Source organism: Pleurodeles waltl, chromosome 1_1 (genome assembly GCF_031143425.1).
Source record: "Pleurodeles waltl isolate 20211129_DDA chromosome 1_1, aPleWal1.hap1.20221129, whole genome shotgun sequence".
NCBI classification, from domain to species: domain Eukaryota; kingdom Metazoa; phylum Chordata; class Amphibia; order Caudata; family Salamandridae; genus Pleurodeles; species Pleurodeles waltl.
This window is the reverse complement of record NC_090436.1, coordinates 338,413,118-338,557,296: the sequence shown is the minus strand read 5'-3', so window position 1 is coordinate 338,557,296 and position 144,179 is coordinate 338,413,118.

Here is a 144,179-nt window from a genome sequence, read left to right as displayed (position 1 = left end):
AGCCTTCCACCTCTACTCAGACATTGAACTGTACTCACCTAGAAAGGACCATGCCTATATGGTGTGTGTGATACATGGAGCTAAATGGCTGCATTACACCAGAGGATTCCTAACTGCCACACCGAGTACCAGTCCAATGAACACCTGCCAAAATACCGTTTTCCTGGACATTCACACATGAAGGGCACTCACCAGGGGAAATGACAGATAACAAGTGCATGTGGAACAGGGAGTCACATGATCACTAAGTCAGGAGGCTAGGTCTACCCAATTCAAAGTACAAGCCCATTCTGCATATGCTCAAATATCCTTGTAGGTTAACTTGCAATGGAAGTGTACCCACCTTAGAGGATGACTTATGTATACTGTGTGTTGTGCTTGGAGAAACATCACTGTAAATCCCAGGAGTGCAAGTCCATGTAACTCCTATCACAAGGCTAGTGACCATGTTACATTGTGCATCTGTGTGTGAACTCACTAATGAAGTCTAACCACCAGGTGGGGGGCAAGATACAGGTCATGGTACACCCTGTGATGTAACTACACACCCAGAACCATCTTGAGCAGCTATGCCAAGATAAAATGTTGCAGACAGGAAGGACAGCTCAAAATGTGGAGTATAATACTTTATGGCAGATCAAAGGCCCAAAGATACATCATCTGACTGCCATTGGCAGCAGACATATCCACAATGCACTGACCACATGGTGATAACTATCACATATACTGCAAGGTATTGGGTCTGCTTGCATAACAGCCAACTAGGTCTTAAGATGACCCAAACCACATCCTACCCAGACACTGTTTTGCCTGCACTGCTGGCAAGATATGTATATGACCATCCCTCCAAGTGCTAAGGTACTCAGACACTCTGAAGCCACTTGACAGAAACTGAATAGGTATACTACTGAAATCTCAGGCCATTACAAAGGTTAGCTTTGTAACCTGTCACATAAGGGAAAGCTACTAGCCCCTATGTGTACATGGCCGTAACCAAATGTCACTGTCATCTTTTGGAGGTAGATTTCACAATACAACCTCTAACATTGTGTCTCTCACATCAACAAGTCAAGCAGCCACTGCAGCTACTGACACCACTGAAGCGACTGCCACAATCCCCATGGATAAAGCCAAAGTGAGGACACCACTCCTGGATGTGTGGACATTGAGGACGGTTTTGACCCATCTGGGCAACCTGGTCAGACGACACCAGTGAGCCTCACCCTGAGCACATCGATTCCTCCCAGCCCCGTGGCCTCAATATCTCAGGCAGCCAGTCACCCCCAAACCTGTGCCCCAAGGACAGTCACTAACATCTTATGTTCCCTAGTCCTGGTTCCTGAGTCACAGCAAGCCAACTATGACAATGAAAGACCTGGAACCAGCGGAAGGAAGGAGGCTGCGCCAAGGGTGCAGGCACGTGGGGGTAGGGTATGTGGGAGGGATGATGTGGGCCAGTGGCAAGAAGCTGCTGGTGATGCTCCTGGACAGGGCACCATCAGCCAAGTCCTGGGAGCCTACCAAAAATCCCAAGGCGTAATGAGACAGATACTCACCGAACTCAGGGAGATTTAGTAGTTGCAGAGAGACTTAAGTGGGAGACCTCCATCGCCATGGTGGCCTTCCTAACAGGGGTGTTCAAGGAGATCAGCAGTACCTTGATCAGGGAACATGAACAACAACGTACCCCTTCCTGCGGCCCAGCAATATCAGCCCCTTCAACATCTGTGGCAGCCACTGGAAGGGAGGCCCTGTCAGGGGAAACACCTGCCTCAGAAACCCTGCCTCTGCAGCTACTGAACCTATCCACAAGCGGGACATCTAGACTCCAGGAGGTACGGATGGCAAGACACCAACCACTGCCAGGAAGTGACCTCTTCCTGATGGAACTCCTTTGTGTGCCACAGATTCACTCTGTTGACTGGTCTTTTACCACTTTCCGTTTTCCATGGTAGAACGACACTGGACTTCAAGTGTTGTGGCATCTACTCTATTGATTACATCCACCATGACTGATCACCTTACTTTTTTTTTTAGAGTTTCACAATTATTCCATATACATAGGTAAATAAACACACCTATCACACAAACACTGCCTACTACCTTTTTTATAACAGTTTTGAAATGTTGAACCTATATAATGCACACAAGGAAGACATACGATGTTAATGGAAGGAAGGAGAGTTCTCAGGTAGCGTCATGCTGAGGATGACTAGAACACAAGGACACATGAGTCTGGTCACACCAAACATTTTATTGCACTGTACTGCACATAGAAGTTAAAAGGTCTGGACTGCCATTGCCAAAAAAGTCTGAACCACATTGAGTCAGGTCAGATATCCCAAAAGGACCATCCCCCAGACCATAGTAGAAAGCGCATTGTCAGGCCTTGTCCCATAGAATATGCCAACAGATTAGTGGATGTTGTCACCAGCTTGGGCCTTATCACATACCAAACCAGGTCTTCCAACTTCACATACACCAAGGCACAGCCAGAGGGCAATACAGCATTTCCTGATCCTAGGTCCATCCTATTACAAGTATCGGGTGGTATAATGCAAACCTGTGTCAGTGTTGTGGCACAGGCACTCTGACCTGCTTTGTGGAAACACATTGACAGACACACAAATATCATCCAGGATTACTGTATGTACAATGTGAAGGGAGAATGCATAGGTTGCACTAGATGACATGTAGCAAGGCCACATTGCCACTCACATGAAACATGTGCCCCATCACACCACAAATCACAAGTGTATTGTGTACTACTGATCTCCCCTTACCCACTGTCCAGACTCCTTTGGCACAGGACTCATACACCCGAAATCTTTGACCAACATTACCTGTATCAATCCATGTCCACTTCACTTGTCAGAACAGCTACAGGTACCTGCCAATGTCACAACTCTGAGATGCCCGCATGAGGATGGCATGATGAAGAGAACTGGGTGAAAAATTGGAATATGGGGAGTTAAGGCATGAAAATTCATATATATTGCCCACACATCATCACAAGTGTGAGAAAGTAGCCTCTTTCTAGCATGATTACCCCCATTTTTGGCCTGTTTGCGAGTGTTTATCAGTGTGTTTTTACTGTCTCACTGGGATCCTGCTAGCCAGGACCCCAGTGTTCATAGTTTAAAAAACCTATTTGTCAGTGTGTTTTACCTGTCTCACTGGGATCCTCCTAGCCAGGACCCCAGGGCTCATAGTCTGTGGCCTATATGTGCTGTCAGTATGTTTGACTGTGTCACTGAAGTTCTGCTAAGAAGAACTACAGTGCTTTTGCTTTCTCTACTTACCACATTTGTCACTACAGTTTAGTGACTTCATATTCCAATTCAGATTGACACACTAGACCCCCCTTATAAGTCCCTAGTATATGGTACCTACGTACCCAGGGTATTGGGGTTCCAGGAGATCCTTATGGGCTGCAGCATTGCTTTTGCCACCCATAAGGAACCCATACAAACCTTTCTTCAGGACTGCCACTGCAGCCTGAGTGAAATAGTGCACACACTACTTCACAGTGATTTTTCACTGCACTAAGTAACTTATTAGTCACCTATATGTCTAACCTTCATTTACTGAAGTCTAGGTGCAAAGTTACTAAGTTGAGGGCACCCTTGCACTAGCAAAGGTGCCCCCATTTTCTCCAGGGCCAATTCCCCAGGCTTCATGAGTGTGGGGATACCATTACACGCGTGCACCTCAGGGGGACGGGGAGCACTTCAGCCGGCAGAGGATAGAAGACCACTGGTTCTGGGAGAGGCAACATGCCCTATGCTTGGTCCTGGGGAGTGCAAGGCCACAGTCTCTCGAGTGGGTGACTTGCCCACTTGCTCTGGAGGGGGGCAACATGCCCTGTGCTTGGTCCTGGGGAGTGCAAGGCCACAGTCTCTCAAGTGGGTGACTTGCCCACTGGCTCTGGAGGGGGCAACATGCCCTATGCTTGGTCCTGGGGAGTACTAGGCCACAGTCTCTTGAGTGGGTGACTTGCCCACTGGCTCTGGAGAGAGCAACATGCCCTGTGCTTCTGATCCTGGGGAGGATGGGGTGAATGGGTGTCATACCCACTGGTTCTGGAGGGGGCACGTTGCCCTGTGCTTCGGATCCTGGGGAGGATGGGGTGAGTGGGTGTCATACCACTGGTTCTTAAGGGGGCACCGTGCCCTGTGCTTCTGATCCTGCGGAAGATGGGGTGAATGGGTGTCATACTCACTGGTTCTGGAGGGGGCATCGTGCCCTGTGCACATGATCCTGGGAAAAATGGGGTGAGTGGTTGTCATACCCACTGGTTCTGGAGGGGGCATTGTGCCCTGTGCTTCAGATCTTGGGGAGTGCAAGGTCACAGTCTCTCAGCTGGGTGTCATATTCACAGGATTTGCGGGGGCAGGCCGTACAACAGCCCATGGAGGCAGGTCTACAGACCATCCACCGGCGGTGACGGCCGCTCAGTCGTGGTAGTAGTGTTCCTGTTGCTGGTTGTGGTGGGAAGATCCTGCCCATCCCCTGCAGCCTCGGACGGCTGCCCACTGCTGGTGATGGTGGTGCTGCTACTGCTGGTGGTGGTTGTGGGGGGTACGCTTCTGCCCATCCCCTGCAGCCTCAGATGGCTGCTACTGCTGGTGGTGGTGGTGGTGCTGCTGCTGCTCATGGTGATTGTGGGGGGAAGCTCCTGCCCATCCCCTGCCCATCCCCTGCAGCCTTGGACGGCTGCACAACCATGGTTGATGTTGGGGGCTCTGACTGAGTCCCTGCTCCAGGCCCCTTGTCCTTCCTGCCTGCTGGTGCAGGTCCCTTGCCCTTCCTGGCAGCAACTGGGGTTGGCTCTTGCTCTTCTTGGCAGCACTTGGGGAAGGCTCCTTGCCTTTCCTGGAAGCAGCTGGGGATGGCACCTTGCTCTTCAGGGCAGCACTTGGGGCAGGCTCCTTGCCCTTCCTGGCAGCAGCTGGGGATGGCACCTTACCCTTCAGGGCAGCACTTGGGGCAGGCTCCTTGCCCTTCCTGGCAGAAGCTGGGGGTGGCACCTTGCCCTTCAGGGCAGTAGCTGGGAAGGGTTCCTTGCACTTCTAGGCAGCACTTGGGGCAGGCACCCTTTCGATGAGGCTGTCTTGTGCCCTGGATCCTTTACCACCACGAGTGGGTGTGGACATTACTGGGACCGTGGACTGGGTGACTGAGGTGCTTGCCTGGGCTTTAACCACCCTGGCCAGACGTGAAGGACGGGGGTTAGGGGTAGGGAAGAGGTCAATGGTGGAGAGGAAAAGCTGCTTATGGACATTGGGGTGGGAAGAGGGAGTGGTTGTGGGAGGTGTCTGTCTGCTGTCTTTGAGTGCAGGTGCATGGGCTGAATGCTGTTGTGAGGTGGATGGCTGTTGGATGTCTGAGGGCTTGCGTTTGTGTACCCTGAGAGGGGGGGACAGGCACAGTGGGAGAGGACACAGGGGACGTGTGAATGGCTGTTGTGGTGGTGTCTGCCAGTGAGGTGTGTGTTCTGATAGGTGTGCTTGTGATGGCGGTAGAGGATGAGGATGTAGTGCATGCTGGTGTGAGTGTAGACGCAACTGGGACAGAGGTGGAGGAGGAGGAGAAGAGAGCCACAGTGGAAATTGTGGACATTGGTATGTCTGCATCTGGATGGTGTTTGTGTGAGTGCCTGTAAGATGATGTGTGGTGCTTGTGTTTGCCTGTGCCACTCTTGTGTGTTGTCCTATGTGCATGCTCGTCTGACTGTGTGCTTGGGATAGGTTGGGGTTGTGGGGAATGGGATTGGGAAGAGGAAGTTGGAGGGGGGAGGGTGGAAACAGGGACAATGGCTGCCATCAGAGAGGAGGCCAGAGTCTGGATTGATCTCTGTTGGGCCGCCAAGCCAGTGTGAATGCCCTCCAGAAATGGATTGGTCTGTTGCATTTGGGCTGCCAGCCCCTGGAAGGCATTCACAATGGTTGACTGGCCAACAAAGACGGATCGCAGGAGGTCAATAGCCTCCTCACTCAGGGCAGCAGGGCTAACTGGGGCAGGGCCTGAGGTGCCTGGGGCAAAGGAGATGCCCACCCTCCTGAGTGAGCGGGCAACTCAATGAGGGGCTGCTGGGAGGGCGGTGCTGGTACGGGATGGCAGTTGTACCTGCAGCTGGGGTGGTCACAGAGGTGTCCGCCACCACCAGGGAGCTTCCATCGGAGGAGGTTTCTGACTCTGTGTTGTCGCCTCCTGTCTCCGCCGTGGTGCTCCCTTTGCCCTCTGTCCCACTAGTTCCCTCGGCGTCAGTGGACTCTGCCTCCAGGGTCCTGTGGGATGGTGCTCCCTCTGTCGCTGGTGCCCCTGCTCCTCCGCCAGAGGATGCTAATGCACACATGGACAGGATGACAGAAGAAAAAAGGGGGAGAGAAAGAGAAAGGAATCACTGGGTCAATTACTACACCAACTTCACAGTTGTCATACACAGCACTGTCACACACAGGGATCAGGATTGAGTGTAGGAGGCTGGCCTGGCCTATAGTGGATACCTTGGGGTACTTACACCTTGTGCCAGGTCCAGTTATCCCTTATTAGTAGAATAGAGGTGTTCTAGCAGCTTAGGCTGATAGCGGTAGCTATAGCAGAGAAGCTTAGGCTGAACTAGGAGACATGCAACGCTCCTACTATACCACTTATATCATATAGCACTATATCACAAGAAACACAATACTCAGAGTTACTAAAAATAAAGGTACAGTGAGCTTCTGTTTTGGTTACTTGGTTGAGCCCTCTATAGTCCACACAAAACCTCATCTCTCTTTTTCCATCTTTACTGTGAGGTTTAGGGACAAGCACCACTGGGCTAGCCCATGGGGTTTATGAAGGTTCACTCCTAAGTCTAGCATTTTCTGACCCTCTTGTTTAATGCAGTCCCTGACATGGTCAGGCTGCCTAAAAATCTTACTTTTGACAGGTAAACTGTCTCCAGTATCAATTGTATGCTCACACCAAGTAGTGGTACCTGGTATCAGTGAGAAGAGTTCAGAAAACTGACTTAAAAGATTTATACAGTTTCTGCTCTGCAGTAAGACAATCTTCCAGTACTACTCCCTCCACTAAGCCATCAGCTTCAGTGGTAGAGAAGAGATCAGGGAGAGGGTCACTCTCTGCTTCCTGTACCTCATCAGTTGCCATGAGCAGGGTGACATCAGCCCTGTCATAGTAGGGTTTCAGGTGGTTGACATGGAGCACCCCAAGGGGACTCCTGGCAGTGCCAAGGTCTACCAAATAGGTAACCTTACCCTTTTTCTAAAAAATCAGATGGAGTCCACTCCATTTGTCCTGGAGTGCTCTTAGGGCCACAGGCTCCAATACCCACACCTTCTGTCCTGGGTGGTACTGAGTCAGGACAGCCTTCTGGTCATGCCATTGCTTTTGCAGCTCCTGGCTGGCCTTAAGGTTTTTACTGGCCTTTTTCATATACTCAGCCATTCTTGATCTTAGGCCAAGTACATAGTCGACAATCTCCTGTTTATGAGTTTTTAAAGGTTGTTCCCAACCCTCCTTAACAAGAGCAAGGGGACCTCTCACAGGATGCCCAAAGAGGGGTTCAAAGGGGCTAAAGCCCACTCCTTTTTAGAGAACCTCCCTGTAAGCAAAAAGGAGGCAAGGTAACAGGACATCCCATCTGCTTCTGAGTTTTTCAGAGAGTCCAATTATCATACCTTTGAGAGTTTTATTAAACATCTCAACCAGACCATTTGTTTGTGGATGATAAGGGGTAGTGAACTTGTAAGTTACACGACATTGCTTCCATATAGCTTTGAGGTATGCACACATGAAGTTACAACCTCTGTCTGACACCACTTCCTTAGGGAAACCCACTCTGGAAAAGATTCACAGGAGGGCCTTTGCCACTGCAGGAGCTGTAGTGGTCCTTAAGGGGATGGCTTCAGGGTACCTAGTGGCATGGTCCACTACCACCAGGATAAACCTATTGCCTGAAGCTGTTGGAGGGTCAAGGGGGCCAACTATGTCAACCCCTACCCTTTCAAAGGGCACCCCAACCACTGGAAGTGGAATTAAGGGGGGCTTTGGGGTGCCACCAGTCTTGCCACTGTATTGGCAGGTCACACAAGAGTGACAAAACTCTTTAGTGTCCTCTGACATATGAGGCCAGTGAAACAGGGGAACAAGCCTGTCCCATGTTTTAGTTTGGCCCAAATGCCCAGCCAAAGGAATGTCATGTGCCAAGGTAAGAAGAAACCTCTGAATTGCAAGGGAATGACCAATCTCCTGGCAGCTCCAGGTTTAGGGTCCCTTGACTCAATGTACAAGAGGTTGTCTTCCCAATACACCTTATGGCTATCACTGACATCCCCATTCTGCTGCTTGACAGCTTGCTGTCGTAAACCCTCTAGTGTGGGACAGGTCTGCTGTGCCTCACTCAGCTCTTGCCTGGCAGGCCCCCCTGCACCCAAAAGCTCAGCAGTGTCTGCTGCCAGCTCATCTGGTGTAGATTCTGCACAGGGAGAGGATTCCTCTTCCTCAAAAGGGGAATCTTCTGGAGAGGGAGGGATAGTGGGCAAGGATTTACACTTTCTACCCCTAGCTTTTGAGAGCACTTGGTCCATTGTTCCAGGATCCAAGTTTCCCTGTCCTTTTTGCTTTTTGGCCTGAGCCCTTGTCAAAGAAAAAATATGCCCAGGGATGCCCAGCATTGCTGCATGAGCCTCCAACTCCACTTCAGCCCAAGCTGATATCTCCAAATCATTGCCTAGTAAGCAATCTACAGGTAATTCAGTGGCTACCACAACTTTCTTTGGACAAGTAACCCCCCCCCCAGTTGAGATTCACAACAGCCATGCTGTGGCTAAGTGTGTTATTGTGAGCATCAGTCACTTGGTACTGCTGACCAAGTAGGTGTTGATCAGGGTGAACCAGTTTTTCTGTCACCATAGTTACACTGGCTCCTGTGTCCCTGTAGGCCTCAACCTGAACACCGCTGATTAGGGGTAGTTGCTTGTACTTACCCATATTAAGGGGACAAGCAACCAAGGTGGCAAAGTCAATGCCACCATCAGAGACTAAAACAGCCTATGTGGTCTCCCTAAAGAGACTAACCCCAACTACACTGCCAATAGTGAGTCCAGCTACACCATTGGATTGGCTGTAGTAGACTTCCCACCACCACTGCTATTACTAGAGGCACTAGAGGTTGCAGTTGGGGTTGTGGTGGTGGGAGGTTTGGTGTTTTTCTTTGGACAAGTGAAATCACTTGCCCAATGGCCTTTTACTTTACTTAAATAACACCAAGGCTTTTTCTGATTGTTAGAAGAGGATTTGGACCCACCACCCCTAGAGGATTTTTGTGAGCCTGATGACGATTCCGAATGTTTTTTATCTTTGTCCCCACCTCATCAGAAGACTTACCATCCTTCTTCTTGCCATCCTTGTCACCCCCTGTATGAACTTTTCTGCTTACTCTTGTTCTGACCCATTTGTCTGCCTTCTTTCCCAATTCTTGGGGAGAGGTCAGATCTGAGTCTACTAAGTACTGGTGCAACAAATCAGACACACAATTGTTAAGAATATGCTCTCTTAGGATCATATTATACAGGCTTTCGTAGTCAGTCACCTTACTGCCATGCAACCAACCCTCCAAGGCCTTCACTGAACAGTCTACAAAGTCTGTCCAGTCTTGAGAGGACTCTTTTCTGGTGTCTCTGAACTTAATCCTGTATTATTCAGTGGTTAGGCCAAACACATCCAAGAGTGCATCCTTCAAAACTTTGTAGTTATTAGCATCACTTTCTCTGACAGTAAGGAGCCTATCCCTACCCTTACCAGTGAATGATAGCCACAAGATAGCAGCCCACTGCCTTTGAGGGACCAACTGTACCATACAGGCCCTCTCAAGTGCATCAAACCACTTGTTAATGTCATCCCCCTCTTGTAAGGGGGGACTATCTTATGCAGGTTTCTGGAATCTTGCTCTCTAACAGGATTGCTATCAAAAACACTGCTGCTGCCACCATGGGGAACTAACCCCAATCTCTGCCTTTCCCTCTCTACATCCAGAGATTCCCTCTCTAAGGCCAGCTGCTGCTGTTTAAGCTTCAGCCTGGCCTCTTCCAACCTCAGCTTTCTGAGGTCCCTTTCCATTAAGTTATCCTCAGGGTGGGAGGCTTGGGAATGGTGAGATACAGAGGAAATTTGGGAATTGGCAGAGAGAGAGCTGTCCCTAACTGGCTGGACCCTACTAACCTGGCCTTTAGGAGTGAAAGGTGTCTTACTAATGTGTGACCCCCTCCCACTACCAGTGTCACTAGGTGGCCTGCTAGGTGGCAGGTCTTTGTAAGAACCCTCCCCAATCTCTTCAGGGAACTCCTCTGATTCTGACTGGGTACCTTCCCCTCCTACCTCCGTTCCTGGGATGGGCCAGACTGGTTCTGGTCATTTTCTAGGAGAAGGTCAAAGAGAAAGTCTTTGGTAGGATTCTTACCAATGCTTAAACCTCTTTCTATGCAGAGACTCCTCAAACTTTTAAAGTTTAAACTCTCAAAGGTTGCTTGAACTATTTTGGGAGTGAGCTCTACTGCAGACATGATAGAAAAGGTTTAGGACAGAGAGAATTTTTTTTTAGAACTTTTGAAAGTACAGAAAAAAAACTTTTTCAAACTTTTTGAAAACTTTTAAAAGTTTTCAGAACTTTTCAGAAACTTTGTAGAAAGTTTTCGAGCAGAACAGTAAACTGTTTTGGTTCAATGTGTATATATTGAAATATATAGTATATGTTCTTTTCATGAACAGCACCAATGACAAAGTGGTAAAGCAGTTACAAGTACTTATCCCACCGCTGCACCACCAATGTAGGAGGCTGGCCTGGCTCATAGTGGGTACCTTGTAGTACTTACACCTTGTGCCAGGTGCAGTTATCCCTTATTAGTAGAATAGAGGTGTTCTAGCAGCTTAGGCTGATAGAGGTAGCTATAGCAGAGCAGCTTAGGCTGAACTAGGAGACATGCAAAGCTCCTACTATACCACTTATATCATATAGTTCTATATCACAAGAAAACACAATACTCAGAGTTACTAAAAATAAAGGTACTTTATTTAGTGACAATATGCTAAAAGTATCTCAGAGGATATGCTCCCTTAGGAGGTAAGGAATATACACAAAATATATGCACACAAACCAAAATCAGGTAAGTAACTGTTAGAAAAGTAGTGCAAACAATGTAGAATCACAATAGAATGCAATAGGGAGAAATAGGCTTAGGGGCAACACAAACCATATACTCCAAAAGTGGAATGCGAACCACGAATGGACCCCAGGCCTAGTGTAGTGTGTAGAGGGTCGCTGGGAGTGTAAGAAAACACTAAGGGTGTCCAAGATACCCCACCCCAAGACCCTGAAAACTAGGAGTAAAGTTACCCTACTACCCCAGAAAGACAGTAAAGTTGAGATAGCGGATTCTGCAAGTACAACAACTGACTCAAAACACTGAAGACGGATTACTGGACCTGAGGACCTGTAAAGGAAGGGGACCAAGTCCAAGAGTCACGCAAGTGTCCAGGGGGGACAGGAGCCCACTAAACCCCGGATGAAGGTGCGAAAGGGCTGCCTCTGGGTGAAAAAGCCAAAGATTTTGCAACAACGGAAGGTGCCAGGCTAGAAGATGTCACACAGCGTGCTGGAGGAGGCAGAGTTGTTTCCACGCAGAAAGACTGCAAACAAGCCCTGCTAGCTGCAAGAGTCACGGTTGAGGATTTTGGGTGCTGCTAGGGCCCAGGAAGGACCAGGAGGTCGCTCCTTGGAGGATGAGACAGAGGGGGCGCTCAGCAACAAGGAGAGCCCACGCAGAAGCAGCTAGCACCCGTAGAAGCACCTGAATAGGCACTTAGAAGATCTGATGACAGTGGTCGACTCAGAGTCACAAAGGAGGGTTCCATGACGTCAGAGTCCAACTCAGCAAGTTGGGCAATGCAGGACGGAGTCCTGGGGACCCGGGCTAGGCTGTGCACGAAGGAAGTCTTGCAAAAATGCACAGAAGCCCGAGCAGCTGCAGTTCACGCAGTATACAGGATTACTGTCTGGCGTGGGGAGGCAAGGATTTACCTCCACCAAATTTGGACAGAAGAGCCACTGGACTGTCAAAGACACTTGGACCCAGCTCCTGTGTTCCAGGGACCATGCTCGTCAGGATGAGAGGGGACCCAGAGGACCAGTGATGCAGAAGTTTGGTGTCTGCGTTGGCAGGGGGAAGATTCCATCGACCCACAGTAGATTTCTTCTTGGCTTCCAGTGCAGGGTGACGGCAGACAGCCCTCAGAGCATGCACCACCAGGAAACAGTCGAGAAAGCCGACAGGATGAGGCGCTACAATGTTGCTGGTAGTGTTCTTGCTACTTTGTTGCGGTTATGCAGGCGTCCTGGAGCAGTCAGCGGTCGATCCTTGTCAGAAGTCGAAGAAGGAAGTGCAGAGGCACTCTGGTGAGCTCTTGCATTCGTTATCTGGTGAGATACCCACAGGAGAGACCCTAAATAGCCCACAGAGAAGGATTGGCTACAGAGAATGGTAAGCACCTATCAGGAGGGGTCTCTGACGTCACCTGCTGGCACTGGCCACTCAGAGCTGTCCATTGTGCCCTCACACCTCTGCATCTAAGATGGCAGAGGTCTGGGACACACTGGAGGAGCTCTGGGCACTTCCCCTGGGAGGTGCTGGTCAGGGGAGTGGTCACTCCCCTTTCCTTTGTCCAGTTTCGTGCCAGAGCAGGGCTGTGTGGATCCCTGAACCAGTGTAGACTGGCTTATGCAGAGAGGGCAGAGGCCAGGGGAGGCTACTCCTCCCAGGCCCTTCACACCTATTTCCAAAGGGAGAGGGTGAAACACCCTCTCTCAGAGGAAATCCTTTGTTCTGCCTTCCTGGGACTAGGCTGCCCAGGTCCCAGGGAGGCAGAAACCTGTCTGAGGGGTTGGCAGCAGCAGTAGCTGCAGTGGAGACCCCGGAAAGTTAGTTTGGCAGTACCCGGGCTCTATTCTGGAGACCCGGGGATGCATAGAAGTGTCTCCCCAATACCAGAATGGTATTGGGGTGACAATTCCATGATCCTAGACATGTGACATGGCCATGTTCGGAGTTACCATTCTGAAGCTACATATAGGTATTGACCTATATGTAGTGCACACGTGTAATGGTGTCCCCGCACTCACAAAGTCTGGGGAATTTGCCCTGAACAACGTGAGGGCACCTTGTCTAGTGCCAGGGTGCCCCCACACTAAGTAACTTTGCACTTAACCTTCACCAAGTGAGGGTTAGACATATAGGTGACTTATAAGTTACTTAAGTGCAGTGTAAAATGGCTGTGAAATAACGTGGACGTTATTTCACTCAGGCTGCAGTGGCAGTCCTGTGTAAGAATTGTCTGAGCTCACTATGGGTGGCAAAAGAAATGCTGCAGCCCATAGGGATCTCCTGGAACCCCAATACCCTGGGTACCTAGGTTCCATATACATTATAAGGGTGTTCCAGTGTGCCAATGAGAATTGGTAAAATGAGTCACTATCCTGCAGTGACAATTTTAAAAGCAGAGAGAGCATAAACACTGAGGTTCTGGTTAGCAGAGCCTCAGTGATACAGTTAGGCACCACACAGGGAACACATACAGGGCATACTTTATGAGCACTGGGGTCCTGACCAGCAGGACCCCAGTGACACATAGGCAAAAACAAACATACATACAGTAAAAATGGGGGTAACATGCCAGGCAAGATGGTACTTTCCTACATTGAGCACTATGCATTGAACTGCCAGTGATTTGGCTAGATGCCACAGCAAGATAAGGGCCACTCACAGCCAACTGCACCCCCCCTGGTACACACAAAGCCCTGACTGACATGGAATGCTAACAAGCTAGGTTACCTGCATTTGCCATACCCCCATTAGCCATGAGCTGGATCGCACTGCAATGTCTGACCTGCCATTAGGGGGCACCCACTAACTCACACCCACCACCCGGATCCCATGCCACCTGTCAGTTATTGTAGTAATGCCCACTGGACTCACCCCTTTGTGGCTGCTGTGATGCCCTCAAGCGACCATCCAGCTCTGGGTAGGCCACCACCAGTATGTGGGCCATTGGGGAGGTCAGGTTCCAATGGGCACCCCTTCCTCATTGGGAGCCATCCCCAGATGGGCCTCCACGGTCTTCCATGCCCAGCATCTCAGGTCCTCTCGCAGTTTGCAACAGTGGGTGCTCTGCCTGCCATAGACCCCCAGGGTCCACACGTCCTTGGTGATGGCATGCCATAATCCCTTCTTTTGTTGGGCACTGACCTGCAGAGGTAATACAGACAGGAGGACACCTTTACACATACAATACAGCCTGTCACACATATGGTCCACCAGTGCCGTTTTCAACTCCATTGGCACACAAATCGCCTGGTGCACACCATGTACACCACCACAAGACATCCCCCCAGATGACACGATGCTTGCACACACATCTCCATGTATCCTTCCCACATGCATTGTGTCCAAGGTGTACTCACCTGTTGGTCTGGAGGCCCATACAGCAGTCTGTACTGGGGTAGGACCCCATCCACCAATCGCCCGAACTCCTCCACAGTGAAGGCAGGGGCCCATTCCTCGGTCATATGGGCCATGGTAGGTTCCAGACACAGGTCACATCAGCACACGCAGTGTAAGTGTTCTCCTGTTGAAGGTCAGGAAACAAGTGTGGAATCAAATAGAAAATGGTGGTCACGTCCGCGGTGGTGTAGACAGTCACAGCCTGCGTTGATCCCCATTTGCCACTGTACTCCATAGAGCCCCATATTATCCAATGACGAATTGCACAGTGGGACAAGACTGCCTTCCGCCACGATGCCCAACGTCGGTGGAGTTACCTCACTTCCACCTGTCCCTACATGCAGGACAGGCGGTTCTCCATTTCATGGTGGCGGACAACGGTCATACAAACCTTAACTGCGTCACAGCCTAGATTAGCACATACCTCGCCATTCCCACTGTCCCATCACATAAATGCACTATGTACACTGAGGTTGTGGTGCCATTGTTCAAATTGTGACAGCCTACTCTCTTCGATACCTACCGCTTCGGATAAATAGGAGGAGGAGACAAACTCCTGTGTACAGAGCCGTTATGGAAATGGCTACACTGGAGGACAGGCCCATTATACTCACCTATAGACTGGACAGGGCCACAATCACAGAGCTGTGTGCCCAATTGGAGCCTGACCTGATATTTGCTATCTGTCATTCAACTGGGATCCCCCCTCTTGTGCAAGTGCTATCAGTTCTCCATTTCCTGGCAACTGGTTCTTTCCAAGTGACAGTGGGCTTGGCAGTAGGAATGTCACAGCCAATGTTTTCAATCGTGCTGGCAAGAGTTTTGTCTGCCCCGGTAAAACACATGTGCAGCTGCATAGCTTTCCCCCAGGTGGAAGATCTGGCCACTGTGAAGGCTGGATTCTATGCAATGGGACATATCCCCAATATTGTTGGGGCGATTGACGGGACACATATTGCGTTAGTCCTCCCCGCCAGAATGAACAGGTGTTCAGGAATCGTACGAGTTTCCACTCACTGAATGTGCAAATGGTGTGCGTGGTGGAACAGTACATCTCCCACGTCACTGCTAAGTATCCTGGTTTGGTGCATGGCGCCTTTGTCCTGAGGAATAGCAGCATCCCAAATGTGATGGCCCAACTACAGAGGCAGAGGTTGTGGCTAATACGTGGGCCATGGTACCCACCCACTGTATGTTAGTGTATGCCTTCAGGTGTCATCCACATAGCATTGTGTGAGGCTAAATGTTGACCCTCAATACTTGCAGGTGACTCTGGCAACCCAAAGCTATCATGGCTGCTGACCCCTGTGAGGAATGCCAAGACAGGGGCTGAGGAACATTATAATGAGGCACAAGGGAGACCATTGAGAGGTCCTTTGGGCTTCTGAAGGCCAGGTTCAGGTGCCTCCCTCTGACAGGTGGATCCCTGTGCTACTCCCCCAAGAAGGTCTGCCAGATAGTAGTGGCATGCTGCATGTTGTGCAACCTGGCCCTCAGACAGCATGTACCTTTTCTGCAGGAGGAGGAGACTGGAGATGCCCCTGTGGCAGCAGTGAACCCTGATGACAGTGAGGATGAGGAGGCAGAGGATGAGGGTGAGGACAACAGAACATCAGTTATAATTCAATACTTCCAATGACACACAGGTGAGACAGTCCTCTGACTATTGATGTTTTCTGTGTGGCTGTAGCATGATGGCATTAACCTCCATTGCATCTCAACTTACTGTCACCTATGACTTGTCATTTTACAGATGTTGGTGAGAGTAACAACTGTGTACTGATGGGATGACTACAGACAGCTACAGGTCATTATTTCTATGCTCTCACAGTGTTCAGATCATTTGCACTAGATGTGACAGTTTCCATAAATGCACATTTTCAACACATAAAATACTAGTAGTCAAGCTGTGTTCAAGGGTGTTTGTTGTAGTGCTATGAAATTGAGGAAAACGTGCAATGGAATGGGGTGATGATGGAGAAATGTCCAGGGTATTGTTCCAGTTTGTTTGTAGCACAGGTCCAGAGTCCAAGGGGCTATAGGAAGGGGAGCAAAGGCACTTCAAAGTGGAGAAGGTGACAGTGTGGGACACAAGGGGGACAATCAGGACAGTCTTATTTCCTGGCGGTGGCCTTGGCAAGTATCTCTGGCTTCTGTCTGGGTCGCAGGGAATTTTTGAGGGGTGGTTCACCTTCTGCAGGGGGAGGAGTGCTGGTGGCCTGTGGGTCCTGTGGTGGGGCCTCCTACGCACTAGCTGCAGCGGAATTAGAGGGCTGGTCAATAGACTGGCTAGTTGTACTGGCCTGGTGGTGTGCTGTTGCTTCCCTCGTGATGTTGGCCATGTTTGCCACCACCCCTGCTATGGACATCAAGGTGGTTTTGATGGCCTGCAAGTCCTCCATGATCACCTGATACTGTTCCTCCTGTAGCTGCCTGTTCTCCTGTACGTTGTCAAGGATCTGGCCCATCGTATCCTGGAAATGTTGGTAGGCTCCCAGGATCTCAGTGAGTGCCTCCTGGAGAGTCAGTTCCCTGGGCCTGTCCTCCCCCGGCGCACAGTGGTCCTCCCAATGTCCCTTTTTCCTTGTGCCTCTGTCCCCTGAACGGTATGCCCACTGCCACTGACCGCAGGTCCCTGATTGTCTTGGGGGAGAGGTGTGGACTGGGGTCCCTGTACAGGTGGGCACACTGCTGATTGACATGTCCTGGTTACAGAGGTGTGGGTACGCTGGGTGGGTGGGGCACCCATGGGGAGGAAAGTGATGTATTATGCTTCATGTCTGTGACATATTGTACATCCTTGGCTTCCCCTCTATTGTTGCTATTGCCCTGACACCCTTGTTTGTGCATGGTGATGTATTGTGGGATTGTTAGTTTCCCTACGCTGTGCATGCTTTAGTGATTGGTGTCCATGCAGGGCTGGGAGGGCTGTCCATGCATTGGCATAGCATGCAGGATTTGGCATTGGGGTTGGTCCTATATGTAGGTGCAGTGTGTGGGATGGAATGGGGTAATGGGAGTGAGGGTGAGGGGGTGTGATGACATGGAGGTATGGGGGGTGATAAGTAGTAAATATTGACTCACCAGTGTCCAGTCCTCCGGCTACTCCAGCGAGTCCCTCAGGATGCAGTAGTGCCAAGACTTGCTCCTCCCATGCTGTGAGCTGTGGGGGAGGAGTTGGGGGTCCACCGCCAGTCCTCTGTATGGCAAGCCTGTGCCTTCCCCCATAGTTCGTTCCACCTCTTCCTGATGTCTTCCCTTGTTCTTGGGTGCTGTCCCACGGTGTTCACCCTATCTACGATTCTACGCCATAGCTCCATCTTCCTGGCAATTAATATTTGCTGTACCTGTGCTCCAAACAGCTGTGGCTCTACCGTATTTCCCCCACCATGACCCTTAACTTCTCATCAGTGAAACGGGGGTGCCTTAGTGGGGACATGGGTATTGTATGGTGTGTGTTGGTGAGAGTGTGTTGAGTAATGTGGTGGGGTGTGTGATTGGGGGTGCAGACGGATGTATGGGTGTATGTGGTGTGTGTGTCTAGTTGTCTCTGTGCTGTTCATGTCTATATCCTGGCAGTAATTGTTGTCTGTAAAGGGTTGTGGGTACTGTGGGTGTGTGTTTTATGGTACTGTGGGCGGGTGGGTTTGGTGTGTGTATGTGTGTCAGGTGTGTGATTTTAGTATTGGCCAATGCAGTGTTGTTTTCAATGTGGGTGTCCATTCTGAGTGCGACAGTATGTACCGTCAGTGGTTTACTGCCATTGAATGTCCGCCATGGTGATTCGTGGGTCATGATTTGGTGGGCGTTGTTTTGTTGGCGTAACGGTATGGGTGTTGGTACTGCCACTTTAGCACTGATCTTTGGACTGGCGGATTTGTGTATGTGGCAGTATTCTGTTGGATTGATGTGTGAGTGTCATAATATAGGGAATAGATATTTGCCACCGCTGCGGTATGTTGGCGGCCATCACCGTGGTGGTAAGCAGGATTTACCGCCAATGTTATAATGAGGACCTTGGTCTCCTCTCTCCACACGTCTTCAGGTCCACGAATCCATTGTTTGTTGCTTGCAGTCTTGCTTGGTTCTTGCATAATCCTTTATCACGACTTGTAGTGTGTCCTGAGGAAAATTGCTATACTTTACTTTTGCTTTCCTGGTCTCTGAAGTGGGGTACTTTACTTACCTTTGGTATTTTCATGCACTCCCAGCGCCCCTCTACGGACTACAATTGCCTAGGGGAGAATTTGGCATTACAATGTATTGTATTTACTACTGTTTGCACTATTCTATGACTGTTTAATTACCTGATTTTCATTACTAGTGTATACACTGTGTATAATACTTACCTCCAGAAGGAGTATTGTCTCTGAGATATTTTTGGCCTTATGTCACTAAAATAAAATACCTGTATTTTGGTTAACACTGAGTAGTGTGTATGAGTACTGTGTAACTATAGTGGTATTGCAGGAGCTTAGCATGTCTCCTAGTTCAGCCTTGGCTGCTCTGCTACAGCTACCCCTAGACAACCTAAGCTGCTAGAACACTGCCTACAAGTCACGTATGTCATGTCATTTTTCTAAGGCAATGTCTGTTGCTATGAAAATGATGAGAGGGGCTCATAGTTGCACATATGTTGCATTCCCTTAAAGGGGACTCTGCATTCCCAAACTGTTTATGGTTGTTGACACCAGTGAGGAACTAATGAGGGATAACTGGACCTGGTATAAGGTGTAAGTACCTTAGGTGCCCACTACAAACCAGGCCGGCCTCCTACAACAAGATACTATAGATCTACTCACATTACAATGAGACTGACACAAACAAGGCAGATCATAAAGGTAATTACATGTCCTAGTCTGACTTGTGCAGTAAAGCTTGGCTGTATACTTCATAGCATGGGCTGCCGTGTCTTTAGTGGGAAATAACCCCTCTCGATACACCCTGACCCCTTCACTTCCCCAGACAGTCACAGAAATCACATCACATGACATACTCACACTCAAGTGAAGTAGTGATTGATGAGATATGCCTGGAAGTCTTCACCTTTCTCTTCATCACTGTCTTCCTCATTTGGCATTTCAGGGGGCTCACCCAGTGACACTGCTAGCTCCCCCTCATCTGGTATATATGGGATGTTCCCCCTCAGGGCAATGTTGTAGAGCAAGCAAAAGGCCACAATGATCATACAAACCTTTTCATGTGAGTAGAGGAGGGCTCCACCTGTCTTGTCCAGACAGCGAAATCTGGCTTTCAAGACCACAAAAACCCACTCCACAACAAGTTGTGTTCTTCCATGGGCATCTTTGAAGTGGATTTCCCCAGGCGTAATTGGGTTCCTCACTGGTGTCAACAACCATAAACAGTTTGGGAATGCAGAGTCCCCTTTAAGGGAATGCAACATATGTGCAACTATGAGCCCCTCTCATCATTTTCATAGCAACAGACATTGCCTTAGAAAAATGACATGACATACGTGACTTAACAACCAGCCAGGCCCTCTCTGCGTACAGTTGTGACATGTGCTGTGGAATTGGGCTCCACATGATAAAGGCATCATGGACTGAACCCTGAAAACAGGCACAGACCTGTGAAATGTAGAGGTCTGCCAAACAAACAACCTGGACATTTATGGAATGGAAATTCTTCCTGTTCCGATAGACTTATTCATTGAAATGCGGTGGAATCAAGCCTACATGTGTACCATCAATGGCTCTCACCACATGTTGGATGTGTGCCAAACCATAGATGTCAGCCTTCACATGGGCAAAGTCCTCATGTTAAGGAAATACGATGTAGCTGTCCAGGTGTTTCAACACTGCTGAGAGTACACCCTTCAATAATATACTGAACATAGGCTGAGACATCCCAGCAGATAGTGCCACTGTATTCTGTGAGGACTCTGTGGCCAAGAATTGGAACACTGCCATGACTTGTGTGATGGGTGGTAAGCTATTTGAATGACTAATGGCAGGCATCAGATCTGGCTCCAACTGATGACAGAGATCTATGATTGCCTGTTCAGCCAGTAGATCGTGACGTATCTGTTTCCCACGGCCTGAAGGTCTGCCAGTGTATGCTACACAGGAGGATGTCTGATCCTTCCCCTCCCTGGGTACCTATGTGGAACAAAAAATGAGGATAGGCATCATACATACACACATACACATACATACATATATGCATGTCATTCACAAACTGTGACAAGGCATGTCAGAGGTAAAGGACATGATACACAGTAGACATCACCACTGTCAATCATACAGACGTAACATGTTTCCCCCTTACAGTCCAACAACTGTGTACACATCATCTACCCGGGCAGCAATTATTTGTGCTTGAGACTTGCCACTCAGACTGTGAGTTCATGTCACATACATCATTTTTGTGGGGGGAGGGCTGTGTCCCAGAGCAAGTAGCCAGGAGAAGACCAGCACTCACCACTAGCTTTAACAACATTCTTTTACTTGTGACACATTTTATTTTGGCATAAACCTCATGTTGTTCCCCTAAAATGGTGGTTGCCTGGCCTACTCCACTGGACATTGTGAACCACCGTCGTCCATCAGCGGAAGTTGTCTTGGTGGTAGGCATATGCTACTGCGGTGGACACTGCCATCAGCTACGTTGTCACCAGTGATGGTCTTTGGTCAATGACTGTATTTTCTGGCGGTGATGGTCACGTATGTGGCGGACGTGACAACCATGTTCTGCAACATCCCTCACTTGACGCCTGACACTGTTGCAAACAAGACCTCCACTACCAGAGTTGCTGTCTACCGCCTCTGGGAGCAATCATGCCATGTCCAACTGGTGATAGGGCCCCAGCCTTCTCCCAAGAGGAGCTTGAGAAGTTAGTGCAGGAGGTCCTACCCCTGTATGGACAGCTTTATAGGAGAAGACCAGCACTCACCACTAGCATTAACAAAAATGTTGTACTTGTGACACATTTTATTTGGCCATAGACCTTATGTTGTTTCCCTAAAATGGTGGGTGCCTGACTTACTCCACTGGACATTGTGAACCACCCTCGACCATCAACTGAAGTTGTAATGGGGGCAGGCAGATGCTACTACGGCAGACACTGCCATCGGTTATGTTGTCACCAGTGATGGTATTTGGCCAATGACTGTATCTGCCGGCGGTGATGGTCATTTATGTGGTGGACGTAACCTCCATGTTCTGCAACATCCCTCACTTGATTCCTGACACTGGTGCAAACAAGACCTCCACTACCTGAGCTGCTGTCTACCACCTCTGGGAGCAATCATGCCATGTCAAACAGGTGATAGGGCCATAGCCTTCTCCCCGGAGGAGCTTAAGAAGCTAGTGGAGGAGGTCGTACCCCTGTATAAACAACTTTATGGTTCACCAGAGGAGCTGGTAAGTGCCTCATGTACACTATTTTATCCTGTATTTCACCATATTTCTACTCCTCATAGGCTAGATTGAGGCCATGGTAAACAATATGTAAAGTGAGGGCCATTGGGGGGCTGTTGGTGTGGCGTCAATAGGAGACTTAGGGGGTCATTCTGACCCTGGCGGTAAAAGGCAGTTACCGCCGGTCAGAAGACCGCCATAACACCGCCGCGGTAACCCGCCAGGGTCATTCTGACCCACAACTGCCAAACCGCCAAAAACCCGACCTCCACTGAAGGCCACCACATCAGCGATAAACTGGAGATGACCAAACCTCCACCGTCACGCCAACAGAAATACGCCCATGCCATTACGACCCACGAATCCACGCGGCGGTCTTTCAACCGCGGTATCCCATTGGCGGTACACACCGCCGCGGTCAAAATACACACACCTTTACAAAACACAGCCACATTGGATAATTCAAAATACACACACCTGATACACATACAAACACCACTCCCACACAATCAATACGATATAAAACACACACCCACATCACCCACAAACCCCCACAAATCGAAATTCAGAGACAAGGCGCAATACACAGAGAGAGAGCACAGGGAACGCAAACCACAACACACACAGGAACCCAACATCATCCCCCACACTACATCTACGCACAAAACACCACACACTACTACACTCATCACCACAAACACCACCCCACACCCCACACCTCATCCACACCACCCCATGGCACCCCAAAGACACCCCAGGTTCTCGGACCAAGAACTCAGGGTCATGGTGGAGGAAATAATTAGGGTAGAGCCCCAGCTCTTTGGCACACAGGTGCAGCACACCACAATAGCCAGGAAGGCGGAGCTATGGCAAAGGATCGTCAACAGGGTCAACGCTGTGGGACAGCATCCCAGAAATCGGGAAGACATCCGAAAGCGCTGGAACGACCTACGGGGGAAGGTGCGGACGATGGTGTCAAGACACAACATCGCTGTGCAGAAAACTGGCGGCGGACCCCCACCCACTCCACCCGAATTCACAGCATGGGAGCAAGAGGTCTTGAACATCCTGCATCCTGAGGGCCTCGCTGGAGTAGGCGGAGGAATGGACTCTGGTAAGTCTAATCTCAACTACTTCCCCCCCCAACCACCAGCATGCCAACCCCCACCCCCACCCTCACCCCGACCCCCCAGCACATATCCTCCCTGCTAATGTCTCACCAGCACAACCCACCCAAACCAACACCAACCCCTGAATGGCAACACAAACCATGGACACCCATCACCTAAGCATGACCACTGCACATACCCATCCCCCCCCCAAACCACCCTCACAACTCCTCCCACAAGGGAATGCCAGCACTGGGGGACAAGGGCACCCACAAATCGCACGCCATGGCACACACAGAAGCAATAACCATACTCTTTTACCCCTGCAGTGCCCGAACGCCAACACACCGGCCCGGAGGGTCCAGAAATGTCCATCCCACCCCCAGAACAGGCCCCCAGTGATGACAGCAGCTCTGTCGACCTAGAACCTGATGACCAGCCCGGACCATTGGGGACCTCTAGACAGTCGGTTCCCCTCAGGCAGCCACAGGCCCCAGCAGACCTACCCCCCTCTGGAAACCCCAGCACAGCACCCACCCAGCGGGCCCATGCCTCTCTCTCCAGGACAGGTCAAGCAGCGGTGTGTCTACCACTACAGGGCACCCAGGGCAACCCACCACCCCAACAACAACAGGGACCTGGGGGCAGTGGTAGTGGGCACACCGTCCAGGGGATAGAGGCCCAGGAACAAAGGGGAACTGGGAGGGCTGCTGTGCGACAGAGGGAGGACAGGCCTAGGGAACCCACTGTCCAAGAGGCCCTCACCACCATCATGGGAGTGTACCACCACTCCCAAGAGACGATGGCGACGGTCCTGGCCAGGTTCCAGGAGAGCCAGGCCATGCAGGAGGGCCAGTACATGGGGTTCAAGGAAGAACTGCGCAGCATCAGTTCCGCAATGGGTACAATCGTGGTGGCACTCAACCAGATTGTCACCACATTGCGGGACCATGTTGCCCCCCAAAGGGCCCCTGCCACTAGCATGGAGGAAGAACAGCCCACCACCTCCGCCGGCGCTAGTGGTCAGGAGGCCCCGACACAACAGCAACGGCCCACCCGAACCCCACCCCCTGCAGAACATGAACCACCCCGCAAGAAAGGCCTGAGATTGAGGAAGAAGACAGAGTAGGATGTCAAGACCCCCGCCATGCACGGATCCCCCCGGATGTCATCCCACTGTCCCACTTGTTCACCCTGTCCAACCTTGAACTGCCCCTGCTCCACCTTCCACAGGCATATGGACAATGCACCTGTGCGAACGTGAGTCTGGACTCTGCCATGGACATGCCTCCACCATCACCCATCACCCTTTTTGAACTATACACCAATTTTTGCACTTCAATAAACACAATTATTGCACAAAAACCATCTGGAGTCTGCTATTTATTTTTTTAAACCAAATGTATTCGATATAACCAACCAAAAATGGCCAAATACATTGTGATGACAACATACCAGTGTCACACAGCGGTAGTCCATGGGGAAATAAACCAGAGGGCACTCTGTGGGGACCACATCACTGAAATAGGAAGGCAAATTCACAACTAAGTTACCATACATTGGGGTGAAAGGTCAGACAGTAGAGAGCCAGAACTGTTACAGATATAATAAAATGCAGGAGTAGATTCTTACCTGTGTGTTACTGGAAATACTGCAGTATCACTCTGTCCCTGTTGTCTGTGTCGTCCTCTTCGTCTTCCTCCTCTTCACTCTCCGCAGGCTCCACAGCGGCAACAACACCACCATCTGGACCATCCTCCTGTAGGAAAGGCACCTGGCGTTGCAAAGCTAGGTTGTGAAGCATGCAGCAGGCTACGATGAGATGACACACCTTCTTTGGTGAGTACATTAGGGATCCACCTGTCATATGCAGGCACCTAAACCTGGCCTTCAGGAGGCCGAAGGTCCGCTCGATCACCCTCCTAGTACGCCCATGGGCCTCATTGTACCGTTCCTCTGCCCTTGTCCTGGGATTCCTCACTGGGGTCAATAGCCAAGGCAGGTTGGGGTAACCAGAGTCACCAATTAGCCACACACGCTGTCTCAGTAGCTGTTCCATCACATAAGGGATGCTGCTATTTTGCATGACGTACGCGTCATGCACTGACCCTGGGAACTTGGCATTTACATGGGAGATGTACTGGTCAGCCAAACAGACCACCTGGACATTCATGGAATGATAACTTTTTCGGTTCCTGTACACCTGTCCATTGTCTTTTGGGGGGACCAAAGCCACATGGGTTCCATCAATGGCACCAATGATATTGGGAATGTGTCCAAGGGCATAGAAATCACCCTTCACTGTAGGCAAGTCACCCACCTCAGGGAAAATGATGTAGCTCCGCATGTATTTCATCAGGGCAGACAACACTCTGGACAACACCCTTGAAAACATAGGCTGAGACATCCCAGATGAAATGGCCACTGTAGTTTGAAATGATCCACTAGCCAAAAAATGGAGTACTGACAGCACCTGCACTAGAGGTGGAATCCCTGTGGGTTGGCGGATGGGTGACATCAGGTCTGGCTCCAGCTGGGCACACAGTTCCTGTATAGTGGCACTGTTGAGTCTGTAGGTGAGTATGACATGTCGTTCTTCCATTGTCGACAGGTCCACCAGCGGTCTGTACACGGGAACATTCCTCCGTCGCCTCGCAAGTCCCAGCGGACGGTGCCTAGGAAGGACAACATGGAGCACAGAGTCAATCAATCCACAGGTAAGTTCCCACAGCCTGCACAGTACACGAATCTCTCTGGATTGAATAGCTTGTATGAGTGTCGATGCAAGGCCTAGCCATGTGTGACGCAGTAGGAATTAAGCCATGTGGGCCCTTGAAATGGCGGCTGCCTGACCTGTGAAGTGTGACAATGTGAAGTGAGGTCATTGCGCTGGCGTGGCACGCCATGGCGGTAGGCGGTCGAAGACGGCGGCGCAAAGCAGCATTGGTTAACATTGAACCCTATGGGTTTCAGGAGCCAATGACGATGTGCGCCGGCGGTCGCGATACGCACCGCCGCGGTACGCACCGTCGCGGGCGTGACCGCCATTTTCTCTCTGCTTAACCACACGAGACCTGAGCATCCACAGGAGAGGACCTATACTGCAAGTGCTGCTGTGACCTCGGTCTGGAAGTGACAATGGCTGCTGCGACTGGGGAAGGGGCCCCCGCCTTCAGTTCCGAAGAGTTGGAGAAGCTCGTGGACGGGGTCCTCCCCCAGTATGCGCTACTCTACGGTCCTACAGACCAACAGGTGAGTACACAGGGGCCAATGCATAGTGGGCAATGCCTGTGATGAGTGGGGTGGATGTACGATGGAGAGGAGGGGAGCGAATTACGAATGCATGGCACGACAGATGAGAGCATGTGCCACCTGGCAAGTTTGGGGAGGGGGGGCCACTCACATCGAGCATGCAGAAAAGTGATGATGTTTTTTTTCCCCCCCTGTACCTGTCACATAGGTCAGCGCCCATCAGAAGATCGATATTTCGCGTGCCATCGCCAAGGACGTCCGGGCCCTGGGGGTCCACAACAGACGGGGCACCCACTGCCGCAAGAGGTGGGAGGACATCCGCCGCGGGAGCAGGAAGACCTCCGAGGCTCTGCTGGGGATGGCCTCCCAACCTAGGAGGGGTGCCAGTCATACTTTGACCCCCCTGATGTCCCGGATCCTGGTTGTGGCCTACCCCGATTTAGATGGGCGCTTGAGGACATCACAGCAGACACAAGGGGGTGAGTACCAGCACATTCAGCTATATTTGCGCACAGTGGAGGTGCCTGGGTGGGGGAGGAGGGCTGTGGGTATCCCTAGGCCAGGGGGATTTCTGTAGGCTAGGCCCCTCCGTGAGGTATGGTCCTGTGCCCCCGCCCCCCACCTCTGTAGGGTGCCTAGTAACGCTATTCATGGACCTGTGTATTCTGTGTGGGCAGTTGTCGCCCATAGGCTTGTAGGGCATGTCCCAGGGAATGAGTAGTGTACCCCAAGTGCGCAGCGTAGTGCAGGGGGCTTCTGTGTCTGTCCTGTCCGCCAACGGTGTCCCCAATGCATGCACTCAACTTGTCTTTATTTCTCCACCCCACCCCCCCCATTTTCTTTGTTTTTCGGTGAATGTGTGCATTAGCATCATCAGGCGGAGGAGAAGTGGCATCGGCACAAGAGGGAGCTGCATCTCACATGGCCCCGGAGGGCCATGCAACAGACTCAGACATGACCAGTGAGACGGAGGGCGAGGGGGGCTCCACCACGGGGACCCGTGCAGACGTCAGTGACACCGACAGGTCCTCGGATGGGAGCTCCCTTGCGGTGGCGGCAACATCCGTGCCCACCGATACTACAGGTACATGCGCCACCCAGCGCACCAGCTCCGCCCTCCCAGCAGCCCCTCGGCCTTCGGCCCGTGCCCGCACGGCCAGGAAGGCGGCCATCTCCTTCGCCCCAGGCACCTCAGGCCCTGCCCCAGTCACCCCTGCTGCCCTCAGTGAGGAGGTCATTGACCTCCTGAGGACCATCATTGTTGGGCAATCTACCCTTTTGAATGCCATCCAGGGTGTGGAGAGGGAGGTGCATCAAAGCAATGCATACCTGGAGGGCCTTCATTCGGGTCAGGCTGCCCATCAGCGATCGTTCAACGCTGTGGCCTCAGCATTGACGGCAGCGATTGTCCTGTCTCCAGCCTCCCTCTTTTAACTCCCTCCACCCAGTCCCACTCCCCTGTTCCTCTGCCTATCCCATCCACACCTACAGACCAGCCTGCACACACCTCAACACCCAAGGGAAGCTCATCCAGACATAAGCACCACAGAACACACAAGCATTCACACAAGCAACATACAGATGCAGACATGCCAACAGCCACTACCTCCTCTGTGTCCCCCACCTCCTCGTCTCCCTCCTCCCTCCCTGTGACGTCTACACTCACACCTGCATGCACACCACCATCAGCCAGTACACCCATCACCAGCACACCCTCCACACCAGTCCGCACATGTGCAGTCACCACCCCCACTGCCATGTACACGTCGCCTGTGTCCTCTCCCAGTGTGTCTGTCACCCCCGCTTCCAAACCACACAAACGAAGGCAGGCACCCAACCAACAGCCATCCACCTCACGTCAGCCTCCAGCCCAAGCACCTGCACCCAAAGACACCAGACTTGACTCTCCTACAACCACATCCTCTTCCTCCACTCCCATACCCACTCCACCTACCCTTCCCATGGCTCCTAAAAAACTAATCCTCTATAAACTGGACCTCTTTTCCTCACCTGACCCACCCCCTCCATCTCGTAAGAGTTCCAAAAACACCTCAGCCACCACCAGCCCAGCAACTCCCAAGAACGTCGTGGCTGGTTTTTGGAGTCCGCCTTTTCCTTGTGCAGGGACATCGGCCAGCAGCAAAGGCACAGCCAGCCCCCCCCACCCCCCTGGGAAGAGGAGCAAAAAACTGAAGGGCAGGCGCGACAGGCCTGATACGCCTGCCCCCAAGGAGGGTAGCCTTGCACCGTCACCTGCCACATCGGGTAAGGGAGCCAAGGGCCACGGAGAGTCTGCCAAGGAGGGCAAGGGCAGCAAAGCACAAAAGGCAGGGAGCCGCCGACCTGGCCATGAGGGCCCCACCAGCCCCATTCCGGGGGTATCGGAGGAGACCCAGGGCCCCAGGACTCCATCACAGGGGGGCCCCGCAACGGAAAGGTCCGATGCTGACTGAGCAGGAAGTATTGGCCAGGTGTGGTTCACTCAAAACACAAGACAGGCACCGCTGAACAGGGCCCCGCCGAGACAGGCACCGCTGAACAGGGCCCCGCCGTGAGAAGCACCGCTGAACAGGGCCCCGCCGTGAGGAGCACCGCTGAACAGTGCCCCGCCGTGAGAAGCACTGCTGAACAGGGCCCCGCCAAGACAGGCACCGCTGAACAGGGCCCCGCCGTGAGGAGCACCGCTGAACAGGGCCCCGCCGTGAGAAGCACCGCTGAACAGGGCCCCGCCGTGAGGAGCACCGCTGAACAGGGCCCCGCCGTGAGAAGCACCGCTGAACAGGGCCCCGCCAAGACAGGCACCGCTGAACAGGGCCCCGCCGTGAGAAGCACCGCTGAACATGGCCCCGCCAAGACAGGCACCGCTGAACAGGGCCCCGCCGTGAGGAGCACCGCTGAACAGGGCCCCGCCGTGAGAAGCACCGCTGAACATGGCCCCGCCAAGACAGGCACCGCTGAACAGGGCCCCGCCGTGAGAAGCACCGCTGAACAGGGGCCCGCCAATCGTGAGGAGCACAGCTGAACAGGGCCCCGCCGTGAGGAGCACCGCTGAACAGGGCCCTCCTGTCAAGCACCGCTCCGCTGGGCCCTCCTGTCAAGCACCGCTCCGCTGGGCCCTCATCTCAAGCACCGCTCCGCTGGGCCCTCCTGTCAAGCACCGCTCCGCTGGGCCCTCATCTCAAGCACCGCTCCGCTGGGCCCTCCTGTCAAGCACCGCTGGCCCATTGGCAGGCCCGGTTCTGTGTCGGGCAGGGCTTCACGAGGCACTCTGCCCACCATGCCTCCTCCATGACCAGTGGACTCTGTAATCCACCTGATGGACTGTGGCTTTGCACCCCCCAGGATGGCACAGTGGGCAATCCACCCACTGTAGAGACTTGAGAGACTGTGGCTTTGCACTCCCCAGGATGGCACAGTGGGCAATCCACCCACTGTAGAGACTTGAGAGACTGTGGCTTTGCATTGGGCAACCCACCCACTGTAGAGACTTGAGAGACTGTGGCTTTGCACTCCCCAGGATGGCACAGTGGGCAACCCACCCACTGTAGAGACTTGAGAGACTGTGGCTTTGCACTCCCCAGGATGGCACAGTGGGCATGGAGGCCCTTCGTGGATCTGGCGTCGTGAACTCATGTGGCTGAGGTGCCCCCCCTTCCCTTCCCCCTGAGGTGCGAGTATTTGATTTTTGTGATGCCCCAGCAGTGTTCTCTCCAATGGACTTGATCTTGTGTGTGGGCTTTGCCCATGTGTTGCTGCACATTGGCCCACGGACATTTGAACTTTGCAAAACTGTGCCGGACTTTTGCTACTTGTATATATATATAGTTCTAGATGTGTAATAATTCTTTATATATTGCTAAGTTCGCTATTCTTAATTCTTGCTATAATATAGTTCTATTTTTACAATCATTGCCTTTTGTCTTTGCTTTTTTGTTTTGGGGGTTTGGGGGTGTCACTCTGACTTTTTAATCTGCATTGGTGTGTAGGTATTTCGGTGGGGGTGAGGGTGGGGGTGGGGGTGTGGCGTATGTGTGTGCCCGTAAGCTTTCCTCCTCCCCCCTCCCCTGTGTCGTAGGTGCAGTACTCACCGTTGTCGTCTGCGGCGACGTTCGTGATCCTGGAAGAAGAGCAGGAAGGCAATGGCTGGGAGGATGTGGAGTTCCGGTTCCATGCTGTCCCGATTCCGCGTGGAGTGTGTCGAGGTGAGCGTTTTCCATTGGAAATGTCTGTTTCCGCCGTGTTTTTATCGGCGGGGCTCCCGCACCGGAAAAGGTGGCGGATTGGTGAGTCGTGATAGGGTGGGCGGTACATTGTCTGCCGCCTGGCTGTTGGCGGTGACCGCCACGCTGTTTGTTTGGGCCGCCGTCGGAGTGTTAAAGCGGCGGCCTGGGTTGGCGGTTCCCGCCAGGGTCAGAATTCATTTTTTGGCCCGCCAGCCTGTTGGCGGGTTGGCCGCCGCTTTAACACTGACCGCCAGGGTCAGAATGACCCCCTTATTGTGCATGTAGCTTAGATCAATACCAGATGTTGAGATATCTGACTTGTGTGTGTTTTGAGAGTACCATGTTGTTCCTGATATGCGATGCACTTAACTAGGTGAGGGGAAACCTCAGCCATGCCCATACAATACTTGACACATGGATGTCGACAATGTGATAGCACATGTACATCCATGACAGCATGTGCAGCATGAGCATGTTGCATGTGTGAGGTGTGTGTATGTTGCCACTGAGCTTCAGACCACATCTGGCCATGCTAATCTGTTGTTTTGGATGTATATGTGGACTTACTATGCCCTTATGGGTGCCACATACACATCACATGGCAAATTGCTGTTTGCCAAAATGAGAGTCTGTCATGCATGAAATTGATGGGAATCAATTTTCATAGGTTCTTTCTTCTCAGCCTGCAGAGAACAGTGTCTGTCAACGGCATCTCACTGTATGGGTCCAAGTCTAGGATTGAGTTGAGTCATTTTGACTATACAACTGTGACACTGTGTCCACTACCTGGCTCACATGACATCCTGTCATGTGGACCACTCTGGTCTCTGTACTAAGATGCAGATACTTAAGGTTCTTTCACTGAGGAGTATTAGATGGCATTGGATGGAGAGTCAAAGCTCTGTGATCAATGTGCACTAGGCATCACTGTCAATGTGTGTCTCTGATCATTGACAGGTCCCTTACTCTAACAGCCCTCTTGTCATCGTTACACAGGTCAAATTTGTCCTGTGCAGATTTATAGCATACATGTTAGTCCTACAGTGCAGACAGTGTGATGAATCCTGTGAAGCCATGATATCTGGCCCGATTGTTGTGTTACATGGCTGACAATGTTTGTTGGGTGTCATCACTGTAGGATAGAAACATATTTCCAGAAGCATGTTCTGTGTCACAGGTAGATGAAACATTACCCCACCTCCTGAGATGGAATGAGTATGCATCAGTGAGTCCACATGTCCTCACAATGGCAGGTTAGGAAACTCCTGTACCCACCATTGCAGTCCCTTCATTGTTAACCATATGTGGGGTTGGGTATTTGTGCCTTTGGAATCCACCTCTCAAAAGCCACAGAGATGTCATGTGTCCCATTGTGCTTCTGAGCTCACTCGGATTGCTTGGGCAGGTCCCAAAAGATGCAGGAGGCCTACCTGGTCAGTGGAGGGCCTGAGCAGGGTGGTGGATTGGTCTACTGCTTAGGAAGTGTTTGTTGTCATGTCCATGTTCTCAGTGACTGGTATGTGCCACACCTGGCCAGTCGGAGCAATACCTGATGTGCTTAGCTTAGTATACAGCCATGTATGTGACTCTGCTATTTCAGACAGAACATTTTGACATGATTTTCTGTCTTGTCTTTTGCAACCATGCAGGTCAATGCCCATCAGAAGAAGGGGATTTGGAAAGCCATCACCAAGAAGGTGTGGAGTGGAGCGCCCACTGCCACAAGAGGTGGGAGGACCTGAAACGCTGGTCAAAGAAGATTGTGGAGGCCCAGCTGGGGCTGTCCTCTCAACATGGGTGGAGGGCCCTGGGTAGGCCTGCATTCTGGTGGTGGCCTACCCAGAGCTAGATGGGTGTTTGAGGGCAGCACAGCAACCAGAAAGGGGTGAGTACACAGCAAATTCCTGCCTGTTCCATTGCCAGGTGAGTGAGTGGAGTACAGACTGTTCCCCTGACAATGAGGGCTGAGCCATGTGTCATACAGTTGATGGGAGATTGTGTTGACATGTGATATATATTAAACTGGGGTATCTTGCCTTCTGAACCTTGAACCTAGTACACATCTGTTGCAAATCCCCAAGCCACTTCCTCCGCAGGATCAATAAATGGCTGTGTGCAGTGAACAATCATGTACTATTTGTAGTTGGGATGGGTGTGATTTCGGACCCACTGATCACTTCCCCTGAATGTCACAGACAATAGGTAAGTGGGTGATGGATCACTGTCCTTTGCTATGTGTCTGGGCATATGTGCATGCAGAAATCTGCTACCCAGAAGCAGGTGGGATTCAGTGAATGATTGATGCTTGTGCCTCACTGCCGTCTGTGATAAGTTAGTGCCCAGCATACATGTGACATGCCTTACATGGCTAAAGGCCTGCAGGTGTAGAAAACTACTTCCCCTAGGTAAGTGAGGAATGCCCATTGACAAGAATTATGTCCCATGACTGCAGCCAACACACCATTGTGCCTACATGTCAGCATGTGCCCTTTTCTCTTAGGGATGCATTCCTTTCTGCAAGGTCATGCATTTTCTACCCGTGCTGATGGGATCATGTATGTAGTCACACATATATAAGTGCATGGAAAATAGTTAATGGATTGGTACATTTACAACAGCGGTCCATTTCATGTTATGGCACAGATAAGTGTCCCACCTTTGGTTATCTTCTGACTGATAACTTCTTGTGTCATATTATGTCATTTGGCATGTAGGATTGCAGTTGCAGCGAGGAACGTGGCAGATAGACCAAAATTGTAGAACAACTCTGTGTTTCCTATGCCCTTGATGTAGCATCATGTTGATTAGTGCACTGCAGATGTGTAGAGATTGGCGATTGTGCCCTGTGTGAAGGCATGCATCATGGAGTGACTTGCAGTGATATTCATATCACATGTGTTTGGGTTCAGGTATTTAATCACAGGCAAATGGCAGGCTTGCCATTTCTGAGCTGTGGGTAGTGATGTGGAATCACATTGGACAAACGGGGGTCCTTCTATTGGTTCTTTGACTCTCCAGCATGCAGGGAACAGATGGTTAATACTCAGATGATGTCATTGTGATTGATGTCAGACATTAGTGGTAGCTATCCTATGGCTTACTAGTTCACTACTTTGTGTTTTCGCGAGACATCTCTCCCTGACATATTAGACCTGATGTTAATGTTGGTCCTTTTCATGCCACATTTGAGGCCAATCTGGGTGACCTTGCTACTACCTCCTTGACTCAGTTGGGACAGATGTAACTTATTGAGCTGGACATTGTTGGTATGTGTCCATTGTGACATGAGTATTTCCATGTCACTTACTTCAGGATATTGCAGATAGGAATCTGAATTAGCTGGTTTTCAGCAGCATCATCTCAAATTGTTCATGCATGTGAAGTTAGATGTGTGCATTTGCTTGTGTGCAAAATATGACCAAATAATTTATAGTGGGATACCATTGTTAGCTACAAGCCGACTAGGGTCTGCTGCATGTGGTACATCTTGAAGGATTTAGAGGTCACCTAGTTGTAGTATTTTTTTTGTGGTTGCTAGACTTCATCCATTCTGTTTTAGTTGTCTGAGATCCAGATTTTCTGGTGGATAACTTGGGTAAGTCCAGATGGGATGCATGCATATGTGATGGCACATGAATGTGCCACTTAGTTGAAGGTTTTGCTGGGAGCTAGTTGACATGACAGTATTGTCTGTCACTCAGAGTTGTGATTGAAGGGTAGTCATGTACTTGTTATGACCCTATTTCTTTTTGTATTTGCAGCATCAGCACAGCCAGGTAAAGGAGAAGGTGTCAAGCTGAGTAGGCAGCATCTGGCCACTGGACCTCAGGTCAAGATACAACTGACAAAGAGGGACCCAGTGGCCTGGAGGGTGAGGGGAGTGCCACAGGGGTACGGGGACCATGTCATCATCTTCGATTTCCTCCTCCAGTGGCCACTCCCTAGTGGTGATGGACTCATCGGGGACCTCCCGACCCATCCTTGTCTACCCCCAATTCTACTCTCACTCAAGAGGGTGGGCGTCTCTTGTGACGCAGGCACCTCTACCCTTGTTACTCCTGCTGTCCCCAGTGAGGATGCAATTAACCTCCCAAGGACAATCGTCGTGGGCCAGTCAGCTATCGTGAATGCCATCCAGGGTCTGGCGACACAACCTCAACAGACATACGCATTCCTTGAGGGCATTCACGGTGCAATGGCTGACCTACAGAAATCCTTTCAGGCTCTGGCCTACACACCGATGGAAGCCAGTCATCCCCCCCCACCTTCCGTCTCCCCTCCACCTCCCTCTTCCCAGTCCAAATCCCCTCATTCCAGACCTACCCGAAGCACACAAACAGACTCTCAAGCATCCACCTCAACAATCAAAAGTAGCACACACAAACACAAGCACCAAATGACACACTGGCATGCACACAAACAACATTCACCCACAGACACAGCAGCAGCCACAACTTCCCCTGACAGCCCCAGCATCTCCAGCATCACACACACAACATCAAGCATACTGACAAGCACCATATCAACAGTCACTGATACAGCCACCACACCCACCCTACCTGCTGATACCACCCCAGCAGACCCTCAGACATCCACCCCAATCACCACACCTACAGACATCACAGAAACAGACACATGTACATCCAGCACATCCAGCATACCTGCAGTCACCACCCCAACAGACAACCACCCATCCACCATGACATCCCCTAGCACCTCCACCCCCCAAGCCCAATACACATCAATGCCGTCACTCACCCACCCAACGGACACCCACTAGTCACAAGCATTCGTCCCACAAGCATGCACCCATGAAATCCACACCTACTTGTCATATGACCACTCCCTCAACCTCCAAATCCCATACCCCTTCTGATGATCACCCCCTTGTGCCCAAGAAGTTTTTCCTGTGTGACCTTGGCCTTGCCCCGTCCTCACCCCCTTACCATACCCAAAAGGTCCTCTGTCTTGTCCAAGGCCGTCCCTTCCACCTCAAAGGCCTCCTCTGCCCCCCCCCCCGGCAAGCACCCATACCCCACCCCGCCAAAAAGAAGCCTACCCAAGAAGTTCCCCACTTCCAAGCTCAAGCCCAAACCCCCCCTCCCATGATTGACCCCCTGACTCCCGGATAATCCCTGAGGTGGCTGCCAGCCCCCTTGATGCCCCTTCCGGTGGAGATTGCATGGCAGTCACGAGTCAAGTGGGCACAATTTATGTACTGGCCTAAGGCCTTGGACTTTCTGAGTTTTTACACTTAATAAACCCAATCAGTTGTTTATTTAGGCGTACACTTTTGTTCTGCCCTTACTTTTCTAGAATTATGAAGGTCCTGAGTGACTTTAGTAGTGTGCCTGGAGTTGTGTGTGTTTGAGCCTGCTTGCTGCTCCATGTGGTATTGTTTGCTGTATGTGAGTTTGTGTGCAGGGCTGGTGTCCCCCAAGAGGAGGCTGTGTGTTGTGTCTGTAGGTAAGTGTGCGTAATTGCAATGTAGGTTTTGTAACATTGTGTAGTGTTTGTTGTGGTATGTATTTCTCATTGTGTTGAGCAGTGTAGGCATGTCTGGTGTTGGACTTGTCCCCATGATATGGCTTCTGTACTGATGTGATGTGTATCATCCTGAGTTTTGTATGTGCAGACATGGGGTGTATTCAGCTGTGCTAGCTGTGTTTGCATTTACCTGTGCATGTGTCCATTTAGTTGTGTGTCCCCTGCAGCTGGTTCCTGTAGAGGCCGTCCCCATGCAGTAGGAGTTATTGGTGGTCATTACAACATTGGCTGTAAAAGCCGCTTACCGCCGTGCAGAAGACTGCCAACATACCGCCGCGGCCGCGGAATTCCGCCACAGCTATTATGACCCACATCTCGAAATCCGACAAAATTCAGACACCCACACAAGTCCGCCACACCAAAGGTCAGTGATAAACTGGCGAAAACAAAACCTCCACCGTCACGCCAACAGAAATATGCCCACACTATCACGGCACACAAATCCACGCAGCGGTCTTTCAACCGCGGTATTCCATTGGCGGTACACGCCGCCGCGCTCAAAATACACACACTTCTACAAAACACCACCACATTGGACAATTCAAAATACACACACCTGATACACATACACACACCACTCCCACACACCCATTACAATATTAAACACACACACACATCACCCACAAACCCCTACGACCAATATTACAGAGAGAAGGCCTGAGAGAGACACCACCATCCACAAACTAGCATCCACAGGCACTCAACACCATCACCCACACAACTTCCACGTACAAAACACCACACACCACTACATATCACCACACTTATCACCACACACACCACCCCACACATCACCTACACCACCCCATGGCACGGCAAAGACACCCCAGGTTCTCGGAGGAGGAGCTCAGGGTCATGGTGGAGGAAATCGTCCGTGTAGAGCCACAGCTATTTGGAGCACAGGTGCAGCACACCTCAATTGCAAGGAAGATGGAGCTATGGCGAAGAATAGTCGACAGGGTCAACACAGTGGGACAACACCCAAGAAATCGGGAGGACATCAGGAAAAGGTGGAACGACCTACGGGGGAAGGTGCGTTCCGTGGTCTCCAGACACCACCTGGTGATTCAGCGGACTGGCGGCGGACCCCCACCTCCTACCCCACAACTAACAACATGGGAGGAGCAGGTCTTGGCGATTCTGCATCCTGAGGGCCTCGCAGGAGTCGGTGGAGGAATGGACTCTGGTAAGTCAAACCTTTAACTACCATATCCCCCACCCTACCTGCATGCTATCACAGACCCCCACCCTCACCCCCTCCCCTATCACTCCAACTCCTCACAAATGTACTAATATTACAAACCACCCATCCCAACACCAAGCCCTGCATGAAACACCAACGCATGGACACCCATCACTAAAGCATGCCCAATGCACATACCCTAACACCCCCCTAAACCATCATCACACAAGTCCCCACATAGGAATGCAAGCACTGGGGCACACGGTCACCCACCCATTGCCCACCATGACACACACAGATGCAATATTTATGCTTTTACACCCCTGCAGGACCACTACCCAACGTCACCAGACAGGAGGGTCCAGACATCTCCACCCCACCCACAGAAGAGGCCCACACTGATGACAATAGCTCTGTCCAACTGGATCCAGATGACCAGCCCGGACCATCGTGGGCCTCAGGACAGTCGGTTCCCCTCACACAGGCACAGGCCACCACAGACCTTCCACCATCTGGTAACACCAGCACAGCACCCACCCAGCGGCCCCATACCTCCATCCCCAGGACACGTCAATCAGCTGTGTGTCCACCACTACAGGGAACCCAGGATAACCCACCACCCCAACAACAACAGGGACCTGGGGGCAGTGGCAGTGGGCACACGGTCCAGGGGACTGAGGCCCAGGAACACAGGGGAACTGGGAGGGCTGCTGTGCAACAGGGGGCGGACAGGCCAAGGGAACCCACTCTCCACGAGGCCCTCTCCTCCATCATGGGAGCATACCACCACTCCCAGGAGACGATGGCAACGGTACTGGCCAAGTTTCAGGAGACCCAGGGCATGCAGGAGGAACAGTATTTGGGGTTCAGGGAGGAACTCAGAACCATCAGCTCCGCCCTGGGCACCATCGTAGGGGTGCTGAAGGAAATACTCAACACCAGGAGGGACACTGCAGCACTCCAAGGGGCCCCTGACACTAGCATGGATGATGAACTGCCCACCACCTCCGCCGGCGCTAGTGGACAGGAGGCACCGCCACAGGACCATCACACCAGCACCCCACCCCCTGCAGATGGAGAACCACCCCGCAAGCGGTCCCTGAGATCCAGGAACAAGACAGAGCACGATGCCAAGACCCCCGCCAAGAAATGAGACCACCCTGATTGTCAACCCACTGTCCCACTTTGTCACCCTGTCCATATTGGAACTGCCACAGCTCCACTTCCTATGCCCATATGGGCAATGCACCCATGAGACAAATAGAGTGGACTCTGCCATGGACACTCCTCCGCCATCACCCCTCACCATTTAACTTCCCCCACCAATATTTTGTATATAAATAAACACACCTAAAGCACCAAAAGATCTGGAGTCTGTCTGTGATTTTGAAATAGTGTATTTGCAATTACAGTGACAACATTTCCAGGAAATAGTAATGTCAACATACCTATGTCACACAGCTCTAGTCCATGAGGAATCTAAGCAGATGACACACGTTGGAACCCACACCTGTGAAACTGTAAGGGAAAGTGACAACTCAGTGACCATACACTGGGTGAAATCGACAGACAGGATAGAGGTAGAAGTTGAAAAGTACTTCTCACCTGTGTTTCACTGGAAATATTGCTGGATGACTGAGTCCCTGTTGTCAATGATTTCTTCCTCTGCTTCCTCCTCATCACTGTACACATCTGGACCATCCTCCTGCAGAAAAGGCACCTGTCGTCGCAAAGCCAAATTATGAAGCATACAGCAGGCCACAATGATCTGACACACCTTCTTTGGTGAGTAGAATAGGGATCCACTTGTCATATGGAGGCACCTAAACCTGGCCTTCAGGAGGCCGAAGGTGCGTTCGATCACCCTCCTAGTCCGCCCATGGGCCTCATTGTAGCGTTCCTCTGCCCTGGTCCTGGGATTCCTCACTGGGGTCAGTAGCCATGACACTTTGGGGTAACCAGAGTCCCCTAATAGCCACACCCGGTGCCTCTGTAGTTGAACCATCCCTTAAGGGATGCTGCTATTCCGCATGATGTAGGCGTCATGCACTGAGCCAGGGAACATGGCATTCACATGGGAGATGTACTGGTCTGCCAAACATACCATCTGTACATTCATAGAATGATAACTCTTCCGGTTCCTGTACACCTGTTCACTCCTGTGGGGGGGGACCAAAGCCACATGGGTCCCATCAATGGCACCTATGATGTTGGGGATATGTCCAAGCTCATAGAAGTCACCTTTCACTGTAGGCAAGTCCTCCACCTGAGGGAAAACGATGTAGCTCCGCATGTGTTTCAGCAGGGAAGACAACATGGCCACAGTTGTTTGAAAAGACCCACTTGCAAGGAAATGGAGCACTGATAGCACCTGCACTTGAGGGGGGATTCCAGTGGGATGGCGGATTGCTGACATCAGGTCTGGCTCCAACTGGGTACACAGTTCCTGGATTGTGGCACGGTCAAACCTGTAGGTGATGATCAAATTTCTTTCCTCCATTGTCGACAGGTCCACCAGCGGTCAGTACACCGGAGGATTCCGCCATCTCCTCACATGTCCCAGCGGACGGTGCCTATGAAGGACAACAGCGAGCACAGAGTAAAACAACTCAGAGGTATGTACCCACAGTCTACACAGAACACCAATCATACACAAAATCTGGCCTGTGGTATGTGTGTTGAGAGTAGGCCTAGGTATGTGTGACGCAGTTGGTAATTAGGCCATGTGGGCCCCTGAAATGACAGCTGCTTGACCTCTAAAGTGGGACAATGGGATGTGAGGTAACTGCGCTGGCGTTGTACACCGTCGCGGTAGGCGGTCGAAGACCGCGGGGCAATGCTGCATTGGTTAACATGGGACCCTATGGGTCCCAAGAGCCAATGACGATGTACGCCGGCGGTGATGGTACGCACCGCCGCGGACGTGACCGTTGCGGACGTGACCGCCATTTTCTAACTGTTTAATCACTCCATACCTGGTCTTCGACAGGAGAGGACCTACACTGCAAGTGCTGCTGTGACCTCGGTCTGGAAGAGACAATGGCTCGTGCGTCTGGGGAAAGGGTCCCTGCCTTCACTGCAGAGGAGTTGGAGAAGCTCGTCGACGGGGTCCTCCCCCAGTACACGCTACTCTACGGTCCTCCAGACCACCAGGTAAGTACACAGGGAGCATGTTGTATGGGCTATGCCTGTGTGGAGAGGGCTGGTTGTAAGAAGGAAGGGGGCAGAGTTCTGCATGCATGAAAGACGGTGAATGCATGTGCCACATGGCAAGGGTAGGGATGTGGGCCACTCACTTTGATGGTGCAGTTGGTAATGACTTCTCTTCTTCCCCTGTACATTTCATGTAGGTCAGCGCCCACCAGAAGAAGGATATTTGGCATGCCATCGCCAAGGACGTCCGGACCCTGGGGGTGCACCACAGACGGAGCACCCACTGCCGGAAGAGATGGGAGGACATTCGCCGCTGGAGCAAGAAGACAGCGGAGGATCAGCTGGGGATGGCCTCCCAACGTGGGAGGGGTGCCCGTTGAACCATGACCCCCATGATGTTCCGGATCCTGGCGGTGGCCTACCCTGAGTTGGATGGGTGCTTGAGGGCATCACAGCAGACACAAGGGGGTGAGTACACTATCATTCAGCTGACTTTGCACGCAGTGAAGGTGTCTGGGTGGGGGAGGAGGGCTGTGGGTTCCCCTAGGCCAGGACGAGTTCCGTAGGCTAGGCTCATTCGTAAGGCATGGCCCTGTGGCCCCCCACACCACCTCTGTAGAGTGCCAAGTACAGCTATTCATGCCCCTGTGTCATCTATGTGTGCAGATGTCGTCCATAGCCTTGTAGGCCATTACCCAGGAATTGCACTGTAGAGCTCTACAGCGCGACGTAGTGCAGGGGGCTGCTGTGTCTGTATTGTCCGCCAACGGTAGTGGTAAGCCATGCACTCAACCTGACTTTCTTCTGTTCCCCCCCCTTTATTTGCGGTCTCCCTGTTCTTGTGTGCATTAGCATCATAAGGCGGAGGTACAGTGGCACCGGAGCACGAGGGAGCTGCATCCCACATGGGCATGGAGGCCCACACTACGGACTCTGAATAGACCAGTGGGAAGGAGGGCGAGGGGAGCACCACGGCGGTCACAGGATCTGCAACCAGCGACACGGACTCGTCCTCCGATGGGAGCTCCCTTGTGGTGGTGGCAACATCTGTGCCCCCCACTTCAACAGGTAGAGCCGCCACCCCCCCTACCAGCACCACCCTCCCAGCAGCCCCTCAGCCTTCGCCCGTGCCCGCTCACCCAGGAAGGTGGGCATCACCTTTGCCCCAGGCCCCTCAGCCCCTGCCCCTGTCACCTCTGCTGCCCTCAGTGAGGAGGCCATTGACCTCCTCAAGTCACTCACTGTTGGGCAGTCTACCATTTTGAATGCCATCCAGGGTGTAGAAAGGGAGTTGCAACACACAAATGCATTCCTGGAGGGAATTGATTCTGGTCAGGCTGCCCTTCATCGAACCCTTCAAACTCTGGCCTCAGCACTGATGACAGCCATTGTCTCTTTGTCTAGCCTCCCCCCTCCAACTTCCTCCACCAAGACCCAATCCCCTGTACCTCTGTCTATCCCAAGCACACCATCAGACCAGCCTGCACACACCTCACCACACAAGGGAAGCTCAGGCAAACATAAGCACCACACATCCCACAGGCACTCACGCAAGCATCACACACATACAGACACACCAACATCCACTGCCTCCACTGTGTCCCCCTCCTCCTCGTCTCCCTCCTCCCTCCCAGTTTCGTCTACACTCACACCTGCATGCACTACCACTACAGCCACTATGTCCTGCACCAGCACACCCACCACCACACCCCGCTCACGTGCACTCACCAGCCCCACTACCATTTACACGTCCCCTGTGTCCTCTCCCAGTGTGTCTGTGACGCCCCCTCCGAAGATACACAAACTCAGGCACACAACCACCCAACAGACATCCACCTCACGACAGCCTCCAGCGCATGCACCTGCACTCAAATCCACAAAAGTTACACCTCCTACAACCACCACCTCTTCCTCCACTCCCAAACCCCCTCCAGCTACCCATCCCAGTATGTCCAAACAACTTTTCCTGTCCCCCCTTAACCTATTTCCCACCATCCCCCTGTCCAACTCATAGGTCCCATACTAGCACCTCAGCCAAAACATGTCCAGGACCAGTGGTGCCTGTTGTTACAGGTATGTGGCGTGCACCAGCCACCAGGCCAGCCAGTGTGGCACGGAGCCACAGCACAGCCTGTCCCCCCCCTGTGAAGCACCAGAAGTTGGACAGTGCCCGGCGGGAGAGGGGGAAGACTCCAGCCAGCCAAGCCGCTCACAGGGGTCCCGGGGGGAGTGTGGACTCAGCTGTGACCCCTCCCAAGGTGGGGAAGGGGCAGAAGAAACCTGCAAAGTCTGGGAGGAGCAGCACAGCGGAGAAGACCGCCATCATCCCCACTGGCCAGGAGGGCCCCGCCAGCCCCATAGTCGCTGTCCAGGAGGCCACCGCCAGCCCCATCATCGCTGCCCAGGAGGGCCCCGCAAGCCACAGCTCAGCTGCCCAGGAGGGCCCCGCAAGCCACAGCCCAGCTGCCCAGGAGGGCCCCGCAAGCCACAGCCCAGCTGCCCAGGAGGGCCCCGCAAGCCACAGCCCAGCTGCCCAGGAGGGCCCCGCAAGCCACAGCCCAGCTGACCCATGAAGGACCGCCAGCCACAGCCCAGCTGGGGAATGACGGACCGCTGAACAGGGCAAGGACCGCTGAACAGGGCAAGCACCGCTGAACAGGGCAAGGACCGCTGAACAGGGCAAAGACCACCATGGCAAGCACCGCTGAACAGGTCAGAAACTGCCAACTCAAGCACCGCTGAACAGGGCAAGCACCGCTGAACAGGGCAAAGACCACCATGGCAAGCACCGCTGTACAGGGCAAGGACCGCTGAACAGGGCAAAGTCCGCCATGGCAAGCACCGCTGAACAGGTCAGAAACTGCCAACTCAAGCACCGCTGATCAGGGCAAGCACCGCTGAACAGGGCAATTACCGCCATGGCAAGCACCGCTGAACAGGTCAGAAACTGCCAACTCAAGCACCGCTGAACAGGGCAAGGACCGCTGAACAGGGCAAAGACCGCCATGGCAAACACCGCTGAACAGGTCAGAAACTGCCAACTCAAGCACCGCTGAACAGGGCAAGCACCGCTGAACAGGTCAGAAACTGCCAACTCAAGCACCACTGAACAGGGCAAGCACCTCTGAACAGGGCAAAGACTGCCATGGCAAGCACCGCTGAACAGGTCAGAAACTGCCAACTCAAGCACCGCTGAACAGGGCAAGGACTGCCGAACAGGGCAAAGACCGCCAAGGCAAGCACCGCTAGCCCATTAGTGGCAGGGGAAGTGACGCAACTGGGACCATCACAGGGTGAGTGCTGCACTCTGGGCACCAGTCCCCCTCCAGAACCAGTGGAGACTTGCATCCACTCCGTCTGTCCTGCACAGGATGAAGCACTCTGGGCACCAGTCCCCCTCCAGAACCAGTGGAGAACAGCATCCACTCCGTCTGTCCTGCACAGGATGAAGCACTCTGGGCACCAGTCCCCCTCCAGAACCAGTGGAGAACAGCATCCACTCCATCTGTCCTGCACAGGATGAAGCACTCTGGGCACCATTCCCCCTCCAGAACCAGTGGAGATATGCATCCACTTGAGAGACTGTGGCTTTGCACTCCCCAGGATTGATCAGTAGGCAAGCCATCCACTGTAGAGACTTGAGGGACTGTGGCTTTGCACTCCCCAGGATGGTACAGTGGGCAAGCCACCCACTGTAGAGACTTGAGAGACTGTGGCTTTGCACTCCCCAGGATGGTACAGTGGGCAAGCCACCCATTGTAGAGACTTGAGAGACTGTGGCTTTGCACTCCCCAGGATACATCAATGGGCATGGTGCCCCCTCGTGGATCTGGCGTTGTGCACTCATCTGGTTGAGGTGCCCCCCCTTCCCTTCCCCCTGAGGTGCCTGTTGTATTTCTATCTGATGCCCCTGCAGTGTTCTCTCCGTCATGTTCGGGTTTCTTGTGTGGGCCTCGCCCATGCAGTTTGGGCCCAGTGGTCCACGGACTATGAATGGTGGAAAACCTGGACTACTAATCCTGGTGTATATTTTGTTTATAGTGTATATATATATATGTATATTTTTGCTTACTCAATTTTGATATATTACAATAGTTACACTCATTTCCTTTTGTCTTTGCATTCTTTTGGGGGGGTTGTGGGGTGTTACTGTAATGTATAGATATGCATTGGTGTGTGTGTTGTAGTGGGTGAGGGTCGGGGCGGGGGTTGTGGTGTTGAGTGTGTGTGTCCCTGTTTTTTGCCTCCCCCCTCCCCTATGTCGTAGGGTCCCGGCCAAGGAAAGGTTGGCAGAAAACTGAGTTGTAATCAGCCATGCAACACTGACTTCAGCATTGCCATGGCTAAGTACAACTCAGACCTCTGTCAGCCTATTGGGAACCATGTTCCTGGCATGGATGGCGGTCCCCTGATGGGTCTACCAGACAGGGTTTTAATGTGGGTTCAGACCGCTTAGAGTGCAGCATTCTCACAATCACTGCAAGTGTGGTGGTCCTCAAACTCATAATGAGGCCCTTGATCTCTATACCCCCCTTTGCGTGGCATGGCCTGGTTCAGTTATTGGGTGCTTTAATGCTCAGCGCCATGTTTGTGCTAAAGAAAGGAATGGAAGAGAAAGAGGCAGCAATAAATACAATGGGAGATTTTCCGTGGGAGCCCGCTGAAGGTGTTAATTAATATCAATATGGCATGTCTTGATTCTAATTTGTGTGCATTGTTCTTTCACCATCCTCATTTTCTGTCTCTCTATCTCATGTGCAGGTTAGTGAAATCCTTCATGCCTTTCCAGCCCCTGTGGAGGCCCTCTGGCTGGGATGCCCCAGCCTTTCACTGTGCCAGTCACACACACACACATTTCTCATGCTTTTGTCTATGTTTATACAGATGACTGAAGTGTGCAGAGGGCATGGTGCAGTGCAAGGGACAGCCGATCTGCTGTTGTGGATGCATTTCTATGTTTCATTTCAAGGGGTGTTTTTTCTGTGGAAGGCATGTCTCCCCTTTCTTTGCCACAGAGTGCAAGATTCAGTGGAACTGCAAGGAGTGCCACTTTAAATGTGCCCAACTCTTCTTTCACTGGAAAAACATTTTCTGGGCTAAAAGGGGTGGAAACGTTCGGACATCTATAGTTAGTGTTTTAGAGGGAGCACCTTTTTTGTGGCTCTAGCCCATCTGTCCCAATTTGGCAGTCTTCCACAGAACGTTGCCTTGTTTCTGGCATTGTCCTGAATCAGTTTGGAGTTTGGAGACAAGATCACAGTATTCAACAAACAATGTCAGTTTTATTGTATTTCAGCATAACGTGATTTAATCAGTTAAAAACAGAATTTTTACTTGAATCACACTGCAAGTGCGACTGCCTCACACTTCAGAAACAGTATGGGGTGGTCCTTCATTCAAATATCAATTCCAGGCTGCTCTCCATACACAGCCTTTGGGTACTGGTGCCGCTCACAGCAGGGCAATCTGCAGCCTGCAGCACCCACAACAGAGGCAGAAAGAGGTGTGAGTGTTCGCCACTGAAAGGGTTGATCAAGGTAGACAAAAGGACTGGTCTCACCTAAAGGGTGACCTGCAGCTCCACCTTATACCCATATCATTTATGAAGGAGCAGTGGTTCAGAAAATCTAATCAGCAACCATTTACTAACAAAGTTTTCATTTATTTTGTAAATCGATCAATTTTCACTATCCCACACTCACAGTAGTGTCTGCATCTCTGCCCTTTAGCCACCGGAATGCAGGCAATACACTTCCACTGTCTAGTAAGCTGTCCTCACCTTCCATATTGCGTCAATGCAAACCAGAGACATTCAAATGTATCTCATTCTGCTTTGTATTGAAAACTGTGAGTCAAACTACAGGTAACAAAAACAGAATACCTCCACTTCAGCATTTACAGAATCCCCTTTTCAATGTTTACATTATTTCCCATGTATTTTCTGACACTGCTATGACATTAAAGTTACTGCTTCTTCTGAATGCACCCTAAAGTTATTGATAGCTCTCGACATATGTGTCCAGTGATTATTTTTTACTTTCAACTATTAAGCTGATTAAGTTACCTCGCTGGATCAGTGGTCTAGCAGTAGAATAATCAGATAGATGGTTTGCTTGATTCTACAGTGTCTTTTAAAAATGCCAAATATAGCACAATTTTCAGAAGTAAATAATGTTGCATCTTTCGACATTCTTGCATCCTCAAACTGCATGCTATCTCACAAATATTCTATACATCCTTAAAAACCATCATGAAAAACTGACCTTTAATTAAAACATCTAATTGTTGTTGCTCCTTTTTTTCTTACAAATGGCCTTTTCCTTTCATTCCATCCTCTGCATGCCTCTCTCTCTAGCACTGCCTACTTGGTCACATGTTTGCCTTATTCTCTATTATTGTATTTCTGCAAATTGAACAAAACTCATTTACACAATCACAATCTCTCCTCCTTCCTCTGAAAATCATAACTTTGCAACATAACCATACTTAATCTCCACAAACGTATCTATTCATTCCACCAACCATGTGCATGTCACACACTCCTTACTAATGATTTCAACTAACCCCTAATAATTTAGTCCATCAAAAGAAACTGGAATAGCTGACTGCAATGATTTGTTTGCGTGCTGAAGTCTAATCCTAATAACTAACAGGTAACAAATAGCACTCCTTTAGTTCTGGACAGCGTGCTGTCCAGTGTGAGGTACTACATCACCTCATCAGGGGGAGTAGGCAATATTTAAATGCAATTGCAATAACTAACTGTAATTACACTGCCGCAGTGGCGACCACCCTGCTAGACTTATTAGGAGTTTCCCACTAGGCCGGTGGGCGGAAACCTTGCTGGCAGAAACAGGCTACAGCACTGTCTTCAGCTCGTAATCGAGTCAATGGCAATGCTGTAGCCTGCAAGGTGCACCAGCATTCTCGACGGTGCTGGGCAGGGTGGACCCCTGCACTGCCCATGCCAAGTGCATGGGCAGTGCAGTGGCCCCCTGTGGCCCCATGCACCTCTTCCCAGCCAGCTTTTTCATGGCAGTAAAACTGCCATGAAAAGGCAGGTGGAGAACAAGATCGTAATCCGCAGGGCAGCGCTGCATTCAGCACTGCTCTGGCGTATTACGATCTCCACCACCATTCCAGTGGGGCTGGCAGAACCCTGGTCATCTGACTGCCAGGGTCTTAATGTGACGGTTGGACCGCAAAGCAGAGGCGGCCCTGACCACCATCGTGGGACTGGTGGTCTGAAGACCACCAGCCCTGTATTGAGGCCCCTTGTCACTTGACAACCTATTCTTCGAGTTGGTGCCAACATATTCATTCTGCATTGTGGCATGGGTTATAGCAAGAACATGTAAAATTCAACTCCTGGGATGTTTATAATCTGATCACATTTTAGTCAGTTTTAGAAAAAGGCTGAGTGTAGAAGGGAATGCAATCTGACAAAGTTAATTAAGCGGGCATGAAGGTCAGGTGGCAATCTTGAAAGATAGTAAGCTTTTTGAGCAATCTTTTCTATAGAAAAAGAACTTGAACTTCAAGGAAAACATAATGAAATTAGAAAGAAATCATTTCACTTTCCCTTTGAATCATCTTGTTTTTTCTCTACCGCAGATTTTTCTCCAGTTGAAAGTACAATTTACCCTTGTACAGAAGTGTGTACCCTACACAAAACTGGAGAATACAATTTAAGGAATAACATTCAGAATCATCACATTTCTACTATGTGAAGCATGCAAACTAAGCAACTGCTTTACAACAAAACATGGAACACATGATTGCTCTCAGATATACGTCATGGTGTTTAAACCTTAGCTAAGCCTCCGGTTGCTAATGCACCGAGCAGACAGGCTTAATTTAAAACATGTGTAAAGATTTTACCAGTACCAAAACAGTTAAAAAGTTGAAAACGCTACAAATAAAAATCATGCTCCAATGCAGAAGAATAGTGAATAATTTATTGAACAAAATGACACCAAAATGACAAAACAAAAATAAGAGGAACAGGAGGTAGAAATTGTCAGTTTTAAATAAAAATAGGCGAAGAAGTGTTAAGCTGCACCTATGGTTATCTAATTGCACTTTTCAAACATGTATGCATGATTTAAGGCTGATCGTGATGGAGCACAGGCCTAATAGAGAAACCAGGTTCAACCCAATTGGACGTTTTACCTCTGAAATGGAAATCAGAAATCTGCACCATGGCAAGGCAAAGGGCTGTGGCCGGGAAAGGCTCCACAAGGCTGGATAACTGTTGGATAAGATCTTGGCAAAGCCATCAACTTTTGGTGGGAAAGCTCAGAGCAGAAGGAATTTTAAATTAGCAACAAGAAAGGTCCCAATCCAGCCACATACTTTTTGCACCTTCGCCTGGAGAATTTTTCTACATTCTGACTCAATCTCTTTTTTGGAGCTGAGATTCCTCTAGCGAGACAAGGCTGCAAGCTCTAGCCAAACAGGTCTCCCTGACACCAGATGCTTAAATACCCTTTCTGCAATGTCCCTCTGAAAAGGATTTGCTGCTACAGAAAAGCTCCAAGCAGGAGAAACCTGATTCCTTGACCCAGGGGTAGCACACCTTCAGCAGATTGGCTTGGCAGGTTTGTCCTGATAATCCGGAGGTCTTTGGAGTCAAAACATTTCTAAGTCCCACGTTTTTGAGGATGGCAGACAGAGGACACAAAGAGACAGTCAGTTGCCCCAGGACCTCACAAACAGTGCTTTGGATGGTCACTCCAGCAGAGGCCACCAGCAGGGTCCAGGGCAGGTCCAAATAGAACTGGTCAGCTCAGCACTCTAGGGAAAGAGCTTTTAGAAGCTTCTTCTGCACATGTAGCTGAACAGGACGCCAGCCAACTGAACCTTGTTGTCCACTTCTTTGTCCTGGGCTTTTCAGGTCTCATCACAGGTCTCAACAAGAGGTGCAATCTTTCTCTCTGCCACAGGGGCCAATATTGTTCTGAAGAGTGTGCCTAGGTTGCCACATTTATACCTGGCACTAGGCTGTTGGTCAGAGTCACTCATGACCCCTCCCTCACTAATATGGAAAAAAGTCATCCTGACAGAGAAACAGAACATCTCCCCAGACCTAAGGCCTTTGTCTTACCTCTGGGAGTAAGTTCACACCTCATCAAGTGGGCTATCAGCTTCTGAGTGACCGTTGGAACTCTTTTAGAGGCTCGGGCCGTATTTATACTCCGTTTGCGCCGAATTTGCGTCGTTTTTTTCGACGCAAATTCGACGCTAAACTAACGCCAACTAACGCCATATTTATACTATGGCGTTAGAGGCGAATAGCGCCAAAGTTCCCGGAATGTGCGTCATTTTTTAGCGTGAACCCCTTCCTTGCGTTAATGATATGCAAGGGAGGCGTTCCCGTCTTAAAAATGACTCCCAGGCCTTTACGTGGTATTTATACTCCCGGGCAAAAGAGACGCCCGGGAGTGGGCGTGGCTAAAAACGGCGCATTTGCGCCGCTTTTTAACGCCTGGGTCAGGCATGGCGTTAAGGGACAAGTGGGCTCAAAATGAGCCCAGAGTGCCCTCCCCTGCCCCCAGGGACCCCCCCTGCCACCCTTGCCCACCCCAGGAGGACACCCAAGGCTGGAGGGACCCACCCCAGGGACATTCAGGTAAGTATTTTTTTATTTTTTTTTAATAATTTTTTTTGGCATAGGGGGGCCTGATTTGTGCCCCCCTACATGCCACTATGCCCAATGACCATGCCCAGGGGACAGAAGTCCCCTGGGCATGGCCATTGGGCAAGGGGGCATGACTCCTATCTTTACAATGATAGGAGTCATGTTGATGGGGGATGGGCGTCGAAAATAAATGGCGCAAGTCGGGTTACGACGATTTTTTCGACGTAACCTGACTTGCCCCATTTTAAGACGCCCATGCGCCATTTTCCCCCTACGCCGGCGCTGCCTGGTGTACGTGGTTTTTCTCGCGCACACCAGGCAGCGCCGGTCTGCTTGCGCCGGCTAACGCCATTCAATAAATACGGCGCCCGCATGGCGCTTCAGAATGGCGTTAGCCGGCGCAAAACTTTTTGACGCTAAACTGCGTTAGCGCAGTTTAGCGTCAAAAAGTATAAATATGGGCCTTGATGCAGAGAAAAGGTAACTTTCTAAAAGTACATTTTACAAAACATTTATTAGAAATCCAATTTCACCAGTGAATTGGGCATGTAATAAATAGTCTAAAAGTGCAAGAATTGAAATTGTGCTTGTTTCCTAGCCACAGATACATTATTAAATTTAAAATTGTTTCTCAATGCTTTCCAATGAACAGCTAACACTGCAACAGTGAAAATTGCTTTTGGATCAAATTCACTGCAAGAACATCTTTAACAGTAAATGTTTACTTACCCTACTTTTAAATACCATACACTGCCTTATGGGCAGTAATGCCTACTTAGAGAGACTTATTAACATTTAAAACGAAGGTTTGAGCTTGTCAAATAGGGTTATTTTGACAGGCTGAATTTGCAGTTTTAAAACGGCACAGATGGGCTAAAATAGAAGGCTTGCAGCCATGTTTGCACTGTTACTGCAGTGGGTGGCACAATGGATGCTGCAGTCCACTAGTCAAATTCGACTCACATGTTCTAAGTATATTTTGTACTATATATTAGGTGTAAGAAATTGGGTTACTGGTTAAGGGGGTAAAATCTTTCTCATGCAGCAGCCACAATTTTTCTCAGGAAGAAGTCACAACCCAATTCTAAATTAACCTGTGCTCAACCTTCTGGTAACTTGGCACTGCGAATTGAGGCTTAACTTAGAGACAATGTATAAAGTATTTTTGCAACACTTTAAGCATTAACTCAGTGAAAACAGAACACAAATCAATCCTACACCAGTTTAGAAAAATAGAGTAATTTGTATTAAAGAAATCAAGGCCAAAACGACAAAAATCCAATCAGTAGAACCAAAGATATACAGGTTTTATGATTTCAGTAAAATGAGCACCAAAAACCACAAGGAACCAACTGTGGATATTTGGTTGTGCTGGACCAGAACAAAGTCTCAGGTTCATGTTGACTGCCATAAACCTAGGCCACTGAAAGGACCCAGTTAGGCAAGCTGAACAAAGTACCTTATTTATTCATTCAAGTTCTGCACCAGGGTGTATCGAGCAGCCAAGGCAATGCATCGGTTCAGAGGTGATGCAGATCTGTGATGCACAGGTTTGCATTGTTGTCAAGGATTCTGGCAACACGGTTTTGTGATTTGAAGTCCAGCATGTGGCATGTGCCGTGTAGTCAAGGAGATGGAGAATCTGTGAGGCTACAGTGTGAGAAACTGCTTTGCAATCGAGGCTGCTGTTGATGAGAATAGCTTCTCAATGGCAGCGGTTCTGATGTGGCTACGGGGTTGATGCAGAGTCCTTCGCATTGAAAGAACCCTAGCCACAGAGGTGATGCATCAAATCCGAAGGCAATGCAACAAACACGATACACGTTTCTGCTGGAGATGCACCGTGCCACACAGTAGATGCTTTGGTTCTGCTGGGTCCACATATGGGCTGGCAGAGTACCTTCAGGCCCACTTCCAAGGTTCTAGGACTGGTGTGGCACCGCTTAGTAGACTCACGAATGGCAGACTCCAGGTGTTAGGTAAAAGGCTGTTGGAGCTTTTTGTCCTTGAGGGTTTAGTCAGGAGGCCAGCCAACTAGCCTTTGGGGTCACTTTGGAGTCCTTGGTTCAACAGCTACATTTCCATTCCTTCCCACCTAGGCAAGAGTGCAGTAGGCAGCACGTCAGCACACCAGGCAGTTGCCCTTCAGAAGAGTAAGCCTAGCAGAGTGGCAATCCTTTCAGCAGCACAGCAGTCCTTCTTCCTGAAGAAGGGACTGAAGAGGTAGTGTCTGAGATTTAATATTTATGCCTGGTGCCCTGCCCCTGAAAGATGGGAGAAGCATCTAAAATTCTCTTTGAAATACACAGGCTTCTTGCCTCCTTGCCCTGGCTCCAAACTACCTATAGGGAGTATGCAGCCCTTTGTGTGGTGGCAGAACACAACATATTTGTGTGTAAGAAGATCTGTGCCCAGCTCCACCCTCATATTCTGCCAGTGGTGGCCCATGCAGGTGCACCTAAGCTCTCTAGTGTGTGTGACTGACTAGGAAGAAAGCACAAAGCCCATCTGTCAGCCAAACCCAGTCCTGTGATCCAGAAACAGTCTACAGACACTAAGGCCCTGATTACGCATCTGGCGGTCTTACAACCACCACTCCGACCGCCACATCACAACCCTTGCAGTTGGACCGCCAGGGAACTGTCAGCTCCACCAGGATCTTGGATCCCGGCGGTCTGGCGGTGGCGCAGATCCTAATCAGCCAGGGCAGCACTGCAAGAAGCTCTGCCCTGTGGATTATGACTGCGTTCTCCACCAGCCTTTCATGGCGGTAATACTGCCATGAAAAGACTAGTGGAGGACAGGTACAGGGGGCTACAGGAGGGCCCCTGCACTTGGCATGGGCAGTGCAGGGGTCCCCCGTCCACCGCTATCGCAATATTCACTGTCTGCTTTGCAGACAGTGAACTTTGCAAGGGTGCACCCTGCTCGCTACAGCATTGCAGCCGGTTTGAAATCATGCTGGTGAAAGTCCTGTGGCCTGCTTTCCGCTAAGCCAGCAGGCAGAATCTTAGGTTTCCACACACTGACCTAGCAGGAAACCCTTAATAACTCCATCAGGAAGGTCTCCGAATAGGCGGCGGGCACCCTGTCGGGAGTTTGTCAGACAGAGTTTTCCGTCCGCCAAACTCAAAATGGCCCCCAAAATGACTAAGGCAGGAAAATGCCATCTTTCTAAAAGGGGCATTTCAAAAACTATAATTTAAAGTCTGTCTTCACTTAAGTTAGGATTTTTCATTGGAATTCCAGCAACACCATTCATAAACTGGTTACCTGTTCTCATTTTGAAATTACAGTTTTTAAAGGAAATAAGGTAACACAAATATTTTCCTATGGAAAAGGTAGGCCTTGCAGTAGTGAAAAATAAATGTGAGAGTTTTTCACTTCCAAAGCATGTAAATCTTAAATGTATACTAAGGCTGCAATGACAGGCCTGAGACCGGTTGGAAAGGTACTTAAGTGGGTTGTGCAACCAGTGCTGCAGGCCCACTAATAGCATTTAATTTACAGGCCGTTGGTACAGACAGTACCATTTAATTAGAGACGCACAAGTAAATTAAATGTGGCAATTAGGTATAAACCAATTATACTATGTTTAGAGAGCTTAGCAGCGGTAAAGTGCACAGAGTTGTAAGACCAGCAAAAATGAATTCAGCAAAACTTGGAGGGTAAATGTGAAAGATTTGCTGGTTACCCTGCAGAGAGGGCAAGGTCCAACACTAGGGACTCATTTGTAAGTTAAGTATACTAATTAGGAATATAGTGAAAATTGCCATGCGTAGGGGTCGCAGCACTTGCACAAGGGCCTGGATAGTAAAGCCCCAGTCGAAAAAACCCACAACATCAGCCCAAATAAAATGGGGATGATCATGTAAAAAGAGGCGTTGTCCTACAGTACACTTTTCATTTTATCAAAACCAGAATTGCTGCTGCATAGAGCAAATCATTGGCCTGGGTTGATTAAACATTTGCACACCTGTCTTAGCTTGTAAAATTGTCTGATAATTAGCAAATCATCTCATACCCTGGAGCCTCAGTTCACTCTCCAGTATGTACTCAGTAAGATAAACAATTCATTTACATTGGCCAGTTGCGATGCTTCAAGACACCCAACAGTGATGGTGTTTGTCATCTTCACAATTATCCAACATCTCTCAAATTGTTTAAGTTACAACATAATTCCTCCATTAAAAGTCTCCATATTTAGGTCCTGATTAGAGCTCGATGTCTACAAAACCATCCTTGTGCAAACAGGAGTTTGTGTAGTGACTGGAATTCCAAGTTGTTAAATAATTATCGCACACCTGCTATTTGTATCTTCTGTTTTCCTCATATAGATGCTGTTAGGTCAAACCTGCTGAAACATTATGAAAGGAAAAGGCAAAGAAAAATACCAAAACATGCAATTTGCTTCTTTAATTGCCAATTTCATGTGGAGTAGGAGATCATTACAACAAATAGTAAGTACGTCATGTCATTTGGTCCACTTATAATAGGGGCCTACAGAGAAAAGACAGTTCATTCACAGCCAGACATACATCTGAATTCACTCCATCTTAGCAGTACATTCTAATAAGTCTAAAATTGACCCACCTGTAATCGTTAACTAGAGGAAGATGTCGAGTTTCCACTCAAGCAACGCAATGACGAGGGACACAACTTGAGATTTCAGAATGCGAGATGGTGAGCAAAAACTAGATTTGGTATCTTCCAGAGTGATTTCTGGGCGCTAGAAGGACTCCTGGCCAGATTGTATGAATGCAGGTGGTTGCGGGCCGCTGCTGTCAGGTGGCTGCTTCCAGAGTAGATTCTCTACTGGAGCAGCAGCAAAAATAAACTCAGAAGTAGTAAGCGAGATATTCTACCTGAACTAATGGTTCAGGTAATTTTTATATTTCACTTTATTCTTTTAACAGGAAGTAAGTCCACAGATACTCCACCTTCATCTTACTGTCCAGAAGGCTCCTCCAACTGCTCTGTCCATGCCTTGGTCACTTTTTATTTGGATTTGGAGGAAAACAATCACTCTCTTTGTCTACAATCCCTGCTGCATACATACCATTGGATTTTAAGATTTTTTGTGAAAAATCAAGCAAGTTAAAGAACTTTTGGATGCTTGTTTTTTGATGAAAGGCGTTCACCAGTATTTTGTTTGATCTTTTTTGTTTTTTCTTACATTATTAAATTTGACAGTAGATAGCCTGGAACTGCAGTAGGGGCCTATTTTGCATGAGCTTTTTAATGTTTTCCTAAGAGAAAAAGTTTGCACATGTTTGAGAGTGCTAGGGTCTGGGTTTAAAATACCTTTTCTCCGTGTTGCTGTGTGTTGTTTGTGAATTGTGCACTATTTTTCTCATTTTACTGTCTGGAGCCTAGTCTGCCCATGGACCATGGCCAGCCAGCACCAGGTCTTCAGTGTATGACAAAAAAAACATATTCTGTTTTTTAAACACATTTACTGATTTATGGATGGCCTTAGAGTGAATGAAACATTTGTTTTTTTACATTGTCTTCAAAACGTTCAAGTGTATTTTGGTGGGGTAATGTTTGATGCCTTAAAACGTTTGTGGTTGGGGAATTTTTAAAGTTGATCTAATTTTCGTTTTTGGCATTGCTCAAATGATGGTAATGTTTACTTCTTTATTATGCCTCGTTCCTTGATGGCTATGTGCCCATTTTTGTTTGGGAAGTGTGTGTATTTGCCATAGGCCGCCATTTTGTTGTTGTTCGCCATACCATGTGGTAGGGTGACAATTCTGTGTAGCCCGTGTGCATTTCGCATAAGCTGCATGTGATTTTTGTTGTCCATGTCTTCTTGCTTTTTCTAGTGAACATGTGGCCATTTTGCATAAGGACTGTGCTTTTGCCATAGGTCTTCATGTGTTCTCTGTTGTCCATGCTTTCGCCCGTGGTGGCCATGGGGTAGAGCGGCCAATTTGTGTAGCCAGTGTGCTTTTACCATAGACATCCATGTGCTGTCCATGCATTCTTGCTTGCTGTTGTAAACATTTGGCCAGTGGCCATTTTGCATTGCCAGTGTACTTTTAAATACTCTTCTTTCACTTTTCTAAACCATTTTCTAGGGGCATCGATTGAGGCCAATGCTGTGTTTTTTTTGTTCATTTTTGTTCTTTTTTCGCTAATATGAGTTTAATGTGCTTAAGGATGATTGCAGTACAGTGTTTTTTATTTGATTTTTCCAAAGTTTCCTGCACCTTTTTGCTTTCCATAGGATTTCTTATAGTCCCAAAGGGGGCACCAGCAATTATGTTTTTCAAATATTTGATTTTTCCCTGCACCTACTGTCTGTCATGGGTGTCTCATAGGCCATAGGAGCACACCAGCAATAATTTTGTTATGACGTTTTCTATTTTACCCTGCACCCTATGCTGCCACAGATGTTTCATAGAACTTAGAGGCACATAAAGTAACCTCTTCAACCTATATGTTAGGGGACTATTATCTTTATGCATGCTTTGAAATTGTTACATTATTATTAATTATTTATGATGAGTTCACTAAATATACTGCCTATAGGTTTAAAATTCAAATGCCACATTTCACTGATTTTTCTCTTGTTTGTTTGGTTTTAGGTGCACAAGAGACATCACACACAGCACTGCTAGACAGAAGGCTGGCAGTGACACCACCTGCATCCTTCTCTGCTTCGGCTTGTGCTGCTGAGTTGCAGCTGCTGGAGCTAAGAACTTAAAGATGACCTCAAAGAAGGATGTTCCTGCCAAGAAAGTGCCCAGTGAGGAGCTGAAGAAGATGATTGTAACCACTGGTGTGTTGCCCTCCACCTTTCTGAGGCAGTGTGGTGTGCCTGCCCCACCCTACTCAGGGTATCAAAAAGATAGGAGCAGCACTCTCACATCAACAGCACTACTCCAACCTAAGCCCAAACCCATGTCTTTCAGCAATGCAATCACTGCATGCATTGCTGATGAGCAGTGAGCCTGAACTGGATTTTTCTTAGCCGCAAAGTACTCAATCTCCACAGGAAAATGGACTACAGCTGAGAAGGTAGAGCTTCCTGCTGAGCAAGATGTCGCTCCTCAACCATTTGTTTCAGGACGTCCAGCATGAAAAAAGAAAGGGTGCTCCACCATCTTCTCCAAGCCCCCTTTAATTATATGGGGTATTGGACCCCTGATAAATCCGAGACCTGCCAAGAGAGACACGGAAAAAGTAACGTTCAGAAAGACTTCAAAAGTGACAGTGATGGCAAGGTAGCAATTGTCAATGTGAAGGGAGGCTCAGAGAATCCTGAGATGATCCCTCATACTCAACCTGCTCAGAGGGATGTGGTTTTACCACCACCACCTCCATATTTGTAAGACCCCCCAAAACCTACATCTCCACCACCAACATAGTTGAAGGATACCCTACAGAGAGATGAGCAACATATCTACCTACCTCCAATTCTTCAGCAATTGGCGGTAGAGTCTGATTTGAAAAAACACAAAATCCAGTGTGAGGAAACCTCTATTTGCTAAAGGAAATGAAGATTAAGCATCTCATCTCTTGCCTTCTTTTTTCATTGCCTAGCTGGGCAGCCAGTAAAGATCATTATTCAAGACTGCCCTTGATTGTATCAGTTCTGTGGGAAACGACATACAATTGCAAATGTGCACCACACTTAGAAAGGGTAACCATTGAACAAATGAATAATATTGACTGATGAATCTTGTGGTGACTGGGTTGGTTTTGTAACTAATTTTTAAACTTGACCTGTAATGTCTGGGGACAGAGGATGATTCTGCCTGAATGCTTGATTTCACTATAATTACTTACATGGTCCTTTTCAAGCATTTATTTTTTTACAGGAGACCAGTCAGTTTATTTACCAAGAGGCCTACTCCCGTGGACAGGGGAGAAGTCAATTGAATAGAAAAATGCAGCTCGAATGTCAAATTCTGATAAAGTGGTTGTGGTCTGGGGAGGACTGCCATTGGACACACATCACATAATAAATGCACACTGCTAAATGTTAATGAGATTTTTTAGATTGATCAGCCAGGTACATGCAGCTATATGTCTGGGATGGGTGGTATGAGATTGTTCACATTTCTCAGTTAATCGTACAATATTGTTCTCTCTTCTCATGTAATTGTACACAATTGCACCAGCCTATGTTCTGCCCTCTTGTTCCCGTCCACCATTAAGCTTACCTTGATTCTACAATTTTGACATTTACTTTTTTCCATTCCACAGTTCTTCTCTTCTCCTGAATGAAAGTGCTCCATAAGGCTCCTGCTTACATGAGTGGTTTAGCCCTGCACCCAAACTGGCATTGCAATAAGAAGAAGGCAAATGCACCGTCCATTTTGGCCTTTATATAAGTATCAATTAATTTTTCCTGACAGTAACCATTTTTAGAACTGTGGGGGTCCTCCCTATTTTGCATTTTTCAATCCTAGGTAACAAAACAATTAGATAACTTATAACATTGAGGCTGTAAGACTGATTGCATTTGGTAACTGGACTGTCATCCTGCTTCTACAACAGATGTGATGTGCTGCTCATCAACTTGATGAATGTATGTCTTTGTCTCACCTTTCCCCAACTCTCCCTTTCTATCCATTCCCAAAACCCCTAACCCTCTTTCCTCAGGTTGTGTGATCTATTGAGGTGTGACTTTACAATTAATAGCATATATGGATCATATACTTGATGAAGTAGGCGTGGTTAAAGTAACATCAACTGTTACACGATCTTCTTAACAAAACATTAGCCCACGCCACCCCTACTACTCACCCATACATGAAAGGGACATCATCGTAGCACAGAGTCTTAGAACAATGCTGGTTCGAGGATAGGTAGTAAGGGTAAGGTTACACTTATGGTTTAAATTTACTCTTGCAGTGTAACTGTACTACCAATAACTTTTTTAATAATACCTTTACGAGTAGTAAGTAACTTGTAGTAACTACTTTTAAAATAATAGGATTTACTACTCACAAAGGTGCTGCTCATAAATTAGATATCCCGTCCACTGCATTACAAGTTCCATAGGAATAAATGGAACTTGTAAAACGGCAGGCGGAGTATCCGTCACGTTTGTATCTTTCAAGGTCGTAATCAGGCCCTTAGTATTGAAGTTGTTCTCAGAAAGGAGAGATTGCTATTTTTGTGTATGTTGTTGGCAGACCTCATTATTGGTTTCTAACATTTAGAGAGGGTAGGACAAGGGCAGTAACTAGTATACAAGTATCACTGATAAGTGCCTAGGCGAAGCAAAACCTCATCAAGCAAGAAAGTCAAACATATTGTCAGTTTGCTTTCCCACTATGGCAGCAGGGTATACTGGACTGCAGGAAGAGGTAAATAGCCTACTGAGGAATAAATACATGTCAAGAGACTTCAGGTAGGGAAAGTCTGGGTGGAAAAGTAGATGTACAGTATAATGTTTAAAAATTTTAGAGGACAGCTTCTTGTCTCACTCTCGCTACTGTACCACACTGCTACACTAACTAGCAATGCAAAGACAGATACTAAAGATAAACAAAGGCACATCTATTTTACACATAGTAAAAAGTAAAAAGCTCACCCTCTCCAATCACAAAAGGCCCATCCACCTCCCCAAGCAAAACCCCGAAAATATCCAAACAATGTAAATGTCCCTTTACCCATTTCCCCACTCTCACATCCTGCAACAGTCCGTCCCTAAAAAAAAAAAGTTATATCAAATCATTGAAGCTATCAAGGATTTACCTCATCCTGGCCATTTCTTGGGCTAGGTTCCGCTGGCCCCACCTGCTGTGCACCAGCTCACTGACAATGTGTTGGAGGAAGGGGTGATCGGATGACTGGAAGGGGAATCCTGGCGGTCTGGGTAGCAGTTGTCCTCCTGGACCCTGGCTGCAGGTGGCAGCAGTGGTGGTGGCGGGCCTGATTGATAGCCTAAAGAAGGCCTTGGATACCTCCTTCTCCTCCATGATCAATAGCCAGTGGTATTCCGCACCTTTGCCTCCAACTTCTGGTGCCACAGCCAGGTGGCCATATCCCACTGGGTTGGATGACCTCCAGTAGCAAGAGGAGCTACATCAAGAATGGAAGAAAATGAACTGTAATGCTCATCACAAACACATGTTTACTATATGGTGGTACAGTAGCAGAACATTGCTGGTTCCCTAAGGCCATTGGAATATTTGATGTGATTAGTCAGAGGGCCAAGTAGTTTTCTGCACATGCATCATATAATGCAGCAGCTCTGACTGCAAGGAATGAAGCCAGACCACCAACATAATCAAAACGTGATTTTAGTTTAAATGATTTCATAGGGCGAAACTTAACAGGCACTTTATTTGTGTTGATAAATTAATTAGCTGTGATTAATGAACAAAGCATATATGCTGCACAATTACTTGACTATATGTGCAACATTAGTGGAGCCATGCTGGTGGGTCAGCTACACTAGAGCATGTTTTTGGGGCTGCTGTAATGGCAGTAACTACCTTATTATAATACATTCCAGTGGCCCTGCTTTTCTCCTACTTTCTCTTTATTTCTACCCTGAATCTAAACTTAGGGGCTAATAGAGTCTGACAGATGGGATACACTTTCACACATATGGCAGATGCCCCGTCTGCTGTATTACAGTAGACAGAACATAGAATATTAATGATGCATTGTAGTACAGTGAGCAGGACATTTTATTTGTCACATTTGTCACAGAGTATTCCATCTGCCAAACTCTAAATCAGACTCTTAGTCCCACATTACACCCTCCACCACAATTTATTTTCAACAAATACCTTCACTTGGCAGTGGGGAAAGTTAGTCTATGGGATGGTAAGTTATAGGGATTAGGCTAGTTGTATGTTAAGCTATGGAATGGTTGAGTGTCGCTGATCATGCACAATGCTTTTGCTTAGTCACATTAGTTAACAGAAGGAAAACATTGGAACTGTAAATCCATAATGGAAGTCATTTAGGAAGACAATTGTGGCATATGCAGAGATGAAATTCACAATTTTGGGTAGGCTGAACAGAAAGAATGATAAAGTGAAGTAGTGGGTGACTGAGTGAGCACTAGGAAACACACCTTGTCTTTGGTTTGCCTGTACTGAAGACTGCGTGCTGCACTATTAACTGAAGCAGATTTACATTTAACCTCCTACATTTCAGTGCCGAATTAAACCCTGCTGCAGTTATAGGTGCCAAAATGCCATGGTCAAGGAGGTGAAGGGCGGGATAGCTCAACAAAAACAGTATTGTCAGTAAGAAAGATGACTTAGCACTTGTTGTGGCCTTAACTGGTACTTTTTCCCCTCCCTTGACCTGGGCCTTGTCTGTCTCAGGCTGACTGGCAATTGCGGTGGCACTGGTGGAATGTATGCCTAGATAGAAACATAATGCACCAATTTTAGATATCAGACTAATCAACTAACTTTTTTACACAAGCTACAAGAATCCTTAGAGGTACAAGGTAGAACAGTAATACCTCACTGAAGTTAGGTTAGCTATCTTCTATCAAAAGTATCACTTTGGGAGATTTGGTTGACAACATTTAAAAAACCAGGAGGTCAACCAAAATAGTTTTTCCTGTTTTTCTCCTAATGGTGATAAAAGGCTACTAACAGATAAGAATGCAATGAAGAGGTAGAAGGGAATAAAAACGAGATATGGGATTGATTGGTATTTTATTCCTGCCACACTGCATTGTCATGGAAACTGCCATAAGACAACATTGGTCCTTGACAACTCTACCTCAGTCCCTCTATATTTTTGGCTGTTAGCTCAAGAAAGCCTTCTAAATCAACATGTTTTGTAAATACTTGGTCCTGCAATCTTTTTGTATTACCAAAAATCTGTTCTCTTAACAGTACTACACAAGACGTACTAAAAAAGGTAGCAGAAGAAAGCTGCAGACAGGAGAAATTCAGCTTCAGAAACAGGGAATATATCGAACACACAGGGAAATGCAAGGATAACAAATATTAGCTAGGGGAGGAAGAAAAAAAAATCAAAAACCGAAGGTCACAATACATTACAAGTAGTAATAGTGAAAAATAAGATATCACAATAAACATGATTTACTAGGCTAGCAGAACCATCTGCGGAAACGCAGGTGGTGGTAATGGCAACAGCAGCTGTTTTACCCTGCCCCTGGCATGTCTTCTTCTCCTTCGATCTTAATTGTTGTACCTGACATCTTTGGTGTGGTTTCCCCTAACTTTTTGCCCTCTGACCTCCTGTTTTTCTGACCTCGTTTTTGCTGGCTTTAGGACTTTAATATTGTCGACCAGTGCGAAAGTGCATGTGCACTTTCACTAAAACATGATAACTTTGGCTTAATCCACAATTGGCAGTTTTTATTTGCTTATAAAAGTCACTAGTAAAGTGCACTACCTGTGACCAGGGCTAGTAAATTAAATGCCACTAGTGGGCATGCAGCACTGATTGTGCCACCCACTGCAGTAGCCCTTAAACAATGGCTCATGTCTGCCATTACAGACCCCTTGTGTGCAGTTTGTTGACCTGGCAAGTTAACCCTCTTGCCAAGTCCAAACCTTCTTTTTTAATATATATAAGTCACTCGTAAGGTTGGTCCAGGACAGCCCCAAGGGCAGTGTGCAATGTATTTAAAAAGGTGAACATTGACTTTTAAGTTTTACACGTCTAGGTAGTGAAAAACTCTTAAATTCATTTTTCACTACTGCAAGGCTTATCTCTCCCACAGGTTAACATTGGTTTTGCCTTTTTACATTTTATAAGTGCAAATTCTAATTGGGAAGAGATGGGACCCCCATGTTTGGTGTCTCTTAAAATCACAACTTATGTTGAAGTAGTGTCGCTTAGGTCCTCATTCTCCTAATCAGACTACTGGATTGGGGCAGCAGAATCATTTGCATTGTAGGATACTGAGTACAATCCCACACCATGTGACGCCTGTCGGCCTAATCCAGGTTTTTCAGGCCCACTAGCAGTGCCTCATCTCTACCCAAGAGCAGGAATGATTGTGGCAACCGGGCACAGCACAGAGAGGGCTCCTCAGGGGAATTGTGGTTGATCAGATCTCATCCCTTTCTCTCAGTTACCTTAGTCTCACACATGCAAAGACAAACAGAAGCAATAGTTCAAAAGGGTTTATTGAAGTAACTGCATCTTAGATAAATGGCATGTATTGCAATAACTAGGAAGATAAAACATGCTAAAAGCAAAATTGTGACAAGGAGAGTGAAACACAAAAACAGTCTCACCATACTGTCACTAGGAATGATATAGTTGTTTCCTACCTAAGCTATGTTAGAGCACAGCGTGATAAGCCCTAATCCGCCAGTCCGGTTCCCCCCCTTGGAAGACATCATCCCCCATCCCCACTCCCTGATTAAGGAAACCTGTTGTCTAGAAAGACACCGTTCTCATGTAGGCCAGGGATTCAGCAGTCTAAGCAAGCAGCTGTAGCGAAGACGTTCAGCAATCAGCATGCGGTTGCTGTCATCTGGCTGGAATCTCCCTCTAACGTGTATTTGACAGAGAAGTGTTTTATAATAAAACTATGGATGTTCTAGGAAAAATGTCACCATGTAAGGACGTGTAAGTTTCTGTGAATTTTAGAGACACAGCGTACCACTTTTGCCAACAACCCTATCTGACTGCAGCCTTAAAGAAACCACAAACTGAAATGAATGAGGTGCTAAAAATGTGATGCTTTCCTAGGCAAAAGAACAAACAGATACAGAAAATAAAACAACACTGCAAATGTGGCTAATGCTAGGAAAATAGAGTGATGCTGAATAAAATGTAACTTGGCTAAAGTGCACAACGTCAGGCCTAGTTTGTGCTCAAATAAAGTGCCTAAAATATGGCTAAAATAGCTATAGAACAGTAGGATTTAAAATTGTAAATCTGAAACTGCCACTTTTAGAAATCACACTTTAAATCATCTAGTGCCTTCTGTCTATCTCTGAATACACATCTGAGTGGGTGACAGCTGGGCTCTTGTGCATTCCCTCCAGCCAACCACACAAAAGGGCAGGTTAAGTGTGACTGAGGGGCCATCTACATGCTGATGGGCCATCCGGGCAGGATGGGAGGGAGGAGCTGACACTTAAACCTAAATGGGCTATGTCCTGAGCCCACAAGAAGGGCTAAATAACCATCATAGTGTGTTGTGTCTGGAGCCACCGAAGGAAGGACAGTGGCTCTGTACAGTTCAAAGGCCTCTTCAAAGGCACCACTTCAAAGGCACCACTCGGTGTAAGAACTGAACTTCTGACTCAACAAAATCTGTACACCTCTGGACCTGAAGACATTCTGCCAGGAAGAAAGACTGACGAAAGGACTGTCACTCTGCTGGACTTTGCTGGAGTTTGTGACTCCTGCTTTACCCCCCTCCTCAACTTCACCAAGGAGCTGAAGACATGGCTGTTTGAAGAACCACCTCAATGATGGATGCTATACGACCCGTCCGCCCCAACGCCTTGAGACTCTTACAGGTGAGTAGTCATGCTCAATAAACTCTGATTGATTGATTGGCATGTATTTCACTGTTAGGACATATAAAAACACACCAGTACATGCCCTACCTTTAAGATACATTGCACCCAGCCTACAGGGCTACCTAGGGACTATCTTTGAGGTCCTTACATGTATAACATTCATTTGCAATGCAATGGGTCTTGCATTTGATCGAGTTAGAGCTATTAGCATTTTAAACTCCTAACCGGACTTTTCTTGCCACATAAACTGAAAATGAAAAGTAAAACAGTTTCACATAAGCAAGCTAACAGCCGCCTTGAGTGAGTAGGAGACACAAAAGGAAACAGAAGTTCACCTGCAGTCAAACGTATCAGCAAAAGTGCAATTATCCATGTAACAGGGTCGATATCATGAAAAGCGCTCGAGTACTGCCCAGCGAGATAGCGTTGTGTAGGAAATAAAAAGAAAAAGTAGTCCAGAAACTGTACAGAAAACACAGAGCCTCGTATGTTTTCAATAGTTTACCGGTGCTTTCGAGGAGGGCTAAACACCGGAAAAGGCATGACGTATGCATGCCTTTCACTAATGAAATCAAGCAAATTTTAAAAGGCAAGCCCACGAAACAACCAAACTGATGGTTGTGGTTAAAAGCCCAGAGAGAGATTACAACAGGGGCCAGAGCACTTGCCCACTCGACCCTAAAAATACATACACTCACTTACAGACCCACACACTCATCCACACACTCACACCGCTTACACACCCAACCAGCCACTCACATACCATACAGTCACTCACACACCGACTCACAGACGCACAAAACCACTCACAGACCCACACAGCCATTCACACACCCACACAACCATTCACACGCCCACTTACACACCCATAAATCCACACACACCCACTCACAGACCCACAAAACTGCTCACACACCCACACAACCACTCACACACCTACTCACATGCCCACACAGCCACTCTGACATCCACTCACAGACCCACACTCACACACTCACTAACACACTCACACAACCAATCACACATCCAGGTATCAGGGCCTTTATAGTTAGGAAGTAGCATTAAAAACTGTAGAAATTCACTGAAAAATACAAAGGTTACGGGGATGTTATAGTTAGGTTCAGATTATACACACACAAAACCATAGAAATTCAGCACTTATAGTAATCTCAAGTAACTATAACTTGTGAGCTAAGGTAACTATACCTTGTGCCCTCTCCATGCACTGCTAATTACCCCACATATTAGATCACTCATGACATCTTCTATGACATCATTGTTAATATTGCTGCAACATTTACAGTGAAATTATTGATGAGTAAACTGTGCATGGCAGGGGCACACCTGTGTGGATTATTTGTGTATTGAACTTTAAAAGGTAATAATTCTTGTGAAAACATCCTGGAGAATTGATTTCTACAGCTTTACATCTTGCTTTTTGAAGGCCCTTGGTCTGCTTCAACCCGACTACCCTGTGCTATGTGTGACAATCCTATCCAGTTCTGTTTATTTTAAGCATAAGTACAGTGGTTAAAGCGAAACCACAAGTCCCGCAATGTACTGTAAGCTAAAAAAAGCATACCTTTGCTAATGGTATCACACATGACATTGAGCACCTATGCAAATATGAGGGTAACATAAATTAGTTTCTGATGGAGCCTGGCTCTTTATGTGTGCCTAATCTGAGAAAAGTATCAGCATTATTAAAGTTTTTTTTTTAATGTAGTAATCTTTCACTGTATTTAGATTGCTTGGCAACTTTGCATCATTCACAATCAACCCACCTCACTCATCATTGTGGAAGGATGCTACACAAAACTGTTTCTTGAAGATGAAAAAAAGCAGGACTAACGTTTGCCTTTCCATACTCATACGCTTTAATGGCAGTTGTATATCTTGCATACACCCAGCTGACATGACTCAAAACAACCAAAAACACGTGGTATTGGCTGGGTGTCAGCAAGTTACAAATGCAGAGAAAGCATGTGATTATTAAAAGCAATAAAAATGCTCATAAAAACAGTTTTGTGTGGAAGCTCATATCTTTACCTTGATGATGATGAGTAAAACGTGTTGGCTGTGATACGGCATTTTTGTTTTTCTATGCCACAGAGAGACTGTCTGGCATAGGTTTAAGAAAGTACCCTAAGAGAGAAGTGAGATACGCAGGCACAGTGAAACGAAATTTGTGTCACTTTGATCTAATTTGAAGACATGACGATCACAACAAAACCGATCAGCAAAAGTGCAATTATGTACAAAACCGGCAAAAGTGCAATTAACACTGTAACAGGGTCGATTTTATGCAAAGCGCTCGACTTCTGCCAAGCGAGATCGCGCTGCGAAAATAGAGAAAAAGTATTCCACAAACCCGATGGGAAACAGTGAGCCTCGCATGTTTTCTGTACTTGGTCGCTGCCCTCGAGTATGCGTGCCTTCCACTAATAAAAGGAAGCAGATTCTAACAGGCAAGCCCACGAACCAATAAAAGACACTGACGTGACGTGAACAGGGCTCCGAGCCCTTTCCTAATTCCTAAAGCATCTCGCTAGCGACACGCATACGCAAGCGCATGCAACGCAGGCTCGACCCTAAAAAGGGAAGGTTTGGGTGATTTAAAACTGCACACACAGACACTGCAGTGGCAGGTCGGCGCCATGTATACAAGACTACTCATGTGGGTGGTGCTGCAGGCCCACTAGTAGCATTTGATTTAGAGGCCCTGGGCACCTCTACTGAACTTTACTAGAGACTTACTAGTAAATCAAATATGGAAAAGCCCGTTACACACATAATTTACACAGGGAGCACTTGCACTTTAGCACTGGTTAGCAGTGATAAAGTGCCCAGAGAAACAACACCAGCAAAAACAGAGTCCTACACACAGTCAAAACGTGGGAAGCAGAGGCAAAAAAGGCAGGGGAAACCAAGTCAAGGATGCCAGGTCTTACATCTACTTATTAGATTGTTGTTGTTTTTGCGTCACATAATTTAGTAAACTTTATTGTATAAATTAGTGTGGTATTTTTCCTATGTTATGTTTTCACATTATTACCATTTTAAATGCTGCACAAATACTTTACACATTGGCTCTGAGTTAAGCCTGGCTGCTTGTGTGCCAAACTACCAGAGAGAGAAGCACAGGTTAATTAATGACTTGTTGTGCTTCACCATAACACAGATTTAGGCTCTTGTTTGAGTAGAGTTTCACCAACCTCAGCAAACAACCTAATTTCTCACAGTTGCCATAGTCTGGTACCATGCGCAGTTGAGTTGTTTCAGGCCTTTTGAAATGCAGGAAGTTTGTATCCGTTCTGCTTTGCAGAGCTTCCAAACTTCTTCCTCTGTATACTATCCACATGAAGGATCATTGAGTGATGGGGTGCGTGCGCCAGGGCAAAGCGTCCTAGGGAGCATTCATTCTGGAGCAAGTTACCATCCTATGATGCTGTTTACGCACTTAATCATCCCATACCTTAATGTCTTTATGTATCTATACTGAGAGTCAATCGAGAAAGAATAATCCCAGTATTGAAGATTATGTAATAACGTGAACATTTATGTTTCATGTATAAACCTTAAATATAAATTTCAGTAAAGTAAAAGGGACTTACCAGAAAACATAAAAAGTGTATACCTTACTAAAAATATATTAAACACTAGAAGGCAGAACCTGCATCAATATTTTTTGTGTGTTGTTTTTGGACTGCAAGAGAAATATTTTAAAGTGTTCACGCATCAGGAATGCCAAGTGCGTCTTTATGTTGTTGCATTTCAAGTTACACTGGGACAATGTTTGTATCACCTAAGCTCAGATATGATTCACTCAGATGTGATTAGTGCTGAAGGTTACCCTCGCTACCATGGCGCAGCGATAAAGATTGATGATGCAGATTAAGGGAGCTGCATTTTGAATATTCCTGAAAACATGGAAAGCAAAAACCTAAGAAAGTGTAGCTCAGTGCTGGAGTAAATATGTATATTTTCAGTGGTCTGTTCTGAGCTGCTGGAGTGGAATAATCTTCCTCTCTCTAGTCCACCATCTGGAGGTCACTGAGTTTCTGAGAGCATTGCAGGTCCTGGGTTTGACAGTTAGTTTCTGATTTCGTCTGATAATGTCAAGGCAACAAGACTGCTGTGACTTTATGCTTTCAGCTGACTGCGTAGAAATACAGTAGTATGACAGTTCCTTTACCAGGAGCGATGCAGCACTGCTTCTTACAAGCATGTGCATGTCTTTCTCCAGCCTACACAAAATGGTTGAACGGCTCCTGCAGATCGCCAAGATGGTTCGCTCACCTGAGATAATGGTGAGCCGCTAGGATAGCCCAAGGGCTCAACATGTTCCTGACTGATCATTCATGGCCAGTGATGACTAGCAAAGTAATATGTCTCAAACCTAAAAGAATACAGTTCACAAGCGAAGTATGCGTTGCGATTTTGGACCCTTTTTGCATTTCAGAATTTGTCACATTATAAACTATTTATGTCAGCAAAATCTCAACTATGTTGTTGTCCCTGGAGGGCAATTTTGTTCATGCTTATTCGCCTCGTGTGTGTTCTTGTGAGGAGTGGATGGTGTGGAAGCACGGAGCTCAGTACAGGCCTAAGGGAATTAGGAAGGAATTGTTGGAATTCTTAGAGCAGAAACTGAAAAAGACCATCAGGCTTGGTACATGCCAAAATCATTTTCTCTTTTGGACATGCAGCCAAGAACAAGGAAACTCTTGACAGCAGGGAACCTGAGTCAGGTCTTTCTGAAGTTTCTACGTAGTCCCACTCAGACCTCTGTTGCATCAAAAGTCACCTCATTGATGCAGTTTTTCCTCCTAACGGCTGCAGGAGCTGAAGTAGAGGTGATATGTTCCAACAGTGTCTCATGCTACTACACCTAGGATGCCTTCTTGAATTAATATATCCTCCCATAATGGTGCTTAGTTTGGTCAGCAGGCTCTGGTTTCCTCATAGAAATCTGCGTGTAACTTGAAGAACCAAATGTCAAGTCTTTATAACTACTTTCCACCTTTCCTCCATCTAATGGTGATAACATGAGAACGTTCATTAAGGTAATTGAAATTCCCGTTATATTCAATGCTAGCAGAACAACTTTTTACCCATATTTATTTTTATTTTATATAATTCACAAAAGGAAAGAACGAACTGTTCACATTGCATGCACGTGAAATCACAGTATAATTAAGGTGCGAAATATCAAAATAGAAATGTAACATTTCTCGTCTATTCCTCGCAAAGGGCCTGATTTCGAAGTCGGCGGAGGGAATACTCTGACTCAAATGTGACAGAAATCCCGTCCACCGTATTAGGACCCCTAAAGGATAGAATGTGATCGAAATTCAGCAGGCGGGATATCCGTCACGATTATGACGGAGTTTTCCCCTCCGCCGACTTCTCAATCAGGCACATGGAGTCCATTAAGTTCAGCTATAAACTCTGGTACCTACCCATCCCGCACGTAAGCATTATAAAATGAAAACTATTAAATCACTCCAGGCATTATTCCCTTGCCCCGAACCTGTACTGTGCATGTAATCTCTCAGCTAACAGTATAAAACAACACGTCCCATCTTCTCTTAAAATCTCTTGGGCCCTCGGCTAACACTGTTATCATCCGACTCCACTGCTCTACCGAGAGCTGTTATCATGTCTGCTGTTGAGCAGTGTCCTCAGCGGCTTTATCATCAAATTTGACCTCTTTTAATCTTTCGTTTCATACAAGCCCCTATTTGGTCAAATTCCTGAGCCACAGGGACTCTGGTGAAAAGCCAGCTACAAATCATTGTTTTGAGGATCTTTGGAAAGTCCTCCACATGGTAAAGGATGTGCACCCCTGCTTCAAGTGCCGAGCTGTACTGATGCCTGGATCCCAATGCTGATTTTTGTCTTCATGGGCAAACACTGATCATGCATGGGCACATAACATAGGCCTGCCTCACGGATTGTTGTCTTGTTGCACCGGGAGGGGTGCGCAAAGCACTACTCTCATAGTGGTGAAAGGCAACTGCCTTTACCAGGAGTTTAGCACCACGCGTGCACTGGTGGCTGCATGCTGTGTAGTGATCAGTAAGCGTCAACACGGAATTGCAAGATTCTGGATGTTTCTTGGGAAATATTTTGATTGCCCCTGGCTTGGTGTCAGGACCAGAAGCATGTATTACTTACACAACGTCGACTGCACACCAGTCTGGAAGTGGGAATGAGATCATTCCTGATTTGCAAGAAATTGAATACTCTGGGAAAGCAATAGCCTTGAAGATCAGTGGTTCTGCTCCAGAGAGAAGGAAGGCTCCTAAAGCTTATCAGTTGCTGGAGTCTGGGACACTTCCAGAGCTGCAGAGTTTGCTTGCTGGTGAAGGACCTACCCCAGAAGATTCTTGCAAGGTACAGGAGGAGTGCCCTATGCTTTTGGGACGTCTGAAAGAAGCCTAGGCTCAGGTCAGCAAAGTAGTGGTTGGAAAACACTATGCTGGCTGGGAAGGTGGTCTGTTTTATAGTGAACAGGTAAATCTGGAGCCAGGGACTAGTAATAGGATAAATGACCCTTTAGTGCACAAGAACTTCCTGGTGTCATTGGCCCATAGAGTACCCTTAGCAGTATACTTAGGGATTAGAAAAACCCGGGATAGGTTAGACCCTCTGTTGTACTGGCCAGCGATGTGGAGAGACACAAAACATTTCTGTAGAACTAGTCCTGCTTCCGAGATGAATGGTAAGCAGGATGGTGAACTAAGGCACCATTAGTACCTATCCCAGTTGCAGCTGTTCCATTTGAGCATGCTGGAATAGACATAATTGGTTCATTGGACCCCCCCTTCTCACAGTCAGACATCAAGTATATCTTGGTTGTAGTAGATCACATCACCATGTACCCTGAAGCTCTACCTCTGGGTTTAACACAGCTAAACACGTCAAAGCCATAAAGGCTTCTGGTCCTGGCACCAAGCCAGGGGGAATCAATTAATTTCCCAAGAGAAATCCAGCTCCTTACTTTTCCTTTACCCAGCTATCAATCAAGGCCACTTTCCCATTGAGCTGAATCTACTCCATGCCCTCTCCAGTGTCTACTCATCTTTTATCCTTGTTTTAGGGATCATTTCCTCAGATTTAAGATACTTTCTCTCAACCAGATTGTGAAAGGCTCCATTATCCATCAGGGCAGGCACTTTTCTCTTATTTATACTAGCTTCCTGCAAAAATCCCATTGCATTGGGATGAATGTGCTTCAGAGCATTTTAGTCCCTCTTCCATAGCTATGAGGTTAAGCACAACAGGTCCCTCTCGGGTACCTTCACATATGGTTAACATAATTGGTATCACAAGTGTCACCAGGTCAACTTCTTTCTCTTGAAAAGCTCTTTTAAAATGTTCCACCTTGTCGCACTTGAAGCAAGACACCTCCATTAACTTAAACAGACTTCCTTGCCTTCTCTTCTCCTGTTGCTCCTTTCCGGATCCACCATTACCATTCCCCTGTTTCCTGGGCCCTGCTCGAGTCCCATGAGAATTACTGTGGCCCTTACCATCTAATTTGGAATTAGTATGTGGAGAGGATGTTTCTGGGACCAACCTGGGGGTGGGATGGTTGAGGCCCCTTCTTTTGGTGTCCTGAGACCCAGACTACTATAGATCTAGAGCAAATCCCCCTTATTCCTTTGACTCACAGTGGTAACTATTATTGAGCAGTCTAAGGCTCCCTCAAAGAGTGCGACAGTGTCAATAAATTGATGTCCAGTTGTCGTGGGGTTATTTTAGCATTTTGCTTGGGCATACTTATTGAGCTTTTGGCCTGCGGCCTGTACCCTTTTATCTAGTTCATTTCATTTATTCCATTTTATTATTTTAGCATGGCTTCATTTTTAGTGGAGATGTTTTAATATTTTTTATCAGTTGCTTTTCTATGCGGAATTTGCTATTAGTTCTTTTGCATGATATTTCTTGTGGTTTGCTCAAGGCTGTGAATGATAATTTACAGAGTATTGCCTGACCAAGAGCACAATGTCTACCTTACACAGAAAAGACACATTATCACATCAGGGCAGTTCTCATAACAGCAACATTTATTTATAAAACAACACAAACCAGGTTTGAGGGGGCACTCCAGCCATCTGTTTCACACTGTACCATGTTTCTGCAGCTCTGCTGAACTTGGACTTGTTGCTCCATCCACTTGAGAGGACTGCCAGAAGATCACGGGCAGAAAAACCCTGCTTATTACTCAGGTATGGGGATGGGGCCTTCCTTGCTGTGACTAGTATGGGTAGATTAGGGCTAACTGCTAACGCTCTCATGTAGATCCTAGTAGTACAGGTAGGGATTTTAGATTCACTAGTGTGACAGGTTGGTGGGACTTTTTATGTTTCATGTTTCTGGTCACAATGATAATTGGGTTGTGTTTCATCTTCCTAATAATCACAATTCACGCCTTTTTACATAGAACACAGTTGTTTCAATAAATGTATTGAACCAAATGCTGCTTCTGTGTGTCTTTGCATGTATTAGACTTATGTAACGGAGAGAAAGGGGTAAGATCTGTTCCACCACGACTTCACTGAGAAGTCTGAGTGTCATGCGTCAGGCTACCACAAAGCAACTTTACTTTTGGGTTTGGGTGAGGTGCTGCTAGCTAATTGAAAGGGTTAAGCTGAGAGCTACGAGATGGTGTGGGATAGAGTCATTCCCCACACGCAGTGGTGCTGCTGCCCGAAACTAGCAGTCTCATTCCCTTGACGACAGTACTACAACACATTCAAATACTTACATCTATATAAAAAGAAGTAGTTTATTTCGAACTCAAAGCTTTCAAAGCAATATTATGACATATATAAACAACAACACATTTCCCGTTGAGGTCGGGGTTCTATGTTTTGTTGACAAATTCCTGTCCCACCTGCTCTTTGTAATGTGGTAGGAGTCATTCCCCAATCACTGGTGGCCACATCCAGTAGATCTTAACTCAAGAGTGCACTTCAACTCTTAGCAAAGTAGTTAAAGTAGTCCAAAGTGTCTTAGTATTGCAGAGTCCTTAGGTCCTCTATGGCCTGACAGGCCTGTAGCCAGTCCTACCTCCTCCAGCAGCAAGGAAGGCTGTAGTGTCTCTGGAAGTGCCCCTACTATGGAGACTCACAATGCTCTGTCCTATATGGAGAGTTGGCGGCATGCTGGAGGTGCTTCAGCACCCTGCAGTATAGCTTGTGAGTGGACATGGCTGGTTCTAGTAGTGATCAGTGGTGCTTTGATGCTTCTCCTGTATGGTACGTCCATTGCTCCCCAATGGGGGAGGTGACTGGATTCCAGTGCTCCTGGCTAAGGTCCTGGTGTTGGGCAATGCAACAATGGCATCCTCCTCAGTTCACTGGGGCAACTTAAACAACAGCCTGGATGTTTTGTGGTGACCTATGGGTCACGCAGCTCGCAGTTCTCGGGTGACAGCAGCTTTTGTATTGACAGCCCTTCCTGGTATAAAGGGTTGCCATAAAGCTACTGGCTCTAAATACTTGGTAGTCCATACTACAGCAGCCCCTCCTGGCATACGGGGTCGCTGCTAGGCTCCACACAGGCTTCAGTCCACAGTGTCCCACAATAACTTACACAGCTTCACTCACCTCACATGGTCATCCCAACACAGCTATCATCACAGTGGCCCTCTCCTGGCATACAAAGGTTGCTGACTGGAATCTGCACGTGGGCTACAACCCATACAGTATAGCATCGTCTCCTTATCCCTCACACTGGGAGTCCACTTGGCTGGGCTCTCAACTGGACCTCTTTCCCTCCAACACTCCCTTCTCCCTCACAGGGCACACAGGACTTTGCAAGCAGGGAGGAGCTGGTGCTCCAGGCTCCAGAGCATGTGGTATTAGTTTCTCTGGGTGATGTCCCAACATCCAGAAGAGATAATAGCAGGCCTTGGCCCTAATCCTGTTTACAGGCAGAAGTCTTGCAGAGCTATTCCTTCTCACACAGCCTGTCCATCTGCTTGGCAGATGATGAATTTCTGGGGTGGTACTTGAGGGAAGTGCCTCAGAAATGCATGGCATTTGAGTCAATTCCTTCCATATTTCCCTTGCCATCTTCGTTGGCTTAGCAAATTGTAAAAACTGCCCCTGTCCCACCCGAGTGCTTCCTATGCCACATCAAAAGTAACAAACATGTCACTCATATACAGATCCTCCATAGTGAGACACCAGCCTACTTTACACCGATTCGACATGTCATGTGCAATAGTGCAAAAAAGGATGCAACCACCAAATCTGTAGTGACTTTGAGAAAGGGGGTGATTTAAACACCCTCTTCATTCTCGAATCACAGAGACCAATCCAATAGTCATTGAAAGAAGACCTACTGGTGAGTCCCACACATCAAATGAAGCGGAAACAACATTATGGGCCTGATTCTAACTTTGGAGGACGGTGTTAAACCGTCCCAAAAGTGGCGGATATACCACCTACCGTATTACGAGTCCATTATATCCTATGGAACTCGTAATACGGTAGGTGGTATATCCGTCACTTTTGGGACGGTTTAACACCGTCCTCCAAAGTTAGAATCAGGCCCTATATCTATAGAACCACTAAGGAGACCTGGTCCCATTACCAGAACTCACTCACCACTGCACCATGTGCTAAAGATGAGCACCTGTATAATACAGCTCTAAATCAAGTAGACCCTACCACCCTTCTCATTTGTCAAATGTATTAGCTGCACTCTGCTTGTTTTTTCCCGCAAATCCCAGGGAGGTTAGTATCCTGGTGAGCTTCTTAAAGGTTAATCTGGGTATGAGACACAGTGAGTTCTGCAATGTATACAGGCATTGCAGGAGAAAATACCATATTAGCCACTGTCACCCTGCCTATCAAGATAAAGGCAATGTGTTACAAAAAGATATCAAGATTTTCAGTCCCTGTAAAACATTGCTGAAATTATCTGTTGGTAGACCTGGTATCCTTGGAGTGGTTTCCCCTAACTTTTTACACTCTGACTTCCTGTTTTGCTGACCTCGTTTTTCCTGGATTTAAGACTCTGACCACTATACCACTGCACTATACCAGTGCAAAAGTGCATGTGCTCTCTGCTTAAAACATGGTAGCATTGGCTTATCTAGTATTGGCATATTTATTTTACCAATAATTCCCTAGTACAGTGCACTACCTGTGGGCTTGTGAATTAAGTTCTACCGGTGGGCTTGCAGCACTGATTGTGCCTCCCACTTCAGTAGCCCTTCAAATATGTCTCAGGCCTGCCATTGCAAAGCTTGTGTGTGCAGTTTTAAAGTGGATCTAGAAAGCAAAGCCTCTTGCAGGCTCAATCCTTCCTTTTTAAATAAGTCACACCTTAGGTAGGCCCTGGACAGCCCCAAGGGCAGGGTGCAGTGTATTTAAAAAGTTGGACATGTACTTTCTAGTTTTACATGTCCAGGTAGTGAAAACCTCTTGAATTAATTTTTCACTGTTGCAAGGCCTATCTCTCGCATAGGTTAACATTGGGATTACCGTATCAATCAAACAATCAATCAAAAAATCAGGATTTATAAAGTGCAGCAAATCACCCATGAGGATCTCAAGGCACTGGCGTTGCTAGCTGCTTCACAGTGCTCTGTTCATTCGAACAGCCATGTATTGAGTCCTTTTCTGAATTCCTGGAGTGATGTGGAGTTCCTGAGGTGCAAGAGAATGTCATTACAGGCTTTGGCTACCAGGTGAGAGAAGGATTACATTACATTTTATAAGTGTCATTTCCAATTAGGAAAAGATGGGACCACCATGTTTGGTGTCTCTGGAATCACAACTCAAAACTGCAACTTATGGTGAAGTTGGATTTTAAATTGTGATTCTGAAAATGTCACCTATAGAAAGTTGGCATTTTCTTACTTTAACCAACTAGTGCCTTCTGCCTGTCTCTGAATACAAATCTGAGCGGGTGACAGCTGCCCTCTTGTGCATTCCCTTTAGATACCCACAAACAAAGGGAGCTTAGGTGTGACTGATGGGCCATCCATAATTTGATGGTCCATCCTAGGTGGATAAGAGGGAGGAGCTGACACTTCCTAAAGAATGGGCTGTGTTCTGATCCCACACAAAGGGCTGCATAACCCATTGTGGTGCGTCTGGAGCAAAACCAGGAAGGGAAGGGACTCTGTGCACTTGAAACATCTCTCATTGAAGTCTCCACCACTACAAAGGCACCATTCAGTATAAGAACTGGGCCGCAAACATCACCATTTCTGTACATTTCTGGACCTTTTGGATACTCTGCCAGGAAGAAGGATTGCTGTGCTGCTGAAAGGACTGTCACGCTGCTGGACTTTACTAGACTCCTGCTTTGCTGTGCTGACCTGCTGGTTGTGAGAAGGACTGGAACTGAATCTCTTCAACCCAGAACCAGAGTGACTCTAAGGGCTTGCTAGCTCCTGTTCTTCTGAAGTCTCTGAGACATAAAATACTTCCAACACATCTGCTACAGGTGCTGGACACGTCTTCAACCAGCTCCTGATGCCCAAGTGTCACACTTCCAGGCTTAAGCCCTTAAACGTGTTTTTGTGGCTCCTGAAATCACGTTTTTGGGCTTTTTGTGACTGCCAATGGGCCTGCTTGCACCAGACCTGTGCTGCTTGCATGAAGAATTAGCATGTGCCCCTGCAAGTTCATCTGTTCACAGAGCAAACATCACCACTCTGTCAACCCAGCTGCAATGCCCTATCAACTCTTTGCGTACCACTGCCAGCGACGCTTTTCTTGCTCCAGTCATCCTGCTTCCCTGCTAATGGGACTCTTGGCTCAATGAAGAGAAGGTAAAACTACAGTGGGACTTGTCTGGGACTGTATCCGACCCGCGCTTCATCGCAATCAGGCTGAATTTTGGATGTCACCTGGTCTAGCATGACCAGATAGCTCTGGTTGGTGCTTTGTGCGTTTAACCCCTTCGCTGCCAGGCCTTTTCCCCCTCAGGTGCCAGGCCTTTTTTTGGCTATTTGGGGCAGTTTGTGCTTAGGCCCTCATAACTTTTTGTCCACATAAGCTACCCATGCCTAATTTGCGTCCTTTTTTTCCAACATTCTAGGGATTCTAGAGGTACCCAGAGTTTGTGGGTTCCCCTGAAGGAGACCAAGAAATTAGCCAAAGTACAGTACAAATGTTGTTTTTTTTAAAATAAAAATTGAAAAAAGGGATGCAGAAGGCGTCTTGTATTTTTTCCCTGAAAATGGCATCAACAAAGGGTTTGTGGTGCTAAAATCACCATCTTTCCAACTTTCAGGAACAGGCAGATTTGAATCAGAAAACTCAATTTTTCAGCACAATTTTGGCATTTTACTGGGACATACCCCATTTTTACTATTTTGGGCTTTCAGCCTCCTTCCAGTTAGTGACAGAAATGGTTGTGAAACCAATGCTGGAAAGCTAAACATTTCTGAAAAGTAGACAAAATTCTGAATTCAGCAAGGACTAATTTGTGTAGATCCTACAAGGTTTTCCCACCGAAAATAACAGCTGGAAAAAAATATATTGAAATTGAGGTGAAAAAAACTGCAATTTTCCTCCACGTTTGACTCTGTAACTTTTTCTAGCGATGTCAGATTTTTATAAGCAATATACCATTACGTCTGCTGGACTCTTCTGGTTTAATGGATTTACAGGGCTTGTAGGTTCATCAAGAACCCTAGGTACCCAGAGCCAATAAATGAGCTGCACCTTGCAATGGGTTTTCATTCTATAATGGGAATACAGAAAGTCATTTGCTGAAATATAAAGAGTGAAAAATAAGTATCAAGAAAACCTTTGTATTTCCAAAATGGGCACAAGATAAGGTGTTGAGAAGCAGTGGTTATTTGCACATCTCTGAATTCCGGTGTGCCCATACTAGCATGTGAATTACAGGGCATTTCTCAAATAGACAACTTTTTTACACACTGTCTTACATTTGGAAGGGATCAATGTTGAGAAAGACAAGGAGCAATAACACTTGTTTTGCTATTCTGTGTTCTCCCAAGTCTCCTGATAAAAATGGTACCTCACTTGCGTGAGTAGGCCTAATGCGCGCAACAGGAAACGCAACATAGACACATCACATTTTTACATTGAAATCTGACGTGTTTTTTGCAAAGTGCTAAGCTGTGGATTTTGGCCCCTAGCTCAGCTGGCACCTAGGTAAATCTCCCAACCTGTGCATTTTTTAAAACTAGACACCTAGAGGAATCCAGGATGGGATGACTTGTGGGGATTTCAGCAGGTTCCATTACCCAAAATCCTTTGCAAACCACAAAATTTGGCCAAAAACACTTTTTCCTTACATTTTGGTGACAGAAAGTTCTGGAATGTGAGAGGAGCCACAAATGTCCTTCCACCCAGCGTTCCCCCAAGTCTCCCAATAAAAATGGTACCCCACTTGTGTGGGTAGTTCTAGTGCCCGTGAAAGGAAAAGCCGCAAAGCACTATCTGGACACATCAAAATGATCAAATATAAAACTACCTGTTTTTGCGTGGGAGGGGGTGGGGGGCACCTGCGTTTTTGGTCCTGGGCTCAGCAGCCATCTAGGGAAACCCATCAAACCCAGACATTTCTGAAAAGGGAGTCCAGGGAGGTGTGACTTGCATGGATCCCCCAGTGTTTCCTTACCCAGAATCCTCAACAAACCTCAAATTTAGCTAAAAAAATAATTTTTTTCCCACATTTCTGTGTGGGATCACCGCACTGGGAAAAATTTCCTACCACCCAACGTTCCCCTCAGTCTACTGGTAAAAATGATACTTCACTTGTGTAGGTTGGCCAAGTGCCTGTAACAGGGAAAAGCCAAAAACATGTCGAAATTAAGGGAGAACCAAAGCGGGTCCAAAAGGGCAGTTTGAAAAAAATACATTTTTAGGCTGACAAGTGGGGCAGCATTTTCATCGGTATAAATGAGACAATGCTGGGTGGTCGAAATTTTGTGGATTCCTGCAGATTTTGGAAGGTTCAATCACAAAAATGTTGGAGGTTTGCAGGGCATTGTGGGCAAGAAAATGGTGTGGGGTGCATGAGAAGCACACCACCCTGGACTCACCCAGATGTTTAGTTTTCAGATGTGTGTAGGTCTTGGGGATTTTTCTACATGGCAGCGACCCAAAGTCCAAAAAGTGAAGCCCTCACCATTCCAAGTGGGACGATTTTAAGAGTTAGCCAAGCTCTGATGGTCCAAATGTAAAACCAAAACCCAAAATAATCAAACGTCCTCTTGCTTGCTATGGGATAAGATGTTTTGGTGTGCAGGGGGAGAGCTGAAAGACTGTTACCCCCTTCAGTTGGGGTGGGGGCATAACCATGCCCTTGCTGGTTGGTAGCCACCACCACAATATATATATATTTTTTTATTCCCTAGCATCTAGTAGACTTTCTGCCCCTCTAGGGTGTGGATCGAGGGTAATTGCCCCATCTGCCCACTGGTGGGTAGAACAACTTTGGCCCAATTTATTTGTGGTGGGGTATGGCCATAACCCCACCCTGCTATTTTGATAAAAACTTTGCTGGTGTCTGGTGGGCTTTCTGACCCCCTTGGGGGTAGATGGTTCTTCCAAAAATAGGCCGATCCACCACTAAGGGGGGCAGATATGGCCAACAATAATGTGCCTCCATGGGGAGCGAACTGTGCCCAAGGGGCTGCCCCCCAAACATAACACTCACATACACACTCCAATCCCTGGTGCCCAAGGAGTTTTTGCCCCCCAGGGGTAGATAGGCCTAATAGAAATAGGCCGATATGCCCCCAAAGGTAGCAGAAATGGCCTAAAATAAATTTGCCCCCCCCCCACAGGGGAGCGACCCTTGTCTAAGGAGTCGCTCCCCTTGCGTGAAATTGGTGAGAAAAAAAAACTCCTAATGCCTAGTGATTTCTGCCCCCTTGGGGGCAGATCGGCCCAATAAACATTGACCGATCTGCCCCCAGGGGGGCAGAAAAGGCCTTAAAGTAATTTTGCCCCCAGGGGAGCGACCCTTGCCTAAGGGTTCGCTCCCCACATATAAAAAAAAAAAAAAAAAAACAAGAATATTAGCCCTGGTGGCTAGCGGTTTAATTATAATAGGCCGATCTGCCCCCTGGGGGGCAGAAATGGCCTAAAAATAAATTGCCCCTCTGGAGAGCGGCCCTTATTCAATTAAATGGTGGCCAATGGCATTTCTGGTGCCTGATCGCATCGCAATCTGGCAGCAGAATTGCTGAGAAACACATCAAAGGAAAGGCCTTTCATTTCCTTTGATGCCTCTCTCGGTCCCTCTACGTGATCTAAGGAGAAATGCTTTTGCAATTCCCCTTCCATCCCTGCCCATGGGAGGGGGGTGTATGACCCTCAGGGGGAGCGCTAGCGCCCCCCCAAGGGCCCATAGCAGGACGAGCTGGTCTCGTCCTCAGCACTGGGCAACTGTTGCCAAGGGCGAGACCAGCTCATCCCGGACACCCAAGGGGTTAAGCATTATATTGCTTTTTAATCTTTAAAAATTCATATCTCGACTTCTACTTATTGGATTTTGCTGTTTTGATCCTGTTTTCACTGTTTTACTGTTTGAAGTGTTGCACAAATACTTCACACATTGCCTCTTAAGTTAAGCCTGACTACTCTGTGCCAAGCTGCCAGAGGGTGAGCACAGGCTAATTTATGATGTATATCTGATTTACCCTGACTAGGATTGTGGGTCTTGCTTGGACAAGGTGCATACTTCTGCCAACCAGAAACCAAATGTCTAACTTCTGTACATTGTCTAGCCAGGATGTGTGCAATCTGTATTCCTAAATATCACAAACTTTCTGACTCCCAAGTCACACCCATGTCGGGTAAGTCACAGGGGGAAATTTTGTGATTTATTTTGGTTAAGCCGTAGACTAGATATTCTACTGAATTTATGTAGTTCTCCTAGTGACACTGGTGTTGCCTCATTTGGGTGGGTCATATAAATCAGTGTGCCCTTGGCGTACATCAACCCTATGTGGTTCATATCTCCCACCTTAATGCCCCATTCCTTCATGGTTGTATGAAGATGTATCAGGAGGAGCTCCACCACAGGAGCCCACTTGTGGAGAGGATATCGTGTAGCAGTCAGAGTTACTGACTTTGGAGCTGGGGAACCAGGTTCAGTGATTGGGGTCGCTCAACATCCTTTGATGCTGGGCAAATCACTCAATTGCCCCATGCCTCCCACAAAATGAATATGTCCTTGTGTAATGTAATTGGTGCAATACCTTTGGGTCCAGTTTGCGCTATATAAAAACTGCAAAAAGAAACAGCAATGGTGACAGTGAGCACACCTGTCTTGTGCCCCTTTTTAATGACCACTTATCTGAAACAATACTCACCCCTGATTTAACTCTGGTTTCAGCCTGGCCACTGGGTCAATGTAGAGCATCTTGAACAAGCTCAGAATGTTTTGACCAAATCCTATTGTCTTCAACACTGCTTACTTGTAATCCCATTCCATTTTGTCAAAGGCTTTTCCTATCTGCTATCACATTAATTGAATGACATGAGCATTGGATGTTCATCTGCAAGCCACACTGATCTATATGTACCAGCTTAGCAACTACTGGGATTATTCTATTTGCTAACATTTTAGATAGTATCTTTGTATCTACCGTAGATGAGGGTCTGTACAACCTAGGGACCAATAGTTTATCTACTCCTTACCTGTTATTATGAGCTGCTTTGTATGAAGATGTTTTAAATTCTAATCAATATTGCTTTAATATTGTTGAAGCTTGTGACTGTGGGCTACAATCATCTGTTTACCATATATGTTCTATAGCAGTGGTTCCCAAACTTTTTAGAAACATTACCCAGTTTTTTAAAATGGCAAACTTTGGCAACCCACCTAACCTTAATGGATATTGGACATGAGGAGGTGTGATTTTTTAAGGTAACGAAAGCATTGTATGGTAGCGCATTGTCATTTACAGACAGCACAAATTTCATTGAAATGGCCACTTACTTTGCACAGACATATAGTTTTAATGATGAAACTATAGAGCACTCAAATAATAACATGTGAGGATCGGGTTGATGTGAATATCAGCATGTAAAGCGTATTGATTTGTTGTGATTCTATTAAAATCTGTTTCGAACACACTTAAAAATGACAAACAATGTGATTCATTTTTTCTTTCCTAACTGATATATGCAAAGAGTTCATTTACAGGTGTTTACATTTTGTTGTATGTTGCATTAAAACAATATACTACAGCCTTTCCTTTCATGTTCCCTCTACTCCAGTAATATTGTCGCATAATTCACTTCAAAAACTCACCTGGCTTTGCAGTCACTGATAAAAAAGTAAACACCAATCTCATGTTAAAAGACGTAGACCCATTGCAAAATACTCACCCCGCCGCCATATCCTGCATCTTGGGTCCGATGCATCGTCTTTGGAACTGCTGCTTCCCAGGTGCAGATCCTCACATCTTTCATCAACACCAGTCTTGACAACAACTCTGAACCTCTGCATTGCAGCTCCACCATTCATCAGAATCAATACATCACCATGGCTGGGCAGCGCATACCTGACACCGGCCTTTTCATCACAAGCCCAGACAATGGGATCCTCAATATCGATGCAAAATGACCTCACACTGCAGCCTCACCGCATCTCGGAACTGATTCATTGCGTCGGCCGTGCACTGTATCTTCGAGATTGGCTGACCCAACGCCCCACAACCGGTATTTATGGTACTTTGTTTATCAGGCCTACCTGGGCCCCAGAATCTGACCTGCGCTCCCTCATGGTCGGCAGGAACTTGTGACTTTGTCCCAGTCTTGCATGACCAGATATCCCCAATAGTGCTTTGTGTTTATTGGTGCTATTTTTATTTAAAACTTTAAAACTCAATATATCCTGCTCTACTAATTGGATTTTTGTCATTCTGGTCATGTTTTATTTATGAAACTTTGCTCTAGTTTTATAACTCTGTTCTGTAGTTGCTGTATTACTGTTTGAAGTGTTGCACTAATACTTTACACATTGCCTTCAAGCTAAACGTGACAGCTCTGTGCCAACCTACAAGGGGGTTGGCACATATTTATTTGAGGTTTGCTTGTGTCTGATCCTGACAAAGATTGTGGTTGTTGCTTGACCAGGGCTCACACCCCAGCCAACCAACAGCCCTATTTGTAACAATCTCCCAGTAGATAAACATCTGACAGCTATCCAGTCATGGAAACTGAAATGGCAACTGCCTTAGTAACAAGCAAGATTTTGCAGCATTGCTGCACCATGTTAGCGTGTGGGATTAGTGGATGTTGGCTCCACTTCTTTCTCTTCTTGTTTTAGCCTTTTGATGTGGGTGGCATTTATACAGTTTGGCAGACCAGCACTTTTTACCACAGTGTTAGTGACTAGGATCCCCTGATAAGGACCTTTCCAGTGCTCCTCCAGACCAGACTTGTGAACATGTTTCTAAATGTGACCCCAATCGCCAGGATTTAAATCATGTCCTGGGGAGTCTCACACCACTGGATTATCAGCATCAACCTGATGGGAGATAGAAAGCACCAAATCAGCCAATCCTTACAGAACTTGGGAACCAAGAGGAGCTGCAGGAACAGAAGGAAGATGCATGGCTATTCTCATCAACAACTTGCGTGGAGATATTCCTTCTCACTTAAAGAGGTACTTTCAATGTTCATCAGCATCAATGGAAGATTGTCAGGCCATTTAATTGGCTTTCAGGCACAAGCGTTGGTCGACTTAGCTTTGGTTGACACATTCAATGCGCGAAGCCTTGGGTCTACAGCTACAATAGAATTTCTGATTGATCCTTAATGCTGTACATAGAAACTGCATCATCTCACATTTAAAGTGAGTTCCTTGGCCAGATTCGAGATGAACTGGCTTAATGAATCATGGTATTAACATCTGAAGCAGACATTTAGCAACTGTCAGGCTGTCACATCTCTAGGTAAGATATGCCTCAACCCATTGTGAGAATAAACACTCGATGATGAGGATATTTCTCAATTGTTTTACACTGGGGTGTCTCCATGAAGTTAATTTGGAGATGGAACATCAGACTTTTCAATGTATTTCATGGTCACCATAACCCTTTTTGCCCACATTTGTTTCTGACTAATAGCACAATGTTGACACAAATATTCAGCCATTAATTGAAAATCAGGATTGCACCAGTACAATTTAAATATGGACACCATTCCGATCCTACCCTTGTGCATGGAGCCATTGATGTGCTGTACCACAGCAGGAAATATAGAATCTGTGAGAATTGGCTTCCCATCAATGGATACCCAAATGTCGCTGGCATCATTCCCACATCCTATCTTTTCCCATTTAGCCTTTTTTACTTCTTGAGCAGTATGCTGCGATTGTCTCAGCTCATTGAAGATATGTACGGTATTCAGTAACGTATTGGAAAAAGTCTCTCCCTCTGCATTGCATGGCTCATCCATGTGAAAGGTGCTGGGCTCAAAAGCAAAATATCAGACAATTTCATCTGTATAACTATTGCCTCTGGTGAAAACATCACTGCCACTCTTGCGTGTAGCACATTTCACTACTGCAATTTCCTTTTGCAATTCTAAAGCATCAAAAATATTTAAGACATACTCTCTATTCCTAATAGGAGAACCAATAGAGGTCATGAAAAAGTCACTGGTCCACCACAACTGTCCAAACTTTTGTGCGACTCTGAACCCATACTGGCTGTCAGTGTAAATGGTAACTTATGAACCTTCCGATGTACAGCACACCCTAGTAAGGGCAATAAATTAAGCTACTGGTACAGACATTACATAGCACAGACAGGATGGTTCCACCTCCCCAATTAGTGTACATACAGCTCTTAAAATACAGTGATGGTCTTTCAAGCATGGCCCATCAACAAAAATGTTATGATCAGATTCAGGAAAAGGTACATCCAGTATGTTGTGTCATGGTTTTGTGCACAAATCAGTAACACTAATACAGTAATTGTCAAAAAAAGCCCTTATTATCTCCATCTTGGGTTAGCAACACAGGAGCAGGGTTTAGTGAGTTACACCTCCTGATGGAAACATTTTCAGCTGCCAAAATGATCCTCTTGTAACATGTTAAGTGGTTGTTTGTCAAATGCTGCATGTGGGTCATACAAAATTCTATTGAGTGAGGGACCATAATAATCTGTGGAGAACCCTTCACTATCCCTTGAGTTTGCTGAATGCTAAGGGTCACAGCTGCAACCGCTTTGAGACAACCAGGCAATGCTGCTGCCACCGGACCAAGTGTAGCTGAGGAGTATCCAATGGGGTGTTTAATCTCTCCATGGGCTTGTGCTAGTACAGACAATCCATACCCATCTTTTTCATTGCAAAAGAGTAAAATATATAATGCCATTCCACAAGTAAGTGTGCTGCACAGCACAGTAAACTTGAGCTCCTGGAAGGCTTCCATGCTTTCATTATACTTTGGTACCAGTTTATTGACATCAGTGTGCGTCAGCCTCAGTAAATACTTCGCCACAAAGCAAAAGTTTGGGATCCATTGTCAGCAGTAGCCAATCATGCTCAGGAACATTTGCACTTCTCTCTGTGTGAATGGAAATTTCATCTTTAGACCTGCCTCCATGCATTTGTGGGACACTCGCCTCACTCCTTTCTCTCTCTAATGTCCCAGATGTATGACTTCCCGCTGACAATACAGTAATTTTTCAGGAGAAATGCTATGTTCATTCTCAGCCTGGTGGTTGAGCAGAGCTATTGTGTGCTGCTTACAAGCTCCTTAGTCATCAATGCAACTAAAAGATCATCGATGTAATGAATCATGACCAAACTGCATGGTAACTGTACAGAATCTAGATTTTTTTTAAGTATCTGATTGAAAAAAGATGGGCTTTCGGTATACCCTTGTGGAGGATGACACCACACAAGAGCCTTCTCCTGGAACTAGAATACAGAATGAAACGGTCTCTTTTCATTTAAGGGAACCTAAAAGAAGCCTTGACAGAGGTCATTGACTGTGAAACACTCAGCCTCTGGGGGAATTTGGAACAATATTACAGCAGGGTTTGGTACTACAGGATAGCATGGGGAGAGAATTTGTTTCATTTTCCGAAGATCTACTATCATCCACTTTTTGTTCGCCTTTTGTAAGGCCATAAACAGTGCTTTCCAGGGACTCCAGATAACTCATTTTAAGATGCTCTCCCTAACGAACGTCTTCCCCTTTGTGAATGGGGGTGCCAACATTTTTTCAGAGCAGGCTGTGGTTCCACAGACCACTGCCTACTCTTAAAAATGAATTTAAAAGTTTTTTTTTTTTCTTTAAACACATCCTATTTTCCTTTAAGGAAAATGAGCTACATTAAAAAAAAAATGCTTTCTTTAAAAAGCAACGATACAGACTATATGGGAACCTGTAAACCCATTTGAGACCTGGGTAAACTGTAATATCAACAACAATGGCACAACAGGTATTAATCAAAAATTAACAAAGCTAATGACAGAATCATACAAAAACAAGGAAAAAAAGAATGAAGGGAAGCTTCAAGTTAAATATTGCGAGTATATATTTCAAAATAAGACATAAGAAATGAAAGTATCCACATTTATCAAAAGATGTGCAGTGACTAAAGAAAAGTGAGCAAGCAAAATAACAGTGGATTAAACCCACATATGTGACTGGGGGTGAGTGTTTGAAAATTTTCAACACTCCGTCCACATTATCTACGTGCATCCTTGGTCCTGGTGATGACCATAAATAAATATGGTGTAAACATCGTTGACAATTAAAGCAGCAAATTAAGGCTTTTTGTTTTACATGATAATCTTAATTTCCTTACACCATTGCTAATTTCTGGTATTTTGAATTTACAAGCTTTGCCTACATGTTAGTTGCTTTTCATTTTACTTCTCTTATTGTGTTTCACATGCACCGGTATTGGGCACTTATTCACAAGCACTATGGCACATATTTATACTTTTTTTGCGCTGCATTTGCATCCTTTTTTGACGCAAAAGCGGCGCTAATTTACAAGTTAGCGCCACTTTTGCGTCAAAAAAGGACGCATATGCGGCGTAAAAAAAGAATAAATATGGGCCTATGTGATCAATTGTTTTTTGTCACTGCACATTTTTGGCTCCATTTCAATGCTATTATTTTCTTATGTCTAGCTGATTTTGAAAAATATTCGCAATATATAGCTTGATGGTTCCCTTTTTTCTTGTTTTTGTATTACTCTGTCAATTTTTATTTATTTAAAAAGCAGTCACAGACATGGTGAGTGCCGGACATTTCCAGTGGGTCACAAATTGCAACCTGCCTCATGCATATTAATGAGGCAGACCCATTGCAACCCAGTTGGGAATTGCAAACAGTGTCTGAGACACTGTTGTACATTGCATTTTGCAGCTTCCTAATTGCGAGTTGCAAAGAGTCACAATTAGAAAGTCGCAAATTCATGCAATAGTACATGTGGCCCATAATTCATAAGTACAAAGCACTTTCCAATTATTTTTTTATTTAAATCTATCCTATTGCTACTCATCCCAGTATAAGGGGTCAAAGTCCTTTGCTTCAACAAAAAGATATAATCAATTGTACAAGTGTGCAAATCAATATAGAGGAATTGTTACAAAAAGGGTTATAAATGTGGGAGTCACACCCCGTCCATACTTGTAGACATTATGGGGGTCATTCCGACCCTGGCGGTAAAAACCGCCAGGGCCGGGGTACGCGGGAGCACCACCAACAGGCTGGCGGTGCTCCTTTGGGCATTCTTACCGCGGCGGTACAGCCGCGGCCAGAAACGGAAAGTCGGCGGTGTACCGCCGACTTTCCGCTGGCCATGGGAATCCTCCATGGCAGCGCAGCTTGCTGCGCAGCCATGGGGATTCCGACCCCCTCACCGCGTGGGGCCCCTGGGGGCCCCTGCAGTGCCCATGCCATTGGCATGGGCACTGCAGGGGCCCCCGTAAGAGGGCCCCACTTTGAATTTCAGTGTCTGCTCAGCAGACACTGAAATTCGCGACGGGTGCTACTGCACCCGTCGCACACCTTCCACTCCGCCGGCTCCATTCGGAGCCGGCTTCATCATGGAAGGGTGTTTCCCACTGGGCTGGCGGGTGGCCTTTTGGCGGTCACCCGCCAGCCCAGTGGGAAACCCAGAATGACCGCTGCGGTCTTTTGACCGCGGTACGGTCTTCTGGCGGTCCCAGCCAGGCCGCCCGCTACCGCCGCCGGCCGGGGTCAGAATGACCCCCTATATTTTGAGTGCATTGTCAAGAGAAACACAAAATCCGAATTTAACACAGTAATTAGGTTTGTCTGTACTTTCAAGTCTTTCTTGAGACATAAAAGAATCTTTCTTTGCAAACTTAAAGTAGCAACAGATTGAGAAAAAGACTTTCAATATGCATGCAGCTCCTTGATGGCGCTTCATAACTTACTGAGCTATGTTAGGAATGCAATTATGAACTTGAAGTAACAAAACAATCTCTGTATCAAAATTAATAATCCACTTACCTATCTGTATACAATAAAAACCTGTGATTTGCATGTTACACATTGTGCTTTCCAGTATACACATAGGGGGTGATTCTAAGCTTGGCGGCCGCCAAAAGGCCGCCCGCCAGCCCAGTGGGAAACACCCTTCCCACGAGGAAGCCGGCTCAGAATGGAGCCGGCGGAGTGGGAAGGTGCGACGGGTGCAGTTGCACCCGTCGCAAATTTCAGTGTCCCCTCTTATGGGGGCCCCTGCAGTGCCCATGCCATTGGCCATTGGCCCCACAACACCCCATACCGCCATCCTGTTCCTGGCAGGCGAACCGCCAGGAACAGGATGGCGGTATGGGGTGTCAGAATCCCCATGGCGGATTCCCATGGGCAGCGGAAAGTCGGCGGTACACTGTCGGCATTCCGCTTCTGGCCGCGGCTGTACCGCCGCGGTCAGAATGCCCGGCGGAGCACCGCCAGCCTGTTGGCGGTGCTACCGCCGACCCCGGCCCTGGCGGTAATTACCGCCAGGGTCAGAATGACCCCCATAAACCCTTGAGTCAAAATTGAGACTTGACAAAACACATAATTCTCCTAGATTCACATTAAGAATCAGAATGATCTCCCCATTACTATAAACCTCTGAAAATTAGTGGGCACACAAAGATCTCTAGAGTAGCAGCACTATAATTGGGTAGGAACTACCACGTACTCAGTAGTTGCACTTCTTTAACTTGGAAGGGATAGTACTGGTAATTCTCAGCACCGCTCCAATGGTTTCAAATGTAGAGTACCAGCTCTTTTCTGCAGCAAACAAGTACTCTAGGACAAGGAGTACCTACACTTCTATATTTCCATTTCAAGCACTGTGCAGCAGGCGTCTTGACACTTTAAGATATTGTAATTCCATCCTCCTTGTGGCCAATTAAGTAAACAGAACACATTTAATGTCACATTTATCCTTGTTGCTAATTTCTTTGCCGCACATTTAAAAAAAAAAATAAGTAGGTTGGCTATCATTCTCCACTTTTCATGGCTCTATCCCTTGAAACTCATCCCCCTTTCCTCTGTCACTCCTTGACCCCAACTTTATGGGTTTCTGCAGTCATTTTTTCCAATATTGGCACTGAGGGGTTCATCCTTTGTTGATTACGACAGCCTGTAATAGTTCTGAGCGAGCATAACTTGGCTATGCCAATGTGTTCTTCTAAAATTGTGAAATGAAGGAGAATTCGGCTTCCTATGTAATGTGTGCAAATGTCTTTCATCTAACATGTTGAACTGTAATGCAAGGTGAACGTACGAGTAAAAGTCTTGCGACGCTTCACTATAAACTGCATTTATTAATCATTAAGGGGGTGATTCCGACCCCGGCGGTCCTTGACCGCCAGGGCGGGGTCGGCGGGAGCACCGAGAACAGGCTGGCGGTGCTCCTAAGGGCATTCTGACCGTGGCGGTATGGCCGCGGTCAGAAACGGAAAACCGGCGGTGTCCCGCCGGTTTTCCGCTGCCCTGAGGAATCCCCCATGGCGGCGCAGCTTGCTGCGCCGCCATGGGGGATTCCGACCCCCTCACCGCCATCCTGAACAGGATGGCGGTGAGGGGTGTCGTGGGGCCCCTGGGGGCCCCTGCAGTGCCCATGCCAATGGCATGGGCACTGCAGGGGCCCCCGTAAGAGGGCCCCACTTTGAATTTCAGTGTCTGCTTAGCAGACACTGAAATTTGCGACGGGTGCTACTGCACCCGTCGCACACCTTCCACTCCGCCGGCTCCATTCGGAGCCGGCTTCCTCGTAGAAGGGTGTTTCCCACTGGGCTGTCGGGCGGCCTTTTGGCGGTCGCCCGCCAGCCCAGTGGGAAACCCAGAATGACCGCTGCGGTCTTTTGACCGCGGTACGGTCTTCTGGCGGTTCCCGCTTGGCGGGCGGCTCCCGCCGCCCGCCAAGCTTGGAATGACCCCCTAAGTATCATTAAGTATGTTTATGCTATAGTGTTTCAGAAATTATATTTTATAACCATTTTATAATAATTGCATTTATGAGAGAAATACATATATTCAATTTAATCAAGGGTGCATTTACCTCTGTACTATTGTGGCCGGAGTGAAGGCCTGTATCGCTTTTAAACAATTTAAACTTTCCATGAGAAGCTTGTTCTGCTGCATATTTATTTGAACTGCAGGTCTGATGGTACCAGCTACTGCTTAATGAAGACGTGTATTGTTACAGCGAGATAAGAGAGAAGACATGTTACCAAGGACGGAAAGAGCAGTGCAGGGACGGTAAGAAAACTCCTTCTAATATTCCTGAGCTCAGTAGAGATCCAAGGACAAACACATACAACATGAAAGGATGAAAGTGTCAATTAAATGTGCTATTTTGATTTGGCTGTGAGATCAGCCTTTCGGAGATTCAAAGATTTAAGTGTTGTTTAGTTAGATGCAGATTCAGATTCCCTTGGTCCCTTGACTAGAGCGGATCTATGAGACCTACAGACTTCATATCCTTTGCTAGACTCTGCGGCTTTGAGTTGCTCACATCTCTCTTGAGAGACCCTCTACAGAGGTTTCTGTAGTGCTGACATTTTTCTCTAAAACTCTCTTAAGCATAGAATAGTTAGAACCTTATATTAGATGGTTAAACAGAAGAACTGAAGCCTAAATTTAAAAGGACCATGCACTTTCCAAGTTTTCTTTATTGTTGCTAATGAAATAATGGTCTTTTATATGCTAATTGAGTTTCATGTTGTGCATTGCTCTGACTCTCCTTTGGTGATTCTTTATATTTACAGTATGTTTTTAAGACCCATGTATGTAAGCTTGGCTTTGAGTCTGTAATAAAATCCTTTAAACTTTAAATCCGTCTCTGAGATTGAATGTGTGGCCAAATGGGTGACACCGAAAAAAACCATAGAATTTTATATTTGTCTCTTCACTGCTCAGAACTCAGAGAAAAAGATTCATGAGACCCCAAGAACTGTTAGTGTTGCAAATCGCCCCATCACTTCAGTTGCTACACTTCTCTCAGCAAACCCTCTTTAATGGACGCTGTCACTCACACCTGCAACGCTATCAACACAGTAGTCTAGTCTGTTCTTAACAGCACGTATCTGCTTATTCTGGCACCATCATGCTTAATGCACGCATGCTTATGTCTGAATATTGGATGTTTATGTCTGTGTTAGAAATGGGGTCTTTGGTTGACAGTCAGGTTACCCCCTGTTCAAGCAAGGACCGTCACTCTAGTCAGGGTAAAAGAGAATCACCCTCAGCTAACCCCTGCTTACCCCCTTGGTAGCTTGGCAGAGCAGTAGGCTTAACTTCAGAGCGCTAGGTGTAAAGTATTTGTACCAACACACACAGTAACTTAATGAAAGCACTACAAAATGTCACAACACCGGTTTAGAAAAATAGGAAATATTTATCTAAACAAAACAAGACCAAAATGACAAAAATCCGACATACACAAGTCAAGTTATGAATTTTTAAAGATTAAACTCAAAAATAGCGCTTAGAAACAAAAATGCTTCAATGAGATGTTAACACGGCGTCGTGACGGAGTCGTTCCCAACAAGCCGACACCAGCGGCGCCGGACACAGAGTCGTGTAGACCCCCAAGTACAGTACCTGGTGAAGAGTGAAAACAAGCCGAGGCGCGAAGTCGGAAATCGCGGCGTCTGTGCGAAACGTTGAATCCGTGCACTTCAAGCGGCGTCGGTCAAGACGTGGTGCGGCGACTTCCATGGAGTCGCAAACTTCAGCGGGGCTGCTGCGGCGTCGGGTCTGCGAAGAGTGTTGCGTTCCAGCGAAGGTCACGGCGTCAGGTGCAGGCGGCGTTACCGGATTCAGCAGCGGCGTCGGTCCGAAGTCGTCCGAAGTCGATTTCCTTGGATTCCACCAACTTTCCTTTCAAGGGCCCAGGGACTGGATAGGGCACCACTTGTCGGGGCAGGAGTCTCTCCAGATACTCCAGGTGCTGGCAGAGAGAAGTCTTTGCTGTCCCTGAGACTTCAAACAACAGGAGGCAAGCTCTAACTCAAGCCCTTGGAGATTTCTTCACAAGATGGAAGGCACACAAAGTCCAGTCTTTGCCCTCTTACTCTGGCAGAAGCAGCACTGCAGGAAAGCTCCACAAAGCACAGTCACAGGCAGGGCAGCACTTCTTCCTCAGCTATCAGCTCTTCTCCAGGCAGAGGTTCCTCTTGGTTCCAGAAGTGTTTCTCAAGTCTGTAGATTTGGGTGCCCTTCTTATACCCATTTTAGTCGTTGAAGTCACCTTTCTTCAAAGGGGACTCACACCTACTTGTGAAATCCTGCCTTGCCCAGGCAAGGCCTCAGACACACACCAGGGGGTTGGAGCCGGCATTGTCAGAGGCAGGCACAGTCCTTTCAGATGAGAGTGACCACTCCACCCCTCCCTCCTAGCAGAGATGGCTAATCAGGAAATGCAGGTTACACCCCAGCTCCCTTTGTGTCACTGTCTGGTGTGAGGTGAAAAACAACCCAACTGTCAAACTGACCCAGACGGGGAATCCATAAACACGGCAGAGTCACAGAATGGTTTAAGCAAGGAAATGCTCACTTTCTAAAAGTGGCATTTTCAAATGCACAATCTCAAAATCAACTTTACTAAAAGATGTATTTTTAAATTGTGAGTTCAGGGACCCCAAACTCCACATGTCCATCTACTCTCTAGGGGAATCTACACTTTAATCATATTTAAAGGTAGCCCCCATATTATCCTATGAGAGAGACAGGCCTTGCAACAGTAAAAAACGAAATTGGCAGTATTTCACTGTCAGGACATATAAACCACATTACTATATGTCCTACCTTATCCATACACTGCACCCTGCCCTTGGGGCTACCTAGGGCCTACCTTAGGGGTGCCTTACATGTAAGAAAAGGGAAGGTTTAGGCCTGGCAAGTGGGTACACTTGCCAAGTCGAAGTTACAGTGTAAAAATACACTTACAGACACTGCAGTGGCAGGTCTGAGACATGATTACAGGGTTACTTGTGTGGGTGGCACAACCAGTGCTGCAGGCCCACTAGTAACATTTGATTTACAGGCCCTGGGCACCTCTAGTGCACTTTACTAGGGACTTAACAGTAAAACAAATATGCCAATCATGGAGAAGCAATTACGTACACTTTTTAAACAGGAGCACTTGCACTTTAGCACTGGTTAGCAGTGGTAAAGTGCCCAGAGTAACAAAAACAGTAAAATCAGAGTTCAGCACACATCAACAACCTGGGGAACAGAGGCAAAAAGTTAAGGGAGACCACGCCAAGGTTAAAAAGTCTAACACGTGTCCCCCCCAGCTAAAAGTGGGGAGCAACTACCCAACCTCATGGGAGTTCTCATCACTAAGGCGGAAGAACCTGGACAGACCATCAGCATTGGCGTGCTCTGTACCAGGACGATGTTCCACCGTAAAGTCCATCCCCTGTAGGGAAATGGACCACCTCAACAGTTTTGGATTCTCACCCCTCATCTGCATTAACCATCTGAGGGGCCTGTGGTCGGTCTGAACTCGGAAGTGAGTCCCAAACAAGTAGGGTCTTAGCTTCTTCAGTACCCTCCACAGCAAAAGCTTCGCGTTCTATGGCACTCCACCTACGTTCCCTAGGTAGTAACCTCCTGCTAATGAAGGCTACGGGTTGATCTAGGCCCTCTTCATTAAGCTGTGAGAGTACCGCTCCAATACCATGCTCTGAGGCGTCTGTTTGCACAACAAACTCCTTGGAGTAGTCAGGTGCCTGCAGCACAGGTGCTGTGCACATGGCAGCCTTCAGGGCATCAAAAGCGTTCTGGAAAGCCTTCTGTCCAGATCACTTTCTTGGGTTGCTTCTTAGAAGTCAACTCAGTTAAGGGGGTATCAATGGTACCATATCCCTTAACAAACCTCCGGTAATATCCTGTGAGACCTAAAAAGGCTCTCACTTCAGTCTGGGTCTCGGGAGGCTCCCAAGCCAGAATCGTGTCAATCTTAGGCTGTAGGGGTGCCACCTGGCCACTCCCCACCTGGTGTCCTAAGTACACCACAGAACCCTGCCCTATTTGGCACTTGCTCGCCTTAATAGTGAGGCCTGCCTTCTGCAGGGCCTCTAACACTCTCCAGAGGTGTTGCAGGTGTTCCTCCCATGTGGAACTAAACACAGCAATGTCATCCAGGTAGGCGGCACTGAACTCATCCACTCCTGCCAACACCTGGTTGACCAACCTCTGAAAGGTGGCAGGGGCATTCTTCATCCCAAAGGGCATCACATTGAAGTGGAAGTGCCCATCTGGGGTAGAGAATGCTGACCTCTCCTTTGCCCCCTCAGTTAAGGCAATCTGCCAGTACCCAGATGTTAAATCAAACGTACTGAGGTACTTGGCAGCTCCTAACCGATCAATGAGCTCATCAGCTCGGGGGATGGGGTGTGGGTCAGTCTTGCTGACCGCATTGAGACACCGGTAGTCCACACACAACCTAAGTTCTGGAGTGGCACCAGGAGCAGCAGCCTTTGGGACCAAGACCACTGGGCTGGCCCAAGGACTGCTGGAGTGCTCAATAACCCCTAGGGTTAACATTTTGGAGACTTCCTCCTTAATGCAAGCCCTGACCCTGTCAGTCACCCTGTACACCTTATGTTTAACAGGTGTACTGTCCCCAGTGTCCACATCATGTGTGCACAGGTGTGTGACTCCTGGGATCAGGGAAAACAGCGAGGCGAACTGTCCCAGCACGTGGCGACAGTCCCTCTGCTGTTCCTCAGTCAGGGAGGGGGAGAGGATCACTCCCTCCACAGACCCATCTTTCTCTCCTGCAGACAGGAGGTCAGGAAGAGGCTCACTCTCTTCCTCCACCCCGTCATCTGTCGCTAGGAGCATGGATAGCTCAGTTCGCTCAAAGTGTGGTTTGAGCGGTTGACATGTAGGACCCTCAAAGGGTTCCTGGGGGATTGCAAGTCTACCAGATAGGTGACCTCGCTCTTTCTTTCCACCACCTCAAAAGGCCCAGTCCACTTATCTTGGAGAGCCCTAGGCTCCACTGGTGCCATGACCCACACTTTTTGTATTCTAATAGGGCAACCACTCTCAAATAACGGCAAGTGTCTAGTTAAGAGAGAACGGGTAAGTTCAATACAGATGATTTGTAATGTACGACCTTTTGTTTGCTTTCTATATCTACGCCGCTCCACTGAATCCGTTCAAGACGTCCATTCTTTAAGTCCAGCTCACGCGTCATTCTCCCTGCTTCGATATGCAGGTCCGCTCGCTTCCCCAGAATAAAAACATGGCAAAAAAATTACCAATTTCTCAGAACCACAAAACATTTTTAAACTATGTTGTGCTAAAGGACTTGAACGTTGTTAGATAATAGTCAACCAAGAAGTCTGAGCACGAAACTAGGAGTTCCTGCACGTTTCACAGTTATTGGAACCGACTGAAACTAAATATAAGCCATATGACCCTTGGGGTGCAGGGTCGGCCAGATATTTACACTCGGTTGTAGGACACCTCAGCTGCTAAAGTGTAGGGGCTAGGTCAATGCATATGTTACCAAACATGTGACCCTATTGCCTTTCTGAAAATGAAGCTTGACTTTGGCAGATGGCATTGTATTTTCTGTCACCATGGTGATCTGAGCTCCCTCTGATCAAGTGCTGTGTTCTTACGTTATTTTCCTAGTATGTTATCAGTACGTCTTTTTTTGCAATGCACTGCACACAGGTGAATTAGAAACAAATGCAAACTGCCTGTGTAGTATTGCACGTGAAGAGATACCATCAGTACACTGTGTGCGTATATTGGTCTGAACTTAAATGACAGTTATACATCCTCTTGTGTATGTTAATTTTTGTTTTATTATTTGAAGTTTTGTTTTTATGCAGTGCTTGAAACGGAAACAGAGAACTGCAGGTACCCTCAACCAGGGTAGTCAGTGGACCCTGTTGGATGCGTCGCTGTTGCAATTTTCTTCGAAGTAGGGAGACAGGCCGGTGGGGCTGGGGCCAAATCAGTTGTCCTCTCCGTCTTCACTGCAGGGCTTCAGGTCAGCAGTCCCTCTTCTCTTTAGGTTGCAGGAATCTATCTTCCTCGGTTCTGGGAGCCCCTAAATACTGAATTTAAGGGTGTGTTTAGGTCTGGGAGGGCAGTAGCCAATGGCTACTGGCCCTGAGGGTGGCTAAACCCTCTTTGTGCCTCCTCCCTGTGGGAAGGGGGCACATCCCTAATCCTATTGGGGGAATCCTCCATCTGCAAGATGGAGGATTTCTAAAAGTAAGAGTCACCTCAGCTCAGGACACCTTAGGGGCTGTCCTGACTGGGGAGTGACTCCTCCTTGCTTTTCTCATTATCTCCTCCAGCCTTACCGCTAAAAGTAGGGGCAGTGGCCAGAGGGGCAGGCATCTCCACTAGCTGGGATGCCCTGTGGCGCTGTAACAAAGTGGGTGAGCCTTTGAGGCTCACCGCCAGGTGTTACAGTTCCTACCCAGTACAGGCTTTGTTCCTGGCCACAGAGTGACAAAGGCACTCTCCCCATGTGGCCAGCAACATGTCTGGTGTGTGGCAGGCTGGCAAAAACTAGTCAGCCCACACTGGAGTCGGGTATGTTTTCAGGGGGCATCTCTAAGATGCCCTCTGGGTGTATTTTTACAATAAAGTGCACACTGGCATCAGTGTGCATTTATGGTGCTGAGAAGTTTGATACCAAACTTCACAGTTTTCAGTGTAGCCATTATGGTGCTGTGGAGTTCGTATTTGACAGACTCCCAGACCATATACTCTTATGGCTACCCTGCACTTACAATGTCTAAGGTTTTGCTTAAACACTGTAGGGGCATAGTGCTCATGCACCTATGCCCTCACCTATGGTATAGTGCACCCTGCCATAGGGCTGTAAGGCCTGCTAGAGGGCTGACTTATCTATGCCATAGGCAGTGTGAGGTTGGCATGGCACTCTGAGGGGAGTGTCATGTCGACTTAGTCATTTTCTCCCCACCAGCACACACAAGCTGGCAAGCAGTGTGTATGTGCTGAGTGAGGGGTCCCCAGGGTGGCATAAGACATGCTGCAGCCCTTAGAAACCTTCCCTGGCATCAGGGCCCTGGGTGCCAGGGTTGTGCCAATTGTGGAGGCAAAGGTACAGTTTAGGGAAAGAACACTGGTGCTGGGGCCTGGTTAGCAGGGTGTGAGAAAGTAGCCTCTTTCTAGCCTTGTTACCCCCACTTTTGGCCTGTTTGTGAGTGTATGTCAGGGTGTTTTCACTGTCTCACTGGGATCCTGCTAGCCAGGGCCCAGTGCTCATAGTGAAAACCCTATGTTTTCGTATGTTTGTTATGTGTCACTGGGACCCTGCTAGTCAGGACCCCAGTGCTCATAAGTTTGTGGCCTATATGTGTGTGTTCCCTGTGTGGTGCCTAACTGTCTCACTGAGGCTCTGCTAACCAGAACCTCAGTGGTTATGCTCTCTCTGTACAAATTGTCACTAACAGGCTAGTGACCAATTTTACCAATTTACATTGGCTTACTGGAACACCCTTATAATTCCCTAGTATATGGTACTGAGGTACCCAGGGTATTGGGGTTCCAGGAGATCCCTATGGGCTGCAGCATTTCTTTTGCCACCCATAGGGAGCTCTGACAATTCTTACACAGGCCTGCCACTGCAGCCTGAGTGAAATAACGTCCACGTTATTTCACAGCCATTTTACACTGCACTTAAGTAACTTATAAGTCACCTATATGTCTAACCTTTACCTGGTAAAGGTTAGGTGCAAAGTTACTTAGTGTGAGGGCACCCTGGCACTAGCCAAGGTGCCCCCACATTGTTCAGGGACAATTCCCTGAACTTTGTGAGTGCGGGGACACCATTACACGCGTGCACTACATATAGGTCACTACCTATATGTAGCTTCACAATGGTAACTCCGAAAATGGCCATGTAACATGTCTAAGATCATCGAATTGCCCCCTCTATGCCACCCTGGCATTATTGGTACAATTCCATGATCCCAGTGGTCTGTAGCACAGACCCTGGTACTGCCAAACTGCCTTTCCTGGGGTTTCACTGCAGCTGCTGCTGCTGGCAACCCCTCAGACAGGTTTCTGCCCCCCTGGGGTCAAGCCAGGCTTGTCCCAGGATGGCAGAACAAAGGACTTCCTCTGAGAGAGGGTGTTACAACCTCTCCCTTTGGAAAATGGTGTGAAGGCAGGGGAGGAGTAGCCTCCCCCAGCCTCTGGAAATGCTTTCTTGGGCACAGATGTGCCCAATTCTGCATAAGCCAGTCTACACCGGTTCAGGGACCCCTTAGCCCCTGCTCTGGCGGGAAACTGGACAAAGGAAAGGGGAGTGACCACTCCCCTGACCTGCACCTCCCCTGGGAGGTGTCCAGAGCTCCTCCAGTGTGCTCCAGACCTCTGCCATCTTGGAAACAGAGGTGCTGCCAGCACACTGGACTGCTCTGAGTGGCCAGTGCCACCAGGTGACGTCAGAGACTCCTTCTGATAGGCTCCTTCAGGTGTTGGTAGCCTATCCTCTCTCCTAAGTAGCCAAACCCTCTTTTCTGGCTATTTAGGGTCTCTGTCTCTGGGGAAACTTTAGATAACGAATGCAAGAGCTCATCAGAGTTCCTCTGCATCTCTCTCTTCACCTTCTGATAAGGAATCGACTGCTGACCGCGCTGGAAGCCTGCAAAACTGCAACAAAGTAGCTAAGACGACTACTGCAACTCTGTAACGCTGATCCTGCCGCCTTCTCGACTGTTTTCCTGCTTGTGCATGCTGTGGGGGTAGTCTGCCTCCTCTCTGCACCAGAAGCTCCGAAGAAATCTCCCGTGGGTCGACGGAATCTTCCCCCTGCAACCGCAGGCACCAAAAAGCTGCATTACCGGTCCCTTGGGTCTTCTCTCAGCACGACGAGCGAGGTCCCTCGAATCCAGCAACTCTGTCCAAGTGACCCCCACAGTCCAGTGACTCTTCAGTCCAAGTTTGGTGGAGGTAAGTCCTTGCCTCACCTCGCTGGGCTGCATTGCTGGGAACCGCAACTTTTCAGCTACTCCGGCCCCTGTGCACTTCCGGCGGAAATCCTTCGTGCACAGCCAAGCCTGGGTCCACGGCACTCTAACCTGCATTGCACGACTTTCTAAGTTGGTCTCCGGTGACGTGGGACTCCTTTGTGTAACTTCGCTGAGCACCGTTTTACGCATCCTCGTAGTGCCTGTTTCTGGCACTTCTCCTTGAGCTACCTGCTTCAGAGAGGGCTCCTTGTGTTGCTCGACATTCCTTCTCTCTCCTGGTCCAATTTGCGACCTCCTGGTCCCTCCTGGGCCTTAGCAGCGTCCAAAAACGGTAACCGCACGATGTGCAGCTAGCAAGGCTTGTTGGCGTTCTTTCGGCAGGAAAATACTTCTGCACGACTTTCCACGGCGAGTGGGATCCGTCCACCAAAGGGGAAGTCTCTAGCCCTTTTTGTTCCTGCAGAAACCACAGCTTCTTCTGTCCAGTAGAAGCTTCTTTGCACCCGCAGCTGGCATTTCCTAGGCATCTGCCCATCTCCGACTTGCTTGTGACTTTTGGACTTGGTCCCCTTGTTCCACAGGTACCCTAGATTGGAAATCCACAGTTGTTGCATTGTTGGTTGGTGTCTTTCCTGCATTATTCCTCTATCACGACTCTTTGTCTTTTGGGGAACTTCAGTGCACTTTGCACTCACTTTTCAGGGTCTTGGGGAGGGCTAATTTTCTAACTCTCACTATTTTCTAATAGTCCCAGCGACCCTCTACAAGGTCACATAGGTTTGGGTTCCATTCGTGGTTCACATTCCACTTTTGGAGTATATGGTTTGTGTTGCCCCTATCCCTATGTGTCCCCATTGCATCCTATTGTAACTATGCATTGTTTGCACTGTTTTCTAAGACTATACTGCATATTTTTGGTATTGTGTACATATAACTTGTGTATAATTGCTATCCTCATACTGAGGGTACTCACTGAGATACTTTGGCATATTCTCATAAAAATCAAGTACCTTTATTTTTAGTATATCTGTGTATTGTGTTTTCTTATGATATTGTGCAAGTGACACTTGTGGTACTGTAGTAGCTTCACACGTCTCCTAGTTCAGCCTAAGCTGCTCTGCTAAGCTACCATTATCTATCAGCCTAAGCTGCTAGACACCCTATACACTAATAAGGGATAACTGGGCCTAGTGCAAGGTGCAAGTACCCCTTGGTACTCACTACAAGCCAGTCCAGCCTCCTACATTGGTTGTGCAGCGGTGGGATAAGTGCTTTGAGACTACTTACCACTCTTGTCATTGTACTTTTCATAAGAGAAAAATATACAAAACAAGGTCAGTGTATATACACATAGCCAGAAAGTTTTGCATTTCCTCTTTTCACTCTTTTCTAAGTGCTGAAAAGTACTTCTAACTTTCTAAAAAGTTCTAAAAAGTTTTAAAAGTTTTTTTTCTCTGTCTTTCTAAAAGCTCTGACAAACTTTTTATCTTTTACCATCACTTTAACTCTCTCTAAAAAATGTCTGGCACAGGCCAAAATGTTGATCTGTCCAAACTTGCATATGATCACCTTAGCTGGAAAGGAGCAAGGAGTCTCTGCATAGAGAGAGGTTTGAGTGTAGGGAAGAATCCTTCCTTGGAACTGTTACTTAACATGCTTAGAGAACAGGATAAGGCTAAAAGTGCCCCATCTGTTGAAAAAGTAGCTAATGGTTCTCAATCTGATCCAGGGACACCCCCAGGTAAAGGTTCAGGAAAGAAACTTCTTAGCCTTCCCATTACAAGACAGTCTAGCATAGTTGGTACTGAGGTGGAGTCACATCATACAGATGATGTGCTCTCACATTACACTGTCAGCCAAGCTGTTAGGGTGCCCTCTGTAAGGGACAGGTCTCCTTCTGTCCATTCTCACCATACTTCTGTGTCTAGGAATGTCCCTCCCACCCACCCTGATGACAGAATGTTAGAAAGGGAGCTCAATAGATTGAGAGTGGAGCAATCCAGACTGAAGCTTAAACAGCAACAGCTGGATTTAGATAGACAATCCTTAGAAGTAGAGAAGGAAAGACAGAAATTGGGTTTTGAAACCCATGGTGGCAGCAGCAGTATTCCCCATAGTCATCCTGTAAAAGAGCATGATTCCAGGAATCTGCACAAGATAGTTCCCCCTTATAAGGAGGGGGATGACATTAACAAGTGGTTTGCTGCACTTGAGAGGGCCTGTGTTGTACAGGATGTGCCTCAAAGGCAGTGGGCTGCTATCCTATGGCTATCATTTAGTGGAAAAGGTAGGGATAGGCTCCTTACTGTGAAAGAAAGTGATGCCAATAATTTCCATGTTCTTAAGAATGCACTCCTGGATGGTTATGGCTTAACCACTGAACAATACAGGATAAAGTTCAGAGAGACCAAAAAGGAGTCTTCACAAGACTGGGTTGATTTCATTGACCATTCAGTGAAGGCCTTGGAGGGGTGGTTACATGGCAGTATAGTTACTGATTATGACAGCCTGTATAACTTGATCCTGAGAGAGCATATTCTTAATAATTGTGTGTCTGATTTGTTGCACCAGTACCTGGTAGACTCTGATCTGACCTCTCCCCAAGAATTGGGAAAGAAGGCAGACAAATGGGTCAGAACAAGGGTGAACAGAAAAGTTCATACAGGGGGTGACAAAGATGGCAATAAGAAGAAAGATGGTGAAAAATCTCAAGATAAGCATGGGGATAAGGGTAAAACCAAAGATCCCATTTCAAATCTTAAACACTCTTCAGGGGGTGGGGATAAAACAAATTCTTCTTCTTCTTCTCAACCCACACACTTTAAAAAGCCTTGGTGCTTTGTGTGTAAAAACAAAGGCCATAGGCCAGGGGATAAGTCCTGTCCAGGTAAACCCCCTGAGCCTACCACCACTAATACATCAAGCTCTAGTGCCCCTTGCAGTAGTGGTACTAGTGGTGGGACTGCTGGCAACAGTCAAGTTAAGGGTGTAGTTGGGTTCACTTATGGGTCCATAGTAGAAACTGGGGTAGTCAGTCCCAAGACAGTTTCTGTCACACCTAGTGGCATTGGCCTTGCCACACTGGCTGCTTGTCCCCTTACAGTGGATAAGTACAGGCAGACAGTTTCAATAAATGGTGTTGAGGCCTTGGCCTACAGGGACACAGGTGCCAGTATCACTTTGGTGACTGAAAACCTAGTGCACCCTGATCAACACATCATTGGACAACAGTATAAAATTATTGATGTCCATAACTCCACTAAGTTTCTTCCCTTAGCTATAATTCAGTTTAGTTGGGGTGGAGTTACTGGCCCTAAACAGGTGGTGGTATCACCTAGCTTACCTGTAGACTGTCTCTTAGGTAATGACCTAGAGGCCTCAGGTTGGGCTGATGTAGAGTTTTATGCCCATGCAGCCATGTTGGGCATCCCAGAGGAATTGTTCCCTCTCATTTCAATTGAAATGAAAAAGCAAAGGAGAGAAGGCCTGAAAACTCAGGATCCCTCTCCATCCACAGGTAAAAAGGGTATCACAGTATCCCCTAACCACCCTACCATTCAGGATACCATTCCTGTGGTGGGAGAAACCTCTCCTGGGGTGGCACCTGTTCCAAGGGAATCATCAGTTGGCAAAACTGTACTCCCTGAGGTGGAAGTACCTCTCTGTGGGATAACTAACATTGGTGAGAAAAAGAGCACCATTTTAGTTAACATGGAGCATCCCTCCAACCCTCCCAGAGAAACTTTAGTGCAGAAACCCTGCACTGCCTCACAACACTTAGGACAGCATCCCTGCCCTAGTGTGGAGCTCATAGGACAGCATCCCTGCCCTGCTCCAACTCAAGAGAAACAGCATCCCTGTTCTCTCTTCCAGCCATATGGACAAAGTTTTTGCCCAGCTATGGCTTTACTGAGACAGCATCCCTGTCTGGCATTTCCATCACTACAAATAGGTTCAGTGGACAATTCCCACTGCTCTAAACTAAAACTTACTGATAGAAACTCTGAAAATACATCTTCACATTGTTGCTTAGCTAAAAAACTTCAAACAGGGTGGTTTACATCCCCACAGGGAAGTAACCATATAGTGGATGATAAAGGGAGTAACCAGTCTATTGCAGAGCTACTCTCTACTTATCACCACTTAGACAATAAAGTCTCAACTGGCCAAGGTTAGCCTTATTGTCCTTCGTTTGGGGGGGGGGGTTGTGTGAGAAAGTAGCCTCTTTCTAGCCTTGTTACCCCCACTTTTGGCCTGTTTGTGAGTGTATGTCAGGGTGTTTTCACTGTCTCACTGGGATCCTGCTAGCCAGGGCCCAGTGCTCATAGTGAAAACCCTATGTTTTCAGTATGTTTGTTATGTGTCACTGGGACCCTGCTAGTCAGGACCCCAGTGCTCATAAGTTTGTGGCCTATACGTGTGTGTTCCCTGTGTGGTGCCTAAGTGTCTCACTGAGGCTCTGCTAACCAGAACCTCAGTGGTTATGCTCTCTCTGTACAAATTGTCACTAACAGGCTAGTGACCAATTTTACCAATTTACATTGGCTTACTGGAACACCCTTATAATTCCCTTGTATATGGTACTGAGGTACCCAGGGTATTGGGGTTCCAGGAGATCCCTATGGGCTGCAGCATTTCTTTTGCCACCCATAGGGAGCTCTGACAATTCTTACACAGGCCTGCCACTGCAGCCTGAGTGAAATAACGTCCACGTTATTTCACAGCCATTTTACACTGCACTTAAGTAACTTATAAGTCACCTATATGTCTAACCTTTACCTGGTAAAGGTTAGGTGCAAAGTTACTTAGTGTGAGGGCACCCTGGCACTAGCCAAGGTGCCCCCACATTGTTCAGGGACAATTCCCTGAACTTTGTGAGTGCGGGGACACCATTACACGCGTGCACTACATATAGGTCACTACCTATATGTAGCTTCACAATGGTAACTCAGAATATGGCCATGTAACATGTCTAAGATCATCGAATTGCCCCCTCTATGCCATCCTGGCATTATTGGTACAATTCCATGATCCCAGTGGTCTGTAGCACAGACCCTGGTACTGCCAAACTGCCTTTCCTGGGGTTTCACTGCAGCCGCTGCTGCTGCCAACCCCTCAGACAGGTTTCTGCCCCCCTGGGGTCAAGCCAGGCTTGTCCCAGGATGGCAGAACAAAGGACTTCCTCTGAGAGAGGGTGTTACACCCTCTCCCTTTGGAAAATGGTGTGAAGGCAGGGGAGGAGTAGCCTCCCCCAGCCTCTGGAAATGCTTTCTTGGGCACAGATGTGCCCAATTCTGCATAAGCCAGTCTACACCGGTTCAGGGACCCCTTAGCCCCTGCTCTGGCGGGAAACTGGACAAAGGAAAGGGGAGTGACCACTCCCCTGACCTGCACCTCCCCTGGGAGGTGTCCAGAGCTCCTCCAGTGTGCTCCAGACCTCTGCCATCTTGGAAACAGAGGTGCTGCCAGCACACTGGACTGCTCTGAGTGGCCAGTGCCACCAGGTGACGTCAGAGACTCCTTCTGATAGGCTCCTTCAGGTGTTAGTAGCCTATCCTCTCTCCTAAGTAGCCAAACCCTCTTTTCTGGCTATTTAGGGTCTCTGTCTCTGGGGAAACTTTAGATAACGAATGCAAGAGCTCATTAGAGTTCCTCTGCATCTCTCTCTTCACCTTCTGATAAGGAATCGACTGCTGACCGCGCTGGAAGCCTGCAAAACTGCAACAAAGTAGCTAAGACGACTACTGCAACTCTGTAACGCTGATCCTGCCGCCTTCTCGACTGTTTTCCTGCTTGTGCATGCTGTGGGGGTAGTCTGCCTCCTCTCTGCACCAGATGCTCCGAAGAAATCTCCTGTGGGTCGACGGAATCTTCCCCCTGCAACCGCAGGCACCAAAAAGCTGCATTACCGGTCCCTTGGGTCTCCTCTCAGCACGACGAGCGAGGTCCCTCGAATCCAGCAACTCTGTCCAAGTGACCCCCACAGTCCAGTGACTCTTCAGTCCAAGTTTGGTGGAGGTAAGTCCTTGCCTCACCTCGCTGGGCTGCATTGCTGGGAACCGCAACTTTTGCAGCTACTCCGGCCCCTGTGCACTTCCGGCGGATATCCTTTGTGCACACCCAAGCCTGGGTCCACGGCACTCTAACCTGCATTGCACGACTTTCTAAGTTGGTCTCCGGCGACGTGGGACTCCTTTGTGCAACTTCAGCGAGCACCATTTCTTGCATCCTTGTAGTGCCTGTTTCTGGCACTTCTCCGGGTGCTACCTGCTTCAGAGAGTGCTTCTTGTGTTGCTCGACGTTCCCTCTCTCTCTTGGTCCAATTTGCGACCTCTTGGTCCCTCCTGGGCCTCAGCAGCGTCCGAAAATGGTAACCGCACGATTTGCAGCTAGCAAGGCTTGTTGGCGTTCTTTCGGCGGGAAAATACTTCTGCACGACTTTCCACGGCGAGCGGGATCCGTCCACCAATGGGGAAGTCTCTAGCCCTTTTTGTTCCTGCAGAAACCGCAGCTTCTTCTGTCCAGTAGAAGCTTCTTTGCACCCGCAGCTGGCATTTCCTGGGCATCTGCCCATCTCCGACTTGCTTGTGACTTTTGGACTTGGTCCCCTTGTTCCACAGGTACCCTAGATTGGAAATCCACAGTTGTTGCATTGTTGGTTGGTGTCTTTCCTGCATTATTCCTCTATCACGACTCTTTGTCTTTTGGGGAACTTCAGTGCACTTTGCACTCACTTTTCAGGGTCTTGGGGAGGGCTAATTTTCTAACTCTCACTATTTTCTAATAGTCCCAGCGACCCTCTACAAGGTCACATAGGTTTGGGGTCCATTTGTGGTTCACATTCCACTTTTGGAGTATATGGTTTGTGTTGCCCCTATCCCTATGTGTCCCCATTGCATCCTATTGTAACTATACATTGTTTGCACTGTTTTCTAAGACTATACTGCATATTTTTGGTATTGTGTACATATAACTTGTGTATAATTGCTATCCTCATACTGAGGGTACTCACTGAGATACTTTGGCATATTGTCATAAAAATCAAGTACCTTTATTTTTAGTATATCTGTGTATTGTGTTTTCTTATGATATTGTGCAAGTGAAACTTGTGGTACTGTAGTAGCTTCACACGTCTCCTAGTTCAGCCTAAGCTGCTCTGCTAAGCTACCATTATCTATCAGCCTAAGCTGCTAGACACCCTATACACTAATAAGGGATAACTGGGCCTGGTGCAAGGTGCAAGTACCCCTTGGTACTCACTACAAGCCAGTCCAGCCTCCTACACAGGGTCCCAGCACACTTTCAAATCATAACTTGGCATCAGCAAAGGGAAAAAGTCAGGGGGTAACCATGCCAAGGAGGCATTTCCTTACACAGATGCATAGAGAAGTAGCTTTGGTGTAGCTGCCAATGTGACTACACATTAGGAATTGTGAATCACCATGTCAATAATGGGATTGGATGCAGGATGGAACACAAATGCAAAAACTAAATTGACACTGTTCACCCATGCCAAGGCCCTGATCCCCAAGCATATGACACATACTGTAAAGGAGTACCTAAACATTTATTTAACAGTAAAAAAGGATACAGAAACTAGGAGAAACACCTTAAATAACCTAACCTACCCTAACTACACATTACCTACAACTGGCCCTAACTACCCTAATCTAAACTTACTTATCACATTTAACTAAACGCTCTAAACATCAACCCCCACCCCCCCTTATATGACGGGACACATGTAGGACAACATATACTAACCTAAACACATACTAACTTATCCTAAACAAATATATATATTTTTGTATATTCTTTTATATTTTTTTTATTTGTTTTGTATTTTTATTTTTTTATATCCATAAACACCAACATCATCCCCCACCCACTCACTCACAAAAAAAACACATGTAATAATATAACCCCCTCTACCCCCAACCCACTTATACTAACTAAACTAACAGCCTATTCTAACCTAACACTAAGCCCCCTAAACCCACTAAATATAAGAACCAGGAAAGAGGAGGGAGGGAAGGGAATCATGGTTGAGGGTCACAAAGTCACAAGTTTGCCCTCCGCAGGTTCTTCTTTATCCCACGCAGCTTCCTGCTATTGCGGGACACCTCCTGCTGCAACCTGTCCATCCTGTGCAACATCAGTTGCATGTCACGTTTCATCTGTTGGAATTCTGCATTGTCTATCACTGCAGCAGGGGTTCTCTGTGTGCCACTAGTGGATGGTTGTGCTGGTGCCGTGAGGTAGAGGGACCTGCAACAGGGGCTGTCATCCTTTGTGTGACTGTGGTCGGAGTGGTTGTGCTGGCGGTGGTGGCTGTTGTGGGCAAGGATGGCCCCCCTTGGGCAAATGCACTCCAGACCCCTGTGGCTCTCTCATGCCGGTAACGCCGTGCCATATTGCGGAACCCAGACTCCACATCCAGTATGTGGCGGTAACGCATTGCCCGCAGCTGGAATTCCCTGAACTGATGGGCATTCATGTTGCAAGCTGGAAAAATAGAGAAAGCCAAACATTAGTGACATTATTGTGTGATACATCTACTGACGATATTGTAGCACTTCCTCAAAATAAGCCGAAAGAGTCCAAATCACAGTACAGATCATAGAATGTCCCTGAGGAATGACATGCCAGCACAGCCTACACATCTCCTATCTAACAGCTCAGCAATGCTCAAAAAGCTTTGTACCTACTTAAATGATCTGTGCATCAATGTTCTGCCATTAGTCACATAACAAATGCTGCAAGTACTCCACATGTGACAGGCCAACTAATGAATATCTTCAGGATGATAATCAAGGCACACAAGATCTGTGATTTGTAAATGGAATTGCCTGGACGGTATGCAGTTGCTAATCATGAGGGGGTATCATAGGTTGGAACAAATTAATATTGGAATTACATGTCTGTCTTCTACACTGGGATCCTCACACCTAGGTACACATATTTCATAGCTCCAACCCTGTGCCTTAGGGGGTGATGGACATGCAACCCATACTTTCATACATCAAGGACAACCAGGAAGCTTTGGACAGATGTCCATGGGTTTAGTCAGTCCACCACAGGCAAGAAGGGCTGCCATATAGGAATGACTCAAACATTGGACAATCAGATCCACATTTATGTTCCCAATTGGGGACAATTGGCAAAATCATTTGATCTCACCAATTCCTTTCCAAAAACAAGCACATGGATGCAAACACCCATCTGGGCTTGACCTGCATGCACACCTATGACATTCGACTCAGGTGCCACAAAAACGTAGCACAACATGTGGAGCCAGATGCTGCTAGGAAGTCAAACATACAGTCCTACATGTTCCTTAGTTAACAGGGAGGCTCAAGTCTGTCGGTAATACTTCGGAATCACTGGTCTGTGTGAATCAGGGTATGACTTGCTGTCTAAATCATGAACATGGCCACCTCCTAATTTATCATTGGCATATATGTAGCAACAAATATCACCTTGTTCTCCTTCCCATGCCTATAGTGCAGCAGTAGAATCTCAAAATATGACTCTCCTCCACTGATTGTCCAACTCAAACATGGATGAAAATGTCAACAGCCTGGCAAAGCACATAGCAGATCATGTGCCTGCACATCATACCTTGCAATGAGTCCAACACACAGGAGTCAATCACACAACAGCTGCAAACACAACACAGATCTAACATATCAACACTTACTGGATATGTCTGGGTCCGCAGATCGAGCCACTTCTCCAATTGTGTAGGGGGGTGGTCCACCTGTAACACATGGAAAGATGAAATGTGCTCAATGTCTGCTCACTTTACAAAACTTGGAGCAACAAATCACTGTGTGTGACATTTTAGATGATAGAGCAGCACCTCAGGCATGTAGACACCCAAACAGACATACCACTGCAAACATGTATAGACCCTGTCACTCCAGTGATTGATAGACATACATATGCACACATACACTGGCCCTAACAGTCATCTGGTGACAAACATGATTACTCAATTTTGTGCAGAATTCTTTCTAGAGGGTACTCCATTCCTTCATTTGTTGTAATGAGATACATGCAAAGCCACATTCCTGGTGCACTGCAATACCAGTCACTCAGGCATTGTGGCTTGTGCATCAAGGGACAATCCGTTACTGTGTGATGCTCATGTGGGTTGGGTTTAGTTCAGAAATTATTGTGCTTTCTATGGTCCATTATATGTGGGCCTGTGTTGTCTGTAGGTTACATATACCACATTGCCAGTGCACCCACAGCCATATATGACCCCTATGACACCCTGATGGCAGGGATCCTGTGTGTTACTTGATGACAATTTTACGCTAAACATGGATTGGCCATTGGCCATTTTTCCAAATCAAAACAACAAAGAAATATGTGCTGACAGTGTCTAATTTGACCATCCGTGACAGAATGCATGGGCATGGTGTACTCAGTTCACCTGAAATGTGTTACTCAGGGCCCTGTGTATCTATATCAGGTATTGTAGATCACAGTTAGCCACATTCATCCTCTTACATATGCCAAGTTGGGTGTTCTGTGGTTATACAACGAACTGACACTATCCCCTAAGAGAAACATGGTTTAGCAAATGTCCTACTCTGGCAATCTTGATGAGGTAGGTCTCAATTTGTATGCACCTTGTGAATGGCAGCAGTCACAGGAATGCTGGTCTGCTGATCTTAGCATACACCCATGTCTGTGATAGCCTTCATACTGAGAAGTTAACTATTGTACATATGCTGCACTAGATCAGCAGGGGTGTACCAAACATAAACTACCAAACTATTTTGTCACTTTAAATGTATGATGGAAGCAGTCAGGGCTCCCTTGCACAACATCATGCAAATAAATAATTTGTGACCTTGCATTCACAAAGTTCATGGATCCCATGATGACCCGTTAACTTATAAAAATTGCTTGGCTATAAAGTGACACAGATGGCAAATGCATCAGCGCTGTACCAGCAATTGTGCCCAAGTTAAATTAAAACACATTGGAACAATGAACATAGGGGCAGATTGTTTATTTTTTTTATGTGTAGGATTTGCTTCCTGTTTTTACGCTGCAGCTATGGAAAGTATCGCCAAACATTTAGATATTATGCAGTGTGTATTACTTTGGCATCCATGATTAATTTAAATGCTGCACAAACCGAGTCAAAATATCAGCCTAAGATATTACCATAGGTTAGGAAGATCTTTGTACATATGGCCATAACTGCAGTTCAGACATGTATTCCAAATAATTGGGGACTACATTCATTCCTTGCTTTAGCTCATGAAATACACCTCATTCCTGGTACACTCACAGACCATGAATAAAACAATTATTTGTGCCGCTTTACCATCATCTATTGACGTCAAAGCAGCACTAATTTACAAGATCAAGTTGCGTTTTGTAAGTTTGTGCAGCTTTTGCGTCAACAAATGACGTAATGCGTGGCACATATTGTATAAACATGCGCTACTGTTTGTTCAACTTGCACTCCACATGTCCACAAACCTTGCATGAAGCATGTCACCAAATCTGCTACTGTCACTACAGAGCATTTTACTGTACACATTAGTCTGATTTGTACTCACCAACAGGGCCACCAATCACCACACCCAGGTGGTCCAGCAGGTCTTGCTCTCTGGCTACAAGGTCAGCCCATCAATGTTTGAGTTGGTGGTCGTTGTGCTGGCTGTTGAATACCCTCTTCAGGTGAAACAGCACCTTGGACCACCTGAGCCTCCTCGCCTCAGTGTGATGCCCCTGTATCACCCTGCCACCAGCCTCTAACATCAGGGGTAGGAAGTGGCACACCAGCCAAATGAAAGCCCCCAGCTCCTCCTCACCCATTCTCCCCAGACGTGGCCTGCCCAACATCACAATAAATAATAGGGATAGGAAAGGGAAAAGAGGGAAATACAGGGAATTGAGGTAGGAAAATGAAAGTTAAAGAACCCACAAACAGCCCAACAATACCCCAACTAACAATATCCACTACACACTCCCAACAGTACAAAAGACACAATTAGACAAAAAAATGACAAAAAAACACTTACACTAATTTACTGAGACAATTACTAAAACAACAGAAAACAATTGGAATGGCACACAGGAGACAAAAAGCACAATTTGGACAGACACAACTCTCAACACAGCCACACAGGCTAGAAGAATCACAGACTGCAAAGTGAAAGTGAAAGTACACCCACTGTACAATTTCTGTAAACAGGATACCCTATTACATCACTTCCTGTCTCAAATGCGTTTTTATTATGATTGGTGAAATTTGATGACGCTTACGGGCTTTGCTTATAAATTACCCCACATTCACAGATCAATATATTTTTCATGGATAACCAATTTCATGGGGTGCAGTGTGGAATTAATGCTAGGGACCAATCAATGTATAATGGCTGTGAGCATCATTTTTTAATGCTGTGCGAACTTCCCTGACTTTGGGGACAAAACATCTCCCATGACAAACTATACACAGGATAGATAGAGGACAGTTGATAATAGCAATGTTACAAAGGTAAGCCATCACATGTACTGGAATGTTAGATACCACTTCATGGTCATTTGTGTGTATACTGCCCACGAGGCAGGCATTTGAACATCCTAGGTAGGTACAGTGTTTGTGACACAGAGTCCCAACTCTAATCCAAAAATGTTTTGATACACCACAGTTTGAGTCATGTAAATGACCTATGTTTCTCCTGTGGCTGTGGTTCATTGCACGAAGGTGTCCAGTTCAAGCGTGCGGCCATGTGTACCCTGTGTCAGTATTGGCCTCCATGTTGTCACAGTTACGTGCAGGTCTAGTCATGAGTCTGTGGAGCCAACCCTTGAATTAACAGAGTATCCTTCAAAGCAGATTTGACCTAAAGCAAGAGATCAACTAAAGACACACATGGGGATAGTCCAGCTATAGCACTGCGGACCTTTAATAAGGCAGACGACAGGGCAACCTTGGTGTGCTTAAAAACAATTTCCGTCAGTAATAGGAAACTGGCAGGTTTCATCACAACATTTGTACACAGGGTGGCCTCTAAAATTCCCACTGCAACAGAGAACATCAGTGCCTCCATGCTGATTAATGTCACAGTTAGTCATCATGCAAGCCCCATCAAAAGGTGGCGGCAGAAGTGAATCTGTGTGTGGACCGTCAGGGCACAAACATGTTTTGTCCTTACATACACATTGGCAACCCTTGTTTGTTGTGCTGGAGGCACCGTACCGAATCCATGCATACAGCCATGGCACACTGTCACTGTTTGGCACTAATGAATACATGCACAACCAGACAAGGGATGGGGGATAGATTAGGCTATATGGATACATGTCCCAGAACAGATTTGTATAAGGAAACTGATTAAACTACACTATATATTTGAGGATTCATTGTAGATCTACCAGACACAATACCCCATGAGGAAAGAGAGGGCATGGAAAGCATCTATGAGACAAATGTAGCCACATGGACCCTCTATGGTTAACGCAAAGACAGGAACCAGTCAGACTAACAGGATGCAGGCTCTGTCAGGAACAAACATGAACAAGGCAAATACACAGTGAGCAGACTCTGACTGGGAAAAGCTGGAACAACACTGTGGGAACTAAAAACTGTATTTGTGCTGTGGTCTGCAATGTTACACAATCCCCCAAGGGCTCTGTTACACAAGTGATTTAATGCACAACAAGGAGATTCAGAAAATGGCAGCTTCTTATCAGTTCCAGGCAGCAGCAAGGGCAGGACAGGTTCAAATGGCTAATCTGCATGGAAGTGCTCACATGTGTGTGCAGCTTCAGTCTCTCATAAGTCCAGGAGTTCAAAGGGCCAAGTGGACTTTTCACATGGGAAGCAATGGACAGCTGATTGAAGGTCCTACCGACTACCAGGCAGTGCATTATCGGACCTGAAGTCCATGCAGACTGATGAACTATGACTATGGCATGCCATACTGAAGAGGGAAGCACACAGGAGTCAGAATGGGAGCCTGGGTGTATGTAGATGAAGGTTATCAGGGTACTGATAGTCCATTTATAGGGCCCCCTAGAGAAGGGTGGGGAGAGACTTAAAACATGGCAGTGGCAGGAATTATTACCTGGGATGGACTGCACAGGGCATGTCTTGTGAGCAATGGTTGTCATACCTGTGGCACTCGTGCTATCCATTTTAGGCTTAGATGGACTCCTTGTCACACATGCTCCTTGCAAAGATAGCTGATGTAACACCTACTGCTGTCAAGGGTCTGGTCATACATTCCTGTTACCAATGCAATGGCACATCTACTGCTTCATGTATGAAACACTTTTTTACCTAATGATTGATAGTGTCTTAGTTGTGTTTCATGTGCTGCAATGAACCATGTTGGCAACATGGTTGTGTTATAGCTGTGGTCCTCTGATATTGGCCTTCACATATGAAATCGACAGGACATATGTCATTTACACTGTGTGTGATGTAAGCTGTACATTCATACCCATCAAATGTGATGTGGCTATTTCAGTATCCTAATCTGTATTTCTGCAATGCTCCATGAGGCTAAACTCTGATTATGATTCCTAAGGATCATGTGATGCGTAAATAATTACCCAGAGCATGATTGAGTGATGAAGGTCGGTGTTTAATGACATATGCTAACAAAGGGGTGATGGTGACTATTGTTAGAAGAAGTTTTGTACACTGTGTTGTCTCTGACGCAATCCTGCTGCAGTGTTTAGATGGCCCTCCTCATGTTCACGAACAGCATCCTTCGCTTCCTCTTCTTCAGGCATTTGTGGGTCTGGTTCATAGAGGGGAATGTTCCTCTTTACACAAATGTTGTGCAAGATGGCACAGGTCAAAATGATCTTGCAGACCATTTCAGGTGAATATAGGAGGCTGCATCCGGTGATGTAGAGGCACCGGAATCTGGACTTCAGGATGCCAAAAGTCCTCTCTACTATGGTGCGTGTCCTCCAATGTGCCTCATTATAGGCACGCTCTGATGCTGTGCTTTGGTTGGCAAATGGGGTCATGATCCATGGCTGTATCCCATAACCCTGATCAGCTGAAAGAGAAAATGAGTGTAAATATTTGGATGTTGGTTGCACCTTGATTATCACTTTGCATGGCAGTTGTTATCTTGTGTTGTCTGTGACTCATCTGTGTTTGTGTTATTGTGTGGGATCCTAGGGTTCTAGGATGTTCTTTCTGCATTGGGTTGTTTCATAATCAAAACTGGTGTTTGGCTGATTTGACCGGATATCAGCAGTATATTTGTAAACTTGCAGCTCATTGTGCATCTCCCATGCATTATGTCATGTGAAAGATGTGTCCATGTGCCTTCACTGGAGGTGACATGATACTTCCACACACAGATTTGATTCCACTGTGGTGGTAACACAGTTTCACTATATGGCCTGAACATCCCATCCAATTCAACATATGTAATAGCATGTGAAAATCCACAGTGAGGCCCTTTGATTTGGCTAGGTGACAATGTACAACACGTCTCCATAAGTTGGCAGCACTGAAGTGTTCACAATTGACAATGCACAAATATCCCATGTGTGACAAGTTCTATGCAAACCTATATTTTGTGCCCTCACTGAGTTGGTTCATGTGCAAACGTGTATCTACACTATTGAATCTGCTCCAGGTAAGCTGGCTAACTTGGTTGTGGGGGTGAAGGTGTAAGTGTCAGAAGGTCAATGTACCCGTACATCTGTTATGTATATGTGTAATTGTCTCAATCTGTATGTGTAGCAGTGTGCACTTTGCAATATTGTCACATCAATATGTGTTCTTAGCACAGTCCACTTGCTTATTGGTAGCGTGCAATGTCACCCCAGGAGTGATATGAGATGTTGGTACTGCCTCAATGATTCCATGTCACCTTCATTAGAGTCAGCATCATCATGCTATGTGTCTCATGGTGTTTGACCTGCAGCGGAACACATTACATACCCCTTACACAGTATGTATTTCTTGGAAGGGTGTGTGATTGAGTGTTATTGATGTGATATTGGAAGATTCATCTTGCAAGTTGAACTGCCAGTTAAGGCCATGTCATTGTCACTGTGTAGTTTTAAATTTGTCCCTTGTGGCTCTGGAGTGGCATCTGTTGTTATTTGCATCTGTCATTTGTCCATAGGTGTGTATCCCATTGGGTCAGGATATCAAACATGACAAGCAGTGTCACAACCTCAGTGTCTTCGTGGCCATGTGTCAATGTAGTGGTGTATGTGTTGTGTGTCCTACAGGGTTGCTGTGCTGTGTGTAAGTTACTAGGTTTCTGTACTTACCAACAAGTAGGCCATTGCCATGTCGTCCACCCTGGAAGTGTTGATTGATGGTGCAGTGGCGGAAGATGAATGAATCATGTACACTCCCAGGATACTTTGCCATGATGTTTGTGATCAATCCCCGGTTATCCACAATGGCCTGTACATTGATGGAGTGTGTGTGCTTCCTGTTGCAGTATAGATGCTGCATTGCAGCAGGTGTCACAATCCGTACATGTGTGCAGTCAATGGCACCAAGCACGTGTGGGAAGCCATTGATTTGATAGAAGTCATGTTTGGTCTCCTGCTGCTTCTGCTGTGTGATGGGGAAGCTGATGTGGCAGGGTGTGAGGGAGATGATGGCATCCAGTACCTTGGGTAGGAAGGCAGGGAATGAGGGCTGCGAGATCCTGGCAACCAGGGCACCAGTGGTTTGAAAAGAGCCTCTTGCCAACATGTGGAGGATAGCTAGCAGCTTGGTCTCCGGTGGAATGATGTGGGGTGTCTGTAAGCTGGGTGCCAACTGTGGCACAATGTGGCGCAGCAGCTGCTGTATGGCTTGCTAATTTAGTCTGTACCTCTGGATGATGTCATGTTCCCTGAGGCCCTGAAGGTTTGCCCTGGTCTGGACTATCCTCTCCTGCCTTTGGCATTGTCATTGGGGTCCCTGTTGGTGTGGTGGAAGCTGCTGCTGTTGCTCCTGTGCTCTGCGTCTTCGTGCATGCTGGATGAATAGCACGTCCATGTCTTCCTTTTGGAGCTCTGATGTTGCTTCTGTGAGTTTTCCTTAAGTACTGGTGTGTTTGCCCCATTTTAACACCTGCCCTGACCCAGGCATTAATTTTTTACGCAAATCGGGATGTGCGGCATTTTCCGACACCGTCTACCAGCTGTGTGTCTTATTTGCACGGTTGGATAAATATGGCGCGCAGGTGTTTAAGTCATTTTTTGGATGGGAACGCCTACCTTGCATGTCATTAAAGCTAGGCAGTTTCACGCATACAGACAATGACGCACACTGAGATATTTTGACGTTAACGGGGTCTAGCGTCATAGTATAAATAAGGTGTTAGTTTTGCACCAAATTTGAATTAAAAAAATTACCCAAATCCGGCTCAAGCAGAGTATAAATATGCCCAAAGATGTACAATTGACGAAGAATGTTACCGCTTTGATGAACCATACTGAGGCAAGGTATAAGATGATGTTACTGATTATTATGTCTGTTTGCTTTTGGCCTTAGGTACCAACAGCTAACTTTGATGGAGCCATAGTTAGATGTTTTCCAAATTTGAGTGGACTAAATTGTTTTGCATGAAGCCCAAACATGCTATTCTAATCAGAAGGTTAGTTAGGATACTCACTGATGATGCTTGCTAAATATTAACAACAGTTGATGTCTTTCCTTTTCTGAATCTAAATGTATGCCATTTCGCTTGCACAGTTATTCTTGCTATTGATTTGCACTGTAACATTAGAATGTGTAGTGGTCCAAGCTTTGATTAAATTGCGGTTCTTTAGGAGATTTGGTAAACCAGTATTGTTTCTGTATGGTTATCATTTCATTTTGAGACTAACTTACGTGATATTAGCATTGTTAATATAGGGAAATAAACATTCTAACTTTCACATAAAGGTGTGGTTATTCATGGGCAAGGGGTCATGGTGCGTGGAAATTATTGACTCCCAAGAATATTGATATTATTGATTGGTATTGCTATTGATTTGCTTTGGAACTGGGTCTTATGGTGGGAACTACTCTAAGCAGTCAAAGGGTCTATCGAACCTCTAACGCGTCCCCTTATAATTGAACGGTAAGAAACCAAATAAGGTCAGATGCACTAACAGAAATGGTAGCAGAGTATAATAGTTAGTCTCCTTAAGAGCCCATCATAAAGGCCCGGTACAAGGTTAGTCCCCTAAAGTGAAAACAATTTGCAGAGTTTGGATTCTCAGATTTGATGATACAAAGGGGAGAGAAAATGTATCCCTAAGAACCTAGAATGACTTTCCCAGCACCTTGGAGCTTGCTAATGATTGTTTGAAGATGTTCTTGCCATTCTAGTGACACAGTGACAGAAGTAGGTTTTGTGCTTACACAGCTTATGCAAATCAAAGGTGAATTGTGATGTTTGTGAGGGTTTAAGGAGTTTGCGTACTCCAGATGAAGCTGTTGAAGAGTTTGCGTACTCCAAGGTGTGAGAGTAGGGAAGTCGTCACAATTCACATGTGTGTGGCGTTTTGTGCTAAAAAATTGTCCACATAGTTGTTGGTAAACGGACCCTGAGATGTCTAAGACTCTGGAGTATATTGAAAAGTGTATGAGACACTTGGTTTTGTTGTAATTTGTCTGGTTTAGTAGATCCATCGGCTGTGGTCGACAAGTCAGAGTGTGAGTCAAAGGGAGTAAAATAATTTTCAGCTGAGATCTGGCAAGTCCTATGTGCAGCAGGACAGACCCACTGATCAGTTGAGAGTGAAATTTGCGGGTCAAATTTTGCTTGCGAATCAGGGAAACTGAAAAAGAAGGAGAAGCTGCTAGAACGAAAGGTTGTCAGTGTAAAATCTGTAAGGTTTCTGAAGCAATTCTGTTACCCTACCTGTAGTAAATTGACAAATTGGGTTTTGATTTTGTTTAGTGCTCACAATAATTTTGCTTTAGTTGAGTGTGATTCTGAGTTAGGAGGAGAAGCCGCAATCTTTGTCAACCGCTGTACGTGTGAGAGTGATGTCATTGAAGTCGCACTAGGATAGGTTGGTCAGTGAGAAGGGTTGTGCACGGATTGGCGGACAACCGTGAAGCGCAACAGATGGAGAAGGTTGGTGAAAAGGATTCTCGGATTGAAAGTCACTTCCTCATTTGATTTAAATTAACATAAATGTTGCAGAAATTGAATTTTTCAAAGCTTTAAAGAGTGCCTTAAGGGGAGATACGTATATTACAACCAGTATAGGGGATATTGCACCCCCAGAAGGTACACCAGCTTACATTGTAATCAAAGAAAAGGGTGCTGGGAGGTTAGCATTTCCTGCCCACGGACATTTAATTTGAGGAGCTTAGAGAATTTGAGGAGGGTGTTATATGATTTGAAACTTCCTCTGAGACCAGCACAGTTCAAGGCATTAGCAATCTGGGAATTAGTAGCCAGACAGCAACAGAAATTTGAGAGGAGAATGAGAAAGGCAGAAAAGACACTAGCGGAGGCTAGATGGAACAGCATTAGAAATTTTGGAGAACCTAGACTTTACAGGAAATTAAGTTGTTTCCTGCAATTGCACAGGAAAGTGAGAGAGAAGAAAGCAAAGCTACTAGAAAGGCAAACAGAAGCCCCTCCGAGAGTAGGGATTGGAGATCAAAAGAGTCTAGGAGATCTTTAACACTTGAGGAAGAATGAGATGATGATGAGTTCATTTTACAGTTACTTTGAAATTGTCCCCCACCATATACAGCACAAGAGAGTGGTCCAAACACTAGTACAAACCCTTCAGCACCGACTCTGGTTAACATGACGATGAGTCCAGTGCATATTGATCCTAGCATGACACAGAGCCCAATGCAGAGCAGTCTTAGGGGGTCATTCCTACATTGGCGGGCGGCAGCCAAAGGAGAGCCCGCCGGCTCAGCGGGAAAGGCCCTGCAACAATGAAGCCGGCTCCGAATGGAGCTGGCGGAGTTGCAGGGGTGCGACGGGTGCAGTTGCACCCGTCGCGATTTTCACTGTCTGCAATGCAGACAGTGAAAATCTTTCTGGGGCACTGTTAGGGGGCCCCTGCACTGCCCATGCCAGTGGCATGGGCAGTGCAGGGGCCCCCAGGGGCCCCACGACACCCGTTCCCACCATCCTGGTTCTGGCGGTGAAAACCGCCAGAAGCAGGCTGGCAGGAAGGGGGTCGGAATCCCCATGGTGGCGCTGCTTGCTTCTGGATTCTCCCAGCCGGGGGTAATCCGGCGGGAAACCGCCGGACCCGGCTGGGTGACATACAACAGGAAGCACCGCCAGCCTGTTGGCGGTGCTTCCGTGGTCGTCGACCCTGGCGGTCGATGACCGCCAGGGTCAGAATGACCCCCTTAATCTACCTAGTACTTCGGCAGCTAAAAATTCAATGCCAAAGCCGAACGTCCAGAGAATTTACCCTGATGTACCCATTGTGAAAACTGCCACTAACCTGATAGTGCCAAATGGACAGGTTTTACTGAAACCGACATTGGTTCAGACTGGGTCAACTCTACTCTTACTGCCTCGAGTGCAGTCGCAAGCCATGCCAAAGTACACTCCTATAACAGGGACACAGACAGGTATGTCTGTACTAATGAGTCAGAATGCAGGAATAATGAACCCACAGAACCCAAATGTTAGACCAAGTCCAGACACTTTGGGGGTCATAATGAACACGGCGGAAACAACCGCTGTGTTCATGCTGGCGGTCAAAACACTGACCGCCAGCGACCCCGGAACCCCAGAGCCAGATAATGAACCTTTCTGAGAGCCGGCGGGCGGAAACATTGTTTCCGCCCGCCGGCTCACAGAAAGGCTCGGCCGGGACATGGAGCCGCAGTCAATGCCTCTGTGCGGCAGGTGCAGTTGCACCCGTCGCGCAAATCACTGCCCGAAAATCGGGCAGTGACCTGCGCAACGGGGCTCTTCACCGGGGCCCATGCGCTGCCCATGCAAAGTGCATGGGAAGTGCAGGGGCACCCCCTCCGCCAGCCTTTTCCTGGCAGGATATCCCACCAAGAAAAGGCTGGCGGGAAATGAAACATTATCCGCAGGGTAGCCCAGCTACCCTGGCGGATGGTGTTTCAACCTGCCGCCAGGCTGCCTGACAGCGGGAGCCTGGCGGTGGGTGATGGCTGCCGCTGGTGGCCGTCACCATGGCGATAATATGGCGGTTCTCCCCGCCATGCCAGCTGACGTCTTCAGCCGCCACTGCCGGCATGGCGGGCCGAACCGCCATCTTCAAAATGAGGGCCCTTGTCTGTACCCATCACCATTGGTCCAGTCATACCCTTGTTTGCCCAGGGAAGTAACAGTACAAGGAGACAGGGAGCTCTCAGTCAGAATTCAGTGAGGGGAGGACTCAATGAGAATACGCAAATAGTCTATCCTGTGGGACAGACTTTTGATGGAATAGGATCATTGTTAGAACTCAGCCTTTCAGAGTCCCTCCAAATAATGGAATAGTGTCAAACACCAGTCATAGCCTGAAGTTACTAACACCACAGTCTCCAAATTTAGCTGTACAGCTGTTGCCAAATACTCAGCCCAACAATGTTTCACTGCAAGGTTTGACTGCCCAACAATTGACTGAGTGGTTAGATAAGCTGAATACTCTGAAAAGTGTTCCTAGGGGAGAGGAGTACTTGAACTATAATAGACTTGGGATGAAACAGGTGAGTTTATTGAAGGAACTATGGGTGTGAAGAGACTCAAATCCTACTCCAAAGCAAAATGGATATACTTGTGCCCAAAAATTACAAAAGAAGCAAGGGAGATTTGTTAGAAATGGGGTCTTTGGTTGACAGTCCGGTTACCCCCTGTTCAAGCAAGTACACTCTCTCTAGTCAGGGTAAAAGAGAATCACCCTCAGATAACCCCTGCTTACCCCCTTAGTAGCTTGGCAGAGCAGTAGGCTTAACTTCAGAGTGCTAGGTGTAAAGTAGCTGTACCAACACACGCAGTAACTTAACGGAAACACTACAAAATGACCCAACACAGGTTAAAAAAAATAGAGAATATTTAGCTAAAGAAAACAAGACCAAAATGACAAAAATCCACAATATACAAGTAAAGTTATCAATTTATAAGCAAAAAGAGTCTTTATGTACTTTTAAACACACAAACACTGTTAGCGTGAAATTGTACCTTGGGTGCATCAAAAATAACCCTGCACTGGCGAGTCTGCATCAACAAGGGCTGGCGATGTGTCTATTTCACTCACAAGCGAGACGTGCGTTGTTTCTCCTTTCATCGGGTCGGGGAGTGTCATTTCTTCTCTCCGCTGAAGAGCAATGCGTCAATCCGGTCAGCACTCTCAGGTCCAAGCAGGCCTTGCATTGTTTTCACACACCCAAAGGTGTTTGTGTTGGAAATCCAGCCGCACGATGATCCGAAAACCACACAGCGCAGGTTGCGAGTTCACCAGCCTTCGTCAGCGATGCTGCACGTCATTTCTCCAGCTCCGTGCATCGATTCTTTGGTCGCGTTGCAGGCAATCATCGGTTTTCAGCAGCGAAGCTGGCGGCGTGCCGAATTTTCAGCCGCAGATCAGAGTCACGTCGATCTTTTCCCCGCACAGCGTTCTGTGCATGTATTTCTTCCTATGAGGCTGCCAGCTTCTCCTTTCAGGGTCCTAGGAATTGGATGGGCACCACTTGGCAGAGTAGGAGTCTCTCCAGAGACTCCAGGTGCTGGCAGAGAGAAGTCTTTGCTGTCCCTGAGACTTCAAACAACATGAGGCAAGCTCTAACTCACGCCCTTAGAGATCTTCACAAGATGGAAGACACACAAAGTCCAGTCTTTGCCTTCTTACTCTGGCAGAAGCAGCAACTGTAGGATAGCTCCACAAAGCACAGTCATAGGCAGGGCAGCTCTTCTTCCTCAGCTCTTAAGCTCTTCTCCAAGCTGAGGTTCCTCTTGGTTTCCAGAAGTGTTCTAAAGTCTGTGGTTTTGGGTGCCCTTCTTATATCCAATTTCTCCTTTGAAGTAGGCCTACTTCAAAGTAAAGTCTCTTTTGAATGTGAAATCCTGCCTTGCCCAGGCAAGGCCCCAGACACTCACCAGGGGGTTGGAGACTGCACTGTGTGAGGGCAGGCACAGCCCTTTCAGGTGTAAGTGACCACTCCTCCCATTCCCTCCTAGCACAGATGGTGCATCAGGAAATGCAGACTACACCCCATCTCCCTTTTATGTCACTGTCTAGTGTGATGTGCAACCAGCCCAACTGTCAAACTGACCCAGACAGGGAATCCACAAACAGGCAGAGTCACAGAAATGGTATAAGCAAGAAAATGCTCACTTTCTAAAATCGGCATTTTCAAACACACTATCTTAAAATCAACTTTACTAAAAGATGTATTTTTCAATTGTGAGCTCAGAGATCCCAAACTCCACATGTCCATTCCCTCCCAAATGGAATCTACACTTTAATCAGATTTAAAGGTATCCCCCATGTTAACCTATGAGAGGGACAGGCCTTGCAACAGTGAAAAACGAATTTAGCAATATTTCACTGTCAGGACATATAAAACACATTACTATATGTCCTACCTTAACCATATACTGCACCCTGCCCTTGGGGCTACCTAGGGCCTACCTTAGGGGTGTCTGACATGTAAGAAAAGGGAAGGTTTAGGCCTGGTAAGTGGGTACACTTGCCAACTCAAATTTACAGTTAAAACTGCACCCACAAACACTGCAGTAGCAGGTCTGAGACATGATTACAGAGCTACTAATGTGGGTGGCACAACCAGTGCTGCAGGCCCACTAGTAGCATTTGATTTACAGGCCCTTGCACCTCCAGTGCACCTTACTAGGGACTTACTAGTAAATCAAATATGCCAATCATGTATAAGCCAATTACATACACATTTTGTAAAGGAGCACTGGCACTTTAGCACTGGGTAGCAGTGGTAAAGTGCCCATAGTGACAAAAAGAGCAAAATCAGAGTCCAGCATAAATCAACAATCTCGGAAACAGAGGCAAAAAGTTAACGGAGACCATGCCAAGGATGAAAAGTCTAACAACGCTCTTCAGTTTCTTTTATTTGAGTGCAAAAGTAACAAAAGGTTGTACAACCTGGCTTATCCCATTTAGCTGTTAGGGGTCTTAATGGTAGAGACCAGGACCTAAATTGGAGGAATAGTCGCTTTGCAGTGGGAGAATACATTTCATCCATGAAAGCTTCGTATGATGGTGAATATTTAATACTTAAGTATTGCCCAGTCATGTTCTCAGAATCATTGTTCACTCAGATCTGTTCCAGAGCATAGTTCCAATAAGCTCTTTTCACTGTCTGGCTGGCGCCCTTAGCAGCCACTGCTGGCGAGTTCCAGCGATCATTCTATGTCAGCTGCTCACACTGCAATTTAATATTTTTCAGCCAGGGCGAGACTACCCGTGGGTCCCAGGAAATTAAATCAGCAAGGTAGTCCCTATAGGGTGCCAGCTCCTCCATTGGTCACAGCCTTACCCAATACAGTAGGGTTTCAGCGCCACTACCAGATTTATGGGGTTAAGTGCTAAGTCCATCCTCAGTCAATTTTGACGTTGTGTTTTCGTTTGTTCCTATAATTAAGTACCTGAGTAGAGTAGCTAAGCAGAACACTATAGAATTAGTGAGAGAATTATTTGAACCTATATTAACCTTTGGCATGGCCTATCCTCATAGAAACAATCTGACATGCTTGCTTACACCACTAGAAAAGAGATTTTTAGATCAGACAGATGACAGGAGAAAGGCGTTAAAGGAGAAGTTAGAGAAAGGATTAGAGAAAAGGACTTTTAGGAATGATTATGCATTTAGTGAAATAAAAACACAAAGGAGGATTGCTTTAGATGTGCAACACGTAGGAAAGCTTTGTATGCATAGGCCAAAATTCCAGGAATTTATAACATTTGGGGGCCAAATGCTTATTACCGTCTTCCAAGAGGATAGTGTGGCACATGTTACTTGGGGATAGTTTCCCCAAAGATATTTCAACTTGATGACTTGAAAAGATTACTGAAAATTACTGAGCTACATCACATTAAACAAAAGAAAGAGTCTCCTTCTAGTATAGTGGGAGATGTATTTGGAGCAATGATTCCTTCAGTGGAAGTTGTTCTGAATTCTATAAAGATTAGAAAGTTGTCTACTATTGTGGATAACATGTTGACAAATTTTTCAGGAGCCATGATCCTAATGGATACAGAAATGGCTGTGGTAAGATCTATGACTCTTCAGAACCGCCTTGCGTTAGACATTCTTTTAACAAAAGATGGTGGAGTTTGCAAAATGCTGAATTCAAAGCATTGTTGTTCATATATTCCTGGTAATAGCAAAGAAATTAGAAGCCTACTTACTAATCTGACTAATGATAGTGCTGATTTGAAAGAGCTGAAAGAACCAGGTGTTTGGGAGAAAGTTGGCAAAGGAATTGCTTCAGTGGGAAATTGGCTCAGCAACATTGGGAAAGGGATATTGATGAAAATAATACAAGGGATATTGATTATTGTGATTTGCCTAATTGGAGCATGGGGAATATGTCAATTGTATCATGTGATTAAATCAAGGAAATTGAAAAATGATCAGAGGAGGGAGGAGATGTAAATGTGATGACATATTTAGTCATCAGAGGAGGGATTGTTAACGTTGAAATTTTACTAATGAATGTTCATGTATTCGGAATGTTGAATCTGCATAGAAAATGAGTTAACGCAGGAAATTAATACACAAGTTGAAAATGTGCCTATTTGAGTGACCACCACTGGGGAAGCGCTGTGTGTTCATTGGAGGCGGGGCAGGAGCCCTTTAAAACTCGTTCGCGCTCCCGCCGTCGCGGGAAGCGCTGTGTGTTCATTGGAGGCGGGGCAGGAGCCCTTTAAAACTCGTTCGCGCTCCCGCCGTCGCGGGAAGCGCTGTGTGTTCATTGGAGGCGGGGCAGAAGCCCTTTAAAACTCGTTCGCGCTCCCGCAGCGTGGGACGCGCGCGGGCGGCGCGCGGGCGAAGCCCGGGCCAAGGGCGGGCCCGTCCTGCGCCCGTCAGCGGCTGACAGAGGCTGGGCTGGGCCACCCCCCTAACATCTATCTCCCAAGAAGGCCATATTGTACTCAGTCCCTTTTGTTATTTCCAACTCTGTCTCCCCAGTCAGCTGCTCCATTTAATCTGACACCTTATCATTTAACCTTGCACCTACACTAACACCAGATGGGCAAAAGGAAAGCAATAGAGGCAGGGGCCGGGGCAGTACTAAAAGCCAAGCGAAAAAGGCATAAGCATGCAGCTAGCAACTTCGTTATGGATAGAATCGACTCTCTCCTGGGCGAATGCAACGGAATACTAACTAGCCCCCAGGGAAACATTTCTATTGCAACTGGGGAGGGGCCCACTTCAACTAGCAGGAAGGAAGGTTCCATGAAAATCGCTGAGATTTTCGTGAAACGTGGGCAACAAGTTACTGACACTACAGGGGTGGGTGAAAGTAGGAACGTTATCACCCATGCGGCCCCCTCCCTAGCAGAAGACCTACCACTTGCCACCAACGATTCCATCCAGCTCAGTAACCGCTTCAATCCCCTAACCAACCTCCCTGAATCACGCAACGACATCAACCCAGACACCCTGGCAGATGGGCCAGCAGCAACCAACACGCACTCTCCTCATGTAACCCCACAGCATATCGAATACATACAAGCTCTAAGGAAGGAAGTCACAGAACTCAAGCATATGGTTAACTCATTACTTGCAATAGTAAAACAGCTAACCCACGCAAATAACACGACCACCAGTAACCTTGCCCAAAATCCAATCCTATCAGGCATCACAACAAACTCGCCCAACTCCTCTGCTTCTTGCCACGCTGGCCCTCACCCTACCAAAGAAAAGACCATGAACTCCCACCAGACTCCCCTCTCCCACAATTTAGGCATAGGAAATTCACTAGACATCTATCATAATACCCTCAAACCCATGAGCAACACCGCCTCAAAATACTCTACGCAACCTGCCACTGACCAGTCCCATTTAGGTAATATAGTTCTAATGGTTAACGTTCCCAAGTTAACCACATTGGCGCGCAAGGAAGGGGTAGACTCTATCAAAAACAAGGCAATCCACTGGATTCGCCATGTTAGAGGCTGCCGATCCATAATGCGTGAGGACCTAATTAACGTAGTACGACGGCCAGACCCGGGAACTCACTTTGATATCCTAAAACTGACACTCAAGAACAGGACCATGGCGAGCAATCTGGTGGCCCTAGACGCAAGAACAAGCCCACCTGCACACTCACGCATCCAGTTTAAACAGCCCAGGTCACCTACGCTCCACGAGGAATGCCCGAGTTACCACCCGGCAGAAAACCTATCCCCTCTTGGTAAACATGATTGACTCACAGCCCCACCTAAAATCTATGCAGGCAAACCTTGCAACCTTCCAACATCTATCACCCCCAGATCCTCCTTTTACCCCACCACTGTCTATCCATGTATTCACCCCCCTACCCATGACACCGAGACCATTTCCGGCTCACCGAGCAATCATGACAACGATGCTCCACCCATCTTGCAGGCACATTGCCCACCAAACCTAGAGCTGCTGTCTAGGCCCGCAAGCATCTCCTTGATCAGGACCAGGCCTGTTCCAACAGAGGAACATCACCAACCACCACAAGCCTCACGGGCAAACATTGGTATCAACCCATCTCTGCTCCCTCAGCCACATCTGCCAAACCAACCCCCGACAGCCAACTTCACAAACCCCGGGCATTTAGGCAGGACAACTCAGTCACAATCTGGGGTACGACTTGTCTCATGGAACGTAGCAGTTCTGAAATCTATTCTTCCCCTTCCATCCTTCTCCTCATTTATTGACGAACATGACATATGTCTCCTACAGGAAACATGGTCACTCGACCCACTCTTCCGAACAGGCTACTCAAATTTCCACATCCCCGCTGTGGCCAACACGAGAGGCAGGCCCTCAGGGGGTCTGACCATCTGGATCAAAACATCGCTTAGCTGCCATATATCACAGCTACCTACCGCCTCTCCCGACCTGTTAGGCCTTCGTCTATCCTTTGGGCCTGACTCTGTGGTGAACATCTTTAATATCTACGCTCGAGGGGTCAGGGGGGGTCAAGTCTCCAAAACCCTCTGCGCCCTCGTAGCCCTCTTACAAAATTATCCCCGCCATCATAAAACCATTGTGGCTGGGGACTTCAACGTCACATTCGAACCCCTTGACTGGGACGATCTCAGGTCCACCCGCGAGGAAGATCAAGCCTGGTCTATCCCCGCCCTGTCAATTCCACCCATCAAAAGGTGGACGTCGGTTGCCATTCAGGTAAAATCATTGACCATGGAGTTTGGACTCAGGGCGCTAAATGGCAGAACTAATTCAGACACCAACGGTAGTCACACATACAACAAAACGAACCACACCAGCAGAATCGATTATTGCCTATTCGATATAAGATTATGGCCTCTAGTCATCGATATGACAATCATCGAAAGGACCGAAAGTGATCACAACCCTCTCTCTGTCCACACATTAGCCCTAGGTAACCTCCCAGCCACGTCTAACCCCGCAGCAGTAGCACCCGAGGGTATTAACCTGGCCAACAACAAAAGACACCTAAAATGGGACAATATTGTGGCCCGGCCCGCACTCATCAATGCTGCCAACAACACCCTAAAATCCACACTAAGGGTCCTAGAGGCAGGTTCTGCAACACCCCACCAGGAAATTAGCTCAATCCACACCTCCTGCTTTAGGGATATCGCAGCCCACTTCTCAGCACCCCCAGCCCACGACGACAAACGACCCAAAGCCAGGCACCGCTGGTTCAACAAAACGTGCCGGTCCCTAAACAAGCGCCTAGTTCAAGCCATTAAATCCAAGGACCCCATCGCCATCCGCGTAGCTAGGAAGTCCTATAAATCTGCAATATGCATAGCCAAGCGTGATCAAGATAGCAAATGGTGGACAGCACTCAGCGACGCTGTGCGCGAGAGAAATTATAGTCTGTTCTGGTCCCTGGCAGCGCGAGGCCCAGAAACCAGTGGTTTGGACATCACAACCAATATTGCCCCAAGAGACTGGATAGCCCACTTTAGTAGTCTGTACTCCCCTGATCATGATAGCCCCACCTCTGTTTGTACGGGCCCCCTCCTACTTCACTCATTAGCACCAACCACCGCAGCACCCCTGTTGTTCTCTCAAAGTGATATAACTTATTCTCTAAGCACTCTAAAACGCGGCAGGGCCCCTGGTTCAGACTGCGTCCCAGCAGACCTATTCTCAACAGACCTAGCATCCTGGTCAAGATATCTCACCATTCTAGCTAACGCAATAGCATCTGGGGCGCCAATTCCCGACTCTTGGAAAGCGGCCATTGTTATTCCAATCTTTAAAAAGGGCGACAGATCTCTTCCCTGTAACTATAGACCCATTAGTCTAATTGACTGTGTCCAAAAAGTCTTCTGCCACTGCCTCCTAGGGAAGATCGAAGAATGGATAATTGACCACGATATCCTTAGCCCCCTCCAAGCCGGTTTCCGAAAGAAGATTTCCACCACTGATCAAGCCCTCAGATTCCTATTATTATATTGGAAAACAGTGTTCATTGGTAAAGGCAGCCTTTATGTAGCTTTCGTGGACCTCAAATCTGCTTTTGACCTAGTACCTCGCAACAAACTGTGGGTCACTCTCTCTCGGATGGGAATCCCGGAACACATCCTTGCCATTTTGATACGACTCCACGAGGACAACTACGCACAAGTCAGGTGGGGCAACAAGGGCCAACTTACCGATAGAATCCACGTCTCCCGGGGTGTGCAGCAAGGTTGCGTACTTGCCCCAACCCTCTTTTCCCTGTACATCAACGAAATTGTCCCCTCCCTCCTCAGACTGCAGGCTGACGCACCTTCACTTGGCACACAAAAAATCCCAGTCTTACTCTTTGCCGATGACACTCTTTTGATATCTAAGACCCCGAGTGGTCTAAGGAAACTCCTTGCGTGCTTCGAGCATTTCTGTTCATCCCAGGGACTCGAAATCAACGCAACGAAAACCAAACTAATGACCCTTAATCCCCACAGATCTTTCAAAGGGAAATTTACTTTAGAGGGCTCCTCACTCGAGAAGGTGGGCATTTTCAGCTACCTGGGCATAACACTCACTGACAACATGTCCTGGAAGCCACACATAGGAAAACAAGCCCTTAAATTAGGACAAACAACTGGGGCTCTACTAAAAAATTTCCACCTCTCACACACAAAACCAATTCGCCCAGCATTACAGTTATACGAAGCCCAAGCAGTTTCCTCAGCGCTCTACGGGGCTGAACTTTGGGGTTATACCAAAACCCAAGACCTAACCACCGCTGAAAGCAACTTCTTAAGAAACCTTGTGTCCTTTCCGCTAAGCACCCCACTGTTCCCTCTTTTCAAGGACCTAGGCATCAAACGCATTGGTCACAAAGCCCGCCTGCGACCTCTGCTGTACTGGCGGCGTCTCTGGACCACTCCGGAACTTGACATCTTCACCGAAGCTCTACAGGTCATCCTAAAAGCCGACCACCTGCACAGAATCCCCTGGCTACGATCCATCAAGGATTTACTTCACTCTATCGGGCTCGATGATCTCTGGAACTCACCAGCCACGTCAGTCTTTCCCTCGAAAAGCGAACTAAAGAAACTATACTGGCAAAGGGCCAACAATGAAGACACTCGGGCTGCACTCCACACTACATTATCTTGTGACTTTGCCAACCTAAAAGAGGCATGCAAGTACGAAACTTTTTGGGACCTAATCACGGCCCCAAGGGAAAGGAAACTGTACTTCCAGCTCCGCATTGGAACACTCCCATTAAGACTTTTCACCAGCAGCTGGTCACACAACGAATCCACTGCATGCCCTGCTTGCAAAGCCCCCGTCGAGAATCTCCCTCACCTCCTTTTTGCATGCCCCGCGTATACTGCCCCCCGTAGGAAATGGCTGGCCCCGGCATGCAGACTACTGGGAGCACGCTGCTCTGCGCTAGCTCTGCGAATCCTTATATCAGACACCAGGCCAACGCTAGTGATCGCTATCGCCAAATTCCTCGGAGCTAGTTGGCTTATCAGAGGGAAAACTCTTCTGGACAAAGACTCCAAATAAGACTGTCCCAACATCCTGCACAGCGCATTTCATTTCATTTCATTTTATCTAATTTCATTTCATTTTATTCTATCTCATTTTTATTCCATTTTAATTTTTATTTATTTTTTACTCCCTTTTATCACCATATTTACATGCAATTTTATTTTATTATGTGCATTTATTTGTATTTATTACTGCTCGCGCTTTTTTGGCTCTTGTAGCCGCAATAAAGCTTCTTTGAAATTGAGTGACCACCAATAATCACGAAGTGTACTTATTAACAGCTTATTAATGTAAAATGTTGAGCATATATTTGGATTAATGTAGTAGTATGTCATATTAATGGTTAGAAATTATGAATTTGCTTTAGTAATCATAGGCCTTCCTTTAGCGAGGTTTTTGGCCTAGTTACACGGCCTCATGTCAAGTTGCATTGCTTAGACGAATCATAAAATGGCTGCTCAGAGAATTAAATTGTAATTTTCCATTGTGTTGACCAAATGCTAGTAGCTGAAATGTCTTCCCGTGAGAACTGCTTGTTAGAAAAGTGAGGTTCCCAGGAACCGACAATGGACGCACTGAGTGGAGTATAAGCTGATACAATTTTGTTACCTGATGAGCACACAACGACAGAAACAGGAGAAGGAGAGCTAATCATCGACATGTGAATAATGGTTTAGTAAGTTGCTAGATTTGAGGTTCTACTTTCATTGCACTAAACATAAACGTACGATTCTTTGGCCAATAGCAACGTGGGAAGTAGTTTTAGGGAATCTAACTTAGCCAGACAACTCCCAGAGGAGATATGCCATTCCGCATTATCCTTCATGACCGCCCTGAGAGGAGACAGGCTTAACTTTCCTTAACCTTGTTGCCTAGAAGCGACATTCTATTATGTCTATTCTTGAGACAGCTCTATCTTGATCTTCATTGCTGAATTCCGATGCTTTGCTGACCGAACAAGATGTCCACTAGACGAAGACTGTTATCACTTTACTGAACCATACTGAGGCAAGGTATAAGACGATGTTACTGATTATTACGTCTATTTGCTTTTGTCCTTAGGTACCAACCACTAATTTTGATAGAACCATAGTTAGATGTTTTCCAAATTTGTGTTGACTAAATTGTTGTGCATGAGGCCCAAACATGCTATTCTAATCAGAAGGTTAGTTAGGATACTCACTGATGATACTTGCTAAATATTAACAACAGTTGATGTATTTTCTTTGCTGCATTTAAATGTATGCCATTACGTTTGCACAGTTATTCTTGCTATTGATTTGCACTGTAACTTTAGAATGTGTAGTGGTCCAAGCTTTGATTAAATTGCGGTTCTTTAGGAGATTTGGTCATCCAGCATTGTTTCTGTATTGTATGTATATCATTTGATTTTGAGACTAAGTTATGTGATATTGTTAAAATAGGGAAATAAACATTCTAACTTTCAAGGTGTGGTTATTCATGGCCAAGGGGTCATGGTGCGTGGAAATTATTGACTCCCAAGATTATTGATGTTATTGATTGATATTGCTATTGATTTGTTTTGGAATTGAGTCTTATGGTGAGAGCTACTCTAAGTGCAGTCAAAAGGTCTATCGAACCTCTAACGCGTCCCCTTATAATCTCACGATAAGAAACCAAATAAGGTCAGACGCGCTAACACTTGTTAGTACTGAACCAGAGGGGGTTTTGGGCACCTGGCTGGTTCAAGCCGATGTCCCATGCGGGGCAGGCACATGCAAATATTTGTTCCTTCCATTTGCAGCATCCAAATCCCCAGTGGAAGAAGCCTGTATTTGTTATCCATGTGCTTACCTTAGTTGCTGAACGTGATTGAGATTTTATTATTACCTCTCTTTTTCCCTGGAGTTGCGAATCCCCTTGACTAGGAAACATTTGCTTAGCAGGGACCTTTTTGCTTTCTCACTGCTCCCCGACACCCACAACGCCCCCCCAGCTCTGCCCATGTGCATATCTGCTGTTGTGCTTGTGTCCAGCTCCATTACAAGTTCTTTGGTGACTGCAATCTGCTGTAGGGTGCAATAACTCAGCTCTGCGGACCTGGCCTTGAGCAGGAAATTCGTCGGCGGTTTTCACAACAGCTTGTTCACTGCAGCTAAATCCCTTTCTGCTGTTGCATGCACACACATAATTTGCAGACCGAGTTACAACTTTCCCATCTCTTTGCACTGGAACATTTTAAAATAATCCGACGATTTCCCACCGGAAATCGGCAAGATAATGGTCAAAACGTAACCCAGCCACTGTGTTTGGGACAATGGTAGTATGCCGTTATATTTTAAGATTTGCCGGTTGGTCTGAAACTTTTTAATTAACATATGGAGAGTATGCATTCCTTTACGTAAACAAGCAGGGGTCAGCAGTGTTCTTTTTATGACATACTCTTTACTCGCAGGACCTGTTTTAATAAGAGATTGTAAAGGTAGTTTTTTTGCTCTTTGTTCCAAAACATGAATTATACTCAATAGAAATGTATTTGCATATGCAAGGAACGTTTTCATTATTGCATATTCACAGAATTGTTAATTAAGAAAAAACTTTGAAACACGTTTGAGTTTAATGCTCACTCTTTACTTACTTAATGTTTGGTTTTATTTTTACACAGGGTAACCAGCTGACTCCAGGTCATTAGGACACTATCTCCAACTCTGTTCTTTTTTACCTACAAATCATTGTTTTCAGGCGTGGTTATCTAATTAGTTCAAGGGAAGCAAAACAAGACCATAACACCCAGGATGCACTAGGCTAGCACACAAAAGGTCAGGATTGGAAAGAACTTCCCTAATGATCAGTCAGGAAGTGACCTCCCTATTTTTAAATTGTGCTAATATTAGATTTTTTAAACAGTGACACATTTAGCACATTTTTTGTATGTAAAATGTATGCATTTGAAAAGGCACCAGAGAGAGCAGGATAGGCTTTTAATGGGTGAAAAGGTTAGGCCCCTAGTTAGCGTTTGACAGTCACAAATGTGCTTGTTGTTCATGATATTCCAAAAGCAATTTAGCCTTTGACATTTGTAATATATTGGAGTGAGATTCCCCAAACTCTAAATAAGGCCCTTAGGGCCAGATTTATACTTTTTCATGCAAAACTGCATTAGCGCAGTTTTACGTGAAAAAGTGTAGTGCCGGCTAGCGCCATTCAAAGACGCCGGATGGGCACCATATTTATGGAATGTTGCTAGCCGGCGCTAATGCCCTGTGATGCTAACAGGGCAGAGGAGACGTGGGGAAACCAGGGCTTGTGCGCCGAATTATGGCACTACACTGTTTAGAGGCAGAAAAATTGCCTCTAAGTAGTGTAGCGCCATTTTCTGATGCACAACCCCCATGGACATGGCTCCTGTCTTTGTAAAGACGGGTGCAATGCCCACCACTCCAATGGCCCTCGGGCATGGCCATTGGGGCGAGCGCCATGCTGTGGGCCCCAAGTCAGCGCCCCGAGCGGGGTAATAGAAAAAATACATTTTTGCCGGGACTTACCTGGGATGAGTCCCCGATCCTGTAGTGTCCCTCTGGTGTGGGTGGGTGGGGGTGTTCCTGGGGCCAGGGACGGGCACGTGTGGGCATTTTCCATGGCCTCTGACCATGGAAAAAATGCCTACAGGTCCCCTAACGCCTGCCCATACCCAGGCGTTAAATAATGGTGCTAAGCGAGCTTAGCGCCATTATTTTAGGCCCCCATCGCCCTGTGCTGGATTTTAGCACCGGGGATAAATATGGGGCAAAGGCCATATCGTCCTTTTCTGGACGGGAACACCTACATTGCATCTCATTGATGCAAGGTAGGTTTTAATGTCCAGAAAACGGCGTTAACTCCATAACTTTGGCGCTAGACGTGTCTAGCGCCAAAGTATAAATATGGAGTTAGGTTTGCACTAAATTAGCATAAAAAGAAATTACGCTAATTCAGCACAAACCGAGCATAAATATGGGCCTTAGTATAGCATCAGTGATGCCTTAGATTGGGCCAATTCATACTTTACCAGAGACTTCTACATAACAAATTGCACAACCTATGAGATTCTTTCCATGTGCTCCATGATGAGGAAGGTTTGCACTTTCTGTCCCTCCCATATGAATAAAAGTGATACTTATTTAAGCTATTTTTCCCCAACACACATTTCCAGCAATTTCGTAGTGATGCCTGTGCTATGCTAATTTTAGTACTGAAACCTGAAAATTACCGCCTCTTTTTGGTCATGAAACGTTGGATAAATTGGAACGAGCTTAAATCGCAAAACAAAACTAAGATGTTTTCACAACAATCAGTTTGCAAGGCTTAGAAATAGGTCATGTAATTCATCGGAGGAGCTAATTAAAGATGGGCTTGGCTTAAATATTTGAGTAGAAAAGGTCTTAAACATCGAATGGTTTTTCTTAGACCTGCCCTAACCTTTCCTACATCGTGGTGGATGATGAACTCAAAATAGATGCATACACCATCTGTTGTTTATATAACATATAATTTAGGTAATGCAAATGGTCAAACAAAGATGTGTGCTGATTTGCGATTTAAACTAAGCCTTCAAATTGATTGTTGTGCAGACAAATTTAAGTTTTGCTTTGCTATATAAGCTTCTTTATTGATTTATCCCAGCACGCCTCACTTCTTGTTTTTATGACATTAGCTCTGGAGTAGTAAGGTTTGAAGGCCATCCCCTTTCTTCCTTTTTTTACCTACGATTCTTTAGGGAACATGTAGGGGCATATTTATACTCCGTTTGCGCCGAATTTGCGTCGTTTTTTTCGACGCAAATTCGACGCAAAACTAACTCCATATTTATACTTTGGCGTTAGACGCGTCTAGCGCCAAAGTTCATGGAGTTAGCGTCATTTTTTTGCGTGAACACCTTCCTTGCGTTAATGAGATGCAAGGTAGGCGTTCCCGTCTTATAAAATGACTCCCAGGCATGTGCGTGGTATTTATACTCCCGGGAGTGGGCGGGGCACAAAACCCCGCATTTGCGCTTCTTTTTAACGCCTGAGTCAGGGCAGGCGTTAAGGGACCTGTGGGCTCAGAATGAGCCCAGAGGTGCCCTCCCCTGCCCCCAGGGACACCCCCTGCCACCCTTGCTCACCCCAGGAGGACACCCAAGGATGGAGGGACCCATCCCAGGGAAGAAAAGGTAAGTTGTGGTAAGTATATATATATTTTTTTTTTGTGGCATAGCGGGGCCTGATTTGTGCCCCCCTACATGCCACTATACCCAATGACCATGCCCAGGGGACAGAAGTCCCCTGGGCATGGCCATTGGGCAAAGGGGCATGACTCCTGTCTTTGCTAAGACAGGAGTCATGTTAATGGCGTCTGGGCAGCAAAAAAAATGGCGCAATTCGGGTTAAGACGATTTTTTTGCCTCAGCCTGACTTGCCCCATTTTTGGACGCCCAAATGCCATTTTTCCCTACGCTGGCGCTGCCTGGTGTACGTGGTTTTTTTTCACGCACTCCAGGCAGCGCCGGTCGGCTAACGCCATTCAATAAATACGGCGCCCGCATGGTGCTTCAGAATGGCGTTAGCCGGCGCTAATTTTTTTGCCGCAAAACTGCGTTAGCGCAGTTTTGCGTCAAAAAGTATAAATATGGGCCGTAAGTAGTTCTTTAGGTTAGGGTTTCTCACATATCTGTAAAAATCATTCCAAAGCCAGGCCCTAGCTGACTCAAGTTTGTCACCTCTTGGCTGAATCTTGGTGACATTTATGGGAGACATCTTAGGGTCTCTGAAAGACAGCATCTGGTAAGGAGAAGAGTACAGTATGATTTCAGATAGACATCCTAAGGATGGTTATGAGACCTGACAGCCTTAAGGTGGTCTTCCCCCCAGCCTTTTGCCTACCTGCCTCCCTCCATTTTTCTGATCTCATTGTGTGCTTTTAGGACTCTGCACACTTTACCACTGCTGACCAGTGTAAACTGCTTATGATCTCTCCCCTAAATATGGTAACATTGGCTCATACTCAGTTGGCATATTTAATTTACCTATACGTCCCTAGTAAAGTGCACTGGATGTGCCCAGGGCCTGTACATTAATTGCTATGAGTGGGCCTGTAGCACAAGTTTTGCCACCCACATAAGTAGCCCCTTAACCATGTCTCAGATGTGCCATTGCTAGGCCTGTGTGTGAAGTTTCACTGCCACTTCAACTTGGCATTTAAAATTACTTGTCAAGCCTTCAAATTCCCTTTTTTCCATATGTCACCTAGGTAACCCATTGGGCAGGGTGCATGAAAGTAAAAGACAGGACATATACTTGTAAGTTTTACATGTCCTGGTAGTGAAAATCTTCCAAGGTTGTTGATCACTACAGTAAAGCCTGCTCCTCGTAGGTCAACATTAGAGATTTCCTTAAATTCTTTCAAGTGATAATTTCTGATCTGAGATGAATATGCTTGTCATATTTGGTATAGTTGCAATGGTAGTGAGAAATCCTACTTACTGGTGAAGTTAGATTCTACCTTACTATTTTAGAATAGCCACTTTTAGAAAGTAGGCATTTCGTTGCGCTTAAGGCCATCTGAGCCTTACAGCCTGTCTTCAATTCACATCTGGTCTGTGCTAGTTTACAGCTCCCCTTGTGCATTTCACCTAGACAGTCATGAACACAGGAAACTCAGCTGCATCTGCATTCATCTGTATACAGATGGGTTTCCCTGGGCAGGAAGGGTGGAAAGGCTCTCTCTTACATTTGGCCTGCCCTCACACAAAGGACTGATAAACCCCCACAGCGCTCCTTGCAAACAGTACTGAGTTGAAAGGGGAACTTTGTGCACTTCAAAACCACTCTTTTAAGTTTCCTCCACTTCAAAGGCACATTTGGATTTTTATATTGGGTCTGTAACCCCACCAAATCAGACACTTCTGAACCAAAAAATGGACTTTGACAGATGGACTGCTTGGCTGCCCAAATGACTCATCTGGACTGCTCTGCTGGAAGGACTGCTGGCCTGCTTGTTGCCCTGCTGCCTGCTGACCCATGAATCTGCTGAAAGGACTCTGCCTTCCTCCTCAAGTGCTCTCCAAGGGGTTGAATTGAGCTTGCCTCTTGTTCTGAGGTCTCAGGGCTATAAAAGACTTCACCAAAGAGAAGTAAATCCAGCACATCAGAAAATCGATGCAACGCCTGCAAAAGTCAATGCAACGCCTGCCGGATAGACACAGTGCCTGCTCTGCATCTGCATTGTCTAGGAGATCTGCTCAGTGCCTGTTGCCTCTGGTCAATGCATTATGGGTTTTTCAAGCATCATCCCTGGGCATCAAAATATCCCCGCATCACAGTGAGGAACCAAGGCTGTGCTCCCAGAAACCAATGCCTTGCCTTGCAGCACTGAATGAAATGATGCATCACCTTTTCCATGCTGGAAAAATCAAAACATCGCTTTACTTTTCAACGCATCGCCTCCTCTGCGGCCCCTCTGTGTTGTTTTTTTACGCATCCCAGGTACTGTGGTAAAATGATACAACCGCTGATTCTTAAGGATTGAGAATCATTTAAACCTTTAAAAAGTGATATCTTGACTTGTACATATTGGATTTTTGTTGTTTTGCTTTTATTTTATTCAAATAAATATTATCTATTTTCCTAACCTGGTGTTGCATACTTTTTGTGGTGTCTTCACTGTGTTACTGTATGAGGTACTTCACAAATACTTTGTGCATTGCCTTCTAAGTTAAGCCTGCCTTCCTTGTGCCAAACTACCGGGGGAGAACACAGGATAATTTAGGTTGTGTTGTGGCTTACCCTGTCTAGGATTGTGGTCCCTACTTGGACAAGGTGCACACGTCTGCAACTAGAGACCCAGTTTCTAACAATGGTGTTTTCTTACATCAGCAGAAATGCCTTTGAGACACCCAGTTTGGGAATATTTAACCATCCCTGTTCCTTGCACCACATTATCAGGACTTATGCAATTATAATGCATCAGTGACCTTAATCTAAACAGTTTGACGTTTAGAAAACAATTTCCTTGAGATGTTGAAATACATTATTACACAATACTGTAGCTGATGCATAAATACTACTTAAAGGAAGATTGTGACCCCCCCCAAGAGCAGACAAAACTCACACTGAGGTTCAAGAGAGGGTGTCATCAAAGATTACCCCAAACTCTACATTGTACTTGTTGTGGTTCATCTTAATTAGGGCTCCTGGCAAATGTAATAGTACATCAGTCAGTACAACCAAGGCACGTTAAGGAGCAAATCTATTGTTGTCCTAGTGTTTATCATCAATTGTCCTGCATTCACCTTTTCACAGCAGTCACGTTTTCTGTGACATTGGATGGGTCTTTGGAGTTTTTATACAGATACACTGTACTGATCCATGACCATTGTTCACAAGTGTAGCTTGTCATGGATCAGTGTGAATAGGAGATGTGTTCACATGTTAAAAAACAAAAGCTAGGTCCTTCAGAAATTCCATATCTTAGCATAGCGGTAAATGAGAAGAAACCAAATTACTAATTTAAAATGTTGAGTCCTGCAGGAAAGAAAAGATTTGATGTGGTGTAATTCCTTCTCTAAAAACTTATCATAGTCTGCAGCCCCGCTACCATATTGTAGTGGTCCCTGGTGTCAGTAGCTGGCAATCAGTCTAGCACTACTAGTGCTGCAGGGTTACTTTAATCCCTTGTGTCCAATAGCTGTTCCTTGATATCCATAATCATAATACCAATGCCTTGGTTGAGAAAAAAACTTATTCAAGCTAGTCTCAATGCAAGTTGTTTGCTGCAGCATAGGTCTAACATTAAGCAGTGGCATTTGCGTTTATGATTTTACAGGTAGATTTCAGACTGAAGAGATCATTTAGGTTGTGTTGTGGCTTACCCTGTCTAGGATTGTGGTCCCTACTTGGACGGGGTGCACACGTCTGCAACTAGAGACCCAGTTTCTAACAATGGTGTTTTCTTACATGAGCAGAAATGCCTTTGAGACACCCAGTTTGGGAATATTTAACCATCCCTGTTCCTTGCACCACATTATCAGGACTTATGCAATTATAATGCATCAGTGAACTTAATCTAAACAGTTTGACGTTTAGAAAACAATTTCCTTGAGATGTTGATATACATTACTACACAATACTGTAGCTGATTCATAAATACTACTTAAAGGAAGATTGTGACCCCCCCCAAGAGCAGACAAAACTCACACTCAGGTTCAAGAGAGGGTGTCATCAAAGATTACCCCAAACTCTACATTGTACTTGTTGTGGTTCATCTTAATTAGGGCTCCTGGCAAATGTAATAGTACATCAGTCAGTGCAACCAAGGCACGTTAAGGAGCAAATCTATTGTTGTCCTAGTGTTTATCATCAATTGTCCTGCATTCACCTTTTCACAGCAGTCACGTTTTCTGTGACATTGGATGGGTCTTTGGAGTTTTTATACAGATACAATGTACTGATCCATGACCATTGTTCACAAGTGTAGCTTGTCATGGATCAGTGTGAATAGGAGATGTGTTCACATGTTAAAAAACAAAAGCTAGGTCCTTCAGAAATTCCATATCTTAGCGTAGCGGTAAATGAGAAGAAACCAAATTACTAATTTAAAATGTTGAGTCCTGCAGGAAAGAAAAGATTTGATGTGGTGTAATTCCTTCTCTAAAAACTTATCATAGTCTGCAGCCCCGCTACCATATTGTAGTGGTCCCTTGTGTCAGTAGCTGGCAATCAGTCTAGCACTACTAGTGCTGCAGGGTTACTTTAATCACTTGTGTCCAATAGCTGTTCCTTGATATCCATAATCATAATACCAATGACTTGGTTGAGAAAAAAACATATTCAAGCTAGTCTCAATGCAAGTTGTTTGCTGCAGCATAGGTCTAACATTAAGCAGTGGCATTTGCGTTTATGATTTTACAGGTAGATTTCAGACTGAAGAGTGCCTGAGAATTAATTTGAAGGCGAAATTGTGACTAGGATTATTTCACACATCTGCTTATTTAAAGGTCTCCACATAGTCTCCCTTCTTGTGGTGACATATTATTTAAAATTGCCAGATGTTTAGAAATCTTCGTCCATACAATGAGACCCAGCTAGGAGGTGTGCGCTTTATACATGTTGTCTGTCCTTTAGTCAGTTGGTCAGTCAGTTAATTTCTCATAACCTGCCCTTAGCATGACCAGTCAATGAGTGCCTATAAAACATGTTAGTAATTCTAAATAGGTATCACAAAATCGCATATGCATTAATAATTGCAAGATTAACATTAAAATGAGAACTGCAGCCTCTACAATTGTCCTCTGAACAGCAGGTCTGCTGCATATAATAAAGAACTAGCAGAGAAGTGATGGTATAGAATTTAAAAAATAGAAATTGAAAACAGGAAAGCCTTGACATACGTATGTTATGTAATGTTACATCTATTTGTAGTGTGTGCTAACACCCGGGAGGGTATCCTGGCACTCAGCAGATTTGATGGTAGCCTTGCCTTGGAAGGTGGGAAGACTATTCAAAGAGCTCATTCTTCAGTTTTTTCAGAATTTAAAAGGCTGTAGGGTGATGAAGGAGAAGGCGGGCCACTGGCTCCGGTACTGTGTATGCATGGAATGTGTGCAAGAATGTTTGTGAGGAGTCTGAACTGTGCTCGTTTGTGTAATTAGGAGCCAGTGGAGCTCCTTGAGCTGTGGAGCGATGTGTGTGCAGTGCAGGAGGTTACATTTTATTCTTGCAGCTGAGGTTTTAATAGTATGCAGGTGTCTGGTGAGTTTCTTTCTGATCCCGTCGCAGAGGATGTTCCTGTAGTCCAGTTTGCTAGTAATGAGGATGTGAGTGACAGCTTTGAGTTTGCTGGTTTGCAGCAACTGGAAGATTTTCCTTAGAATCTTCAGGTTGTGGAAGCATTGGCTGTCATGGTATTGGCTTAGGCTGTCAGGCTGAGTTTGCTGTTGATGATGATTCTGAGGTTCTTGGCCTGGGAGGTGGGGGTCGGTGCAGATCCTAGCTCACCTACCCACCAGGTGAAGACCCATGATGATGTGTTCTTCCCAAAGATCTCGCCTTCTGTCTCATTGGTGTTCCATTTGAGGCAGTTGGTCCTTATCTAGTCAGTGGCTTCGGTCATACAGGCAGTGAGCTTGTTGCAGATACCCAAGAACTTGTCTAAAATAGGGAGTATGAGCAAAGTTTAATTGGTGTAGGAGAGGAAGTTGATATTGTGGGCAAAGATGATGCTTGCAAGGGGGGTCCCATATGCATTGAATAGGGTCAGGCTTATTTAGGATCCTTGTGATATGAGATTGCAGGCTTCCGAGGCATAGGAGGCTAGGCAGACTGAATTGGTCCATCCAGCAAGAAGGAGCAGATCCAGTGGAGTGCGAGTCCTTGGATTCCAATCTTGTGTGGTCATTGGGTGTGGATGGGGTGGGATACCATGTTGAACCCTGTGGAGAGGTCCTGGAGGATGAGTGCAGCCTTGTATCTTGTAGCTGCAATAAGAGCTGTTTCTGTGCTGTGATTTGGTCTGATGCCAGACTACGTGCGGTTGAAGAGTTGGTGTTGATTCAAGTGGTTGGTGAGGCATTTATTGATGAGTTTTTCCAGGACTTTAGCCAGATACAATAGGTAGAAAAAGGATCTGCAGCAGGCATTTGCAGCAGAGGGAGAACTTTGGATCTGTTTCCACACATCCAGGAAGGTGGCAGAGATAGTGGAGGGGTTCAAGATTGGGGTGAATGCTGTATTGATTTGGAGAAGTCCTTTAGTAAAGGCATGGTGCAGGCAGGAGTCCAGCAGGGTCCTGGGGTGGATGGACTCCATGGTGGTAGCAATTTCTTCTATGTTGATATCTGTCCAGGTGGATGCAAATATTTTCTTGGGCATGAAGAGGAGTCTTTCTGTGAGGTTGTCAGATCCTGTTCCATGTTGAAATGGTCGTATATAGAGCTGGTTCCAGAGGTCCTGTGAAGGGGTGATGATGTTGGCAACAGCCGCAGGTGAAGTGAAATCTTTCATGATGGTGAAGATCCCTTTGCTTCTGTCGTTGCTGGCAGCAATGAGGTCTGCGAGCACGGAGCGTCTATTGCTCTGGATCAGTTAGCGGCTGCATCTGAGCGTGTTTTTGTATGTGCCTCTGTCCATGCTATCTCATCCTGCTTTCCACCTGTGCTCCAGTTGTTTGCAGTGGTGCTTCGTAATCTTGAGTTTCTCAGTATATATATCTTAACTGGCTAACAGGTATATTATAGTTTTGATATGATGATGTTTGCCTGGAACCTATGGGGAGCCTGCTTTCTGAGCATAAGGTGCAGCTAAATGAAAGGTACAGGAACACGGAAAGAAAGGCATATTTTGTAGAACTGTTCCCTGATGTGTGGAGCCGACCAGCTTATAATTTCCCTTGAAGTGAACCTGCATCACTGGAATACTAGTCCTGAGAAAGTCAGGACAATGAAACCACATTCTTCTTCCAGTTTCAAAGGCATTTTGGTTTTATGTGTAATAAAGAAAGAATTTGGAGTACATTGGCAACCCATGATTCTCCTCCAAGATAGGTATTTTGCTTTGCAGGGCCTTTTCATCTCACACAGAGAGAAAAAGCCCTAAAATGTATAGAACAGATCTGGCACCACAAATCTAACACTTTCTGCCCAATAATCACTTTGAAAAAGGGGCCCAGGTGTTTGTCCTCTCAAGATTACAATGCAGGAACTCTTTGCAGGGTGACTTACCGAGTTATATTTTGCTTCCTTGAAAGCAGCACTCCACCACAGCCGTTTGATCTCTGGGTTTAGGAAGTTTAACAATATAACACTACTCCTGAGCTCCCTTAAATGGATTCTGGTCAGGGACATTTTTAAACTCACCTGCTCTGTATGAAAAGTCACAGCAATACATGGCAAATGAATTAATGGATTCAGGTGGCCAAAGGATAGCTGCATCTCACATACCACTTTGCTTGAACTCCTGATCTGCAGAAAGGAGAGGTCCCTCAAACAATCCTTTATGTTAGTTCATAGAAAGCAGTAGAGCTCCATCTCACTAACCATATGAACAAACCCTTCCCATGAAATGTTGAAAACCAAAATGAAAAATGTTCTGTTTTAGCAGACTTTCCAAATGCATTCTACTATGAGGCAGGACCCAGTTGGGACATACTT